The sequence below is a fragment of the Cetorhinus maximus genome, chromosome 7 (genome assembly GCF_964194155.1).
Source record: "Cetorhinus maximus chromosome 7, sCetMax3.hap1.1, whole genome shotgun sequence".
Classification (NCBI taxonomy): domain Eukaryota; kingdom Metazoa; phylum Chordata; class Chondrichthyes; order Lamniformes; family Cetorhinidae; genus Cetorhinus; species Cetorhinus maximus.
In genome coordinates, this window is record NC_135885.1 from 129306045 (window position 1) to 129450223 (window position 144179).

Consider the following 144179-nt stretch of genomic DNA (forward strand, 5'->3'; position numbering starts at 1 on the left):
CATTTATACTGATAATCTAATCATTTTCAGTCAGACATTTCATTTACAGCATCTGGAAGCATTATTTTCTCGATTACAAAAAGCTAATTTGGTGATGAACTTGGCTAAAAGTAAACTTGCAAAAGTGCAAGTTACATATCTAGGTCATACCACTGGACATGGTAAGATGGCTCCGAAAGATGCGAAATTCAAGGCTAGAAGTTTTGAGATTTCTGGACATGAGTGGGTTTTACTGGAAATTTGTACCAAATTTTAGCCAAGTGGTTGCTCCACTGACTGAACTATTAAAAAAACAAGTAGTTCAATGGACACTGGAGTGTCAGAAGTCATTCAATAGGTTGAACACTGTATTAACTACGGCACCAGTTTTGGCAGTACCCAATTATGTCAAGCAATTCAAGTTGGCCATTGACGCAAGCGATAGAGGCATTGGGACTGTACTGTTACAAGAAAATGACACTGGAATTGAAAAACTGGTAGGGTATTTTTCACCAAAGCTGAATGTGGAACAGAGATGATATTCAACGATCGAAAAAGAGAATTTGAGTTTGGCATTAGTGTTGCTGCATTTTGAAATTTATATTACAGGCAATTCATCAGAAACAATTGTTTATATAGACCATAATCCTTTGAAGTCTTTGGACAAAATTTGAGACAAAAGGCTTTTCAGATGGAGCCTATTATTACAACCATTTAATCTATGGATTATACATATTGCTGGAAGAGAAAATGTGTTTGCAGATGCGTTATCAAGAGCTTGAAGCTTAAAGGAAAATTGGACATTTTTAAAACCCTGGACACTGAACTGGAGTGATTTCTGTTGATACCAAGGACTTGTGTATATATATTGTTATGTTAACTCATCCATTTGTAATGGCTTAATAAGTATAGGAGATAATGTGAGATGGGTTATTAAAATTAAGTCGTCTTTTAGAATTATGACAGTTCATTTTTCAATAGGGAGGGGAATGCTATGAAGCTATTAATGCATATAATATTATTGGAAAATATTTTTCTTCTAAAATAGAGGTCCAATCTGTGGGTCTGTCTTAATTCGAATAAAGCCAGCTAGCCTGCTTATTTTGATATGCACTAGTTTTGAGATGTAATAGAGGTAGAGTGCATTTGCATTTTTTGAATAGAGCATTCAAGAAGTGAGGTGAAATCTAGCACCTAGCAACCAGAGACCAATAAATATGTTTATATTGCTAATAAAATTGGTATTATGAAAGGGGTTTTATTGTTAGAAGAGGCGAGTTCAAAGAGACCAGTGATACAATGAGAATTTACATTCAATGAGCTGTGCTAGGTATAACTTCAGCAGTTTTGTGTGTGCAGAGCACAGAGGCAATGTAAGATCAAAGTAGCTGTAAGCCTACAACTGTCTCCACTGGAACCAAAGTGGAAGAAAGCTCATTTTGAATTTGTAAGACGAAAATACTTTGCCTGGTGTCTTGTTAAGTCTGTGGGTTGCTGCTGCCTTAATGGAGATTACTTTAGGAATTTGTTAAAAGTTATGATAGTAGCATTTTGTAGCCATATATATGTGTTTAATGTGTTGTAACTTAATAAAATGTTTCATTTAGTTTAATATAAAACCTCTCGAGAACTGGAGGTCTGATTCCCGAATTTAGAGTTGCATCTCAAACATACGACTTAAAAATATAGGTTATGACAGTTGTTTAAAGTTTCCCTCTGGGGTTTTTGAATAGCTCAGCTTTAACAAACGGCTGTCTCATAACAGACCCCTTAGATTACTTTACAGATGATCGAGAGTAGACTGATGGGGTGGTAATTGGCCAGGTTCAATTTGCCCTGCTTTTGTGTACAGGACATACCTGGGCAATTTTCCACATAGCTGGGTAGATGCCACTGTTGTAGCTGTACTGAAACAGCTTGGCTGGGAGTGCGGCAAGTTCTGGAGCACAAGTCTTCCATACTATTGTTGGAATGTTGTCAGGCCCCATAGCCTTTGCACTATCCAATGCATCCCGCCGTTTCTTGGTATCACGTGGAGTGAATTGAATTGGCTGAAGACTGGCATTTGCGATGCTGTTCACCTCCAGAGGAGACCGAGATGGATCAGCCACTTGGCACTTCTGGCTGAAGATTGTTACAAATGCTTCAGCCTTATCTTTTGCTCTGATTTGCTGGGCTCCCCCATCATTTAGGAAGAGTATATTTGTGGAGCCTCCTCCTCCTCCTCCTCCTCCAGTAAGTTGTTTAATTATCCATTCATGACTGGATGTGGCTGGACTACAGACTTAGATCTGATCCGTTGATTGAGGAATCTCTTAGCTCTGTCTATCACTTGCTGCTTATGCTGTTTGGCACGCAATAGCCCTGTGTTGTAGCTTCACCAGGTTGACACCTCATTTTTAGGTATGCCTGGTGCTGCTCCTGGCATGCGTTCCTGCATTCTTCATTGAGCCAGGGTTGATCCCCTGGCTTGACAGTAATGTGGGGGATATGCCGGGCCATGAAATTACAGATTGTGCCTTATACAATTCTGCTGCTTCAGATGGCCCACAGCAACCCATGGATGCCCAGTCTTGAGCTGCTTGATCTGTTCGAAATCTATTCCATTTACCACAGTGTTAGTGCCACACAACACGATAGAGCATATCCTCAATGTGAAGACTGGACTTCACCTGAACATCCCTTAGAGAGACAAGGAAGATGAGGGAATAAAGTAATAAAAATTCAAAACCTTATTTCACTTTTTCTTTTCCAGTGACGATCATTTATTTCAGCTTTGGGGACTTGTGACCACTACTGTCCAACAGAACCCAGAAGGCAATGTGGCCAGAAGCCAAATTTACAATTGCAAGTCTAAGATGCTTACAACTGCACTCTTGCTCCCCAGCAGGGCTAGACACTGTTAGGGGATTCAACCAACAATATCAACAACTTACATTCATATAGTTCATTTAACACAAACATCCCAAGGCACTTCACAAAAGCATAATCAGACGAGAATTGATGACAATCCAAAAAGGAGGTGCACCTAAATGCTCAACCATAGAGGTATCTTTTAAAGAGGTCATTAAAGGAGGTGAGGTGAGAGAAAGTGGAGGAGTGATAAAGAGAGGGAATTCCAGAGCTTAGGGCTACCTAGCTGAAAGCATGGCTGCCAGATATGGAATGAAGGGACTATGGGGTCATGTCACAGGTCAGAGGTGGAGAAACAAAGAACTGTCAGAGTTGGTGTAGACTGGAGAAGATTATAAAGAGAGTGGATGGAATCTTTGGCTCTGGTGGCGGAAAGGGCATGTACTAAGGCGGGATGGTGTCATACCAGAACCTCACCGCCTTCCCCACCTCCACCAGAATTAGGTTCTGGGCGGGAAGGCCCATTGGATTGAAATCCATGCTCTGCTGCCTATTTGAGACTCTAAAGTGGTCATTAATTCATGGCCACTTAAGGACCTCATCCTACCACCGCCAGCATTAATCCAGCTTCAGGCGGGTCTGTTGCCATGTGGCTTGCACGGCAGCTAAAACCGTGCAGCCAACTTGTCACCTCCGGGGCGGGGGTCTCCCTCAGCGTTGTATTCAATTCCATTCATGGTCTTGTCCCTCCCTGGATGGAATCCCTTGGAAATATGACGTTTCCATGGTGTGCAGACTCTCATTCAGCCGCCATGCCATCACCTCGCTGCTTCATCATGCCGGGCACCATATTTAAAGTCCAGCCGCACGCTCACATCTCAGCGCTTCCAGCCCACGACTGCTGCATGGAAGACATGGCTCTGACAGGCAAAAAGACTGCAGACCCGAGGTTTAGTGACACTCCCTCGAGCGCCTTTTGGGCCCTGTGGGGGCCGTGAGGTCCTCCACCCCCACCCTGGCTGCAGGAGGGGCAGCAACATTGCTGATCCAGCATGGCAGGCGGTGGCAGCAGTGGTCAACGACAATGCCCTGCTACAGAGGACAGCCACCCAGTGCCGCGACAGGGTGAATGATCTCACATGTTCTGCCAAGGTACCTCACTCTTCTCATCACTCTCAACTCACACACTCATACACGCATCACAGATCCACAGGGATCTCACACCTCAAGGGACAAAACCACTAACTCTCACACACACCCTCACATCTCCACCACATCTCGATCTCTCGAGCCCGCATTCTCATCCTGTCCATGGCTCTGCTCATCACACAAACATTCCACGCAGTGCCATGTGTCCTGCTCACACTCTCCATCTGTTTCCATGCAGAGGAAGCCTGCTCACATCAGCAGGGAGAGGTCCCAGACCGGGGGTGGAGTGGCCCACATTAGGCCCCTCACTCACTTTGAGGAGCATGCCATCATGCTGACTGGCGTGGATGTTGTCCCTACCTGCGTTGACTGTGTGGTCAGCAGTGAACACCTACCTGAGGATCCTGTGCCACATCATTCCTCTCTAAATGCAACTGTGAGCGCTCTCTCTCCTGCTTTTGACTCTGCTGCCATGCATTACTTATCTCTACTTTGGTTCACAGGGAGCTCTGCCAAGTGACCAATACTCTCAGCCAGCCAGTCCCTCAGCTCCATCCACGTCCTCGCCTCCAGCCAAAGGACACCTCCTCCATTGAAGAGCTGGAAATAAGCAGCTTGGAAGACCTGTCACAGTGCTTACCGACACCCTCCACCAATGCAGAGACACACACCTTGGTGGGACCTAGATCTACAGCAGGCTAGGGTTCACAATCTGGGGCTCACAGCGTGGACATGCATCTGCAGCAGGAAAAGGCAGGTTCAGCCGAGCTCCCGGCACTCAGAGGCCTGCAGGATCTGTGAGGTCTGAGTCAGATGACAAGCCTCTGGATTCAGCCTTCCAACTCACCCTGGACAGTCAGCAGAAGGTGTGGGAACATCACACAGAGCTGTTGGAAGCCCTCAATAGAGTGGCTCACAAGTCAGAGGAGTGCTTCTACCTGCTCTCTATGAAGTGGTGCCCACACATGAGCATATGGAGGTCTCATAGGGAGGATGGTGGATGCCATGGAGATCCTTGTCCAACAGAACACAGAGATGTGCACAGACCTGCACTCCATTGCGGGAGCTATGGGTGAGTTCCTGCAGTAGCAACACAAGAGGGAAACAGGGCACTTCAACGTCCCCCCAGGTGCTCCTTCCCCTCAACGAGTCAGGCCGGAGCCCTTGAGCACCCAAAGGGAGGTGGAGCAGCAACTGGACACCCCTGGGTCATCCACTCAGGAATCTCAGAGGCTGTCCTCTCCCTCTGATTCCCCTTTGCCTGTGGTGCCCTCAACCTCATCCTCTGTCACCATAGACAGGGTAGTCGGCCTACTAGTGATTCTGGAGGGAGAAGTGTGTGTGTGGCAGGGGCTTTCGGAGCCATGTGCAAGCACTCTCCCACACATGCGGACCTTCCCTTATCGCATTTTTCTCAATGTCCTGAGCATTTTCAGTGCTGCCTGCTGGGGTTTGCTTTCAGTTGTCCATCTGAGCTGACCTGCATCTCCGCCCACCCACTGACCACACTCCCATGCAGCATCTGATCTCGCCCACCACGACTCTCGATTTACTTCCGATTTGGACAGCATGGTGCTAATTCGGTTTTACTTACGCTCCCAAATCCTTTACTCTCCCCCAGTCATCCATTTCCTTTCCCCCATCACAGTTGACAGCACCTCTGTTCCACATCCCCTCTGTTACCTACCAGCCACAACCCTTTTCCTTCGAGGATGTTCTGGTGAATGTGCACATTCGCATCCTTTCCCAAAATCCCAGCCGCATCCACATTAACCTCCCCGACCTACCCATTCCCACCCCCAGGGTCCCCACCAACCACCCTCTCCATCCCTTCTACCGCTACCATCGAACCCTCACCCTCCCACCCGACTGCCTCACTCTGCCCTCGGTCAATCTCACCATTCCCTCATACCATGCCCAACCTCAGTTTGCTGCCCAGGAGGCAGTCATGAAACCATCAGACCTCTCACTTGCACATTCACCTGGACGTCCCCCCCTCTGGACCCCTTCACCCCCTGAAACCCTTCCCTCCTCCAGACCACATCCCCCCCCAAGAATCCCTTCACCTCTCTGGACCCCTTTCCCCACGCCCCCAGAACCCCCTCCAGACCCCTCCGCCCCCCCCGGAACCCTTTCCCCCTCTGGACCCCTACCCCCCGGAGACCCTTCCTCCCCCAAAACGCCTCCCCCACTTTGTCCTCCCACCACCCCGGACATCTCCCCACTTAGTCCCTCCCCTTCCCAACTCCTTCCTCCACACTTACTTCTTCCTCCGTCCATTCTCCCTTCCCCCTCCGGATACCTTCCTCCCCCTGGACTTCCCCCTCTGAACTCCTTCCCTTACACCTTCCACCCCACCTTACACCTGCCTCCCCAGTTGCCATCTTCTCCCAGTTACCCCTCTCCCCCCATACTCCTTCCCCCCTCCCAACTTCCCCCCCCTACACCTTAATTCCCCCACTCCCAACTTCACCCCCCTTACACCTTCATTCCCTCGCTCCCAAACTCACCCCACCCCAACATCTCTTCTTCTCCCACCGCCTCCACCATCGTCCGTTGTGTGCATCAGCAGGCACAGGAAATTGGAAGATGGTGTTTTTACTACGTCAGATAATGCGGAGATTAAGGAAGTTCTGACCAAGTCACAGTCAACCAAATCAACATTGATTATGGCTGATTCGGTGCAGTAGTGGGTGAAAACTGGATTGGAGAGATTCAATTATGGAAGTGTAGGAAAGATGGGCACAGGCTTGTAATGGGACAACACATTCACCAACTTTGTAAATGAAAGGGAAATAGAATGGCAGATTGCAAGGTCCAAAGGTTGAGGCTGTTTTTTTTTCTGAGGGAGGGTGCGCTGATGCCAGTTTTGGAAGAAAGAGGCTAGCCCTGAGGAGACAAAGCCATTTATAATGCCAGCAAGCACATGGGTCCAGAAAGGGAATTTGCACAGTTAGCAATTTAGAGGGAATAAGGCCAAGAGAGCAGAAAGTGAGTTTCATGGGCCAGATAAGCTCATAGAGGACAAGAGGGAAAGATAGGAAAGCAATTAGGAAACAACACAGGTCTAAGGAATAGAGAAGCTTCAAGAGCAGTTTGGCCCAGTGGCAAGGGGAAGAGCAGATGTAGCAGAGGCAAATGGTCGAAATCTTAATGATGTGGATGTCCATCAGCTCCTCACACCTGAAGGTGGAGGAAGCAGTGGGAGGAAGGGCTTAAGATGGAGGAAAGGAGCTGAGGGTTTTCTGCTCTCCGGAATAACCCTGGATTAGTCATCTGTTTTGCTAGAGGACATCAAAGCCTGACAATGCTTGATGGGGTCCAGCCAGATCTGGCAATAGCCATGTCAGACATGCTCTAGTCTTGTACCTTGAACTAAGGGATCAGAGATGGGGAAAGCGATCAGTGGGAATGACCAGGCTAGGAAAGAATAAAAGTTTGACTGGGGACACTGGAGTCAAAGGTGGATGTGAGGCAGTGATTAAGATCAAACTCTTCAGAAGGGCCATTGAGAATGGAGGACTCACGAAATATGGTTGCTGTTTAGCCTGAAGAGGTGCAGCACATTTGTGGAATGTGGTGGAGGGGACCGCAGAGGTCAGAGAAAAATCAACCCCAATATGTTATCCTTAAGTTATGAGTTCCTTTATTTTTTTTTTTGGAAACTAGAAATTTATTGAAATAAATGATTAGGTTTTCAAGGAAAATGTGCAATGCTGAATTTTGGTGCAATTTCTAAACAGTCTCATTATTGTAAAGCTAAATCAAAACAAAGGCAATAGATATTAAAGAGAACATTGACCCAGAACAAATTAAGGAAGGACATTATGGCCAGAATTTTACGATCCCTCACTGGCAGGTTTTTAGGGAGGGGGGAGCGTGAAATTGAAGGAACGGTATTCAGCCTGGGTTCCCACCCCTCCCCTGCCCCTGGTCATACAGCGATTTTATGCTGGGTTGGGCAAGGCCTCAGACAGGAAGCCTGCCCTTGCCTCAACTGAGGCCCTTAAGTGGCCAATTATATGCTACGTAAGGGTCATTCCCCTCCCCCCCCCCGCCCCACCCCCCACCACAGCCTCTCCCTGGCACCACAATCGCCCCCTTCGTGCACCCCCATCCCAGGCCTTCCCTACCCTCCCTGCGCTAGGACCCCTTAAACATACCTTGGCTTCTGTTCCCTGCAATTAGGCTCCGCCATCTTCCTGAACTTCCTCTTCTGTCCCTGTCGCTGCGGGGACTAGAGAGCTGCCTGCCAATCTGATTGGCCAGCAGCTCCATAAGGTGCGACTTCCTCCTGAGTGAGCGTCAGTTGGCTGCGGAGTCGACGCGATGTGTTCCCTGCCTACTCTTCAGATGGCGGGAAGGGAGACCTCCGCCACCCGAAAAATTCAAGCCTATGAGACGCTGCAACTGATGTGTTGGTATATATGTTATTTGCAGTTGTGTGCATTGACCTGAAATAAGACATTGCAATTATTTAGCACAAAGCAATTCTGAAACATGACATCAATAAATATAGTACAGTGTAACTATTGCAGTATGTATCCTCCACACTGGAAGAACAATAATTCTTACAAGGGATTGATGTTTGCTCTTTTCTAAGCCTCTTGATGCATTGACTTAACTTTGCAGCTTTTTGGAATCAAACAAGTGCTCAAATCACATGCAGAAGCCCAATGGGTAAACAGGGATAAATACAATTATAGCTGCAAACAGTGATGTAATGCTGCAGTATAACTTGTGATGACCAGTATGCACAGCATTTGAAGCATTTTAGCTCCGCAGCCCATATTATATGCCCTGCCTTCTAATGCTGTAAAATGTGGCAGTAGTTTATCTGTCACTTCAAGGAATTACATTGTAACCAAGGGTGACTTCACACTCTTTTAAGTAAGAGCACTGGAGGATCTTGAGCGTGGCATCTTTTCCCAAGCTTTCTATTGTCTTTAGATACTAATTTCACATTGTTACCATTCCTCTGTGAATCTTTGGAACACTTCTGGCCCAGGCAATCTGCCACCGTTTACTAACATGTTTTCGTGGACATTTTTCCTCAATGAATCATTCAGGTTAATAAGGCAAAATGGTTGTTTCCAGTTAAAATTGTTTAATTTGCATTATTACACTTTGTTTTCTCTGTATAATCTAAATTTACAGTTAGCTGCAAAAGATAGAAAAAGGTTGTACATACATTCCAGTCGTTTGATTGTAGCTATTCATATAATTATCATGTGGGAACACCAAAGGAGCTGCAGACAGGCCAATGCACCCTGAAGGTAACACGGTTGTTTGACTCTTTTATGTACAGTAAAACTGGAAAAAAAATGTTAAAGATGGAAATCTGAAATTAGCAAAAGCAGAAAATTCTGTAACGACACAAGTCAGTCAGCATTTGCAAAGTAAAAAGCCCCATTTGTAACCCAGCTCAGCCAACAGGAACAGTGCAGGCAGCGCGGTGGCTGTGTGGGTGGCTAAACTGGCTGTTGGGCAAAAGCTGATGTGTTTCCAAGAGGTTTCCCTCAGCCACCAACAGTTTAACTGGTGGAATTCCAGCATCATGGAGGCCACCCGCATCAGGTAGACGGGGCCTAATGGGAAAGCTGCAGCCTGACGATATTGTTGTCGTCGCACTGCGATTTTGATTTGAAATCGATGAAAGCCCATATGGCACCAAACCCACAACAAAACCTGGCAGGAAGCAGCAAAGTAACCAGAAGAGGCCAAGTTAAGTTGTAATTTAAAATTGTTTTTGTGAGGTTTCCTTGTAGGCCAAGGGAGCAGGAGTGTTCCACCAGGCCCAATAAGGACTCATTAGGCTTTCCCAGCTCTGGTTTTTCTTCACTTTCCCACCACCTGTCGTTCTTTGGCAACCTCCTCCCCGATCACTCACCTTACAGAAGGGACCATTCCCTTTGGACCCTGGTGACAGTGGCCTTCTGCCTGATTTCCTGCTCTCTCCTGTTGGCCTTTAGTTCAGTCACTCTGGATTCAGGCAGAAGACAATGTAGATAAATTAAGGCTTGGTGGTAAAAGTAGCTCAGGGCTCACACCTCTGCATCCCTGGGATTCCTCTACACACCTCCCACCACCCGTCTCTGCCTCAAGCCCCATTCCAAACCTGCCCAGGTTACATTCAGGGCTGAAAGATAGGGGTGGGTAAATTGAGCCCTCAAAGAGAGTTATTATGTTCAATGATTTACAAATTGCTGAATGGAAAATGGTTAGGGTGATATAAAGGCCATCAGTGAGACACAAAGAAAGAACAAAAGAATGGTCAATTTTTTTGGGAGGTGGTGAGAAGACATAGGAGGGTTTTGGTTTAGTCTAAAAGAGCAGCGAGGAACAGGATGGTGTCAAGGGCAAAACAAGCCAATTTTGTGGCAAGGGAGAAGAGCAATGAAGGAAATTAATTGTAACACGACTATTGCCCCTGCCCCTCAAATCTGCTGAAAAGAATAACAGTTTTGCACAGGGCAGGGATCAAACCAAGAAACTTCCTCATACATTTCAGCTAGCAGTGTATTATGTGATGTATTTATTCACTGCTATAGGGAAATGTACAGATTGTTACTGTTAAACTAGGGAGGTCAGTTAGCTCAGTTGCACTAGAGTGCAGGGCAGAATAATGCTAATGGTGCAGGTTCAATCCCTGGATTGCCTGTTATTGTTCCTCATGGAGGTCTGTCTCCTAGAACAGAGATGAGGAGAAACTTCTTTAGCCAGAGAGTGGTGAATTTATGGAATTCATTGCCACAGAAGGCTGTGGAGGCCAGGTCATTAAGTGTATTTAAGACCGAGATAGATAGGTTCTTGATTGGTAAGGGGATCAAAGGTTACAGGGAGAAGGCGGGAGAATGGGGTTGATAAACTTATCAGCCATGATTGAATGGCAGAGCAGACTCGATGGGCCGAATGGCCTAATTTCTGCTCCTATGTCTTATGGTCTTATGGTCCTTGCCTTGGTCCATGCTTGATGTTGAAGCCGTGCTCCTCAAGTTATATAACCACTTGTTTCTCTCTTTCTAACGGAGGAAGGTGCCTATCATTCCTTGTGGGCTATGGTTAATTACCTGCTCTATTGTTGAATTAATGCTCCTAACGTAATTTAAGTCTATTTTTCTGGCACGTTGGAATTATAACTGCATGCTGGCTAAGAAAGGATCTTGAAATGGTCACCTTCTGCCTGGTGAAGGATATCAAAAGACACCTAAATGGGATAAAAGCTGTTAGGAAACTCCACCACCATTGTAATCAAGGGACTACAATTATAACCTCGAGCCCTGGGATATCATATGAATTGTATTGTATTTCAGCTGGTACAAAATTTCTGCTGGAGCTGGGCAGGTGAATCCAAGGAAAATCTTTAAATCATATTCGTTATATCTTAGTGGTTCATCAATTTTATTCAGCAGATGTCAGCCATAGCTGAGTGGTAGCATTCATGTCTCCAAGTGCATTCCACTCTGGAGACCACAGCACAAAATCTCAGCTGACACTCCAGTGCAGCGCAAAGGGAGATGTCTTTTGGATAAGATGTTAAACTGAGGTTCCATCTGTCCTCTCAGATGGATATTAAAGACTCCACAGCACTATTTCAAAGGACAGTGGTGTCCTCTTCAGTGTCTTGGTCAATATTTATCCTATATCACTAATCAACAGATGATCTGGTCATTAAAGCATTACTATTTATGGGACCTTGCTGTGTGCAAATTGGCTACTGCACTGTTGCAGCAGTGACACTACAAAAACTGATAAGTGCTTTGCCCTGATGTCATAAAAGATGCTGTATAAATGCAAGTTTCTTTTTTTGTTCCTTTCTGGCTGCTCATAAACTCACTAATCATCTGAGCTACAGCAGCAAGGAGGTCAGTGCTGAGTTAGCTAATGTCAGTCAGAGGTAGCAATAGGGATGCTCTAATGAGCCTCAGCCTCATGTGTACTGCTGCGAAAAAAAAAATCAGCCAGCTCTCATTCCTGATTTCAATCTGTTGAGCCTTGCTGGAAATGGACAGGTGGGAATGTTCAATAAGAACAAGGTCAAGCTTAATTGTCAAAAAAAAGACTTGCATAGTCAAATTGCCTACTGATGTGCACTGTCAAAACTTAAACAAGGGGAATGCTCAATTGGATAAGCAACAAGTGGAGCAACCATGTCCCAGTGAGGAGTCTCTGTACCTTCAGGGAGAACAGAGAAAATTAAAAGAAAAAACAGACTTTATTTTTCTGTCAGTTTGGTATGCAGTGCAGATCCAAAAATCTATGCCACTGCTAAAATGTGATCAAAATACAGCCGATGTTTTATGTGCATCTGATTTAGTTTAACACAGCGGACAATAATTCCAACATAACAGATAATAACGCCAACATCTAGTTATAAGTGGTACAATGGTAATAACGTTTTAATCTCCCCAGTGTCTACATGGTTGCCTCATTCACAGTCCCAATCCATTAATAAAGTTTCTTGCTTTCTGTCCTTAGATGATCTAATCTCATGGCAGTAATTAGATATTTTAGCTTAACTGGGATCACAACTGTCTCTGCAGCTGACTTAATAAATTGAAGACTTTGCATCAATTGCATTTCACCATGTTACCCGAAAGATGATTAATTTGAAAAGCAGAGGGTCCGAATGCTTGATGGAGGTGATGTAGGCAGCATATATTTTTGGGCCCCGGCATAAATTTATCATTTTACCCTGCCATTGCGCTGCATCATTAATCAGTTATTTCAATTTAATATTAAAATTACTGATGAATGTGATTTCTGGCAAGCTTCAGTGCACTGCCTCTGTTTGAATGCCAGAAGGAAATTGTTCTCCACAGTGTGTGTGTAAATCTTGGTGGGGAGCTGCAGGAGAGGAGGGGAGCTCATTATGCCAGATTAAAGGGTTTTTGTGGAGCGGTGAAAAGGGTTATTTTTCTTTCCAGCAATGTTCTTTTCAATTTAGCAACAAAACAAACCATAGAACTGCATGGTGCAAAGTTTTAAAAGATTGTCCTTTCATCTCAAACCTAATGCAGAGCACTGAGATGAAAGTCTACTTTCTTGGCTGACTATAAAGGTTCTTATGTGGTTTTGCTACAAGAGCAGTATAAAAAGAAACCCGAGGCAAATTAAGTGACATTAAATCATTGCCTTTTCAATCACTCCAGGAATGTTAAACATTGGATGCTCTTGCTTCTGTTGAATTCTGTAAGTACCAAAGGGCATGCTCAAACCGAAATATGGGAATGGAGAAAACCATGTGCCTGGTTCAAACTCCCCTCACCTCATTACCTCAGGAACCAAACTAAGGCCTCTACTTCTGCTTTACTGAAGTCAATTTAACATTTTAGGACCCAGCTCCATATTCGATGCTAGAGAAACCTAGTACATTAATCCAAATTATACAGGTTCTGACGCCAGAGGTAAATCAACAACCATTTTTATTAATATTAATAGAGATACAAGTAAAAAATGTAAGGACTTAAGAAATAGGAGCAGAAATAGACGATAAGGCCTGTCGAGCATGCTCTGCCATTCAATACAATCATGGGTGACCTTCACTCCCATCTCCACTTGCCCGTCCACTCCCCATATCCCTTGATTCCCTAAGAGGCCAAGTATCTGCCTTAACTATGCTCAGCAATGGAGCACCCACAACTGCCTGGGGTACAGAATTCCAAAATTCAGAACCTTTGAGTGAAGAAGTTTCTCCTTACCTAAGTCCTAAATGATTTACCCTTGTCCTGAGACTGTGCCCCTGTATTCTAGATTCCCCATGAGTGGAAATAACCTCTTAGTGTCTACTCTGTCAAGCCCCTTTAGAATTTTGTACGTTTAAATGAAATCAGCTCTCATTCTTCTAAACTCCAGTGAGTATAGGCCCAATTTACTCAACCTGTTGTCATAGCATAACGCTCTCCTCCCAGGTACTATAGTATATTGAAAATTGTATTGTGCATTTTGTCCACTTGAGGCTATCATACACACATGTACTAGCAGAGACAGTCTGCTAGGAAGAGAATAATAAATAAGGAAGGATCCATATTTAACAGCTCACGCAGTTCCAATTCTAAATGCCTCCAGTGCAAGTATATCCATCCTTAATATGCATGCAATACTCCAAGTGGAGTCCAGGGTAGGACTGTTAGAGGCAAAAATCATGTGATAACCAAAAATATGTCCAATCAAAGTTAGCAGACCTAGAATCAAGAATGGAAACATCTGGGACACATTTCATGACCCTGCACATGGAACGAGAAGTAGAGAAAAATCAAGGAAAGGCTGGCTAGGCAATGTCAAGAGTGACTAGTCATCAAAAGGAATACAGGCGTTTTAAGCAACCAGCTAGTTCAGAACTGACAACAGTGCAGTGAATTCATTCAGCCCCTTCGTCACTGCTGAGAACAGATAAAAGAAAATGCCTCCACTGTCATAGCAGAGGGAAGAATTTAAGACAAATACATTAAGCATTTGTTCACTTGCTTCCCACTGTAATTTTGGTTCCATGGTTTCTGAGCAATTAATAGTTAACATATGGAAAGTCAGAGGAAATTATATTTCTCAACATAGATGTTGTGTAAATGTCAACAATTCCATAGGACAAACTGCTGAGAAAATAGAAATCTCATTGAGTTGTTTATTCTGATGTGCTCCATTCACATTTACACAAAAGATGTGTTGAATATTTTCAGAAATGAATTTCATTTTCCGTCCCAATGCTTCATTTTTTAATAACAGCATCCCAACTTCTCCCGCATCTTTTTGTTTTGTTAATTCATTACCCTTCTGACTAAATGTATAAACACAACATCATGACTTTCAAAAAGGGCACATTTCTTTACAATTTAGTTTTAAAAAAGTGACTTCATTGCAGCTTAGCATCTGTCAAAGTGATGGCTGATTAATCAAACATCGTAACATTTAAAGTAAGGATTTCCAAAATTTTCAAATGTCCTAAACCATCTTGGGGATGCTGAACATTGAATATGTTGACCTTTACTCTTATTTGTGTGGATTTATATTTTAACCACAACTGTGACAATGGCAGCTATATCTCTGCATACAGCCAGGCGACGCTTCAGAAGAAAAAAATATTTAAATTTTATAAAAAGCTAAGTTGGTTTGAAATATTTCACCTTTGTGTATCTTTTTGTAAATCTGTGATTGGTAGCGCAGGGACAATCTATAAATCAAACCAAAAGCAATGGATATGACATTAATACACGCAGCCTTTTACATTGCTCTCCCAACATAATGTGGATCATCAGTAAAAAGGGAAACAACCTAAGAACCCACAACTGGAAAATACCATTGAGCCAGTCCCAATGTGCGCCTGTTCCCTGTGATCGTGATGTGAAATCCAGCTGAAGAGCTGAGACTCTGGGTGGGATCTAATGTTCGAGGTGGGGTTCACATCCACCGGCTGCACCAGTGGTAATCCACATTGGACATTTTCTGGAGGTGCAATTTAGTAAGAATCCAGCACTTACCAGGACAGCATCAGGCTTCCCATGGAATTAAGCCCAGAGCAGTGTGGAAATCCCACCCCTGAGAGTTGCCAGCCAATCAGAGGCCGGTAGCGTCACTGGCGTGGTGGCCACTGCTGGTATTGCACTCGGGCCTTCAGGAGAACTCAACACTGGAACCCTGGAGAGAGAGGTAATTGGAGTGAGATAGGGGTACCAGGGAGGGGAGTATTGGCAAGGTGGGGAGGGCGCCAACTGCAAGAGCAGGGGTGTGCCTTCCCACTGGGCCCCTCTTCCCAAGGCTGAATGCCCTGATCGGGCACAGGGTGCCTGAGTATCAGAGACCCCCACCTCCCAGTAGGTCCAGTGGTGTCTTCTACATGGTGGACCCATAATAGTGAGATCCCCGCCTGCTGTTGGTAGAAGGCCAGCAGTGGCAGGTTGAGGCTTTTAAGGGGACCTTATGTAATAACCTAAGGGCCTCAATTGGCCTCCAGGCAAGAAGGCCTTCACCCTTCCTGTCTGAAGTTTGATCAGGGAGAATCGGGAAGGCAGTGCAATCTCCACCTCAGACCCACCCGATCGCAACGACTCCCCCACCCCTTCTGAACTCGCCTTGGGAGAGGTGGGAGGGGCATGAAATTCTGCTCAGAGTGTCAACTACATAAAGAATGAATGAGGTGACCTTGAAAGGCAATAGAGGATGACTCATCTCCTTGACTCACAAGACTTTCTTTTGAAAGCCTAGTTATACTGTGGCTTCAGGCCCGAAGCCGTGCTTCTTCCTGGGCAAAGTAGTTCAAGGTGCTATCACATGAACTGTACAATGACCTGTTACTTTCCATAACATTAAGAATAATGAAGTAGTGACACTAATTTGCAACTGTCGTATACGATACCTGTATGACATTGTTCACCCATCATCCATGATGGTGGATGTGCACCAAGTGTACTCCCAACTGTTGGTGTACTCCCAACAAGATTATGGTAAAACAAAAAGATCATGCTGCAACAAGGTTAACATCTGAGACCTGCTGGGTTGTTGTGCTTTAATGGAAATAGTTTCTCTGTTTTTAATGGAGTCAACCTTTCTGTATAAAGCATATCACTTTCAAAAGGTTTGTAGCCCGAGCGATGTGGCAGATCTGTTAGTGGGGGGTTAGGATTCTCCTTACTTGTCTCCGGATAACTCTATAAGATACTTGAAAGCATAAGATGATACTCACTGAACACACACTGGGAGGATTGCTAGAGGTAAGTTGTCGGGGGTTTTAAAGTGAATTATCTCAGTAAGTACTTGCGGAAAGAGGGAAGATCTGTTAGCCTTGGCTGTTGTCAGTCTGCACTTAAGCTCTCTTTGCTTAGCTATGTGCAGAATGTCCCAATGGCAATAGTCTGCACTTTTAAAAAAAATTAATTCCCGGGATGTGGGCTTCGCTGGCTGGTCCAACATTCATTGCCCATCCCTAGCTGCCCTTGAGAAGGTGGTGGTGAGCTGCCTTTTTGAACCACTGCTGTTTGGAAGGAAGCTCTAGGATTTTGACCCAGTGACAGTGAAGGAACAGTGATATATTTCCAAGTCAGGATGGTGTGTGACTTGCAGGGGAAGTTCCAGGTGGTGGTGTTCCCATCTATCTGCTGCCCTTGTCCTTCTGGGTAGTCATGGTTGTGGGTTTGGAAGGTGCTGTCTAAGGAGCCTTGGTGAATTCCTGAAGTGCATCTTGTAAATGGTACACACTGCTACTACTGTGTGTCGGTGGTGGAGGGAGTGAATGTTTGTGGATGTGGTGCCAATCAAGCGGGCTGCTTTGTCCTGGACAGTGTCAAGCTTCTTGAGTGTTGTGGGAGCTGCACTCATCCAGGAAAGTGGGGAGTATTCCAGCACATTCCTGACTTGTGCCTTGTAGATGGTACCAGGCAAATAGGTTCCCTGCTCATGTGGAACTCTATGTGCTTTGGAAGGGGAACTCTTAAGCAGGGTTAAAGATTTTATTTTACTGAAAAAAGGAACATGCTATTGAAGCTTTTCATCTTGCTCTCATCAGGACAGATGCAAGAATGCCAAATTTCAAAGGTAACAACAATTAATCTGTATTAGAAAAGAGACGCTGATTGGTTGACAGGTCAGCTCTGATTGGTTGAGATGTTGCCAAAGTGAGTGCACCAGGGAACAATTGTCCCCCATGCTTTCAATGATTCAAAAAGGTACAATGTCTAGCCATATTCCTTTTGCCTGCAGAAGACAGGTCCCTGCGTGTGAATAGATATAGCTTCTAGCAAGTGTAAGCTTTTTTTTCATTGATGGGGTGTGAGTGTCGCTGGCTAGGCCAGCATTTATTACACATCCCTAATTGCCCTTGAGAGTTACATTGTGAGCTACAAGTGAGCTACATTGTGAGCCCGACTGATAATCTTAAAGTGCTTGTTAGTGTAATTCTTAGCACATTTGGGATTGTTCAGCAAGTGCTGCCCAACTTCAGAATCACATCTAGTGTTAATCATTATGTTCTGAGTTTTGCCAGCATAGGTTGGTTGAGTACAGTCAGTATTCTTCATATTGTGAATAGCTGAAGGAAAATGCTGCTTGATACGATCCGCCAGTCATTGCAACGTACAGCCTATCTACCTGGCGTCGCACCAACACCGTAATTCATATATGACATTGCTCATTTGTGTGGTAGGCAGAATGTTGTTCAGCTTGACAACACCATCCTGTTAGCGGAAAAAACCTCCTGTGTTGCCACTGCACAGTGGCTGCGTGAAACACGAGCTTCACCTGTTGCTCAATTTTTTGAGATACTTTACCCTTACAGGGTAATTTGAGGTAGACTGGGCACTTTTTAGGTCCAAAAGTGGCAGCCTTTGGCCCATTCATGAGTATGCAAGAAACACAGTGAGAAATGATCTAATTATAAAGTCATAGAGCCATAGAGGTCTACAGCACAGAAAAAGGCCCTTCAGCCCATCGAGTCTGCGCCAGTCAAACAAGCACCTAACTATTCTAATCCCATTTTCCAGCACTAGGGCCATAGCCTCATATGCCATGGCATCACAAGTGCACATCCAAATACTTCTTAAATGTTATGAGGGTTTCTGCCTCTACCACCCTTTCAGGCAGTGAGTTCCAGATTCCCACCACCCTCTGGGTGAAAAGATTCTTCCTCACATCCCCTCTAAACCTCCTACCCCTTAACTTAAATCTATGCCCCCTGGTTATTGAACCTTCCACCAAGGGGAAAAGTTCCTCCCTGTCTACCCTATCTATGCCCCTCATAATTTTATACACCTTAATCATGTCCCCGGTCAATCTCCTCTGCTCCAAGGAAAATAACTCCAGTCTATCCAATCTCTTCTCATAACTAAAACTCTCCAGCCCAGGCAACATCCTGGTAAATCTCCTCTGCACTCTCCCTAGTGCAATCACATCCTTCCTATAATGTGGATTCCTGAACTGCACGCAATACTTTAGCTGTGACTTAACCAGTGTTTTATACAGTTCCAGCAAGACCTCCCTGCTCTTATATTCTATGCCTCGGCTAATAAAGGCAAGTATCCCATATGCCTTTGTAACCATCTTACCTATCTGTCTCATTACCTTAAGGGACCGGTGGACACGCACACCAAGGTCCCTCTGATAAAAGCAAAAAATTGCGGATGCTGGAAATCCAAAACAAAAACAAAAATAAAAATACCTGGAAAAACTCAGCAGGTCTGACAGCATCTGCAGAAAGGAACACAGTTAACGTTTCGAGTCCGTATGATTCTTCAACAGAACTAAGGAAAAATAGAAGAGAGGTGAAATATAAGCTGGTTTAAGGGGGGTGGGACAAGTAGAGCTGGATAGAGGGCCAGTGATAGGTGGAGATTGCCAAAAGATGTCATAGACAAAAGAACAAAGAGGTGTTGACGGTGATGATATTAGCTAAGAAATGTGCTAATAGGTGACATTAAGGGTAGAAAGCAGGATGAGCAAGGTACAGATATCCCTAGTGGGGGTGGGGTGGGGGGAAGGGATCGAAATAGGCTAAAAGGTAGAGATAAAACAATGCATGGAAATACATTTAAAAATAATGGAAATAGGTGGTCCCTCTGATCCTCGGTACTTCCCAGGGTCTTACCATTTATCGTGTATTCCCGTGCCTTGTTTGTCCTGCCCAAGAGCATCACCTCACACTTATCCAGATTAAATTCCATTTGCCACTGATCAGCCCATTTATCCAGCCCGTCTATATCCACCTGTAATATAAGGCTATCCTCCTCACTATTTACCACCCCACTAACTTTCGTGTCATCCGCTAACTTAATAATCAACCCTCCCACATTCAAGTCTAAATCGTTTATATGTACCACAAACAGCAAGGGACCCAACACCGATCCCTATGGAACCCCACTGGACGCAGGCATCCAGTCACAAAAACACTCCTCGACCATCACCCTCTGCTTCCTGCCACTCAGCCAATTCTGGATCCAGTTTGCCAAATTGCCTTGGATCCCATGGGCTCTTACCTTCGTTATCAGTCACCCATGCGGTACCTTATCAAAAGCCTCGCTGAGGTCCGAGTAGATGACGTCAAATGCATTGCCCTCATCTACACACCTGATCACTTCTTCGAAAAATTCAATCAAATTGGTCAGACATGACCTCCCCTTAACAAAACCATACTGACTGTCCTTGATTAATCTCTGCCTCTCCAAGTGTAGGTTAAATTCTGTCCCTCAGAATTGCTTCCAATAGTTTCCCCACCACAGAATGACTGGCCTGTAGTTCCCTGGTTTATCCCTTCCTCCCCTCTTGAAAAACAGTACTACATTAGCTGTCCTCCAGTCCTCTGGCACCTCTCCTGTGGCCAGAGAGGTATTGAAAATTATTGCCAGCACCCCTGCTATCTCCTCCCTTGCCTCACTCAACAGCCTGGAAAACATTTCATCCGGGCCGGGAGATTTATCTACTTTTAAGCCTTCCAGACCACTTAGAACCTCCTCCATTTCTATGCTAATTTTTTCATCATATCACAGTCCTTCTGCCTGATTTCCATACCCATGTCATCCCTCTCACTTGAGAACACTGACACAAAGTATTCATTTAGAACCCTACCTACATCTTCTGGCTCCACACACAAATTACCACTATGGTCCTTAATGGGCCCTACTCTTTCCCTCGTTATCCCCTTACTCTTAATGTACTTGTAAAATAACTTTTGGATTTTCCTTTATTTTATCTACCAATGTTTTTTCATGCCCCCTTTTTGCTCTCCTAATTTCCTTTTTAAGTTCCCCCCTGCACATTCTATACTCCTCTCGGGCTTCTGTTGTTTTGAGCCCTCAGTATCTGCCATTAGCCTCCCTTTTTCTATTTATCCAATCCTGTATATCCCTCAACGTCCAGGGTTCCCTGGATTTGTTGGTCCCACCTTTTGTCTTTACTGGAATATGTTGGCCCTGTACTCTCCTTATTTCCTTCTTGAATGAGTCCAACTGCTCTGATGCAGATTTACCTAAAAGTAGCTGCTCTGGGCCAAATCATATCTGATCTTATTAAAATCGCCCCCCACCCCCTCAATTTAGAACTCTGATTTCTGGCCCATCCTTGTCCTTTTCCATAACAACCTTGAATCTAACGGAGTTATGATCACTATCTGCAAAATGCTCCCCCACTGATACCTCCACAACTTGCCCGGCTTCATTTCACTTAAGTCCAGAACCGTCTCCTCTCTTGTTGGACCTTCTATGTACTGGCTTATAAAGCTCTCCTGGATGCATTTTAAGAATTCCACTCCCTCTAAACCTATCACACTATGACTAACCCAGTTAATTTTGGGGAAGTTGAAATCCGCCACTATTAACACCATATTATTTTTACACTTCTCTGAAATTTGCCGATGTATCTGCTCTTTTATTTCTCTCTGACTGTTTGGTGGCCTATAGTACACTCCCAGCAATGTGATTGCTCCTTTTTTGTTTTTAAGTTCTACCCATATGGCTTCATTTGAGGAGCCTTCTAAGATGTCATCCCTCTTTACTCCTGTAATTGATTCCTTGATCAACGTTGCAATACCCCCTTCCTCTTTTACCTCCTTCCCTGTCTCGCCTGAAGAGCCTATACCCTGGAATATTGAGCTGCCAATCCTGCCCCTCTCTCAACCATGTCTCTGTGACAGCAATGACATCATACTTCCATGTATTGATTTGTGCCCACAACTGATCTGCCTTATTTGTCAGACTTCTTGCATTAAAATAAATACCATCCAACCTTGCCAAACACCCTTGTGCCTTAACTGGTTTATTATATCTGTGCCTTCCAGACTCACTTGCTCTCTCTTCTAATTTAGGCTGTGCATTTCCCCCTGCTGAACCTCCTCTCAGGATCCCATCCCCCTGCCAAGTTAGTTTAAACCCTCCCCAACAGCACTAGCACTAGCACCTCTCCACACGGATGTTGGTCCCATGCCAGTTCAGGTGCAACCTGTCCACCTTGTACAGGTCCCATCGCCCCTAGAAACAGTCCCAATGTCCCAGAAATCTAAAGCCCTCCTTCCTGCAACATCTCTCCGGCCACGCATTCATCTGGGCTAACCTCCTATTTCTATACTCACTAGCGCCTGGCACCGGAAGTAATCCAGAGATTACTACCTTTGAGGTCCTGTTTTTCAATCTGTTTCCTCGTTCCCTAAATTCTGTCTGCAGGACCTCATCCCTCTTTCTACCTATGTCGTTAGTACAAATATGTACCAAAATCTCTGTCTGTTTGCCCTCCTGCTTTAGAATGCCCTGCAGCCGTTCAGTGACATCCTTGACCCTAGCACCAGGGAGGCAACATATCATCCTGGAGTCACATCTATGGCCGCAGAAACACCTGTCTGTTCCCCTTACTATCGAGTCTCCCACCACTATTGCTCTTCCCCTTTTTTTCCTCCCCACCTGTGCAGCTGAGCCACTCGCAGTGCTATGAGCGTGGCTGCATTCCCCAGAGGAACCATCACTCTCACCGTTTTCCAACACAGAAAAACGGTTCTCAAGCAAGATCCTGGGGATTTCCTGACCACCTGCCTGACACCTTTCTTTTGACTGATGTTCACCCACTCCCTCTCTGTCTGCACTTCCGTAAGCTGTGGGGTGACCACGTCTAAAACCGTGCTATCCATGAAACTCTCAGCCTCGTGGATGCACCTCAGTGCCTCCAGCTGCTGCTCAAGCTCGGATACTCAGAGCTCAAATAGCTGCAGCTGGTGGCACTTCCTGCACACGTGGTCGGTCAGAGCACATGGAGTGTCTAGGACTACCCACATGTTGCAGGTGGTACATAACACAGGACTGAGCTGCCATGCCTCTAGTTGAAAAACACCCTTACTTTAAGATAAATACAGTAAAAAAAGTTAAATTATTTATGTAGTTTAAACAAAAACTAGAACCCTTACCTTTCCTTTGCTTAATCTATTATAAACTGGAGAAAAACTAGAGAAAAAAACTGGAGAAAAACATTTACCCACTACTCACCAATCAGTTCTCACCATTGTGCTGACATCACTTTTTGATGTGACTGCTTCACCGCGATGCTGACTGCAGGTTGCTCTTCCCAGACTGCTTCACCGCGATGCTGACTGCAGGTCGCTCTTCCCAGACTGCTTCACCGCGATGCTGACTGCAGGTCGCTCTTCCCAGACTGCTTCACCGCGATGCTGACTGCAGGACGCTTTTCCCAGACTGCTTCATCGCGATGCTGACTGCAGGACGCTCTTCCCAGACTGATTGAGGTAGCCATTATTCCGCAGGATAGCTTTGACATCAAAGCTAATATTAAGTGCGATTCAGTGATAGGACAGCATTTGTTGAACAATCCTGAGCGCGCTAAGAAGTACACCAACAACCAATTTAAGATTATCAGTCGGCCTCACAATGTGGCTCACTGACGCTTGCTAGAAGCCACATATATTCATATGCAGGGACCTGTCCCCTGCAGGCAAAAGGAATATGTCCAGACATTGCACCATTTTTGAATAAACAAAAGCATGGAGAACAATAGCTCCCTGGTGCATTCGCCTTGGCAACGTTTGAACCAACGTTTGACTTGCCAACCAATCAGCATCAGTATTACTCATGCAGGTTAATTGTTATTTTCTTTGAAATTTGACATCCTTCAGTCTGTCCCGATGAGTGTTAGATGATTTAGTTCTGTACTACAAGTGACTAGATTATTTTGTGCAGATCAGACATCTGGCTGACGAAGAAGAAAGGTCTCTTGTGATTTTCTGACTGTTCCACCAAGAAGTGAAATGCAATATTCTCAACAATACTAGAACTGTGATGAAGTATTTTACTGTTTCTTATTTTGTAATTCCAGAACTAGATAAAAGAGACAACTAAAATTGGTGAAAATTAATTGCGCAAGAATATTAAAAATAAAATAGTTTTAACAAGCTTCACAAAATGAGCTGAGTTATCTGAAAAACAGTATGAATTCCATTGGAGGAATTTCATTCCGGACAGCTGTCTTTTGCATCACCACCAATCAGCCCCTCTAGCATCAATAAACGTCACCTTTATGGATCATAAAAAGTCGTTACAAGTGCATATCCGGAGCCTCTTCCATCTTTAATGTTGTTAAGCCAGGACTTCTTCAAAGTTTTCAAACGGTATCAGCATGAGCCATAGAAAAATTCAAATCCAAGTGGAGCGTTTCATAGAATGCTAAAATTTTTCTTGGTTTGGCTAACTCCATTTTTGAACAATTTTGAACCAGACAGCTAATTTGTTCTGTAAAGATTTAAACAATTGCCCAATTTTCCCACGCCGACTGCAAGTTCTCCAAATAAATGAAACCTTGGTCGGGATTTTCCAAACTCATCGTGGGCGGGACACCCCCCGTGGGTGAGGCGGGCACCCCAGCCAGAAGTCCATTGGCTTGCGGCGGGACCGGAAGATCGCAGCGGCGGGCGGGTGCGGAAAGTCCCGCCCCTTATAATTCCCGGGGTGGAATTTTACAACCCCATCGCGGTGGGGCAGGGTCACAAAAATGCAGCGAGCCGTTCAAAAGTCCATCGACCGGTGGGACCATAAAATCCCGCCAGTGTAAATTCCGCCCCTGATTCTTAAAGAACAACCGGACAAGCACAATTCAAAATCAACATGGGGGCGATTCTGTGATCCTGTTATCGTGGCAGTGGGACTGAACACTGGCCTAACCTTCCCTGTTGTCAGCCCAGCTGAATAATTAGAATAAAAGCAAAATACTGCGGATGCTGGAAATCTGAAAGAAAAACAGGAAATGCTGGAAAAGCTCAGCAGGTTTTTTTTTCGGCATTCAGCAATCATTAGAATGCTTGCATTGACCCAAGCACTGGGAAAACAGTGGTGGAGGTGGTTAAAATTGGAGGAAATTTAAGAGATTGTGTTCATTGAAAAAAAGTCACTCCATAAAGGGGGTGAAATAGCCTAGCCTTTGGAAAAGCTAATATTTTAACAATATTTTTTCACTAACAGTATTGGCGAAGATGGGAAAAACTAGCAGGCTAAAAACAAACAAAGCAGAACCCAATGTTGAGGGAAGAAATGGAATCCGTGGGCAGGAGTTTTCATATGGCGGATGGACTTGGTGGGAGCGGGTGGGCGAGGGTGGGGGCGCAGAGCTGATCGCCAGGGTGAGGAGGGAGAGTCAGGGCCAGCGCTCTTTCGCGCATGCGTGCGAAAGAGCCCTTTAATTTCCTTGAGGCATGGAGCTGCCTCAGGGAGATTGAACCGACAGTAAAATTGTTAAATAAAACGTGTAAAACTTTGTTTAAACATGTCCCCTAGTGTGACTGTGTCACATGAGTTGGGACATGTTTTTAAATTTATAAAAATGTCTTTATTTATTTAATAAACGCTTTAGGAAACCTCATCCCACTCGTGGATGAAGTTTCCTAAAAAACACGAAGGCCGCTTGGCCTTTTCGCCTGCCCGGCAACCTTAAGGTTGGATGGGCAGCATTTAGGGTAACTTTAATTAGATCCTTAATGGTCTTAGTAGGCCGTTTACATATCGGTGGGCGCACAGCCGACTCCAGCGCGCGCCCGCCCAACGAAACATCGCTACTGAGTGCGATGACTTCGGGACGCATGCCCAACTTCATCGCGCGTCATTTTACGCATTGGCGTTTCGGGCCCGCCCCCGCACGCCGATCCGGAAAATTCTGCCCCATGAGTCTGCTTGCCCTCGCAGGGTGCTCCAGCCCACTGATGCTTGCCTGGGATGGGGATACGATAACTGTTAACCTGGGAGTCTCTGTCTCAGCCATGACTTTCCTTATGCTGGTGACCTTGTTTGGGATGGGGAGAGACTCTGCCAACCAACAACTAAAGCCACTGTTAACTGCCATGCCTGTGTCCCAGTTTAATTTGTAGCCCTTACACTGAACCCGTTTCAGACATGTGACAGGGAACCACTGATATTTGACCCATATTTTCTAGAAAGTAATAATAACACTTGCTTGACTGTCACTCTTAGAAAATTCTTTTCGAAACTTGTTCACTGGGAATGCCCATCTTTCTCCCACATTTCTGCACTATGACAACCTACCTCAACCAAAACATAGCATCTAAATCACCATGAGAAAAGTGCAAGGGGAATATCTAATTAAATAATAACAATGATACTGTTCATCATGTCACTATTCCTGTCTGTCACATTTTCTGAATGGAATAATTTCCTAGTCCTCAAACAGCAACAGGTTTTTAGTATGAAACATATAGTTTGAGACACGTTGACTGTACGGAGGATCGATGAAGAGCATCCATGGAATGGATTTGATCTGGATGTTTCCATAAGTGTAAGCACACTGCAGGTACACTCTTCTTGACAACTACCCATATATTTAAAACAAAAACTGTACTACTTCCCTCACTCCCTTGTGGATAGGAAATACCATGTCCTGGCTTTTTGTCCAACCCAGCCCAATCCTACAGGGTCTCCTTCATGTTCACAGTTGAAATGATAAGAAGCCATTAGAAAATAAGCCAGCAATATTTGGACCTTGCTTTGAAGGTGCAAGAGATGAACTTACTTCACGAAATCTCGAGATATTTGTGAAGTAACTGCATTGTGGCAAAGGACAGGAAGCGTCCGTGTTTGAGCTGTTTAAGCAAAGAAACTCGATCAAACATTATTTAGCATTTTAATTACTTTACATTTATTACTTAATTTAAATGCAAATGATCTTAATATGCGATTATCAAAATCAGAAAAGCACATTAAGTTTGATGGAAGGCCATGATACATACTTTTAATTAGTAAAATAATTACACCTTGTGTGTGGGGACATTTTTAATAAGCCAACTTGTACTTAACTTAAATTCAAAGTTAGTTAAACTGAATTTCATTAGTTTATAAACAATGATTTTGACAGCAGCTCTAAGCATAATATGCAATTCAGCAAATGCTCTGCCCATCCCTTAAAATTAATGTGCTATAGCGCTGTACAAACCAGTCCCAGGATCTATCCTTGGTCATCACCAATCAAGCTCGTCTCAGTCGTCTGGGGTGCTGAAAATGGCAACACTGAAAGGTGAGTTTTCTGGTGCAGGAAAGTGAGGAGCTGCATGCAAAATGTAGGACCTGCCAGTGAAATAAAGAAGGAAACTCTCCCTTGTATGAGGTGGCCTTGAGGATCCTGCAGCAAAAGAGAGCAGCCATTGTTGAAGCAGGAGGTCACATTCAAGCTGTTGAAATAGAGCCAGCTGCAAGTGCGAATGGAGGTTTGAACCTGGCACAAAAAAAATATGAACTTGCTTGGTGATTTTTGGAGAGGTAATGAAAGTCTATCCATTGTTCCTCATATTATTGTAATTACCAGGACAGTTCGGTCAGGCTGAACTAAATTCAGAAGCTGACTTTCCCTTGTGGAATAGAATTCAAGATATGGAGATACACTTTTTCACCATCCCTCACTTGTGAAGAACTGTAAGGAGCACTCGCGTGACACAAACATCATTTTCTCTGTGATGAATGTTAAAAGCTATATTGTGAATCACTGCTATGACTAGAACTGATATGCATGCTGTATCAGGATACACATACACATCATGAGCGGCTCCCTGTTCGCTTTCCCAAGTTTTAACAAGTGCATGTCTTGTGTGTGCTCCAAGTGAGGGCAACTCACAATGACTGAGATAAAACATTTATCAGAAAAAAGCCTCTTGATATGGAATTCTTGCCCTCCTTTGAGATGTTGGCCCTATGGACCTAGTAACAGCCAGGAACTGAGTACTGTCCCTTCACTGTCATTGGGTCAAAATCCTGGAACTCCCTGCCTAACAGCACTGTGGGTGTTGCTATAACACATGGACTTCAGTGACTCGAGAAGGTAGCTCACCACCATCACCTTTTCAAGGGTAATTAGGGGTGGACAATAAATGCTGGTCTAGCCAGTGACACCCGCATCCCGTGAATGAATAAATGAGTTGCATCAGATGCTCCACCTGGTTACTAGGATTACCGACTCTGTATTTCCAGAGATTTCATCACATGACATCCCCAAAAGCCAAGAAGATGGCAGCCCCAAAATTTAGTGGAGAGCCTGCTGGATGCAGCCGAGGCCCACCTCCATGTCCTCTACCCCCGCTCTGGATACAGGAGGTCCAACAAGCAGACCAATTCAGCTTGGGAGGCGGAGGCAGTGCTAGTCAGTGCCAACGCAGTGCAGAATAGGTCAGCCATCCAGTGCAGAAGAGGATGAATGATCTCATCCATGCCGCCATCTCATCACTCTCAACTCACACTCTCACAAGCCCATCACACATTCACATTGACATCACACACTGCCAGCTCAAGGGACATCACCACCCACTCTCTCGCAGACACCGTCGCATCTCCATCTGGCCTCGTCACCTCTGCAGCTTGCGTCCTCATCCCATCCATGGCTCCACTCACCACCCACACATGCCAGGCATCCTTGTCATCTGCCCTAGCATGCATCTTGCTCACACTCTCTCTGTCTGTCTTTACGCAGAACAAGCTCACGCAGGATCGCAGGGAGAGGTCCCAGGCCTGGAGGCGGGTGGCGTGCCAGAAATCATGGTCCTCTCTTAGTTTGTAAACCGAGCCAAAGAGCCGGAGAGAACATTGACCATCCCTGCAACAACGGTGAGGTGGGTGGGGCACACCCAAGGGAGGATCATACACCAACTCATCCCTCAGACAACCATACCATGAGTGCTTTGTCACTTTTTAGAGTCACCAGCCATCCACTAATTGTCTCTCTTTTCTTTCATAGGCACCTATAGAAAGCTCCTGAGGGCAACCACAAGCCAGGCCCTCAGCTTCAGCCCCGACGATGCCTTGGATGAGGAAACAGAGGACACCGCTGCGGAAGACTCGTCACAGCGCTCACCTGTACTCTCCACCAGCGCACAGACACCTCGGTGGGACCTAGTTCCATAGGAGGCTTGGGGTCACAATCTGGTGAGCACAGCACATACTCTGGTCCACAGCAGGCAGGGGCAGGGACATCTGAGATCACTCGGAAGACTGCTGGAGGCCATGATTCTGCTGAGTTAAAGTCAGATGATGAGCATCTAGACTCGGTCCTAAATCAGTTGATGGAGCTGCAGCGACAGGAAAGGATGTCAGCTATTCCTCAGATTGCAACGGACGATGGAGGAGTCCGTCCACATTCAGTCTGAGGTTATAGTACCAGCACGGCAATGCACTGAGGCCCACACTGGTAGGATGATGGCTGTCATGGAGACCTTGGTCCAAGATATCGGCCCTGCACTGGTGCAGGAGCTGCACGCCATCACTGCAGCCATTGGTGGCATCTATCAGTGACTACGCAAGGTTGGGGGGGGCACTTAGATCTCACTCCAGCTGCTCCTTCTCCTCAAGGAGTCAGCCAGGGGCCCACAGGCACCCACAGAGAGAAAGGCCAGCAGCTGGACACCCCGAGGCCATCCACCCAGGTGACCCCAGGACTCTCCAGCCAATCTAAATCCCCTCTTCCTGTGACACCAGCACCTCCAGCTCCACAGGCCAAGGAGGGTGCACCTGCCCCACAGCAAGGCACCCAAAGCAGACCAGGGCCATCCAGAGGATGCCAGCCAAGTTCATCACAGACAACAGGGCATAGCAGTCAGCAGGCTGCCTCTACATCTGCTGTGGATGTCAAGGATGCACCAATAAGGAGCGACAGAGTTAGGAATTAAAAAAGGTTTAGCAGCACAACAGTAGAAGGGGTTTTCATAACATATATATATATATATATATATATAATGTACACAGTGTAAGTAGAATCACACCGATTTCACATCTCCTCTTGTGTATGCCTCCTTTTTATGAGGGGCTGCATTGCTGTCAATCAGGAGTGATACCATGGTTCCTCCCCACACTTATCACAGATGTTGTTATCATGGGCCTCTCGTTTATGTAGTGTGCACCCATATCACCACAGCGCGTGGCCCTTTTCCAGATCATTCTCGACATCAGTGATGTCTTGACTTAATGTTAAGTGTGCTTGTGGAATGAATCTCGTTCACATGTCATGTTTATTCTTGGCTGTGTAAGATTGAGCCAGAGGTCTTCTCCCCCTTCTCTCATCTGCTTCTTGAAAGGTGAAGGTGTAGTGTACAAGGAGAGGTGTGTTCACGCATGAAGAAAGGTCAAATGTCATGCAACTCCGTGTGCTCACTGTCATCCGGCGAGGTTTTCATGCTATGAGCCCACACTCGGAGCTCATGTGCGCTGCTGTCAGCCAATCGCCTTTTTGATTTCAGAGTGTATATCTGCTAAGCTTACCAAGAATTGGGAACACCTAGCCACCTCAAGGTGACAAAGCTCTCCTTCTCTCAGTTACATTATTGTCCTGGGGCTCAAATGTCTAATCTTGAGTGCCTCTCACACTGAAGTTGTATCTATTGCGGTGACAAAGCCCTCGTTTTAAAGTATAGATGCAGCGATGTGCGTCCCATCACCTGAGCACTCACTGAGGTCACTGATGTTAATTCCAAATGGCGATTTCTGGTGGGCAATAGAGCCTTTGAGCATGCTCTGGAAGCACACAATGTTGCTTTAGACAATGTGGAGGGGAACAATGGGATAGGAGTGAGGATATACTGTAGCTGAAGTGTGCTCTTTATTAACGATTACACATGGTCTTCAGGGCTTCATGGTGTCTGAGCATTATGGATGCCAGTGTTAAAGAGGGGGCATCTTAATATCTGGCAGGCAAGTGTTTGATGCTGTCATGCTCAGGTGGATAAATGCAGCACAGATTCCCTAACTGAGAGTGTCGGATGTCAGTGTGAATGGGAAGGATGCACCACAGATGACTGAGTCATCTCTAAATGGGCTCACAGCAGTGGAATGTCACAGGCTGCCTTGTCCCAAGTGTGAATTATCTGATTCACCATCAATGTTACACAGGCCGTGAAGTTCCATTGCTTGAGATGGATCTCCTTGAGGAGCCTTGTCAGATACATCTATGAGGATCGTGCAACAGGTCCTACCTTTTGTAGGATGCCGTTGCGACTGGGATGCTGGAGAGACGCTGGAAGAGGCAGCACATTCTGATGTCTGATGCCGGGACCCCTCCTCCAGTTAGTGTCTCATCTCAGCAAGAACACGTGCTTCCGAGGCTTCATCATACTTCAAAGGATCTGGACAATGCGAGCCTGATGTGTAACTATTCACTCTCATATTGACATACATGGTTGAAATGAGAGGAATAGCAACGCTGCTGTTCAGGTTGGCTCATGATGGAGGGCACTTGTCCAAGAGAGTACTCACCACAACTCGTCATCCTCCTTGTGAAATCTGGTGGCAATGAGGGTCAAACACGCACTCCTGCCTCATCTGGCCTATGCTATAGCCTCTTCCCCTGCAGCCTTGGCTTCCTCCAACTCATCATCTGGCAAGTCCTCCCTCCTTTGCAGTACCAGGCTGTGCAATGCACAACAAACCACGATGATCCCTGAGACCCTCTGGGGTCTGTACTGGAGTGCTCCGCCAGATCTGTCCAGGCATCGGAATCGCATTTTTAGGATCCCTTTGGTATGTTCCACCAATGCTCGGATAGTAGTGTGACCCTCATTGTACCTTCTCTCTGCAAGAGTCTGAGGCTATGGCAAGGGAATCATCAGCCACATCATTTGCAGGTTTCCTTTGTCACTGAGGAGCTAGCCCTGGATCCTGTGTGGTCCCTTGAAGATGTACGGGATCTGAGATCCACTTAAGATGTATGAGTCATGGATGATTCCTGGGTATCAGGTGCAAAGCCTGCATGATAAGTTTCTTATGGTTGCAGACCAGCTATACATTGAGCAAGTGGAAGCCTTTCCAGTTTATGTATTGGAGTGTCTGTTGCCAGGGACCTTTTATAACCCAATGGCAGTCTGAACCTGTGGGAATCTGGAAATCTCAGCAAAGCCCAATGCTCTGGCGTCCTGGCTTGCTTGATCTTCGTCGAAGTTGACGTAATAGTGGGCCTTACAAATTGACCATCTGTGACCCCATAAATGCATTTGTGCATGGATGCTTGAGAGCTTCCACAGAGGTCCCCAGTGGAGCCCTGGAAGGGGCCACTCGTGTAGAAGTTGAGTGTAGCAGCTACTTTCACAGCCACTGGCAATGGATCCCCTCCAAGTCCCTGTGGCATCAGTTCCTGGAGAATGTGGCAAATGTGAGTCACCAGATCCCTGGACATGTGGAGCTGTCAGTGACTCTGTCTCTTATTCATGTGCAGATAAGATATGCGAGTACTGTACTCCCTGGATCTTGTGAGCCGCCTACACATGACATCCCTGTGAGCCTCATCCTCTACATCCCAGGGGGGGGACCTGCTGGTCCTTGGTCTTGAGGGTCTTGCTCCTTCCTTTGACAAGCCAGGCACCTCTGGCACAATCTTCTTCTTCCCTCCTGCCTGTGTGTGATTATGCAGCAAGCAATCAATCCAGACTCCATCTTACTGCAGAGAGGAAGCCATCAGGATCAATGTGAAACAGACAAGAGTCAGCATTAGTCTTCAAGGGTCCTCTTTCTGCTAATGACTTGTCAGTGATTATGGGTTCAAGGGCTTTGTTCCCTGTGTCGAGAGTACTCGCCCCCGAAATAATGGCCAGTGGGGGGTATGTTTCAATGTCCGTCCCCCCCACCGACTCCCTGCCTCTTTACACGACTGACTTGCTGTGGCATTGCTTTGCTAAGGTGGCTGGATGTGCTGCTTTCAGCCCAGGTGCTGGGACCCTCATTCAACGCACTCTAATGCTACTATTTGGAATAAACATGAAAGTAAATGTTTAGTCAGAAAATTAGATTATTTCAGGGGGGCCAGAGGTACCTCTTCTGTGAACTGTGTGTTTTCCAACAGGCTACTGAAACCTGTCCAGTCGCCCAATCACTCTAAAGTTTGTTATTACTCTGGGGAATTTCCACACTGTGAACAAGGGGTTAAAACAAGGAGATCGATTAATGCCATTTTACTGGATCATTCTCGCATGAGTGCACATCCTTGCTTCACTTTCCTGATTCCCTGCATTGTCATTGAAAGTCCTAACATGGCTCAGCTGTGCCTCTCTCCACATTTGGGATTGCACAGTTCAGTTGGGTGCTACTTTAATTGGTCCCCCCAGTGCATGTGCCTGCCCTCCAATCTGCCCACAGATTCTTCACCAGCTTAGCTTCTCCCCACTTTAAGTTTGTACTGCGCCATCGCTGCAGGTTGGAAGATGGTGGTGCTGATTTCTCACTGCCAGACCAGCTTGGACCCTCCCTGTGTGAGTATGGAAACCCATTTCCATCGTCCAGAAGGACTCCCTCACTCACAGATCTTTCAATCCTCCCCCTGTATTCCTTGACCCCATCATGATTGTGGTGGATGTCCATTTGTAAGCCCCTGAACATTTTGAAGTGGATGTGCTTATTCCCCGTGTGGTCCTCACCCCTCCCCATCTTGAGGCTACTTTCACAGTTAAACGTATATGCCCCCACATACCTTCGGATGCCCCCACAATACCTTTTCCCCATCTGTAGGCTGCAGATGCCTCCCTTGACTGAGTGTGCAACCTGCAACCCAGTATGATACCAAACACCCCACAGACCGAGGCACCTGATGTTATGAAAATGCCCTGCGCACAACATGCTGGGCACGACCGAGACTGGGTTGACATGCCCTCCCCCTCCCTGGACTGGGACAAGGACAGTCTTTGTAAGATGAACAATGTAAACTGAAGCGCTTCTTCACTTAGCGCTCCTCCCATTCTGACCCCAAGTGGCTTATGTCATTCTGTAACGTACCCTTTCCCCTTCCTGGCGCTGAGGACGCTGTCTGCCTGCACCCTCCCCCCAGCCATGTGCCTGAGTGCACCCTTCCCCACTCATACCCCTCAGTCAAGCCTATTCCTGCAGCCTCTTCTCATCACTGAGGCCGATTGCCCCCCTTCCCCCGTATAGCCCAAGCCCTGTAGCCCGTTCAATGCTACCCCTGCCTTACCACTGGTCTGGTAGTTAGAGACTTGGCTGTGCCAACCCACTGAAAGCAATGTGGTGCTGCCTGTGAAGCCTGGCACTGATTCCCATGAGCACTACGCATTGCAAGGTAGGTGAACGAACTCTGAAGTCATGAGCGAAGTGCGGATCACCTGGTGCATGTCGCTTATGTGCCATTGTGAAACACATTGTTCTAATTGCACGCCGACATGCCAGGATGATCCAGTGTGGAGGGATGATTCCGTTGAGGAGTCCTTACAATGGAATACAAATATATTGAAAAGACGCTCTTGATGTGCTGCAGTGGGAATCCTGCCTGCCATTGACGGCTAGAGCGCACAATCACGACCTGGCTTTACGATGACGTAAAAGTGTCATTCATCTGCTGCTGACTACATTATCCAGGCCATTGTGTTTTGATGCCCATGTGCTTTTTCACCCAGGTTTCTGGCAGCAGTATTCAGGAGATTAATTCTTAATTCCTGGAGATTCCAAGACAATCCTGGAGGATTGTCAGCCCTACCAGGCACAGGCAACATCACAGCACTTAGCAACCTGGGGTATTTAAACAGAAGCAATGAGGTGGGGTACTCATTATAAAAAAGGAGCAGGTCAGTGGCAGAGCTGAGGAACAGAAAAGTGCTGCCCAGGCATTGGGATTGGTCAAGAGATGGCTATCACACTGCCAAATCTTCAGAAAGGAGATATTTAATGAGAAAAATGCTTTCATCACATCTGTTGGTGGCACACTAAATACCCTGCAAGGTTGGCAGAGAATGCATCTCTGAGATGGTGCTGACATTGCATTAAGTGAAGCATGAATGATCAGCACAAGTGCTGTGCATCAAAGGGCAAGCGTGAACTTGACAGATACCTGCAGGTGAGCCCAGAGGTCAGGGGGACCCAGTAGTGGTGGGTGGAGAGAAACAGGTTGGTTGGGAGGGGTGACATTCAACTTCCAAAAAAGTGATGGTAGGATGATGTAAGAAGGCAATTAAAATACAGCAAGTGGAAAGGTATAATTTCCTCACCAATCATCTGGCTGAACCTTTGCTTCCTCTATTTCTTCCCCCTTATCCTCATCCTTGTCCACTGTTACATCTCCACCATGGGCATCATCTTCAACCTAGAGTCATAGCCAAAGAGGTCTACAGCACAGAAAAAGGCCCTTCGGCCCATCGGGTCTGCGCCGGTCAAACGATTACCTAACTACTCTAATCCCATTTTCCAGCAGTAGGCCCATTGCCTCGTATGCCATGGCATCGCAAGTGCACATCCAAATACTTCTTAAATGTAATGAGAGTATCTGCCTCTACCACCCTTTCAGGCAGTGAGTTCCAGGTTCCCACCACCCTCTGGGTGAAAATGTTCTTCCTCACATCCCCTCTAAACCTCCTGCCCCTTACCTTAAATCTATGCCCCCTCGTTATTGATCCCTCCACCAAGGGGAAAATTTCTTTCCTGTCTACCCTACCTATCTATCTATGATCTCATAATTTTATACACCTCAATCATGTCTCCCCCCAATCTCCTCTGCTCCAGGGAAAATAACCCCAGTCTATCCAATCTCCGCTCATAGCTAAAACTCCCCAGCCTAGGCAACATCCTGGTAAATCTCCTCTGCTCTCTCTCTAGTGCAATCACATCCTTCCTATAATGCGGAATCCAGAGCTGTACGCAATACTCTAGCTGTCGCCTAACCAGTGTTTTATACAGTTCCAGCATAACCTCCCTGCTCTTATATTCTATGCCTCGGCTAATAAAGGCAAGTATCCCATATGCCTCCTTAACCACCTTATCTACCTATCCCACTACCTTAAGGGACTGGTGAACATGCACATCATGGCCCCTCTGATCCTCGGTACTTCCCAGGATTCTACCTTTCATCATGTATTCCCATGCCATTTGTCCTGCCCGAGGGTATCGCCTCACACTTATCCAGATTAAATTCCACTGATCAGCCCATCTGACCAGCCCATCGATATCCTCCTGTAATCTAAGACTATCCTCCTCACTATTTACCACCCCATCAATTTTTGTGTCATCTGCGAACTTATTGATCAACCCTCCTACATTCAAGTCTAAATCCTCCATATATACCACAAACAGCAAGGGACCCAACACCGATCCCTCTGGAACCCCACTGGACACAGGCATCCAGTCACAAAAAGACCCCTCGACCATCACCCTCTGCTACAAAAACAGAAATACCTGGAAAAACTCAGCAGGTCTGGCAGCATCGGCGGAGAAGAACAAAGTTGATGTTTCGAGTCCTCATGACCCTTCAACAGAAGTTCTGTTGAAGGGTCATGAGGAATCGAAACGTGAACTTTGTTCTTCTCCGCCGATGCTGCCAGACCTGCTGAATTTTTCCAGGTATTTCTGTTTTTGTTTTGGATTTCCAGCATCCGCAGTTTTTTGTTTTTATCTCTATGTTTTCCTCACCCTCTGCTTCCTGCCACTCAGCAAATTCTGGATCCAATTTGCCAAAATGCCTTGGATCCCATGGGCTCTTACCTTCGTTATCAGTCTCCCAAGCGGGACCTTATCAAAAGCCTTGCTGAAGTCCAAGTAGACTACGTCAAATGCATTGCCCTCATCTACACACCTGGTCACCTCTTTGAAAAATTCAGTCAAATTAGTCAGACATGACCTCCCCTTAACGAAACCATGCTGACTGTACTTGATTAATCCCTGCCCCTCCAAGTGTAGATTAATCCTGTCCCTTAGAATTGCTTCCAATAGTTTCCCCACCACTGAGATTAGACTGACTGGCCTGTAGTTCCCTGGTTTATCCCTTCCTCCCTTCTTGAATAACAGTACCATATTGGCTGTCCTCCTGTCCTCTGGCACCTCTCCTGTGGCCAGAGAGGTATTGAAAATTATTGCCAGCACCCCTGCTATCTTTTCCCTTGCCTCACTCAACAGCCTGGGATACATTTTATCTGGGCCTGGAGATTAATCCACTTTTAAGCCTGTCAGACCACTTAGAACCTCCTGCTAAGTTCTTTAATTATATCACAATCCTTCTGCCTGATTTCCATAACCACGTTGTCCCTCTCACTTGTGAACACCGACACAAAGTATTCATTTAGAACCCTACCTACATCTTCTGGCTCCACACACAACTTACCACGATGGTCCATAATAGGCCCTACTTTTTCCTGAGTTATCCTCTTACTCTTAATGTACTTGTAAAATAACTTTGAATTTTCCTTTATTTTACCTGCCAATGTTTCTTCATCCCCTCTTTTTTTTTCCTAATTTCTTTTTTAAGTTTTCCCCAATGCATTCTATACTCCTCTAGGGCTTCCACTGTTTTGAGCCCTTGATATCTGCCATTAGCCTCCCTTTTTCTATTTATCCAATCCTGTATATCCCTCGACATCCAGGGTTCCCTGGATTTGTTGGTCCCACCCTTTATCTTTACTGGAATATGTTGGCCCTGTGCTCTCCCTATTTCCTTCTTGAATGAGTCCCACTGCTCTGATGCAGATTTACCTAAAAGTAGCTGCTCCCAGTCCACTCTGGCCAAATCATATCTGATCTTATTAAAATCAGACTTCCCCCTGTTTAAAACTCTGATTTCTGGCCCATCCTTGTCCTTTTCCACAACAACCCTGAATCTAACGTAGCTATGACCAACTGCAAAATGCTCCTACACTGATACCTCTGCCACTTGCCCGGCTTCATTCTCTAAAATTTAATCCAGGACCATCCCCTCTCTTGTAGGACTTTCTATGTACTGCCTTAAAAAGCTCTCCTGGATGCATTCTAAGAATTCTGCTCCCTCTAAACCTATCACACTATGACTAACCCAGTTAATGTTGGGGAAGTTGAAATCCCCCATTATTACCACCCTACTATTTTTACACTTCTCTGAAATTTGCCTACATCGCTGCTCTTCTATTTCTCTCTGACTGTTTGGGGGCCTATAGTACACTCCCAGCAATGTGATTGTTTCTTTTTTGTTCTACCCATATGGCTTCATTTGAGAAGCCTTCTAAGATGTCATCCCTCTTTACTGCTGTAATTGATTCCTTGATCAATATTGCCATACCCCTTCCTCTTTTACCTCCTTCCCTGTCTCGCCTGAAGACCCTATATCTTGGAATATTGAGATGCCAATCCTGCCCCTCTCTCAACCATGTCTCCGTGACAGCAATGACATCATAATTCCATGTGTTAATTTGTGCCATCAACTCATCTGCCTTATTCATCAGACTCCTTGCTTTAAAATAAATACCATCAAACCTTGCCAAGCTCCCTTGTGCCTTAGCTGGCCTATAATTTCTATACCTTCCAGACACACTTGCTCTCTCTTCTAATTTTGGTGTGCATCTCCCCCTGCTGAACCTCCTCTCAGGATCCCATCCCCCTGCCAAGTTAGTTTAAACCCTTCCCAACAGCACTAGCAAACCTCCCCGCAAGGATGTTGGTCTCATTCCGGTTCAGGTGCCACCCATTCGCCTTGTACAGGACCCACCGCCCCCAGAAATGGTCCCAACGTACCAGAAATCTAAAGCCCTCCCTCCTGCACCATCTCTCCAGCCATGCATTCATCTGGGCTAACCTCCTATTTCTATACTCACTAGTACGTGGCACCGGAAGTAATCCAGAGATTACTACCTTTGAGGTCCTGTTTTTTAATCTGTTTCCTAACTCCGTAAATTCTGCTTGCAGGACCTCATCCCTCTTTCTACCTATGTTGTTGGTACAAATATGTATCATGATCTCTGTCTGTTGCCCTCCCCCTTTAAAATGCCCAGCAGCCATTCAGTGACATCCTTGACCCTGGCACCAGTGAGGCAGCATACCATCCTGGAGTCACACCTATGGCCGCAGAAACGCTGTCTGTTCCCCTTAATATCGAGTCTCCCACCACTATTGCTCTTCCCCTCTTTTTCCTCCCCTCCTGTGCAGCTGAGCCACTCACATTGCCATGAGCGTGGCTGCACTCTCCAGGGGAACCATCACTCTCACCGTTTTCCAACACAGAAAAACGGTTCTCGAGCGAGATACACCATGGGGATTTCCTGACTATCTGCCTGACACCTTTCTTCTGACTGATGGTCACCCGCTCCCTCTCTGTCTACACTTCCGTAAGCTGTGGGGTGACCACGTCTGAAAACGTGCTATCCACGAAACTCAGCCTCGTGGATGCACCTCAGTGCCTCCAGCTGCCGCTCAAGCGCCGAAACTCGGAGCTCAAATAGCTGCAGCTGGTGGCACTTCCTGCACACGTGGCCGGTCAAAGCGCAAGGAGTGTCTAGGACTTCCCACATGTTGCAGGGGTACATAGCACGGGACTGAACTGCTCTGCCATGCCTCTAGTTGAAAAAAAATCCCTTACTTTAAGTTAAACACAGTAAAAAAAAAGTTAAATTATTTATGTCCTTTAAATAAAATATAGAACCCTTACCTTTCCTTAGCTTAATCTATTTTAAACTGGAGAAAAATACTTACCCGCTGATCACCAATCAGCTCTCGCCTTTGTGCTGGCGTCACTTTTTGAAGCTTCCCCGCACTTGTGCTAGTTCTGATCTCTCCGCTGCTTTCTCGCGCTGTCTTGTGATGTCACTCATGTGTCCATCTTGTAACCTATCACATGCACACACATTTTTGTAGTGAAAAGTTTGGACAGCACAATGTTAGGCATGGAAGCCAAAATGGCCCAGATAGTCGAACCATTGGTTTAGCATCCCTGTGGTACGTTGTACAGTAATTATGGTGGAAGCATGAGCCTTATTGTATTCCTTACTGCACTCAACTATATTGTCTGTTTGAGACGTTCCTGTTGGGATCATCAGTTATGGTCGTTGAGCAGTCTTTCTCTCCAAGCAGCCATTTATCCAGATTATGTGAGTCTTCAAATACTGCAAGTACCATGGTCTGCCCTATAATGAAGGCTTCATGAGTACCTCCAAAATAATCTACACCTCTGCTTGTTCCCTAGTGACATTCTGCTGGTTCCATGTAGCTTAACAAAGCTGGGGCTACATGGTCTGTATCTTGGCTTCGGATGCACTTTCTTTTGAACTGTGCAACGGAAAATTCCAGGCAGTAGCCAGCATATTTAGGCATGAACAGTGATTAAGAAAATATAGAGCAGAATTTTATGGCCCCGTCGCAGTGGGGGTGAGGCTGTAAAAAGTGGCAAGCAGTTCAAAACTCCATTAACTTCAACAGTAACGAAGGATTTCGGGAGGGGTCGTAATTTTTTGTTGAGTCATTTACGGGTTGTGGACTTCACTGGCTGGACCAGCATTTATTGCCCATCCCTAATTGCCCTTGAGAAGGTGGTGGTGAGCTGCCTTCTTGAACCGCTGCTGTCCCTTTCTAGGTACACCCACAGTGCTGTTAGGGAGGGAGTTCAAGGATTTTGACCCAGCGACAGTGAAGGAACAGTGATATATTTCCAAGTCAGGATGGTGAGTGGCTTGGAGAGTAACCTCCAGGTGGTGGTGTTCCCATGTATCTGCTGCCCTTGTCCTTCTAGATGTTAACGGTCGTGGGTTTGGATGGTGCTGCCCAAGGAGCCTTGGTGAGTTTATATAGTGCATCTCTTAGATGGTATACACTGCTGCCCCTGTTCATTGTTGGTGGAGGGAGAGAACGTTTGTGGAGGGAGTGCCAATTAAGCGGGTTGCTTTGTCCTGGGTGTTGTCAATCTTCTTCAGTGTTTTTGGAACTGCAGTCATCCAGGCAAGTGGAGATTATTCCAATACATTCCTGACTTGGGCCTTGTAGATTGTGGACAGGCTTGGGGGAGTAAGAGGTGAGTTACTCGCTGCAGGATTCCTAGCCTCTAACTTGCTCTTGCAGCCACAGTTTTTATATGGCTAGTCCAGTTTAGTTTCTGGCCAGTGGTAACCCCCAGGATGTTGATAGTGGGGGATTCAGGGATAGTAATGCCATTGAACATCAAGGGATGATGTGTAGATTCTTTCTTGTTGGAGATGCTCATTGCCTGGCACTTGTGTGGCACGATTGTTACTTGCCACTTGTCAGCCCAAGCCTGGATATTAGTCATGTTTTGCTGCATTTGGACATGAACTGCTTCAGTACCTGAGGAGTCACGAATGGTGCTGACCATCATGCAATCATCAGTGAACATCCTCACTTCTGATCTTATGATGGAAGGAAGGTCATTGATGAAGCAGCTGAAGATGGTTTGGCCTAGGACACTACCCTGAGGAACTCCTGCAGTGATGTCCTAGAAATGAGATGATTGACCTCCAACAACCACAACCATCTTCCTTTGTGCTGGGTATGACTCCAACCAGTGGAGAGTTTTCCCCCAATTCCCATTGAATCAATGATCATCTCCAGTAAGTGAAACTCTAACCATCACCCCTTGACATTCAAAGGCATTGCCATTCCGCCCATAATGTAATATTTTCATTGGATTGTTTTCCATGCTGAGTTACAGAAGGATCATAGTCAGCAGTATTACTATGAAATAAGAATTGATGCCCTATTGAAAGTCATTGGATTGTGAGTTTCCTTTTGTATTCATTGATTAACATTAACCCAAAAAAGTTGGCTATCAAAAAGTAATTACCAACATAGAAAAGTGTACATTTATATCATGTCCTCAGACAACCTCAGTGAATTACTTTGGAAGTGCAGTCACTTTTGTTTTGTGGAAAATATGGCTGGCATTTTGCACACAGCAAGATCCTACAAATGGAACATTAGATGAACAACCAGTTAATTTGTTTAGATTGTACCCACAGGGGTTGTAGTTAGAACAGAACAAGAGTTTTTATTTAAAGTTTTATACAGATATACCTATCAATGAATGATGTATAATAAATAATTTTTAAAAATCTTTTTTTTATGCTGTGGTTTCACATCATGGGCTAGAAATAGGATAGCCCCAAATCCTTGGGTGCGGGTGTTGTGATTCACAACCTGCCTGCGCCCATCCATTTTGAGGTGGGTACTACATGATTTTGGTGTACCCAATTCATGTCAATGATTGTAGAATTGGATCAAATGGCTCCTGAGCTGTTCTCCTTCCCTAAGTGCTGCCTGCACTCTCTAGGCTCTGCAAGGTGCCAGGAAGCGTTCTTTGCAAATCATGTGGTCCAGCCAGCTTTTCCTTCTTAAAGGCAGGCTCGCTGTGAAAGGGAAGCTGCACTACTGAAGCGACAGCTGATCACAAATACAGGGCCAATTGCATGAAGTGGAATGACATCATGTCACTACATAAGGGAGCACACCCCCAGGTTACGATACAACTTTGAAGGCTCCACTGATTGAAGTGTAGTCCAGGAGAGAGACTATGAACAGAATCTTGCGACCTTCCCTCTGATGGGTTGGTGGTGGTGGGTTGGTGGTGGTGGGTGGCGGAGGTGGGGGAGGCATTTAATTGGGTGGGAGGTTGGCGAGTGGAGACCCTGCTGCTTTATCGTTTCCACCCAAATTAAGCCTGTGGCAGGCAGACCCTTCCCATTCCACCACCATATGAAGCCCTTAAATGGGCAATTAGTGCCTACTTGAGGGCTGCACCCTGCCACCGCTGGTATTAACCCAGCAGCGAGTAGGGGGCTAACCATGTGGGGAGCATGACAAGCAAAACCTGGCTTGTTTGCATGTGGTCTTCCAGGCTGTAGCTCATTCAAAGGCACTCAGTGCCTAATCAAGGGGCCTGACATTGGGAAGCGGGTGCCCGCTGAGAGCCACCCCTTTGCTCATGCTGCTGATCCCCTTCTCACCCCTCCCCCACGACCTCTGTCCCACCATCACTCATCTCTGCCTGGGTCCTTCCTCTCTGTGAGGCTTCGGGTTGGTGTTGCGCCAGCCGCAGACACCTTGGTGGTACTGCTGAGTACAGAAGAGCTCCTGGTCTCAGATTGGCCAGGAGCTTTTGGCAGGCAGGACTTCCGTCCCCCGCCCCCACACCGCCTCCCCACCACCCCCAACCACCCTAACCATGGTCATTGATCCGGGGGGGAAAGCCTGCCACTGGCCTGCTAAGTGTCTGAGTGGCAAAAGGTTTGGAGAACCTTCTTGAAAAGAGGCGACATGGGAGTCTGGGCAACTCTCCAGTTGGCAGCCGAGACTCCCGTTGTCCCCACAAGACTCTGCCCCATGTTTCCCTGGAAGCAGGAAGCTTTCATACACCAACCTGAAGTAGGAATAGGAGTAGGTGGCCAAGGAATCCAATGCCTGATGCCTAGCACAAAAGACATGGGAGCAGTGCCAGAAAAAGTACAATAACCTCACATGGGTGATCAAGGTGTGTCAATGCATCCTCACATTACAGCTCGTGCCCATAAATCACCAACCTCTAACACAGAACAATGTACCACCCCTCCATCATTCACCCAGCAGCATTCCCTGCTCTTCAGGCTCATGCCTAACAACCACATACTGCACCTCACCCACATATGCCTACCAATAATGCCAGCATCACACCCACGCCTCACTGTCTCCACAGACCTCCAGCTATTCATCCATGGCATGCATGTTACCTGAACACACTGCCACACAATTACAGGCAGTCTGCCCTATTTCTTACAAGAGAAGGCCATGCACAACACCAGAGGGATACTGATAATCGGAAGGGGGCCTACATGACTCCATCCCATGTTACCGGCCTTGATGAAATGTGCTCTGGACCATGGGTCCAGAGGTGACACAACCTCTAGCATCTCGTGCTGCAGAGGCTGTTCAGAATGATGGTAGGTGATTGCTTTTGTGACCCTTCTCAAACCTCTCCTCACCCATCTCATCCTGAGATGTGGCATCAAATGAAAGTTTCAGGAGGTATTACCATGGAACTCCTGTTGCCAGCAGCCCAGATACTGGCATTCTGTGAACCTTAGAAGCTAAGAGAGAGTCAGGACCAGCACATGCTGAGTGACTGGAAACGAATGGGCTGCAGCCAGACCAGAGGGATAGGCTATAATGAGTGCCTGCTCTACAGAAGGTGAGGTTGCTGATGCGTTCTGCTGTAGGGGTCTCATGAGGATGTCAATGGGCAGCATACAAGAGGAACCTGATGACAATACGCACCATGATGCTTGGGGAATTGGCCGTGCCTGTCAGACAGTCTCCTGTCATCGTCTAAGAGTATGGAGGAGTTCAGTTCCACCGTCTCACAGGGCATCGCGCAGGCCCAGATCTCAGATCCTTTCCTTTCCACAGTGTTAAAGTTAGCAAACTCTATGGCAGCACCAGACCAGCCCATGATGGACCATGTGATGGCCGCTGCCTCAGCTTCCACTGAAGCACAGCTGGAAGACTCCTGACTTCTCAGTGCTGCAGTGGAAGCTAAGACAGAGGTAAAGATACACGGTTGCTGCCATGCAGGTGCAGACTACCTCCAGCGTGGGTGTAGATGCAGTTTTTTTTATTCATTCATGGGATGTGGACGTTGCTGGCTCAGCCATCATTTATTGCCCATCCGTAATTGCCCTTGAGAAGGTGGTGGTGAGCTGCCTTCTTGAACTGCTGCAGTCCACGTGGTGTAGGTACACCCACAGTGCTGTTAGCGAGGGAGTTCCAGGATTTTGACCCAGCGACAGTGAAGGAACAGCGATATATTTCCAAGTCAGGATGGTGAGTGGCTTGGAGAGGAACTTCCAGGTGGTAGTATTCCCATGCATCTGCTGCCCTTGTCCTTCTAGATGTTAGAGTCGTGGGTTTGGAAGGTGCTGTCGAAGCAGCTTTGGTGAGTACCTGCAGTGCATCTTGTAGGTGGTACACACTGCTGCTACTGTGCGTTGCAGGTGGAGTGAGTGAATGTTTGTGGATGTGGTGCCAATCAAGCGGGTTTGATTCATCAACTGCCTTAAAGGAAAAGTGCAATTAAAGGAATGAAAAACTTCAGTTCTCATTAAGATTGAAATATTGACAAAACTTCATTTAACAGTCATACTTTTGCATGTGGATAAGTTATTATTCCAGCATATTTCACTGACATTCATGAATGATCAATAATCAGTTCAAAAGACAAATCAGATTAGGGAACCTCAGTTATGCTGTTTCTGTAAAATAACATTGCAATAGGAATAAGTAAATGGTTTTCTTCATAGCCTTGCTCATTTTTGAGCTGTAATTAGTCCCTAAATAGAAAGCAGGATTCTATTTTTCCACAACTATTTTATCCATTATAGATTTGTACGAGAATGAGAAGCTCACTAAAATTTCATCTTTAGGAATATGAACATTTGTGTTTATCATAGTAAATGATCAAGATATAGAACTAAGTAAACTGAGAAAAATGTTTTTTTTCCCTTTATTATAAAGATTTCTTTATCATTGTTGATACAATATTACTTGATGGTTATCTGACTGTAGCGTTATTAAGTGTTAGAACCTGTCATCTCATGCAGAAGGATCATGATGTGCTCAGTGTCCTATTCACACCGTGGAATTTATGTTAGAGTATTATGATAAAATATTACTTCTGAAATATTAATCTGCCTTTTCCTTTTAACTTTCAGTTACCTTCCATTGATTATTTTAAGTTCCTGCATTTGTATGTGTGTTTTGTTTTAAATAAATCTGTTACATTGCAGTGACGAGCAGCGATTCCTCTTGTGCTACAGAGTGAGGTTAGTAGTGTAAACCCTCTGCAGTAGTATCACAGCAGAGTGAAACATAACCTTTGTGGCTATGGGTCCTGAGATGCCTAGCTGAATTCATTGGAGATAATTCATGAATGCTCAAGAAAATTTAATGAATTTCCATGGGTGACAGTACATGAGCATCCATAATATTTCAGCAAGTAGTTCATGGTCATTGATATATCCACAAAACTTTAAATGGCACCTTTTCAGCTCATAGATATTTATATTCAAAATTAAAGTCTGCAGTCCATCAAAGCTCCATGCAAAGCGACTTTCTTGTATTTCTGAGTGAAATAGCCCATAAAGTGCATTAATCTGTAGGGAGATAACTTTGCATTTGTATGAATATTCCTGATAGTAAGCAACAGTCATGAAATTGTGCAGCACCAGTAAAGGAAAAAATTTATAAGAATTATTATTTTTCTTTTATATTTTTGTTGGAAGCAATTCAACAAGTAAATTAATGCATCCAAGAAGTTTTCCTTTCCCCAAAGTCCCTGCAGATATTATTTCTCACCAGTGAAAATAATCATAATCATAAATCCACGTGAAATAACAGTCAGAGTTTCCGCTTCAAACTGCATCCTCCACAAACAAGTCACCTCATAAAAAGAGTCACAGAATCATTACGGTGTAGAAGGAGGCTATTCGGCCCATCGTGTCTGCACTGGCTTTCTGAACTTTTTAACTTAGTGCCAATCTCCTGCCTTTTCCCTGTAACCCTGTACATTGTTTCTATTTAAATAATCATCCAATTCCCTCTTGAATGCCTCAATTGAACCTGCCTCCACCACACTTCCAGGCAGTGCATTCCAAACCCTAACTACTCGCTGCGTGAAAAAGTTTTTTCTCACCTCGCATTTGCTTCTTTTGCAAAACACTTTAAAACTGTGCCCTCTGACCCCTATACCTCATGATTTTGAAAACTTCTATCAAGTCTCCTCTTAGCTTTCTCCACTCCAAGGAAAACAGTCCCAACTTCTCCAATCTTTCCTCATAACTGAAGTGTGTCATCCAAGGAACCTCCTCGTAAACCTCTTCTGCACTCTCTGCAACGCAATCACATCTTTCCCATAGTGTGGCGCCCAGAACTGTACACAATACTTCAGCTGAGGTCTAACCTGTACCTTATGTAAGCTCATCATGACCTCACTGCTCTTGTACTCTGTGCCCCGATTAATGAAGCTTAGAATACTGTATGCTTTAGAAACAGCTCTCTAAACCTGTCCTGTAATATACGCCCAGGTCTCTCTGCTCCTGCACACCCTTTAGTATAGTATCCTTTGTTTTATACTGTCTCTCCATGTTCTTTGTACCAAAGTGTATCACCTCACACTTCTCCGCATTGAACTTCATCAGCCACCTATCTGCCCACTCCACCAATGTGTCAATGTCCTTTTGAAGTTCTACACTGTCCACCTCACAGCTTGCAATTCTCCCAGCTTTGTGTCATCTGCAAACTTTGAAATTGTCCCCTGCACACCAAGATCACCAAGATCTAAGTCATTTATATATATATATATATATCAGGAAAAGCAAGTGTCCCAAAACTGACCTGGGGGAAGTCCACTACCTTATTTCAGCCCAAAAAATAGCCATTACTCTCTGCTTCCTATCCTTCAGCCAATTTTGTATCCACATTGTTACTGTCCCTTTTATTCCATGACCTATAACTTTCCTCATAAGTCTTATGTGTGGCACTGTATTGAATGCCTTTTGGAAGTCCATATACACCATATCAATGGCCTTGCCCTCATCAACCATCTCTGTTACCTCTTCAAAAAACTCCAGCAAGTTAGTTAGACATGATTTTCCTTTAACAAGTCCATGCTGACTGTTCTGAATCAATCCACATGTTTCCAAGTGACTATTAACTCAATCCTAAATAATTGTTTCTATAAGTTTCTCCACCACCGAAGTTAAACTGACTGGTCTGTAATTGCAGGGCAGATCTTTACGGCCTTTTTTGAACAAGGGCATAATATTTTCAATTCTCCAGTCCTCCAGCACCTCCCCCAAATCCAGGGAACATTGAAAGAATATTGCCAGTGCGTCTGCAATTTCTACTCTCACTTCCTTCAATATTCTTGGATACATCTCATCCGGTTCCGGTGCCTTATCAATGCCACAGGCTTGGCTCTTGCTGCACCCCTCCAAGGATCCATCACTCTCACCAATATCCAAAATGGAAAACTGGTTAGTGAGTGGGACCTCTGGGGACTCCTGCACCACCTGCCTGTTTCTCTTGGACTGCCTGGCAGTCATGTATTCCCTATCTGCCCGCTTACCCCTAACTTGCAGTGTGACCACTCTCTGGACATGCTATCCACGTAGTTCTCTGCCCACAGATGTATCTCAGTGACTCCAGCCACTGTTCAAGCTCTGAAACGCGGAGCTCGAGCTTGTGCAGCCGGTAACACTTCCTGCAAATGGGCTCGTCTGGGACACGAGGAGTGTCCACGACTCCCCACATGCCACAGGTTGGGCATTCCGCTTGGCTGAACTGCCCTGCCATGCCTTAATCTTAAACTTTTAAATCACTTTTTTACTTAAACTTTAGTTACTTTTACTTACTGTAACTTACTTTAACCTTACTTTTGTACTATTAACTATAAACTGGAGATTAGTAGAAAGTAGAAATTCTTCGCCCTTACTCACAAATCAGCTGCCTCTCCTGTGCCTATAAATTCTTAGTTTCCCTGTGCTTGTTTAGAAATTTACGTTTCTGGACTCGTGCTGTTTTCAATCTCCCTGTCTCTCCACTCGCATTGTTTTATCTCCTGAACTCTCGCTGTTTTATCTCCTGATCTCTCACTGTTTTATCTCCTGAACTCCCACTGTTTTATCTCCTGATCTCTCACTGTTTTATCTCCTGAACTCCCACTGTTTTATCTCCTGAACTCTCGCTGTTTTATCTCTGGAACCCTCATTGTTTTATCTCCTGAACTCTCGCTGTTTTATCTCCTGAACTCCCACTGGTTTATCTCCTGAGCTCTCACTGTTTTATCTCCTGAACACTCGCTGTTTTATCTCTGGAACTCTCATTGTTTTATCTCCTGAACTGTCACTGCTTTATCCCTCAAAATCTCGCTGTTTTAACTCCCAAACTCTCACTGTTTTATCTGCTGAGCTCTCGTTGTTTTATCTCCCGAACTCTCGCTGTTTTATCTCCCAAACTCTCACTGTTTTATCTCCTGAATTATCACTGTTTTATCTCTGGAACTCTCATTGTTTTATCTCCTGAACTCTCGCTGTTTTATCTCTCGAAATCTAATGTTTTATCTCCCAAACTCCTGCTGTCTTATCTCCTGATCTCTCGCTGTTTTATCTCCTGAATTCTCACTGTTTTATGCCCTGAACACTCGCTGTTTTATCTCTGGAACTCTCACTGTTTTATCTCTGGAACTCTCACTGTTTTATCTCCTGAACTCTCACTGTTTTATCTCTGGAATTCTCACTGTTTTATCTCTGGAACTCTCATTGTTTTATCTCCTGAACTGTTGCTGCTTTATCTCTCAAAATCTCGCTGTTTTAACTCCCAAACTCTCACTGTTTTATCTCCTGAACTCTCGCTGTTTTATCTCCTGAATTCTCGCTGTTTTATCTCCTGAACTCTCATTGTTTTATCTCTGGAACTCTCACTGTTTTATCTCCTGAATTCTCACTGTTTTATCTCCTGAATTCTCGCTGTTTTATCTCCTGATCTCTCACTGTTTTATCTCCCGAACTCTCGCTGTTTTATCTCCCGAACTCTCGCTGTCTTATCTCCTGATCTCTCACTGTTTTATCTCCCAAACTCTCGCTGTCTTATCTCCTGATCTCTCACTGTTTTATCTCCTGAACTCTCACTGTTTTATCTCCTGAACTCTCACTGTTTTATCTGTGGAACTCTCATTGTTTTATCTCCTGAACTGTCACTGCTTTATCTCCCAAAATCTTGCTGTTTTAACTCCCAAACTCTCACTGTTTTATCTGCTGAGCTCTCATTGTTTTATTTCCCGAACTCTCGCTGTTTTATCTCCCAAACTCTTGCTGTTTTATCTCCTGAGCTCTCGCTGTTTTATCTCCTGAATTATCACTGTTTTATCACTGGAACTCTCATTGTTTTATCTCCTGAACTCTCGCTGTTTTATCTCTTGAAATCAAAATGTTTAATCTCCCAAACTCTTGCTGTCTTATCTCCTGATCTCTCGCTGTTTTATCTCCTGAACTCTCGCTGTTTTATCTCCTGAACACTCGCTGTTTTATCTCCTGAACTCTCACTGTTTTATCTCTGGAACTCTCATTGTTTTATCTCCTGAACTGTCACTGCTTTATCTCTCAAAATCTCGCTGTTTTAACTCCCAAACTCTCACTGTTTTATCTCCTGAACTCCCGTTGTTTTATCTCCCGAAGTCTCGCTGTTTTATCTCCCAAACTCTCGCTGTCTTATCGCCTGATCTCTCGCTGTTTTATCTCCCAAACTCTCGCTGTTTTATCTCCTGAACTCTCGCTGTTTTATCTCCTGAATTATCACTGTTTTATCACTGGAACTCTCATTGTTTTATCTGCTGAACTCTCGCTGTTTTATCTCTTGAAATCAAAATGTTTTATCTCCCAAACTCTTGCTGTCTTATCTCCTGATCTCTCGCTGTTTTATCTCCTGAATTCTCGCTGTTTTATCTCCCGAACTCTCGCTGTTTTATCTCCTGAATTCTCGCTGTTTTATCTTCTGAACTCTCACTGTTTTATCTCCTGAACTGTCACTGCTTTATCCCTCAAAATCTCGCTGTTTTAACTCCCAAACTCTCACTGTTTTATCTGCTGAGCTCTCATTGTTTCATCTCCCGAACTCTCACTGTTTTATCTCCCGAACTCTTGCTGTTTTATCTCCTGAACTCTCGCTGTTTTATCTCCTGAACTCTCACTGTTTTATCTCCCGAACTCTCGCTGTTTTATCTCCCGAGCTCTTGTTGTTTTATCTCCCGAACTCTCACTGTTTTATCTCCTGAACTCTCACTGTTTTATCTCCCGAACTCTCGCTGTTTTATCTCCCGAGCTCTTGTTGTTTTATCTCCCGAACTCTCATTGCTTTATCTTCTGAACTCTCATTGTTATATCTCTCGAAATCTCACTGTTTTATCTCCCAGACTCTCGCTGTCTTATCTCCTGATCTCTCACTGTTTTATCTCCCAAACTCTCGCTGTTTTACTCCTGAACACTCGCTGTTTTATCTCCTGAACTCTCGCTGTTTTATTACCTGAATTCTCGCTGTTTTATCTCCTGAACTCTCACTGTTTTATCTCTGGAACTCTCGCTGTTTTATCTCCTGAACTCTCACTGTTTTATCTCCTGAACTCTCACTGTTTTATTTCCTGAATTCTCACTGTTTTATCTCTCGAAATTTCACTGTTTTATCTCCCAAACTCTCGCTGTCTTATCTCCTGGCCTCTCACTGTTTTATCTCCCGAACTCTCACTGTTTTACTCCTGAATTCTCGCTGTTTTATCTCCTGAACACTCGCTGTTTTATCTCCTGAACTCTCACTGTTTTATCTCCTGAACTCTCGCTGTTTTATCTCTGGAACTCTCATTGTTTTATCTCCTGAACTGTCACTGCTTTATCCCTCAAAATCTCGCTGTTTTAATTCCCAAACTCTCACTGTTTTATCTGCTGAGCTCTCGTTGTTTTATCTCCCGAACTCTCGCTGTTTTATCTCCCAAACTCTCATTGTTTTATCTCCTGAATTATCACTGTTTTAACTCTGGAACTCTCATTGTTTTATCTCCTGAACTCTCGCTGTTTTATCTCTCGAAATCTCAATGTTTTATCTCCCAAACTCTTGCTGTCCTATCTCCTGATCTCTCGCTGTTTTATCTCCTGAACTCTCGCTGTTTTATCCCCTGAACACTCGCTGTTTTATGTCTGGAACTCTCGCTGTTTTATCTCTCGAAATCTCAATGTTTTATCTCCCAAACTCTTGCTGCCTTATCTCCTGAACACTCGCTGTTTTATCTCCTGAACTCTCGCAGTTTTATCCCCTGAACACTCGCTGTTTTATCTCTGGAACTCTCACTGTTTTATCTCTGGAACTCTCGCTGTTTTATCTCCTGAACTCTCACTGTTTTATCTCTGGAACTCTCACTGTTTTATCTCTGGAACTCTCACTGTTTTATCTCTGGAACTCTCATTGTTTTATCTCCTGAACTGTTGCTGCTTTATCTCTCAAAATCTCGCTGTTTTAACTCCCAAACTCTCACTGTTTTATCTCCTGAACTCTCATTGTTTTATCTCCTGAACTCTCGCTGTTTTATCTCCCGAACTCTCGCTGTTTTACCTCCTGAACTCTCGCTGTTTTATCTCCTGAATTCTCGCTGTTTTATCTCCTGAACTCTCACTGTTTTATCTCCTGAACTCTCGCTGTTTTATCTCCTGAACTCTCGCTGTTTTATCTCTTGAACTCTCGCTGTTTTATCTCCTGAATTCTCGCTGTTTTATCTCCTGAATTTTCGTTGTTTTATCTCCTGATCTCTCACTGTTTTATCTCCCAAACTCTCGCTGTTTTATCTCCCGAACTCTCACTGTTTTACCTCCTGAACTCTCGCTGTTTTATCTCCTGAACTCTCACTGTTTTATCTCCTGAATTCTCACTGTTTTATCTCTGGAACTCTCATTGCTTTATCTTCTGAACTCTCATTGTTATATCTCTCGAAATCTCACTGTTTTATCTCCCAGACTCTCGCTGTCTTATCTCCTGATCTCTCACTGTTTTATCTCCCAAACTCTCGCTATTTTACTCCTGAACACTCGCTGTTTTATCTCCTGAACTCTCGCTGTTTTATTACCTGAATTCTCGCTGTTTTATCTCCTGAACTCTCACTGTTTTATCTCCTGAACTCTCACTGTTTTATCTCCTGAATTCTCACTGTTTTATCTCTCGAAATCTCACTGTTTTATCTCCTGAACACTCGCTGTTTTATCTCCTGAACTCTCACTGTCTTATCTCCTGGCCTCTCACTGTTTTATCTCCCGAACTCTCACTGTTTTACTCCTGAATTCTCGCTGTTTTATCTCCTGAACACTCGCTGTTTTATCTCCTGAACTCTCACTGTTTTATCTCCTGAACTCTCGCTGTTTTATCTCTGGAACTCTCATTGTTTTATCTCCTGAACTGTCACTGCTTTATCCCTCAAAATCTCGCTGTTTTAACTCCCAAACTCTCACTGTTTTATCTGCTGAGCTCTCGTTGTTTTATCTCCCGAACTCTCGCTGTTTTATCTCCCAAACTCTCATTGTTTTATCTCCTGAATTATCACTGTTTTAACTCTGGAACTCTCATTGTTTTATCTCCTGAACTCTCGCTGTTTTATCTCTCGAAATCTCAATGTTTTATCTCCCAAACTCTTGCTGTCCTATCTCCTGATCTCTCGCTGTTTTATCTCCTGAACTCTCGCTGTTTTATCCCCTGAACACTCGCTGTTTTATGTCTGGAACTCTCGCTGTTTTATCTCTCGAAATCTCAATGTTTTATCTCCCAAACTCTTGCTGCCTTATCTCCTGAACACTCGCTGTTTTATCTCCTGAACTCTCGCAGTTTTATCCCCTGAACACTCGCTGTTTTATCTCTGGAACTCTCACTGTTTTATCTCTGGAACTCTCGCTGTTTTATCTCCTGAACTCTCACTGTTTTATCTCTGGAACTCTCACTGTTTTATCTCTGGAATTCTCACTGTTTTTTCTCTGGAACTCTCATTGTTTTATCTCCTGAACTGTTGCTGCTTTATCTCTCAAAATCTCGCTGTTTTAACTCCCAAACTCTCACTGTTTTATCTCCTAAACTCTCGCTATTTTATCTCCTGAACTCTCGCTGTTTTATCTCCCGAACTCTCGCTGTTTTATCTCCTGAACTCTCGCTGTTTTATCTCCTGAATTCTCGCTGTTTTATCTCCTGAACTCTCACTGTTTTATCTCCTGAACTCTGGCTGTTTTATCTCCTGAACTCTCGCTGTTTTATCTCCTGAACTCTCGCTGTTTTATCTCCTGAATTCTCACTGTTTTATCTCCTGAATTTTCATTGTTTTATCTCCTGATCTCTCACTGTTTTATCTCCCAAACTCTCGCTGTTTTATCTCCCGAACTCTCGCTGTTTTATCTCCTGAACTCTCGCTGTTTTATCTCTGGAACTCTCATTGCTTTATCTTCTGAACTCTCATTGTTATATCTCTCGAAATCTCACTGTTTTATCTCCCAAACTCTCGCTGTCTTATCTCCTGATCTCTCACTGTTTTATCTCCCAAACTCTCGCTGTTTTACTCCTGAACACTCACTGTTTTATCTCCTGAACTCTCGCTCTTTTATTTCCTGAATTCTCGCTGTTTTATCTCCTGAACTCTCACTGTTTTATCTCTGGAACTCTCGCTGTTTTATCTCCTGAACTCTCGCTGTTTTATCTCCTGAACTCTCACTGTTTTATCTCCTGAATTCTCACTGTTTTATCTCCTGAATTCTTGCTGTTTTATCTCCTGATCTCTCACTGTTTTATCTCCCGAACTCTCGCTGTTTTATCTCCCGAACTCTCGCTGTTTTATCTCCTGAACTCTCGCTGTTTTATCTCCTGAACTCTCACTGTTTTATCTCCTGAATTCTCACTGTTTTATCTCTGGAACTCTCATTGTTTTATCTCTCGAAATCTCGCTGTTTTATCTCCTGAACTCTCGCTGTTTTATCTCCTGAACTCTCGCTGTTTTATCTCCTGAATTCTCACTGTTTTATCTCCTGAATTTTCATTGTTTTATCTCCTGATCTCTCACTGTTTTATCTCCCAAACTCTCGCTGTTTTATCTCCCGAACTCTCGCTGTTTTATCTCCTGAACTCTCGCTGTTTTATCTCTGGAACTCTCATTGCTTTATCTTCTGAACTCTCATTGTTATATCTCTCGAAATCTCACTGTTTTATCTCCCAAACTCTCGCTGTTTTACTCCTGAACACTCACTGTTTTATCTCCTGAACTCTCGCTCTTTTATATCCTGAATTCTCGCTGTTTTATCTCCTGAACTCTCACTGTTTTATCTCCTGAACTCTCGCTGTTTTATCTCCTGAACTCTCACTGTATTATCTCCTGAATTCTCACTGTTTTATCTCCTGAATTCTTGCTGTTTTATCTCCTGATCTCTCACTGTTTTATCTCCCGAACTCTCGCTGTTTTATCTCCCGAACTCTCGCTGTTTTATCTCCTGAACACTTGCTGTTTTATCTCCTGAACTCTCACTGTTTTATCTCCTGAACTCTCACTGTTTTATCTATGGAACTCTCATTGTTTTATCTCCTGAACTGTCACTGCTTTATCTCCCAAAATCTTGCTGTTTTATCTCCCAAACTCTCGCTGTCTTATCGCCTGATCTCTCGCTGTTTTATCTACCAAACTCTCGCTGTTTTATCTCCTGAATTCTCGCTGTTTTATCTCCTGATCTCTCACTGTTTTATCTCCCGAACTCTCACTGTTTGATCTCCTGAATTCTCGCTGTTTTATCTCCTGAACTCTCACTGTTTTATCTCCTGAACTCTCACTATTTTATCTCCTGAACTCTCGTTGTTTTATCTCCTGAACTCTCACTGTTTTATCCCCTGAACTCTCGTTGTTTTATCTCCTGAACTCTCACTGTTTTATCCCCTGAACTCTTGCTATTCAGGGGATAAGCTAAGTCGAAAATTATTTTGTTCAGCCCTGCTTAATAAACCTTAGCAAAAGTACAGTTCCTACTTTATTTTAAACCTTTGGAATAGAATAAACATTAAACACTAGGCACTCACCAGATACTCACCAAACAGCTAGCTTCTTCTCCAACCAATCAAATTGCTTCTTTCCTCTAATGTCACAATTTGTGTTTCACTCCCCTTTAGAACTCAGCGTGGGCCGGTTCCGAGCAGCTGCCTCTCCGACTGCTCTTCCCAAAGGCGGGTGACGTTGGCAGCGGTCCCCGGGCTGTATTTATTCTCTCCCCACTCCGTGTATCGCCCACAGGTCCGCCTCTCCGACTGCTCTTCCCGAAGGCAGGTGATCAAAGAACCACATTTCTATGCCCTACTGTCACAAGCACAAAGGAAGGGGGAATCCAAGAGAGCCTGGGTCAGTAAAAGGAAAGGTTTGCATTTATGTGGCACCTTTCACAACCTCAGGACACCCCAAAGTGCTTTACAACTGAAGAAATACTATAGTCACTGCTGCAATGTAGGAAACGTGGCCGCCAATTTGTGCACTGCAAGGTTCCACAAGCAGCAATGTGAAAATTACCAAGTAGTCTGTTTTTATTGAAGCTCACTGAGTGGTAAAGATTGCTCAGGTCATGGGGGAGAACTCCCTGTTCTTCAGAAATAGTGCCATGGGATCTAGAACATTCATCTGAGAGGGCAAATGGAACCTCGGTTTAACCTCTCACCTGGAATTCAGCATTTCTGACAGTGTAATACTCGCTCCCTCAGCACTGATGTGTCAGCCTAGGTTTTATTCTCAAGTCTCTGGACTGGGGCTTAACCCCCCAACTTCTAACTCAGAGATGAGAGCGCTATCAAGTGAGCCATGGCCAAGACACTGCATTTCATAGTTTATGAAGTCTTTCCTCCCCATAGATTGGTCATGCTTATATATCCAGGAGAAAAGGCCCGGATGTGCTTACCCTCATTCTTTGGCTGATTGGACCCCTGCATGACAAACATTTCATCTCCTGAGCAGAGCAAAAACCAGTAGCAAATTCGGGAGCTCTTAATTAAAAGGTATTTTCTGCCCCACTATAAGTGAGCGAGTGAGTCCCAGAATGAATTATTCATCTTCCATATGCTGTTATCACCTTGTTTTTCAACAATTTGTCCAAAGCCTTCCTGTAGAACTATGAAGAATCAATCTCTAATACTTCCTACCAATCCTGTTTGATCAGTCAATCACTCACTGAGAAAAGTAAAACTAGCAGAAATCCAGCCTCACTTCCTGCTTCCTCAGTTTGTGGCCCTTATTTCTACCTGACTCCATCACCTCAGATATACTGCATATTCACATAATGTCAGTGCCTTTAATAATTTTAAATTCTTGGATTAGATCTTCCCCCAAGCCTTCATCTCTCCAGCAAGTACCAACCCTATGCATAAGTCCATCTATATTGATCCATTGTCCTTCTCTGTGACTTCTCCAGAGTCACAGGGGACAATTTGAACCCAACTCACGGAATTGGAAACCCACGGGATTAGGCGGAATGTCAATTTAACATTGGGGGTAATTTTAACTTATCCCATCATTTGGCAAACTGATAGGGCTGGGTGCAAATTTGGTTTATACCCTGTCCAATTTTGTTCTACATTGGGGTAATCAACGAATAATATTATGCAAGGTGTAAACTAGTGTTCCATCTGAATCTGCGGCTTTCCCATTCAGCCAATTGGGTTAAAATTTCTCCAGCATGTAAGTGGGAAACCAAAACTGGACATATTTTATTCCGAATGAGCTGATACCAAACATTTACACCATCTATTATCGTAATCCTTCGTTTTTTTGGAATGAACAGGTTAAGTAATAAGATCAACACTCTGTTTGCTATGGCTGTGGCCTTCTGATACTCTGAGCTTGAATGACTTTCGTGAATAAAATGACCCCAGTTATACAATACTAAGAGTACGATATTCTACAGATAATGCATTTTGCAATGTACAGTATAGTGCACTGGCAGTGGTTGAATTCTGCAGGAATGCTTTGGAACTTAAGAACATAGGAATGTAGAAACAGGAGTAGGCTACCTAGCCCCTCAAGCCTATTCTGCCATTCAACGAGATCATGACAGACCTGCAACCTAACTCCAAAATCTTCCAAATACATAAACATAGCCTTTGCCCCAGATCACTTTATACCTCTTACTAATGAAAAATTATCAAACTCAGTTTTAAAATTAACAATTGCAATCTATTGGAAAAGTAGGTTAACAGTGGGGTTTGGATAGTTTCTGTGTGTATGTGTCTGTATATGTGTGTGTGTGGCTGGTCTGGAGACTTATCAAAAGAAGCTAGGTTTGAAATACTAAATAGGTGAACATGGCTGATGTTTTAGAGTGTAAGGTGAGGAGAATTTGGATTTTTAGATAAATCAGGGCAATTTGAATTTCAAAGAGATGGTAGGATGCTTACACCTATCGGAGAAGCTAGGCCAAGCAGTGTGTTTATTTTTCCCAAAGGCTACTAACAATATTAGCACCATGAAAAGATTTATATTATGAGAAAGGTAAAGTTCCAAAGACATATGGGAACATTGGGATTTACATTAAGAGAGAGAAACACATATAAAGAGAATGAGGCTCTGTGTTAGGGAAGGCATTGTAAGATCGAACAGAAGTGTGAGAAGCCTCCAGTATTTATGCATTAAGCCTGTTGACTACAGAAACCGAAGCTGGAAAAAGCCACTTTTAATTCTATGGTCCAGTGTATTGTGTTGACTTGCCTGGGTCTGTTTAAGATCTTTCTTTTTACCTGATGCCTTAATGGGGGTGTAACTGGAAGTCAGATTAATTAGGGGTTTTAGGAGGTATTATAGTTGTAGACTTATGTATGCACTTGAAATCTTTCCATTTGTTAATAAATGTTTAATTTAGCTTTCTTAAAAAAAAATCTGAGGTCTTGGTGGACTTACTGGGCTGAATTTTGCCGTTGGCGAGCAGGGGGTGGGGCCCACTCGCCAACGTGTAAAATGGCACAGGATGAGGTCGGGCAGAACCCCCGACATCATCCCGCCCCATTTAAATTTTCAGGAAGGCGGGGGCGCAGCAAAATCAGCTGTGTGCCCGCCGACCTGTCAATGGCCAATTGAGGCCATTGACAGGATCATTGAAACAATTAAAGGACCTGCCCGTCCAACCTTAAGGTTGGTGGGTCGGCCAGGAGCCCCGGCGGCAAATGGAAAAAACATGAAACCTCAGCCACCGGCGGGATGAGGTTTCATGCAGGTTTTTAAACAGTTTAATAAAGTTTTAGTTTAATTTATGAACATGGCCCATCTCATGTGACATTGTCACATGAGGGGGACATGTTAAGGATTTTTATTTTCTATTTTTAACGTTTTTAAAACTGTCAGCGATCTCCCTGAGGCAGGTCTCAGGGAGATGTGCGCTCTTTTGTGCACATGCGCAAAAGAGCTCACTCTCGTTTTTGGGGGACTCCCCCCTGCCAGCACAGGGAGCGCATAGCACTTCCCGGCGGACGTCACGCTGGGCGGGCCTTAATTGGCCCGCCCACGTAAAATGGCGGCAGGGCCCGCTTCTCCGGCGGGAATCGGCTCCCTGCCGCCGGAGATTGGTTCGGGTCCACCCGCCCGACAGGGAGAAAATTCTGCCCATTATTTCTGTGGTGAAATAATATAAAATAAATACAAATTGCAAAATTGTTGTGATAGTGTGATCCAATTTCCCTCGTGGAATAGATCTGCCTGGCACACATCATCTGCCGCGTCATTACGTTTTCCTAACCTACCCTATCTGTTTTCCTTAATATCTTGAAAATTTCGATTAAATTATGCCTTAGCCTTATAAATTCCAGGTATACAACCATAATTTGTGTATTTTCTCCTCGTAGTTTAACCCTTAGTGCCAGGTATTATTCTAATAAATCTACACCACATTCATTCCAAGGTCAAAATATTCTTTCTAAGATGTGGTGCCCAGAATGGCTCACAGTATTCCAGAATTGATCTAATCAGGACTTTGTATAACTGATGCCGCTATCCCCTTGTTTTAGATGAATTCCTAGAAACATATGAATGAGGAGCAGGAGTAGGCCATTCGGCCTCTCGAGCCTGCTCCACCATTCAATAAGAGCATGGCTGACCTGACTGCGGCCTCAACTCAACTTTCCTTCTTATCCCCCATACCCTTGGACTTCCCTGTCAATTAAGAATCTATCTAACCCAGCCTTAAAAATATTCAATGACCCTGCCTCCATGGGGAAGAGACTCACGACCCTCTGAGAGAAAAAATTTTCCTTGTCTCCATCTTAAATGGGAGACCCCTAATTTTTAAACTGTGGCCCCTAGTTTAGTCTCTCCCAGGCGAAACATCCTTTCAGCATCCACCCTGTCAAGCTCCCTCAGGATTTTATATGTTCCTGTAAGATCACCTCTCATTCTTCTCAACTCAATAGACACAGTCTCAACCTGTCCAACCTTTCCTCATAGGATAACTTCCTCATCCTAGGAAGCGGTCAAGATGATCACAGCAAGCAGAAAATGTATAAATCATTCTGGAAAATAATTTGGGATTGCGACTTCTTAGGGCTTATCTACTGCTCGTGATGGGTCAGAAAATAATTTTTAACACCAAGCTCCTGAATTTGCCATGAACCTTTGGCTGGGCTATGCAATAGTGGAGTTTTGATATTGCCAAAACTGCTCTCCATCAGCCATTTACTTCACTATTGGTAAATTGTTTTCTACGAGCCTAAGGAATATCAGCACAAAACATTCTTAAGTAGAATACTGAAAATCAAACAAAGTAGCAAAGAATAATTTCTTGCAACCCTTCCCTAATTCCTGGAGTACCTCGATGATGTTAATTATAGTGCAAATAACATTTGACGGGGATCATTTTGACTTTGGGTGATGATGAAAAACTCACAATATCAGCTCTATTCCCCTTTAAACACCACTCCCAATTTCTGCTTATGCTGACTACATTGAAAATGTAAATGAGGAGAGGTGTTTAAAGGATGGCCGAGCCATCACCACACATTCTACATTGCACTCCAAATGTTCAAATTACTCCCAAAGATTCATCAAATCCTCCAGCCAGTATTTGGGCTTCTTCTGTTTCCCAGTGTAACAACTATTTGCACCTGGACGATTGTATATTAATATAGCAACAAGAAACAATGCAACCTCAAAGCTACACTGAGAGGTCCACATACCTATTGCTCAATGCGGTTTCCTTTTGTCACATTGAAATTTTATAGGGTCGTTTTCCAATGTTGCACTGTCAGCAGGGAGCCTTGCTCATTACAAGTGCATAGCAGGGTTTCCACAACTCCTTTTGATGGAGTTCCTCAGGGTCGTGTCCCTGGCCCAACGATCTTCAGCTGCTTCATCAATGACCTTCCTTCCATCATAAGGTCATAAGTGGGGATGTTCGCTGATGATTGCACAATGTTCAGCACCATTCGCAACTCCTCAGATGCTGAAGCAGTCCACGTCCAAATGCAGCAAGACCTGGACAATATCCAGGCTTGGGCTGACAAATGGCAAGTAACGTTCGCGCCACACAAGTGTCAGGCAATGACCATCTCCAACAAGAGAGAATCTAACCATCGTCCCCTGATGTTCAATGGCGTTACCATCATTGAATTCCCCAAAATCAACATCTTGGGGGTTACCATTGACCAGAAATTTAACTGGACTAGCCATATAAATACTGTAGCTACAAGACCAGGTCAGGAGCTAGGAATCCTGCGACAAGTAACTCACCTTCTGACCCCTCCAAAGCCTGTCCACCATCTACAAAGCACAGGTAAGGAGTATGTTGGAATACTCTCCACTTCCCTGGATTAGTGCAGCTCCAACAATGCTCAAGAGGCTTAACATCATCCTGGACAAAGCAGCCCACTTGATTGGCACCCCATCTACAAACATTCACTTTTTCCACCTCCGACACACAGTAGCAGCAGTGTGTACCATCTACAAGATGCACTGCAGGAATTCACCAAAGCTCCTTAGGTAGCACCTTCCGAACCCACAAGCACTACCATTCGAAAGACAATGGCATATGGGAACACCACCACCTGGAAGTTCCCCTTCAAGCCACTCACCATCCTGATGTGGAAATAAATCACTGTCGCTGGGTCAAGTCCTGGAACTCCCTCCCTAACAGGACTGTGTGTGTACCTACAGCACATGGACTGCAGCGGTTCAAGAAGGCAGCTCACCACCACCTTCTCAAGGGCAATTAGGGATGGGCACTAAATGCTGGCCCAGCCAGCGATGCCCACATCCCACGAATGAATAAAAAAAGGTACACAGCTTGGACTTGAATCTCCGCTATACACTCCCAGTGGGTGAAATGTGTGCCTGTTCTTTAAAATAATCTTTAAACCAATTTAGGAATAGTGAAATGTTTGATAGAAAGTAAAACTATTTTAATGTGACTCAACATTTTGCATAAATTGGCACTAAACTAACAATCTTGCTTAGAGAAACCAAAAAGTGGCTTAGTAAATAAAACAAATCATGATGGTATCCTCTTCTGAATTTGAGGCTGAGTCATGCTGTTGAAGCAGAGTAGAGGGAGGTTTACATTATATCTAGCTTGCTTTAACCAACCTGGGAGTACTTGACACAGGCACTCACATCCCTCAAAGATCTCAGATATCATCAAAGTAACAAATTGATTTTCCATATCATTTTCTTGATTTGTCTTGTAACTGGAATGAATTCCTGCTTTGGAACAGGTAGCCTATTGCTTACCATATCTATGCTTTAAATATTTATGGATGGACTGACCGACAGCAATCTCTTAATAGGTTCAGTGAATGAGCACATTTAGTGGATAGCTGATAAACGACTGCACAGCCGTTATTAAATTTGTCTGACTACATTTATCAAACACCGGAACCCATTTCAGGCTGTGGCCCCTCTTGAATAAACTCATGATGTAAATCTCTGGCCCTTCTTCTTGCCTACTGGCAAAATAATAGCAATATGCTAATCCAGGTCTTGTACTCTTGCTATTTCCCTTTTCCTGTGAAGTTGGATTTCAAAGAACTGCTGTAGAACTTAGGGATTAGACTTTGGAGTAAATTCCAGGTGTAAGCTGTGAATCTGCTAAATGCCACTAAAAAACGGTTTAGATCTTGTCTTTTCTTTCATAACCTAGTGTGTGGAATTATGTCTCTGAACACAACATTTTCTGTGTGCTCCAATATCAACTTTAGGATATAGTTGCCAAGAATATTTATTTTCTGATCGATATCTTTATTCTGTTTTGCAAAATATCACACATAACTACTATGCTGTTATGAAAAGATGTTAAATGTAATTCTGACAAATTCAGTTTCACTGACACTTTTATTTTTTCCTTTCATGGGATGTGGGAATCGCTGGTAAGGCCAGTATTTGTTGCCCATCCCTAATTGCCCTTGAGAAGATGCTGATGAGCCATCTTCTTGAACCGCTGCAGTCTTCTTGAACCAATGCTGTTAGGAAGGGAGTTTCAGGCAAATGGAGAGTATTCCATCACACTCCTGACTTGTGCCATGTAGATACTGTACAGGCTTTGGGGAGTCAGGAAGTGAGCTAATAGCCACATAATTCCCAGCCTCTGATCTGTTCTTGTAGCCACAGTACTTACATGGCTAGTCCAGTTAGGTTTCAGTTCAATGGCAACTTATGGATGCAGATCAATGAACATAGCACTTTTTTTAATAGACCTTTAGTAATTGCTGTATAACTATAATTAGCAAGATTGTAATCATTAAATGTTCTGTGGTTCTATCAAAGCTGCCATGTCAACTGCACGCCTTCTCAGTGTCTCTTTCCAAACCTTTCCAAAAGACTGGTTGAAACTCCACTACAGCCACATTCCCACTGTTGGGGTTCCAAGTTCCTGTGAGGGTAATTTCCCCCCAGCAATGTTGGGATGGGGGATATTCCGCCACCCCCCCCCCGCCCCCGGCAACCCCACCCCACCCCCACCCCAAGAGCTTTCGGCCAATCAGAACCTGGCAGCTCTCCGGTACCAGCAGTGCCACCTGGAGTGGTGGTCATTGTCGGTACTGCAGTGCACCTTAGGCAGAGGATCAATGGTACAGCCCCATGAATAAGCTGAATGGGGCAGGTTAGCCAGAACCAGTCAAGGGGACAGTGGCAAGGTGGGGGGAGGCACCTTGTTGGGCACGGAGTGCCGAGTAAGGAGGGAAACTCCTATCAAGCCGCAGACCCTGCCCGTTAAATACCAGTGACAGGGGAATGAGGCCCTTAGGTGACCCTTAAGTGCCTGCTTAAGAGCCTCAATTGAACTCCAGGTGGGAAGGCCAACCTCAAGCCTTCCTGTGCTGGATTAAATTGAAGGGAGGGGGGAAGGCAGAGTGTCTCCACACCTCACGTTGCCCATCCTGCCTTGGAACTAGCCTGCAGAGGAACATTAAGTTATGCCCATGGTCCAGTTGTCTGAACTCTTCCATCTACTTTTACTCTTGATTGTACTAAGCCTTGTCTGAGGAGGGAGGCATTCAGCTGGTTTATGAATAAAAGGAGAGAAATTACCTAGAAATTCAATGATGCCACACTCATTTTACAGGTAAAATAAAGGCAAAAAGTCACTCAATATGTCGGGTGCATGTGTGTGTTTCTGAGCTGTCATATCGGTTTAGGCATCACAAGCAACCATTGGTTGACCTCCGGCCCTCATGCTCCCAATCACATCCGTCCCCTGATTGTTGGCCCCCCCTCCTGGCTTTTCTCTCTCCCTCAATCATTTGCTCCTCTCTCCTTGTCTCAATCATAATCCACCCCTCTTTCAAGATCCAGGAGAGCTCTAGTGATATAGCAGCCTCAAATTCAAATTGTCTTCACGAGCAATCTGCTTGGCGATGTCTAGCAGGGATCTCCAGCCGCTGGTCTGATGTCAATGTCGTGCAGAGATCAGTCCCACTTTCTAGCCTAAAAAAGGCTAGTGGCAGGGTAGCATTGCAATGACATGGTGATTTGCCTTTGGAAAAGAAGATAAGGGAGTTAACAGCAACAATATAATGTACTTCTGAAGAGCCAGATCATAATCAGCATGAGAGAAGATTTGGTAAAGAGGCTAGTTGCTTGCACCCTCAGTTGAACAACATTGTGTTGTACAAAAAAAGGTTAACTGAGGAAGAAAGGTAGAAAAGGAAAGGAACTTTCATCTGTATAGTGCCTTTCCTGACCTCAGGGCGTCCCAAAGCGACATCCAACCAACCAGTTATGGTTGAAGTGTAGCCACTGTTGTTATGCAGGTAAACATGGCAGTCAATTTAAGTGAAGCAAGACTCCGCAACAGCATTGAGATAAATAATGCAATAATCTACCTGTTGATGTTGTTTCATGGGTCATTGTTGGCCAGAAGGTTAGGACAACTCCCCTGCTCTTGTTTGAATGTCATTAAGGGGGGGATTTTCTGGCCCCGTCATGGCAGGACCCACTGCGGGAGATTCGGGGGCCCAGCCAAAAGTCCATTGACTTTCAGCAGGACCGGATGAACCCGATGACAGGGCCAGAGAATCTCACTGAGCAGACAGATATGTCAGTTTAATGTGTGGTTAAAATGACATTGCTTCGGACAACACATTCTTTCAGTGTAAAATGTTCACACAGAAGAATTATTTTTTCTTAAATTGTCATAGCGTAAATCATAGCCATAGGTTTTGGCAAGGCTGGTGGAACTAATGAGGTTACACCATTGATGAGAGTGTTAATTGAAAGAAGCATAGAATACCAGCAAGAAGTGCACACCTGCTTTGGGGATTATAAAAAAGCTTTTGACTAGGTGAACTGACAAAAGCTGTTGAAAATACTGGAGGTGGTCAGAGTTGACTGGAGAGATAAATGAATGACCGCAGATCTGTTTATAGGACAACACTGCTACAATCAGGACTGTATTTGGCGAAACTGAACCTGGTGTAATGGCGTGTGGGGTGAGGCAAGGCTGTCTAGTGTCATCATTGCTCTTTAACGTCTATGTGGAAGCCATGGTGAAAGAAGCGCTTGATGAAGTATAGTGAGGTGTTAAAATAGGAGGTCAATTGGTGAAGGTAGTGAGATTGGTAAACAGATCAGGCTATAGCGGCTAGCATAGCATTACAAAGGATTACATAGGAGGAAACTGGCCATTTGGCCCAACCAGTCCATGCCAATGTTTACACTCCACTCGAGCTCCTCCCATCTTTCCTCAGCTAAATCTACCACTATTAACACCTGTTCCCTTTTTCCTCTTCTGGCTTCTAGCTTCTCCTTAAATGCATCTATAATTTTATCACCCTTTGAGTGAAGAAGGTTCTTCTGAATTTGCCATTGTATTTCTTGGTGACAATCTTATATTGATGGCCTTTAGTTATGTTCTTTCCCTATACGAGTGAACATTCGCTCAGTATCCACTCTATCAAAACTTGTCAGAATTTTCAAGACCTCTATTAGGACATCCATCAGCCTCCTTACTTCAAGAGAAAAGAGACCAGGCCTGTCAATCCTTTCCTGATATGTATTCACACATATTTCTGATATTATCCTTGTAAATCTACTCTGTGCTCTCTCCAGTGCCTCTATACCCTGCCCACAAAGTGTGGCCTAACCAAGGTTCGATACAGGTTCAGTATAACTTTCATACTTTGCAATTCCAGCCATCTAGAAATAAAACTTAATGCTTGGTTTTGTTTGTTTTATGGCATTTGCTAACCTGTTGCGCAACTCCTGGTGGTTGATGTATTTGTACTCCAGGATCCCTTTGTTCATCTAGCCCACCTAGACTTGCACCTCAAGTAATAAGTGACCTCCCTATTCTTCCTACCAAAATGTACTACCTCACATTTATCTGTGTTGAGCTGCATTTGCAATTATTTGCTCATCCTGAAAGTTTATTAATGTCCTCCTGTAATTTGTTGCAGTCCTCCTCAGTATTGACTATCCCCACAATTTGGAGTGATCCACAAATTTAGAAATTATTTTTGTGACACTAAAATCCAAACCATTAATGTAATTGTGAACTGCAGTGGCCCCAGCACTGACTGTCATCTCTGAATAACTACTCTTTACTCTCACTCTCTGCTTTCTGTCTTGAAACCAGCTAACGATCCATTCTGCCACTTGTCCCTTCACATTCTCTATCTTGTTTATTAGTCTATTATGGAGCTCCTTATCAAAGGCCTTTTGAAAATCTAAGTTATTCTGTTGCAGTACCATTCTCTACGCTCTCTGTTACTTCCTCAAAAGATTCAATAAGGTTGGTCAAGCAACATCTTTCCTTTTGAAATCCATGCTGACTATTCATTATTATATTTCTTATTTTTAAATGTTCTTCTATTCTCACCTTTACTAAGGATTCCACTGGTGTTCCTACCACTGATGTTAAGTTGACTGGCTTTCCCTGTTCTGCCCCTCTTTCTTAAATATAGGATTCCATTAGCTATCTGCCAGAACTACACCGTTCTCTAAGGAATAATTGAATACGTATGGTAATTCCTCTGTTATCTCTTCCCTCAATTCTTTGGGATGCAATCCACCCAGAACAGCAGTTCTATCCGCTTTCAGTTAGCTGACTGCCACTGGCAAAATGCGGACCAGGATCTAGCCAGCTGCTAAAGCGGATTGCACTCCCACTTTTAACACTGCCTGTTAATGCTGTTTCCCCCAACACAGGTGATTACACTTGATGTGGTCAAGCCAGACCTGGGTGGCTGAACCAGTTGTGTGTCAGATAAGCTCCAGTCTTTTGTACAATGCTACAGGCACAGGAGAATCAGGAAGAGAGTCATTCGCCGCATAATCCCCAGTCTCTTACCCCAGCCTCTGACCTGCCCCTGGAGCCACAGTATTTATATGGCTGGTCCAGTTAAGCTTCTGGTCAATGATATCTCCTGGGAGCTCCAGAGCTCAATGTACAATTTTGATCTCCTGATCTAAGGAAGGATATACTTGCCTTGGAGGCAGTGCAGTGAAGGTTCGCCAGATTGATTCTTGGAATGAGGGAGTTGTCCTAAGATGAGAGGTTGAGTAGAAAGAGCCTACGCCCTCGGAAGTTTAGAAGGATAAGAGATGGTCGCATTGAGATGTATAAGATTCTGAGAGACCTTGACAGGGTAGACACTGAGAGAGACCGTTTCCCCTGGCAGCAGAATCTAGAGCTAGGTGACATAGGGCGGGGTTTTCAACACTTGCCCGCCGCCGAGACCTTCTGGTCCCGCCGCAAGTCAATGGACTCCTGGCTGGGGCACCGCCTCACCCAAAACAGGTCACTCCCGCGACAGGGCCGGAAAATCCCGGACATAGTCTCAGGATAAGGGGTCGATCATTTAAGACTGAGATGAGGAGGAATTTCTCCACTCACAATTGTGATTCTTTGGAATTCTCCACCCTAGAGGGCTGAGGATGCTCAGTTGTTGAGCATGTTCAAGGCTCAGATAGATAGGCTTTTGGACTCTGGGGAAATTAAGGGTTACGGGGATCAGGCAGGAAAGTAGAGTTGAGGTTCAAGATCAGCTGTGATCTTATTGAATGGCAACGCAGGCTCAAGGGGCCATATGGCCAACTCCTGCTCCTTTTAATTATATTTTTATTCAGCCCAGTTTGGGTGAGATATCAGAGGAAAATCCAGGCTAATATTTCAGCGCACATATTGAGAAAGCGTACACAGGGAGGCATCCATAAAGCGAAAGAACCAAAGAGAGCTAGGGAAAGGGAGAAATAAAGGACTAGTTTCAGCAAACAGTTGTCTGCATTTTAGTGGATGAGAGAGATTCTCCTTTTTGCTTAATCTCAGTAATAAATATGACATACCAATGACTGTCAAAATGGCTATTCCCAGCATAAAGTGCTCCTGGGGATGGAGAATAAGTGGATTTGTTTTTATTTAGCAGTCAGGATACAGGAAGATTGTATATAAGCACTCAATAATATGCTTTTGCACTTCTTTCACTTCATCTCCCTTTTAAGTAAGGAAAGGTTACAGGGAACAGAATATCTGAGGCAGTAATGAGTTTAGACTGCAGTGCTGGAAGTTTTTGCTGGATCTCCAGTTTAGTTAATGAATGCTGCAGCAATTGTATCCTTAAGGTGCTTCCATTGGCAGGATGACATGCCAGGTCAGATATGCTAATTGCATATTATAACATAGTAGTTGTCATAAAATATATGCACTGTTAAACCCACTATCTGCACTTTGCTTTCTTCCAGTGCCTTTGCCCCCATTTCAAGGTACATGTGTTGTTCTTCTGTCAAAAAGGAGCAAGGTTTGTAGTATCTTTTTGCCCTCTTCCTTCAATATTATAAATCTATTTATTTGATTGGGATATAAGCCTCCTTTAAGCATGAAAATATCATTGTTGTGAATATACTATGCCACCGTTATGAAGATTAAACTCAAAACGGAAAAAATTTGAAGGAATGTAATTTTATCCTCCCATGTAGAAATGGCACGTCTCCAGGTCTTAACCTTTGGTTATTAAAGTTTTTATCACATATCTCCATGAGTATGGAATACCTAAATTGTTAATCTAATAGAGAATAAAGATTGATTGTAGAAAGGCATGCATTATGTCAGTTTGATATTCTAGAGGTAGAACCCATGCATTATTTATATTGCACTTTTGTGATTGTGCCATGTTAGCTCTGTTCAATGGCTGTGTGCTCATGACATCTAGTGGCATAATGCAGTCATCACCAAATAAGGAAGGAAGCTTTGCTTTGGCCATCGGCCTCTCCTTCATATGCTTGAAGCTATTGTAGCTTTTGAATCAAATTATTAAAGTGAACAGGAGTATGGAGCAAAAAAAATAAAGGCTCACTTGAAATACATTCTATTTACAAAGTTAGGTCATATCCTTACGATGTCTCCGAACACTTTACAACTGATAGCTTACTTTTATAGTGCATTCACAGTTATGTAAATGAATGTAGCAGCCATTTTGTACACAGCAAGATTCCACAAGCAACAGCTACACAACACATTGCAGCTAAAAAGTGCCTTAACCATTAAAAACAATGTCCCAAGTTGCTTCACAGAGGGTTAAGGACAAAATGGATGCCAAGCCATGCAGGAAATGTTAGATATTGACCCATTGGCCTAGCTGGGACCCGGGTTAATTTTTTTAAGGATGGTCTTGAGGAGAGTTTTAAGGAGGGGAGGGAGGTCGAGAGACAGTGGTGTTTAGGAATTCCACAGGTTGGAGCAGAGGGAGCTGAAAGCACAGCCTCCAATGATGAGGCAAAAGTGGGGACACTGTGACAAAGGCCAGAATCAGAGGAATTGTGTTTAGGAGCAGCTGGTGTGAGGAGATTGCAATGCCGAGGGGAGACCCTCTCCTTTGGGAGACCAAGTTGGGTGATCAGCAGTTTAGTGGGAACGGGGGTTAAGAATGGGGGAGGCAGATGTAAAGGTAGTCACAGCTTCAGGGGAAATATGAGGTGAGGTTTGACATGGTTGGAAATGGGAAAGGGAATCAGTAGAGGCATCTGAACGGAGGACCTTAATCTTAGTGACAAAGAAATCCATAAGCTCTTTGCACTTCTTGGAGTTGAGGGAGGGAAGAAGTATTTAAGAAGATGGTTGGTGTTGGAGAAAAAATCTGGGCATCATTTTTGTCCTCCAGTATGACCCTGGAAGGGTGTTTTTGGCAAAGCAGAGTGAGGCCGATTGGCACTTGAGGTGTTCCAGTCAGGTTTGATGATGGATGTAAAACAGTTGCGCACCAGATACATACAAGTCTGTACCGCTTAGGTTGAGAGAGAGTGAAGATGGGGCCATAACAGGGAAATAAAGCACAGGATGTGGTTTGATGGCGACAGTGGACAATGGAGATTTTAGTGGAGGCGTGACAGGGATGAATCTATGTGAGGAATTCAAAGGAGAAGAAGGTGGCAGTGGGGTGATGAGAATTACCCTCCCACCCTGGCAGTTTGGGATGGTCGGGCACTGGTAAGTGTCACCAGGAAAAGGCGCTTTGGCAAGAGGCAAGCAGCACAACCCATGAGCCAATTTTCAGTCAAAACAGGGGTGTCCGTCATCCATACTGAGATTGTAAATGACAAAGTCCTTGTTCATGAGCAGACAGAATTTGTTTATGTGTGTGGAGGGGTTGGCTGGGGATACTGCCAAAATGATTAATTAACTGGCATAGTCCAGGGGGAAATTGGTTGGTGCCATAAATTTGACAGGATTAACCTCCAATGAGTGCACTGCAAGGGAAGGCCACTAAGAGAGGAGGATGCAGTAGTTAAAGTGGCTGCTCATTAGGAGGCAGCATTAGTGTACCTCACTGGGCTTGCTACGAGATGAATACAAGGTAACTGTGAACTTATTCGAGGGGCATTCAAGCCTGCAACAGCGGCAACCGTAGAGTAAGAAGGCAGGAAAGCTAAGCAGGTGTAGCGAGAAGAAACTAAACACTGCATAGTTAAGCAACAGGAAGGGGAGGAGATAGGAAAGAAGGCCGCAAGACGGAACCGATGAGTTAAAAAAAAAACAAAGTAATGGGCTCACATCCAGATAGTCTGTTTTGATGGCATTAGGGAGGCAGCTGCATTGGCTAGAGCACTGGCAGAGCTCTCTCAGTGTCTGTGAATAGATGCCTTGGGGTTTTTCGTAGGAATCTGAGCAGGCGCACCAACCAGCAGTTTGGTTTCTCAACTAAGGGAATATGCTCACAGATTTCAGATTTCACAAAGCCTAAGTCTGTTAGCCGAACACTGAGATGACAGTGAAGTCATAAACCACCCTTCTCTATTTATCAGCTTTATGCAATTAACTGCAAATTATATGGGATTGTTCAATCAGTTTTCGGCCGTCTCCGTTATCCCATGAAAGCTTCCAATGTGACTGAAGGCGACCAACATACACCATGGGCAGAACATTAAGCTCAGCGGGCGGGCGCGTGCCCGACCCAGCAGAGCATAAAACGACACGCGACGATGACATCAGGGCGAGGGTCCCGATGTCATCGTGCAGTCCAGCGATATTTCGTTCGGCGGGCACACACCAGAGTCGGCAGCAGCGCCCACCAACAATTAAAAGGCCTGTTAAGGCCATTAAAAAGGTAAATTAAATTCAAATTTACGCTGCCCGTCCAACCTTACGGTGGGCGGGCAGGCGAAAAGGCCAAGCAGCCTTTGCACTTTTTAGGGAACCTCATCCACGGGCGGGATGAGGTTTCCTAAAACAAATAAAAATCAAATAAAAATTTGACTCTTGAATTAAGAACATGTGCCCGCTCATGACAAAGCCACATGAGGGGGAATATGTTTTATGACAAATTTTTATTTTCTTTCGTTTTTTTTTAAACAGCGCTTCATCTCCCTGAGGCAGCTCTGTGCACAGGTAGCCTGCCCAGGTAGCGCTGAGCGCTGCCACTCGAGTTCCATGCTGGGCAGACCTTAACTGGCCCATCAGCATGAAACCACGGTGCAGTGCCAATCGCGGGCGGCAGTCAGCTTCCCGACCACCCCCACCCGCCCACCCTCGCCAAGCCCGCAAACCAAGGGCGAAACTCTGCCCCATGTAACTGCTGCAGAATCGCAGAAGCATTAACAAGTTTGATATGACGGGTAGCAAGATATAATTTTCATTTAATTATTGCTAAACTCTACACTTGGAATAAATTGGTAAATTACTGTAGAAAATAATTATTACCTGTTGACCTCTCATTAAATCAGTTTTGGTTGTGAAGGCATTTCAGATTTCACTTGAAGGATACCTTCATCGCGATTTTAATTAGAGATCAATCCTCTCAGATGTTTCAAATGCAGCCTAGTTGCTATGAATTTCTCTTATAATATTTTGTTTGCTGATTAACTGGTTTGTAGATAATCACCCCATTGCTACGTATGAATATTTAATGCATCTGTTTATTTTTTTGGGGTAAGCAATGCCTCAATTCTAAAACTCTCATCCTTGTTTCCAAATCCACCCATGGCCTTGCCCTTCCTTATTGCCATACCCTCCTCTAGCCTCACAGCCTTCTGAGAAAATGGTGCTCCTTTAATTTTGACCTCTTGAGCATCACAAACTTTAATTGCTCCACCATTGGTGACCGTGCCTTCATTTATCTGGGCCCTAAGCTCTGGAATTCCTTCCCGAAACCTTTCCACCTCCCTACCTCATTTTTCTTCTTTAAGACACTTCTATGCAGCACTTTGAGATGTTTATTATGTTAAAGGCGCTAGATAAATGCAAGTTGTTGTTGTTGATTTGCACCTTATTTAAAAAGTGCCCAAAAAATGCAAAGTATGACAGAAAAAAGTATCCTGCGTCATCAGCTCCAGTAGTATAATCAATCTAAGCCTTATTCAAATGATGGCAGTATTATGCTACCTGCACTAAATGTAAAGCAAGCAGGTCCACAGGAAATGGTGCCATAGAATGGACTCAAATGGTGACCCATGTCTGAGCGCATGGTGTGGAGAAGGAACATAAACAGGAGCTGCAACAATGGTGTTTAGCAATCAAGTTGACCCCACCAGCCAAACTTGGGCCTGGATTTTCGCTCCCGAGGCGGGTGTGGAGAGCTAGCAGGATCTCCTGACTCATCGTACCTGCCTTGTGAAAAATTTCCCCAAAAAGCAGGATCTACTTTCCAGTGCATGAGCAGGTCCAGGAGGGAGTTGGGCCCGCCAACCCCAGATTCTGATCAGAGGCAGCCAAGGCAGGCTGGTTAAAAGGCCTGCCTTGGTTCTCTGGGACATTGTGCCAGTTGTGTTCTTAAACATTAGGCCCTCTAGGCCTCACACCATGCTGAGATGAAATGAAGTTATAAATATCTATTATAGACTCCACAGTATAACAAATAGCATTTATGAAAGCCCATTCAATGCCTTTAAATACCCTCAAGTACTTAATCCCTTATAAAAATGACCATTTGTATTCATAACCCCACATCAGAGATAACTAATCCTCTAGATTTGTGAATAAAACTGTGAATTTACAGCCCCCCGTTGTGATAATGGTAGGTTGTGGAAAGCAGTCAAGCAGTAATAATACTATAATGATGGCACTTAGGGTTATGTCAACAAACGGCTATTGAAACTGCTGGCACCAATTTTTTCAACTCACAGACACAGGCAGGAAGTTACTTTTCAATTTTCAAAGTGCAGGTTATTTAAATAACCTCACAGCCTGATAGTTCCACAGGCCTTAACCAGCCTTCATGAGCATAAAGCTTTTTTACTCATCACTCACCCTTTCTACTATCAGAGTCTCTTCTGAAAAAAATACACGGATAGAATTTTGTTTTTCATTGCCAGGGTGCTAATCCCATGGAGCAGGTCACCTGTCCTTTATGTGACTTGGCCAATTTTGATTCTTTTGCTCATTAAATAAAACTCAGGGCAGGACTTTATGATAGTTGGCCACTCCATCCTTCCGGATTAACTGCCCATCCAGCAAAGATAGAACCTACCTTCTAGTATTGTGTTAATGAAAACAAATAGTTCCCCTTAAAGAGATTATTCCAGTGCTGCGTAATTATTATATTGCCACTGCACAGGCAGAATTTCAAAGCTTATCACGTTACATTTTTTTGTCACTTTGATGTTAACCTTAGGACATAATCATTTTAAATAAAATCATTTAGCATGCATGAGGCCATATGTATGGCTTTATGTAAACACTGGGCTAATCTGAATGCTCGAGGTTATTCTTTAACAGGTGAAGAGGTTATTTTTGATAATAAGTCAGATTAATTCTTGAAACAGTTTTACTCAAAACTAGTTTTTAATTCAGCTCGAGGCTGCAAATCGTTGGCTGCAGATTAAAAGCAATTTTGAAGAAAGCTTCTGCAGTCATCTTTGTGGCAAATGCCAACAAATTGTTAGCATTGGATTGCAATGGATTTGTCTCATACAAGAACACTGCAATTTAAAATGTCCCTAATGAATAAGTTCTATCATTTCACATTTGCTGCAGTTACTTTGATGCACCTATTGGCCAAAAAAAAAAAGAACTAATGTGATGGTATTTGATAGAACAGTCATAAATAAAGAAAACAAATCGCTCAAGGAATCAAATTTTTATTGATGCCTCTTACATAATTTACTGCTTTGAAAGAAAGGCTGACAATATGCGCACTAGAGAAATTAAATAAATTATATTTTGTATTTGAGAAGGAAAATTTTATTGCACTGCATGTGCTATGTGTTATGGGCCAGTCTCTTTTAAACATGAACACCGTTTTTTCATTTTTTTCACTCATCGTATGTAGTGGGGACATGATGCTGAAATTATTTACCAATTCAACACCAGTGATACAAAGCCTGGGTCAACTCCAGAAAAATAGAACGCAGGTCAGCTCCAGAGATATAAAACTTAGGTTAACACCAGAGATAAATAGAGCAGATCAACTCCAAAGATGTAAAGCCGGTGTCAACTTCAAGGATAGAAAGATCAGGTCTGGTCTAGTCAACTTTGGCGATACAAAGCCAAGTTAAGTCAAATGCCTCTGGCTCTACATAAGACTAGTAACAATCAGCAGCATAAAAGCTAAACAGCTGCATGGGTAAAATAGATGAAGCATCAGCTTTCTAAATGTCAGAGGTATATAATGTGCCAGTGCAAATATATAAATATCTGATATAAATGCCTAAGGGCAGATACAAATGGGACGGATCACTGTACAGTCATCAATGAATGTCCCACTTCTGATCTTACGATGGAGGAAAGGTCATTGATAAAACAGCTGAAGATGGTTGGGCTGAGGACACTACCCTGAGGAATATCTGCAACAGTGCCCTGGAGAATATATCAGGAGCAGGATTCTCCTGGGGCTGAGATCACTGGCCTCCACCAACCATAACCATCATCCTTTGTGCTAGGTATGACATTAGCCAGTGGAGACATTTCTCCCTCATTCCTGTTGACTTCAATGATGCCAGGGCTCCTTGATCCCACACTCAGTCAAGTGTTGCCTTGATGCCAAGGGCAGTCATTCTCGCCACTTCTCTGGAATTCAGATCTTTTGTCCATGTATGGATGAAGGCTGCAGTGACGTCTGGTGGGATCCAAATTGAGCACTGGTGAGGAAGTTATTGCTGAATAAGTGCTGCTTGATAGCATTGTCAATGACACCCTCTATCATTTTGCTGATGATTGAAAGTATTCTGATGGGGTACTGGGTAATGGTCAGATTGGATTTGACATTTTGTGGGAAGGACATACCTGGAAAATTTTCCACATTTTTGGCTCAATGCCAATGTTATAGCTGCACTGGAACAGTTTGGCTAGGGGGCTCTGCTAACTTTGGAGGGCAGGCCTTCAGCATTACAGCCAGATGCCATTGGGACCCATAACCTTTGCTGTGTCCAGTGCACTCAGCTATTTCTTGACATCACAATGAGTGAAATGAATTGGCATCTGTGATGTCTGGGAGCTCAGAAAGAGGCCAAGATGAATTACTTAGCACTTCTGGCTAAAGCTGGTTGCAAGTACATTAGGCTTTTGCGCTTTGATACTGGGCTCTGCCTTTATTGAGGATGGGGATGTGTGCGGAGCCTTCTCCTGTCATTAGTTGTGGTTTGTTTAATTCCCTCAACATTCATGTCTGGAGCTTTGATCTGATCCTTTGGGTGTCGGATTCCTTAGCTCTGCCTATAGCATCATGCTTCTGCTGTTTAGTATGTTTGTCATCCTGTGTGTAGCTTCACAGGTTGGTACTTCATTTTGTTTTAAGGGATCCTGCTCCTGATATATTCTCCTACTCTCCTCATTGAACCAGAGTGGGTCTCTTGGTTTGATATACTGGACTATGAGGTTACAGATTATGATGGAATACAATTCTGTTACTACTGGTCAGAGAATCGCAAAGTCATAGAGTGATTACAGCATGGAGGGAGGCCATTCAGCCTGTCATGTCCTTGATGGCTCTCAGCAAGAGCATGGCCCCAGTCACTTGCCCAATCTATATTGCCTGCATTTTTTTTCTCTCTTCAGGTGCTTATCTAATACCCTTTTGAAAGCCACAATTGAATCTACCTCCAACATACTTTCAGAAAGTGCTTTCCTGATCCTAACCACTTGCAACAAAAAAACGTTCTTTGTCATGTCGCCTTTGGCAATCACCTTAAATTGGTGCCTTTTTGACATTTCTGCCAACAGGAGCAGTTTCTCCCTATCTACTCTGTCTCGACTGCCCATAATTTTGAAAACTGCCATGCTCACAAAAATATGGACTCATGAATTTATGGAGTATAAATTCAAAATGAACACTTTATTTTTAAAACAAAATGGAGTTGTGACCTTTTTTCCTATCAAGATAAATGGAACTATACAAGGCCTTGAAGCTAGCCTTCATATCTGGACAAGACATTAAAATTCAAACAAACTTTCGGGACATCTCACTGAGAGGTTACTAAAATGCAACAGACCTTTCCTGTGGATTAATGGCTGCCCTTATCCAAATAATTAAAGAAACTGGTTCACAATAGATTTGCAGACTTTTCAGCTTCAGAATGGAATTCCAAAGAATGGGTGTGATAAAACCCTATTACCTAACCCTAATGCAATGATATTTGAACAGGTGAAACTCGGACCCTATTGTGTGTCAATGGCCAAGTTGTCAGAGACCATTTATGAGGGCAATGAGAAAACAGATACTCTGGTTGCATCACAGGAACAAGGTTTCTGATTAACGACATTTATAAGATACATTTTGTGAGCAGCAGAAGGGAGAAAAGATCCAGACCAACAAAGGAACAGGTCTGTGCCATCAACAGACAGAGAATTCAGGTCATCCTTTACCTATGTATTTGAAGAACTAAACCATGTTTTCTCTACAAGAGTTAGACTGGTCAGGAAAGTGAGATCTCATGGGATACAGGGGAAGGTGGGAGTTTGGATCAAAAATTGGATCAGTAACAAGAAACAAAGGGTAATGGTCGATGGATGTTTTTGCACATGGAAAACGGTTTCCAGTGGTGTTCCACAGGGCTCAGTGTTGGGGCCCTTACTGTTTGTTATATATATATCAATTATTTAGACTTAAATGTGGGAGACATGATTGGGAAATTTGCAGATGACACAAAAATTAGCCATGTAGTTGATAGTGAAGAGGATAGCTATCGAGTCCAGCGTGATATTAATGGTTTGGTTGAGAAGTGGCAAATGGAATTCAGTCCAGAATGTGTGAGGTAATGCAGATGGGGAGGGTGAACAAAGCAAGGGAATACTCAATAAATGGGAAGTTATTGAGAGGAGTTGAGAAAGTGAAAAACATTGGAGTGCATGTCTACAGGTCCTTGAAGGTGGCAGGACAGGTGGACAAGGTGGTCTAGAAAGCATATAAAATGCTTTCCTTTATTGGGCGAGAGAAAGAATACATAAGCAGGGATGTAATGATGGAACTGGTTAGGCCACAGCTGGAATTTTGTGTACAGTTCTGGTCACCACATTACAGGAAGGACATAATTGCTCTGGAGAGAGTGCAGAGAAGATTTACAAGAATGTTGCCAGGGCTTGAAAATTGCAGCAATGAGGAGAGATCGGATAGGCTGGGGTTGTTTTCCTTAGATCAGAGGAGCTAAGGGGTGACCTAGCTGAGGTGTACAAAATTATGAGAGGTCTAGATAGGGTAGACAGGAAGACTTATTCCCCCTAGCAGAGGGGTCAATTACCGGGGGCATAGGTTTAAGCGGATTGGTAGAGGATTAGAGGAGACATGAGGAAAAGTGTTTTCACCCAGAGGGTGGTGGACGTCTGGAATTCACAGCCTAAGTTGGTGGTTGAGGCTGAAGTGCTCAACGTATTTAAATGGTATCTGGATCTGCATCTGAAGTGCTGTAACCTGCAAGGCTATGGACCAGGTGCTGGAGAGCGGGATTTAAATGAGCGGCTAGTTTATTTTTTCTCTTTTTTTGGCCAGCGCAGGCACAATGGGCTGAATGCCCTCTTTCTGCACTGTAACTTTTCTATGGTTCTATGGTTATAGGAATGCACCTTGACTAGAGTGAAGCAAGAGAAACCTGCTACTGCAGGCAGTAAACCACTGTGAATCTGTCTTCATCACCTCTAGATTCTATTTCTTCAGTGGACCAAAAAGGAATCACAAGCTGGCAACGTTTCAATACTTCATCTCAGGCGAAGCATGTGTGACAGTGAATTTTTGGATCTAAGTGCATGCTATGTCTTTTGTTGATTGGAGTGCTCATGCAGACAAATTGTTGTTCCCTTTACAATTGGTATTCTTGTGAATCTATTCTGATGATTGAAAGACAAAAAGCTTCAACAACATGTCTCTTTTTTCAACATTACTTGTACTTCTTTCAATTTAGCATGCTGTATTTGTTGCTCCCAATGTGGACTCCTCTACATTAGGGAGACCAAGCACAGACTTGGTGATCACTTTGCAGAACATTTCAAATCAGTCCGCAAGAGTGGTCTTGAGCTCCCAGACACTTGTTACTTTAATTCTCCACCTTGTTCTGACTTTGTCTTTCTGTCACTGGCTGCAATATCCCAATGAAGCTCAACACTAGCTCGAGGAATGGCATCTCACCTTTCATATCGGCACTTTATAGTCTTTGGGACTCAGCATTAAGTTCAACAGTTTTATATCATAATCTCTGCCCAATTTGGTTAAATGTTTCTTTGCTTGTTTGTCTGTTTATCTTCTCTCTCATTTCCTTCCTTTTTCCTTCACTTTGTGTTTGGATGTCAGCCAACCTGCTATTTACATCTCCTCTCGACACATCTTTTGTTTCTTTACTTGTCCCATGACTACTCCCTCTGGGCTTGCAACATGAATCCTTTTGTCATCTAATCTCTCCCTCCTTCAACCCTATCGCAGTCCTTCCCTTTTATTCCTCTTTCCACATCACCCCTTTCACTTGTTCAGAACTTATTACATTCCTAACTTCTCCCAGTTCTGAGGAAGGATCGGAGAGCTGAAACATTAGCTCTGTTTCTCTCTCCACAGATGCTACCAGGCCTGCTCTGAGTACTTCCATCATTTTTTGTTTTTATTTCAGGTTTCCAGCACCTGCAGTATTTTGATTTTTTCTCAAATACCTCCTCATTCACTCTGACTTTGGCAGCATCTTCTTCCTTGGTAAAGACAGATGCAGGGTATTCACTTAGTATCTCAGCCATGCCCTCTGCCTCCATGTGTATATCCCCTTGTTGGTCCCTAATCAGCTTCACCCCTCTTACTACTACATTTTTTCTATGTGCATGCCTATAGATGATTTGTGGATTTCCTTTGCTGTTAGTTGTCAGTCTTTTCTTATACTCTCAAGATTTCTGTGTTATGTGTGAGGGTCGAACTCAGAACCCTCAGACTATGAGTCTGACATGCTGTGCACTGTACTAATGAGACTAACATTGGCCCACAACACATCATGGATGCCTGATTTTTGGGCTGCTATACATGGAGGAGTACCAATTCATCAGTTGAGGGGAGGCCGTAGATGGTAATTAACAGGAAGTTTCCTTGCCCATGTTTGACCAGATGCCGTGAGATTTCCAGAGTCAACGTTGCAGACTCCCAGGGCCACTCCCAAATGTATACCACTGTGCCACCAACTCTGTTGGGTCTGTCCTGCCAGTGGGTCAATACATACTAAGCGATGGTGGAAGTGGCTGGGACATTGGTTGTAAGGCAAGATTCGGCGAGTATGATTCTCTTAGGTTGTTGCTTGACTAGTCTGTGGGACAGCTTGCCCAATTTTGGTACAGGGTCCCAGATATTGGTGAGGAGGACTTTGCAGCATTTTTGAGGCTGATGAGAACGAAAACAAAGCCATTCCATTGTACTCTGGGATTTTTTAATACAAATGACAACAAGATTATCCATTCATAGAGAGCAAGCAACCCCCACCTCCCACCCTCCTTGTGTCCATTATTGGTCTAGAAGTCTGCAACAGCCTTATCTTCTTTGGATTAAACATAATTCTTCAGCTTTGCACCCCAACCAAGGAAACAAAAAGCCTTTTTAAAATTTCCTGTGCAATTTGAAGCCTTTTCCTCCCCCAACACTCTGTCGTACACTCTGTACTGATGGGAAATGACACCAGAATTGCATTTTAATGAAGTATTATTCATCGCCATTTGTCTGTAGTTTGTGCAGAACGGCAGACAGAATTGTGGTTAGCATCAGCCTATTTGTCAGTGTGGTATTTGATTAACAACTGATAAACAACACCATAAGTGTTGAATCAAGATAAAATGCAAGGTCTCCACCCTGAAATGCTGGAGAATATCTAGTTGCTTCTCCCCATTCTAAACTGGAGAACACTTTTCATCTTGGAATGGCCTCTCAGAAGTGTGTAGAGAATAAAAGTGTTTGAGTCAGTGCTTATTGTATTCTACATATCCATGCTTTGTCAGGGCAAATATTTAACTTCTTTGACCTTTATTTGCAGAGAAAACTACATTGATTCAAAGGCTATAACAAAGTGAGCATGGTTAGCTGCCATTGTAATCCAGGAAAACAAAGACTGAGGAACATATTCATGGTATCTGAATCTTAATGACACATTGCCATCTTGAAAATCAACCCTCTATGTTTTATTCTTTAAAATATGCAGAGGCATAACCATTTCTTTCTGGTTTCAGTGAGTGGTGATGGCCCATAAATATACTCCTTTTGAAAATAATCAAGTGAATAGTACATTTCTTTATTGTACCACTGCAGCACATTTATAGCACACACTGTAATTGTAGCAGCTTTTATTTCACACCATGTTATGGTATAAAAGCAAACTAGAAATATATACATTGTTTGGATTAGGGTGCAAATCACCTTCTCCCATGTGTGTTGTATTGGCCCAACTAATGCAAATGAGACAAAAGATTTTAGAGGCCTGCTCTATGTTTTCTTTTATTAGCCTTTCCCCCGAGGTGACCTAGTCAGTGTGCAGTCTGTCTCTCAGGTAATAAACCTGTGTATTCTGGCAACTCTTTGGGCAAGGTAAGATCAGGTATGGAATGCAGATGACAAGTGCTGTCACTGTACTTTGGAGGATCCACAGTAAAACACCGTGTTTTGATTAAGGCGATGCAGTAATTTAAAAAAAAGAAAACTTTGTAGATCAAACATAGCAGTGGAATAGCGATGGGATTTGACAGTAAAGGGAGAGGCAGTGAGGGTGAGGAACCCACCTGCAGAGGGGGAGGTAGAGATAGTGAGGAAGCTACCAATAGATTGACAGGTTGGGGGGAGTGAGGATGCTACCACTCGTCGGTGAAGCAGTACAAGTGAGGAATCTACAAGGAATGAGAGGGACAATGGAAGTGAAGAATTTACTAGTAGAGGCCAGGCTGTGGGAGAGAGGAATCTACCAATGAAACATAAGAGGCAGGAATTGAGAAATCCATACTGCCTTGAGAAGTTGGCAATAAAAGCTGACTATAGCTCGCACAATTATTGTGCTCTCAATTTCCACATGTCTCCTTGTTCTGCTGCCCCACCTGATTCTGCCATTTCTTGAGCAGAGGAATAATGCTGAGTCAGTGTCCCAACTTTCATGGCAGCCAAAACATAAGCATAAGCCCTAAATATGACCCTATGTCATCCACCTTCATATAATTCTGTCCTTAAGTTGCAGAATATGCTTCTACTGAAAAACTGTGCAATGACTTGGCTCTTGTGAATGGGCAGTTTAACAGTCACTATTCTAACATCCATTTTCTGGTTATGAACTTTATACAATAGCTGGGAAAGGTCCATACAAGCACGGAGATGTGGTAAACACATAGCTGAGCTGTATGGACTGATCAACAGGCAGGCTGGTGACCAAAGAATGCACCACACTGGCCAAAAGCAAAACAGAAATATAAAGCGCTGGAAAAACTCAGCAGGCCTGGGAGCAACTGTGGAGAGAGAAAGAGAGTTAATGTTTCAAGTCCAATATGACTCTTCTATGGAACTGAAGAGAGGCAGAAATGTGATGGGTTTTATGCTGTTGAGGAAGGGAGGAGGGTCAGGCGAAGCAAAATGGGAGGGTCGGGGGTAGGTTACAGTGGGGGCAAGATTAAATTACAAAGATGCCATGGATCAAAAGGCAGAGAGAGTGAGAATTGTAGTAGTAAAGTAACAAAGCATTGGTCCAGAATAGGTGTTAGGAGTGGAATATAGGTCAATGCTGTCTGAAATCAAAGCACTGACCTTTATTCTGCTTTTAACATCTACTCTGGACTAATATTTTGTTCCTTTGATACTACCATTCCCACTCTCTCTTCCTTTTGTTCCATGACATTTTTGCAATTTAACCTCCCCCGCCCTCTAATCTATCCCTGAACTTGCATTTTGTTCCAAAACAAAAACAGAATTACCTGGAAAAACTCAGCAAGTCTGGCAGCATCGGCGGAGAAGAAATCAGTTAACGTTTTGAGCCTTCATGGCCCTTCGGCAGAACTGGAGCATAGTTAGAAGAAGGGAGAAATATAAATTGGTTTAAGGTGGGTGGGGGGTGGGAGAGACACATTGAGGGTGTGGTGTGGTGATTGTGGAGATGAGCAGATAATCAAAAGATGTCACAGACAAAAGGGTCAAAGAGGTGTTGAAGGTGGTGGTATTTGTCTGATAAAAGTGCTAATTAAGAATGGAAGACAGGATATTCAAAGTACAGCTCTAGTGGGGGTGGGGTGGAAAGACTAAAGGTTTTAGTTTTAGATTTAAAAATAATGGAAATAGGTGGGGAAAGAAGAATCTATATAAATTATTGAAAAAAAAGCGGGGGGGGGGGAAAGAAACGGGGTGGGGATGGGGGGAGGGGGAGTTTAAGATCTAAAGTTGTTGAATTCAATATTCAGCCCGGAGGGCTGTAAAGTGCCTAGTCGGAAGATGAGGTGCTGTTCCTCCAGTTTGCGTTGGGCTTCACTGGAACAATGCAGCAAGCCAAGGACAGACATGTTGGCAAGAGAACAGGGTGGAGTGTTAAAATGGCAAGCGACTGGGAGGTTTGGGTCTTTCTTGCGGACAGACCGCAGGTGTTCCGCAAAACGGTCGCCCAGTTTGCGTTTGGTCTCTCCAATGTAGAGGAGACCGCATCTTCCGACTAGGCACTTTACAGCCCTCCGGGCTGAATATTGAATTCAACAACTTTAGATCTTAAACTCCCCCTCCCCCCATCCCCACCCCGTTTCTTTCCCCCCCCCCCCCGCTTTTTTTTCAATAATTTATATAGATTCTTCTTTCCCCACCTATTTCCATTATTTTTAAATCTAAAACTAAAACCTTTAGTCTTTCCACCCCACCCCCACTAGAGCTGTACTTTGAATATCCTGTCTTCCATTCTTAATTAGCACTTTTATCAGACAAATACCACCACCTTCAACACCTCTTTGACCCTTTTGTCTGTGACATCTTTTGATTATCTGCTCATCTCCACAATCACCACACCACACCCTCAATGTGTCTCTCCCCCCCCCCACCCACCTTAAACCAATTTATATTTCTCCCTTCTTCTAACTATGCTCCAGTTCTGCCGAAGGGCCATGAAGGCTCGAAACGTTAACTGATTTCTTCTCCGCCGATGCTGCCAGACTTGCTGAGTTTTTCCAGGTAATTCTGTTTTTGTTTTGGATTTCCAGCATCCGCAGTAGCTTTTAGCTTTTTGTTTTTATCTTTGCATTTTGTTCCACCTGACCGTCCGCCTATTTTGAACAGCATGAAACCCATCACATTTCTGCCTCTCTCCAGTTCCAAAGAAGTGTTATACTGGACCCGAAACGTTAACACTGTTTCTCTCTCCACGGACGCTGTCAGACCCACTGAGTTTTTCCAGCACTTTCTGCTTTTGCTTCGTATCCCCAATATCCACAGTATTTTACTTTTATTTTAGTGGCCAAAGGCAAAATGTTGGAATTCCACCTCTTGAGAAAGGTGGCTACCTAAATTGTAACTGACCCATTATGGCATCACATGGGTAAACCTAACGACGCTTAATTCGAATTTTACCCAATATTTCATTATAGAAGTACATTTCCATCTGTAGCCCACTTCATAATTCCTTGTTTTATGAAATCTGATACATTTATATTTTTTATAGTTATTTTAAAACGCATTAAAGTTGCAGTTATTTTAAAGTGCATTAGTAACATTAAATTTGACCTCAGGATCAATATTATTTTTAAATGAATACATTAAAACACAGAAAACTCATTGTTCCAAAATTACTGCTGCTGATAAAATCAAGAATTTAGAACAGAAATACAAATTATCTTAGATTACACTGTTGAATAATTGAAAGCCATTTTAAATTTCAACTCAGTCATTTTTAACTTCAATCTGTAAAAGACCATTTTAATAAAAATATTCTATCACAAAATCACTTTACAGTTTGTTAAAAAAAATAATTCACATGAATTCAGCTTCAGAAGATTGGTTTCAAGGAAACAATCACATTGTTACTGTTTTGTAAGGAAATAGACCAACCAATTTGCACACAGCAAGGTCCCATAAATAACAATAAATAAATGGCCATGCTCTTGATGGTACTAACTGAGGTGGTCACTAATCATCGGAAGCAGAAAACCCCTTCTCTTCTGCAAATAGTGCCATCGGATCTTTTATGCTCAGCTTAATTCATTTTCCAAAAGACAGCACCTCCGACAATATAGTTACTGTCCCAGTCAAACCTCCATCAATGAGTTTGACACTGGGGCCGGATTTTCGCAGAGTTGGGACAACTCTGGAGGCATTTAAATATTGTGAGTGGGACCCAACTCTGGGATTCACACTCCCATTCCCGGCGCCAGCAATTTTCAGCAGCACAGGATAAGGGTGCAGGTAGCGAGCCCATACCCTGCACTACCAAACTACCCGAGGTAGGCATCTCCTAGGCCCCACAATTTTTGTGGAGTTGTGCGGCTTCTCCATGACTTGTGATTCGGCCCCTCAGTCCTAATCTGCATTTCTATTTGTCCTCATTATGTACATTTGGCTGAGAGCCAAGGCCAATAAAGGCAATATCTCAGCAGGGAATTTGTTTATCTTGCTTGACTGACATCTCTAAGTGGTCTTAATAAGTTGTTCTTTCTGTGATCCCTTTTATCAATGTCTCAAAGTTTATTTGGACAAACTTAAGAGGTGTGGAGTGTTTAAAACCTTTGTTATTGATACTTTAATGGTTTGTCAGATTAACAATTTATAGGGTTGTAGGAAGAACAGTATTTTTTCCCCGAAGATCATTCCTGATTGGTGATTTTTTTAAATCTTAGCAGTTCCATGTTTGCCATTGTTATTTTATGGTTCATTGGTTATATACATAGTGCATACTGGGTGAAGGGGTATGAAAGGGGCATGAGTTGGCACAGAGTATCTGAGGGGCCATGGGTAGTGGTTGGGGGCATAAGTTGTCTTTGAGTTGGCATGGAGGGTATGAGGGGGCATGGGGAGTAGCTGAGGGGCATGAATTGGCATTGAATTGACATGCCCACCTAAGATATGCTTTTGGGGTTGGCGGGCCTGACTCCATCCCGCAACCCTCACCCCCTCCCCCAAAGCAAAAGTCACGTGATTCACAGCATTTTAAACCAAAGTGGGTCTGCAGAGTCGGGAGATTTCCCAACTCAAGCTATCCACTTTGGTAGCAAAGATCCGGCCCTGAGGCTTAAACCGAAAGGCATTTTTGAGTATGAGCGCTACTACAGAGCCAAAACATCATTATACCACTTCAATGTCACCTTCGGAACACCAAAGATGCTAACCTGAAATCACAATAGCTAAATACAGAGAACAAGTTCGGGAAATGTATTTTGCTACACATATACTTAGGACCCAATGTTGCCAATCTTACAATGACCTGCGGGTGCAAAATAGAATTACAAAACTGACAAAAATAAATTTCTCCAATTGTTCAGTTGTTAAATATGTTGTTAAGAGTGGGAATAGCTCAATGGCAGGAAAGGATAGCTAATTTCAGCTCGATCGGGTTACTGTGACTAGTGTGAAAGGCCTTTCTCTGGGGAAGTGGATTTTCTGCTCAGTTGCATTGTTCTTTTTTTAAGTACAGTTTGGCTAATGTCAGCCCGAATAGTGTATAGGTTTGCGGAATTTTGAACACAAATAACCTTTAGCATAAATTGACTTACCACAACCTTTTGCACCTGTTTAAAAAAAAATTCAGTCATTACAGGCCTCCCTGCAAATCGGGCCATGCTCCAGGTGTTATTTATTCTTTAATGGGATGTAGGTGTCACTGGCAAGGCTAGCATTAGCTGCTGATCCCTAATTGCCCTTGCTCGGAGGGCAGTTAAGAGTCAACGATGTTGCTGTCGGCCTGGAGTCACATGTAGGCCAGGTTTTTATTGTACGCACACTTCGCCATCTGACATGGTGGGATTCAAACCCAGGTCCCCAGAGCATTACCCTGAGTCTCTGGAATACCTGTCCAGTGACAATATCACTATTCCACCACCCCCCACTATTCGCACTTCAGTTTCTGGTTGCCTTTTGAAATTTCTATTGCCACTTACACATTTCTAGAGCTACCAAAGGCTGTAAGATAGGGAACAAGTTGGGGTAAAAGCAAAAAGTCAGCGAAGAAACCCTGAGAAAAGAAACAATCCTGTTTTCCAGAACTAAACTGAGCAGATCTGAGGACCATCGATAGCAAAATCTATAAACTGCAGTGGCTGAAAATCTACGAGTAGAATCATCCCAGATTTGCACTAAGTGTGGTAGCGGGCAGAAAAAAGGGCATTTTACCCGCTGACCGTGATAGCGGGTTTTCACTCCGTATCGTTCCACTCCCGCCTCATTTATTATGCAGCCACAGGAAACATGCCGTCTCACAGGCGGGCGACTGCTGATTTGCCTGCCACACTGTTACCCCACCGGCTCTTCACGCAGAGCGTCATATTTAAACTGCAGCTGCGCACACACCTCTTAATGCTTGCAGCCCAGGAGGGCACCAGTGAAGACGTGGCCCCAAAAGCCAAGAAGAGTGCAGCCCCCTGATACAGCGACGCATCCCTGGGATGCCTTCTGGACACTGTGGAAGCCCGCCCCGATGAACTCTACCCCCGCTCCAGCCACAGGAGGCCCATCAGTCTCACCACTCTGGCTTGGGAAGCAGTGCCAATGCTGCACACAAGGGGATATCCATCCAGTGCAGAAAATGGATGAATGATCTCATCCATGCCGTCAAGTTAAGGCAACCATCTTATCACTCTAAACTCACAGGATCACAAGGTCATCATACATTCATTGGCATTTCACTCACTGTCAGCTTAAGAGACATCACCACGAACACTCACACAAATCCTCACATCATATCTGGTCTCATCTCCTCTGGAGACTGCCTCCTCAGCCTTCACCATCTTGAGGCCAATTGCACAGAGCAACATGTGCCCCCACACACACCCTGGGTTACCCTCCTTCCCCAGTACAGCCCACACCCCGCAGCCTCTTCCCTAGCCTGAGGCCACTTCTCCCCCTTCCCCAAGCAAGCCGTGGCCCTGCAGCCATTGAAAAGCCACCCCCACCTTTCAACTGGTCTGTTGGTAGAAACCTGCCCGTGAGCGTCCCGCTAAAAGTGATGTTGTGCTGCTTGCAAAGCCTGGCGCTAATGACCACGAGTGCTGCCCAAAGAAATGTAGGAAAACAAGCTTCGAAGTCCCAAGTGAAGTGCAGCTTGCTAGGTGCATGCCGCTTATGTACAGTTGTGACACATCGGTGTGCAATCACGCTAACCTGCCCAGGCGATCAAGCATGGTGGATGATTCCGGCAGGCAGGGCTTATAATTATATGCAGATGCATTAAAATGACATTCCCGACGTCCAGTGGTAGGAAACACAGCCCACCATTGACGGGCAGAATGGACAATCGCAAACTGGTTTCACAACATCCTGATGTTTGGCCTTCCAGCCGTATTGTCCACTCACACCTGCCATGATCGCCAACGTCAACAGGGACAGGAAATTCCGCCCTATGTTATGTTACCTGAACAATGAAAAGTTGCATTAAAAAGGCTTGAAATGCCTTCTAATTTTCTGCACAATCAGGAGAATTGATTTTAAAAATCCGCTGTAGATCGCAGCGTATAAGTCGAACTTTGAAGCTTTGAGAAATTCTTCCAAAAACAGAGGTAAACTTATATGCCAAGCATAAAATGTGAACCGCCGGTGTTGATGTGAGGGACCCATTTCTGTTCATTGGTCACCATGCGGGACCTGCTCTGTGTGGGCTTGTCTTAGCCTCCCGCGCATCTTGGCAGCATGGCCCCTATCCCTTGCTTGATCACATGTGCAAATTTATGTCAAGTATAACCATAAACATATGTTTCTCAGCTGAAAAGTTGAGGCCAACTTCTAATGCGAGTCTAGCCTAAACGTGCATTTATTAGCTGAAAAATTGAGGTCAATTTATATGACAAGTATAGGCCTAAACAAGCATTTGGTGCTGAAAAATGGGGTCGTCTTATACGTTTCAAACTACGGTATTTTAATATTATTTCAGCATTAACAAATTAGAATTTTGTTGGAATTTATATGGAGTGCATGTAATGATATTAAACAAAATATAATTAATTACTTTAATATATGTGAGCTAGGATTTAACACAATAAATTATGGAGAGCTTTGCCTGAAGAATTTCAATGAATTGACCTTCTTTGAAAAATATATGCAGTACGGTTTCCATGATAATGAGAAGCTTGTATACCAAATACTGACATTCAAAGGTAGAGTGATCCAATTATGTAAATATGCACCATGGTACATATACTCTTGTAGCATATACTCTTGTAGCATATACTCATGTACGATATCCTCTTCTCTCTCCTACATTTCTGTTCCAGGACAGATAGCTCACAAGATTTTTAAATGCGGTTAGCATTTTTCCTAGTGATTTTGTTCAGACTGGGAAATATCTTGTCATATTCAACTACTTTCATCAACAAATGGATGTAAATTGGGCGGACATCTGTGAATCCAGATCTCTCTCATTTTGTTCTGTGCTCAAGTTCCCATTATTAAGTTAAAGCTACAGAAGACTCACCTGCAAGTCCACCGATGGGTCCGTGCAAAATAGCCTTGTAATCATATTGTTACGATCCCCGTAGAGACCAATAATGTTTAAAGAGAAATTCGAACTTCCAGTTAATAGCTAAAAAGGATGACACAAGAAGATTTCAGGTTTTAAGATTTTTACTGTAACAAATAACGAAAAACACTTTTAACTAAACATTATTTTTGTAGGCAACTTATACTTTAACTACAAAAAGAAACGTTCCTCTTTTATGCTTATCACACATCATACTTTTCACAGAATTACAGTCCTTATAACAAACAGTCCATAGTTGCTTCCAGCTTCCAATGGGTTCACATTCCCCCATTTTGTTGAGTAGTAACTTCAAGCGACCGTCTCCAGGGCCAGAATCTTAGGTTGACCGGGTGGGCGGCCGGCCCGAGCACATGTGAAATTGTACGAAATGGCATCGGGTCCGACATCATCGCGCACGCGAGCAATATTGACGTTGGCGGGTGGACGCAGGAGTCGGAGCCGTGCCCTCCAGCAATTAAAGGGCCAATTAAGGCCACTAAAAAAAACTATTGTCCACGATTTTACGTTACCCGCGCGATTTTGTGCTCATCATACAGATGAAACAGGCAGACGGGCAGCCTGCTTTTAAAAAAGGTCAGAATGAAATTTCTGGGTTGAAATATAGTAAAAATAAATCTGGTGACTGATGTTTTTTTTGAGTTCTGCTGTCGGGTGCTTGAATGTGATGCATGAACACAGTTTGGTGCATGTTTTTACAGTCATTTTAGCTGTAGAGGTCTGCAGCTCCCTGAGGCAGCTTCCCAGTAGCTGACTGCCTTCGGGGAGCTTGCCAGAAGCGCCAACCTGCAATCTCACCTTGTCGGTGCCCATCCTCTTCCTGCACCCCTTCGGCAGCACTGAGGCTTTCTCAGCACGCGTTTCACACTGGCTGGCCGTTATTTGGCCAGCTAGCGTGAAATTGTGTTCGGGGGGGGAGCCGATCGCGGGCAGAAGCACATTTCGCGTCTGCTTTCGGGTCCTGCCGACTTGGCGCACACGCCAAGCGTGAAATTCAGGCCCAGGTGTTTCCCTGAGTTTTCAGAAAGTTTCCCAAATCCGCTGCCAGGAATAAAGTGCACTCCAGTGATTCTTCAACCCCTTTTACCAGGTCAGGATGAATCTCCTGGATTCCTTAGATGGCCGCAGGATGCGTCTCTCCAAAGGGAGATCATGTTCCTCTTGCATCCAACTTTGGATAGCTCACAAAGAACCTGCAGCCTCTTCTCTCTGTGACTGCACTGACAGATGTCCCTTTCCTCTCTCTCTCTCTTTTCTCTTCTGGCCCAAAGGCTTCGAGCCGGCAAGTCTATTTACTGTTAGCACAGCTGCCCTTGCCCTTCATTCCCAGGTGTGAGAACTTCGTACCTTGCTAAGCCAATTTCTCAAGTAAGCCAGGCTTATTCCCAGCAGAATTAGGAATAGTCACATGCCCCCTTTCAATTTAACCTAAATTTAAAGGCACAGTCCAAAACATAATAATCTTATAAATGTGATAATTGTAATAATATGCTCACTATCTCTCAGCATTCACATTCATACCTTTCAGCTACATTTCTACACAAAATGGTTGTCCAATTTTTTTAGATTGCTTTCATGGCTTTTAAAAGACTTGTAGGAACTCGTGCAGAATCTCTTATTCCTGATACATCATAGGTTGTCAGGAGCCTTGGGGTCAAATGCGTAGTGGATTAAGCCAGGTGTGGGCAGGTCAGCAAAAAGATTTAAGGTGAGGTTCGATCCTTCAGATTATCCCCCAGGCTGGCTGGTACTGTAACATACCCGCTGGCCCCTTAAAATTGGGACCATTGCCAATTAAAGGGCTGCTTGTGTTTGTCTTTCCCCTGGTTAGCTCAGTGTTCCTTCATCTCCTCAATTTAAAAGGATCTTAAGCTGGTCAGGTATATCTGAGAGAATAAGTTTATTCAAAGATCCTTTGAGGATTTTCTTACCTTTTAATTTTTGGGGGAGTATTTTTCAATTAGTTTCTTTCCAAAAATTCTTTATGGGCAGAATTTTTCGCTTACCGTGCGGGTGCACGCCCGACACGCTCGAGTGTAAAATAGTGCGCGATGATGTCGGGTGAGCGTCCCGAAGTCATCACTCGCGCGATATTTCGGTCGGCGGGTGTGAGCGGGTCCCGGAGCAGCGCCCGCCATTAATTAAGAGGCCACTTAAGACCATTAAAAAGCCGACTGACACCGATTTTTCATGGCCCATGCGATTTCGTGCTCATCGCACGTGCAAACCAGGCCAGCGGCTAACCGACAATTTCAAACACTTCACCCATGGGTGGGATAAAAGGGGCCAGCAGCATTCCCAGTGTCAGTAGTGGGAGTTAGGTACTCAGTTTAATGCGAGTGACTTATTGGTACTTGGCAGCTTCATCTCTGTTCAGGGCTTCATTGTTAGCATTTCCAGGCTTCATTTCAGGTCTCCTTGGTGTCTCCAAGGCCCCTGGAGGATTCAGACCGTGTGAACCCTTCCAGCTATCAGACAGCCTTCTGTTACCCTGGTAATGGGGATTGTGGCCTCTGCTGGAGGCACCTCCTCTGAAGAGGAAGAGAGGGGCAGAAGGGAGAGGAGGCCAGGTGTCCCAGTGCAGCTTCCAGGGGAGGGACCTGTGGGAGGACAGGCGCAGGCACAAGGAGTGCAGGGCCAGCAGGAAGCCCAAGGTGGAAGGGGCTGCAGGAGATGCCACCATCCTGCTGTCAGGGTTTACAGTCAGCAATGCAACTACCTCAATATGTCAGAGGTGCAATGCCGAAGGAGGCTCCACCTCTCGAGGAAGACAGTGACCTCTATCTGTCAGATGATTGGACCTGAGATCAGCTCTGACTGTGTGGATGGACACCCCATGCCAGTGGCTCTGAAGGTCACAGTGGCCCTCAACTTCTATGCCTCCGGCTCTTTCTAGGGGTCAGTGGGGGATTCTGTGTGGAGTCTCCCAATCAGCTGTCCACAGTTGCATCAAGCTGGTGAAAGAAGCTCTGTTCAGGCAGGTACTGACCTTTATTCTTTACCGTATGGACGAGGCCAGCCAGGCTCAGTGAGCCAGAGGCTTTGCAGCGATTGCTGGGTTCCCCTGTGTCCAGGGTGGAAGGGATTGCACACATGTGACCAACAAGGCGCCGGCAAGTCAGCCCGGTGCCTTTGTCAACAGGAAGGGATTCCACTCCATTAACGTGCAGATAGCGTGTGACCACAGGATGCAGATTCTGCAAGTCTGTACAAGGTACCTTGGCAGCCCCCATGACGCTTACATCCTGAGGCATTTCCAGTTGCCGAGGCTCTTCAGTGCTCCAACCCAGCTGGATGGATAGCTGCTGGGTGACAACGGTTACCCATTGAAATGGTGGCTTATGACACTTCTCCACCACCCAAGAACAGAGGCGGAGCAGCGGTACAATAGGAGCCACACCTCCACAAGGGCAGTGATAGAGAGGACTGTAGATCTTCTCAAGATGCGCTTCCAATCCCTGGACTGTTCAGGGGGCGCACTACAATACCCCCCAGAGTGGGTATCACTGATAGTGGTTGCAATCTGGGCCCTCCACGATCTGGCACTGCCAAGGGGGGACCCACTGGAGGAAGAGGATCTTGACACAGCTGCACACATCACAGATGATGAATCCAGTGGTGAGTCAGAAGAAGGGCACAGTGAGGAGAATGCTGAGGGTGTGGAGGCAGACATATGTATCCTTCAGGGAGGCAGGGACACCAGGGATGTCTTGTTCTAATGTTCCTTCAGCTAGACTGCCTCTTCCAGCCAGGATATCTGAAATTACCCTTTCATTTGCACCCAAGATCCACTCAGTGCCTGTGCAATAAAGTACCCAGCCCTCACATCCAGCATTACATACTGGAGTACCCTGCACCAGAAAAAAAAACTGAAGCATACTCAGGCCATCAGAACCAAAGCAAATTTAATGTTATTATCACATTGAAATCATTATGACATTACAATTACTGGTGTGGATGACCACACCAGCAGATATATAAACCAAACATAAATGAATAGAAAATCACCCGCGAACTGTCCATCTCGTGTTCATGGTGGCTTAAACTTATGTTTGAGAATATTACATCTTGGTGCACCCCCATCGCTGGCACCGGCATTGGAGACAGCCTGCTGACTCTGCTGTATTGTTGGCCTTGATGACCTTGGTGGTCGGCCTCTCGCCAGTGGAACCTGTGCTGATTCTGCCTGGGAGAGAGTGGCCAGTGCCACGGCTGGCATCTCCCCAGTCATTGCAACCTCATCAGATGCCACGGTCACTGGCAGAGGGGAAGAGGAGCTGCTACCATCTTCCAGGGTGCCTTGAGAGGAGCCCACAAAGATGACATGCAGATTGTGCGCCAACATGAGGTCGCTCTGGACTTCCCTGCTCACCATTGATGGACGGACACCCACCTGGGATACTGGTTGCCTCATCCATCTCCCACATTGACACCCGCCTGAGGTCAGTGCCTGTGTGAGGGCTTGCAGGTCCAAGCACAACCTAAAGGAACCACTAATTCTGTCCGTGGAGCTGCCTCTCCATGAGAGTCACCATGCTCTCAATGGAGGAGGCAGTGCGCTCAGCCATGAGGGTCAATGCAGTTATCATGCTCCGCATGAACTCCTCCACAACAGAAACCATGGCATGCAGACCCTCATGGATCTCCACCAGATCCTCCTGCACATCCTGCTGGACATCCAGCATCTGCCGCCTAAGGGCGACTCCAAAGACTCATCATCAGCCTTCGACTGAGCATCGTCCTGCTATCCAGCAGTCCTCCAACTGTCGGTGCTTTAGGCACTCTCTGCCTCCACCTGCACCTCAAGCGAGTGTGAAGTGCCCTCACTAATGTGCACTGACATTCTAGCCACCGATCTAATGTCCATTGAGGTGCTGGTATCTGCGCTAGTGCCTGCTTCAGAGAGCGGGTGTGGCGCAGGTGCAAGTGAAACCCGATGGTCCTCCAGCGTCAAAGTTGGCCCCTCGGGGTCCAGAGAGCGAGTGTGTGCTGGCGAAGCTAAAAGGGAGAACAAGGACATGTTATTAGTTAAAATCATCACACTGTCACTGTGCATGCCAGGCACCTTGGTGAGACAATGGAGATCTGCATCATGGTGCCCTCGTCTTTCAATGATCAATGGGGACTCCAGGTTTGAGGCCCCCATTAATGAAGAGACTACACTAGAATGGTTGCACAATCCAAAGGCTCATCTCTGTACACTGCGCTCTTACCTTCATCTGGCACACCCGCTTCTTCACACCTGGTTGCAGCAGACCATGCCAGCTCTCAAGCACTATGGCGTCCTGCTCGAACCTCCACCTGTACGCGCCCTCTCTACTTGGTTATGGCTCATCTTCTCCTGAAAGGACAGAGGAGCATTGATTATTCCACTCTCTACTTGCAGCACCATTGCAGCCTGGCCAATCCCAGCTGAGGAACACCTCGCAGGGCACATCCGAGTCATGGCCCTCGAGCCGCAAGGCACTCAGTCCAAGCAGCCAGGGCTCACCGCCTTGGCCAGCTCCGGCATCATTAACAGTTGGCACTCAGACTCTAACACCCCTGAGGTCCATGGGGGGACAGCCGCATCTTATTACTTCTGCACACTGACCCATGCCAACACGGTACTCGCCCTTCCTGAGCGGAGCAGGTCATTGAACCTCTTCCGGCACTGCAACCATGTGTGCCGCACCACCTCATGGCTGCTCACCAGTGCTGCCACCTCCTCCTATGCCCTCTTGGTGAGGTGCGGTGGCCTCCTCCTCCCATCCCTGGGGACAAGGGTGTCCCTCCTGGCAGCCACCTCCTCCAGCAGGACCGCGAGACACTCATCCAAAATGCGGGAGACGAGTACCCACCCGACCTACGCCCCCCCACCAGCCCCCCGGCCTGGTGTCTCAAGCCGCACTCAACTCCATCAAGACAACGCAGAACAGACGTCCTTCTGTGGCAGCCTTTCTGGGGCTACTTGGGCCATTTTTAAACCGGCCGTCGGGTCGCCATTGGATCCAGCGGCTGACAGGTCCCCGCCTCCGCTCAGCCCTTCCTGACCAGTGAAGGGCTGCATCATAAATCAGGGTCAGGGGTCGATCGCGGGTGGTGGGCCGATTCCCAGCTGCTCCTAGCCCTGCCGACCACACCCACCCGCAGACCTCAAAATTACGCCCTATAGGTTTATCCCAGGTCTTGAGAAAAGAAATGTCAATTCACTAGACTTCAACAAGTAACTCTTCAGTTACTACTTGCAGCAAGATTTATTTAGTGTTAAATTTGAAATACAAATCAGATTTTTCTTTTTAAATTGCAAACTTTTCCAATTTCTTTGAACTGTTCATCCATGAACACAATTCGGGGCAACATGTATGATCACTTAACACAATTGTTTGAAATTTCTTTCTCTGTTATTTTGGCAGGAGCATTTAGCCACTCAAAATAAATGGATTAAGACCTCTTTTTGATTTGATAGGGAGGATGCAAAGGGCAGGATAATCCCTGCGGGATTCAGAATTCTGCTGTCAGGCTCAAATGCGGGTCAGAACGCCAAATTGTGTGGGGAACAGCCACTCATCTGTGATTTTCCCCCATTGTTGGCCATTTAGTGGCTGACAGGAGCGCTCACCATCCAAATAAGGATGGCAGATGAGCTCTTGAAGCTGGGGGGCCAATTGGAGGTCCTCCAGATAGTTAAGAATGAGGGAGGGCATCCTCCCTCCAACCTTTTTAAATTTAAAATAAAAAATAGACTTGCAGCCAGGTCACCATTCCAGATGCCCTGGTCCCTGAGCCCTCCTCGGCCTCCAACAACAGGCCTTAATCGATATTTAAGCGGCTCACTTGGTAGCCTATTGTTTGCATGCGGGTAGCCCTGATACTCACTGTCTCCTCCATCTCCCATATCCCGCCTCTGGGAAAATGACCCAGGGGGAGAATGGCGCTGGGGATCCAGCACCCCAACTGGCCATGAGAAATTCCACACCTGCCCGCCTCCATGCTGCCCCCAGCAGGGGCTAAAAGTTCAGCCCAGAGAATGTATTTCCTCTACTGGAGAGTAAAGGGTTTAGGGTCTTAAAATGAGAGCTAGGCAATTCAGCAGAAAAATCAAGAAGCTACACACATTCACATTTGAGATTTCAGTTTTTCTAGATAAAACCTGAGTCAAAGGGCTGGAGATACTGGGACAATTGGAGCTCTCAAACCCCAAGTTTGGTAGATTTTTTGTTAGGTATCGATAACAAGAGATATAGAGCAAAGGGAGGGAAGTGGAGATAGGAGGTATATCAGCCATGATCTAAAGGAATGATGGGGGAGGCCTGAGGGGCTGGGTGGCCCCTGCTCCTATGATCACAACAGCAGAGAATATGTTCAGGTGAATATTTTAAGTAAATTGTTCCATCTTGGTATTTCTGCACTAAATAGTTACTTTGGATTCAATTCACTCCCATGAGCGGACTTTCTGTCCCCTATGAGCCTGACTGAGCATTTCCCTGCACTAACATCTAACTCTTGAGACCTGAGGTCAATCAGAGAACCCCTGACATGGTTCTCCTTTCTTAATACATATCATGTCACACAATCTGCTGACCTGTATGCTAAAGAATACAGAATTTATCAGACCACCATTCAGTTCAGGCTATAAATCACGAGATACATGTATTGAACATTTAAACAGGCAAAAGAACAGTGCTCAGCACAAGTATACTTGCAATAATCACAGACTTCATTATTCACCTCAAAATGACAAAGCAAAAGACACTTTTCTTGCGCTAATGCCCAACATAAAACTGACCTTGAATCACAGTTGATCATTTTTTTACACAATTATCCTCTATCCTCCAAATAGCCTCATATCTCAGACAGCCTCAGACTGATTACTGAACAGACCACAGGCTCTCAAATATAAATTCACAACTGCGACCTCCTGATGACAGGGTTGTCTCTCAGATGGACTGCCAAAAAAAAAAGACGTGCATTTATATGACCACCGGATGTGTCAAAGCCAATGAAGTATTTTTGAAGTGTGGTCACTGTTGTAATGTAGGAGACGTGGCAGCCAATTTGTACACAGCAAACTCCCACAAACAGCAATGTGATAATGACCAGATAATCTGTTCTTTTATGATGCCGATTGAAGAATAAATATTGGCCTGGAGACCAGCGACAACTCCCCCATCCAAGCAAGCAGATTGGCCCTCGGTTTAACATCACATCTGAAAAACAGCATCCCCGACAGTGCAACATTCCCTCAAACCCTGGAGTGAAACAATGAAGACCCTGACTTCTCTCACAAACCTGATTCAAAATCTTCATTTCAACTATGAGTGTCAGCGATTGTTAGTTTTAAATGATCTTCAGGATTCTAAATGCATTGGATGTTTGCTGTTGGCACCCTTTCAACCTCAAGAACTGTGAGCACAGGGTATTAACATATACGCAATTAGCCACCTTGGACCTGTCATGTTCATATAATGATATAAACCCTTGAGCTTATTTGGTGTATAAGATACATGTTACCAATCACTCATAAGCGATTTGGTAAACACATTGTGGGTTTATTTGTTAAGACAAGATATAAGAACAGTCGTACATTATTGTAAAGCTTGAAGACATTAGGAGCTGTCTTCTGCTCTGTTGCTGAAAGCAAATGTGAAACTAAAATTTTAACGCAAAATACATACATAATTTCCCTTCTAGTGAGGTATAAAAACACATGTTCATCCTCTTAAAGGCATACTACAACCTCCCCCTTTTTTTAAAGATACTTTCCCCTTTCAAAAAAAGCATAATTATTTACAATGCATGTTCATATTTAGTTTGCATTATGTAATTGCGTATAACTGATGTAGTTATGAGTCTCTAAAGCGCAATGGTAATCTGCTTGTATGCCCAGATTTTGTGATTGTAACCTTGTCTGGAGGTTTCTCATGGTAATCTGTGAGACTATCAATCTGCGATGTTATTCCTGGTTGCATCTGGGATCATGTTCTGGCCGCAATAGTAAAGGAGCACACAGTGGTTGAAGAGCTGGAATGGATCTGATCTGTCCTCGGTTATGCTTCACCTTTGTATGTAATGACTTCTTAGGACCTTGGTGCTGAAAAGTCCTTGTCATCTCCGCTGGCTGCCATGTACCTTCGGTGGGATCTTGAATGTGAACTTGTCTCAATTGTAAGCTTGGCAATTCTGTACCTGCATTTTTATTGTGCATGTTGGTCATCTTCCCTTGTAGGCTTAAAAGTTGCTGTCTAGTTTCTGAGAGAGTGGAATGTGTAAGAGTAGATAAATTGGTACACACTGGTCTGCCGGTGATGGAATAGTTGTACTTAAAGGTGTCACTCTCGGGTGTAACAGTGCAATGTATAGATCTTGCTTGATCTGTCTACATTTGAGAATTAGGGATTTCACTGTGCAAATCATTCATTCAGCTAGGCCATTACATCTAGGGTAATGAGGAAAAGAAGCAGTGTGATCAATATTCCACTTCTCACACCTATCCATAAATGGCTTACCAATGAGTTGCAGACCGTTATTTGAAATGATCTCTCTAGGCACGCCAAAGGAACTGAAAAGAGCACTTAGAATGTTTGATGCAATTGCAGAAAAGTAGCCGAGGATGATGATGAAGTCAGTGCCATGAACATGAAAGAGGTCAGAAGCAATTTTTTTCTTAAAGGAATACTGCAACAGGAGCTTGCTGGAACAAAATAGCGCCAAGGGCTCTGCATTTTACAAATGCTTACAAAAATACGCCATCTTTTGCCCCACAGGTTAAACAGATGGAAATGAACATGCATGTATTGACTTCCAATCTATCTGGGAAGCTTGAGAAACTGGCTAACTGTAGTAAACTTCAACCCTGTGTAAACTGCAATCTACAAGAAGCAGCACAATAAATAGTTGATTATTGGCACCATAAATTGCAATGGCATGTTATTATATTTATAAGCTGTTTGTACATTTCATGAGCTCTTCCTTCAATTTTAATTGAAGGACAAGGGCAGCAGACACATGGGAGCACCACCACCTGGACATTTCCCTCCAAGCCACTCACCATTGGAAATATATTGCCGTTCCTTACTGTCGCTGGGTCAAAATCCTGGAACTGCCTCTCTAACTGTGGGTGTACCTACACCACATGGACTGCAGCGGTTCAAGAAGGCAGCTCATCGCCACCTTCTCAAGAGCAATTAGGGGTGGGCAATAAATGCTGGCCTAGCCAGTGACGCCCACGTCCCATGAATGAGTAAAAATATGATTCTTGCTTTATTAATGATTCCTCATACTGATCTACCATTGGGAGTAATTTTAACCCAACCTATCCATCAAGAACCTAACAGGATAGGGCACAACGTTCGCACCCTCCAACCTATATTCACGACCACCCCCATTGACTAAGCCATCTCATGTGGTCTCACTAGTCCCATTGTGTCAAATACAAAAACGACCATCTCTGATCACTTCCTTGATTTGCTCTCCACCCACACCCCCCTTCCACACCTCAACCCTACGTACTCCTGTATCATCCTCTGGAAAAAAAACTCTAATCCAATTAATTTAGTGAACTTTCAAAATCCCAACTGTAGCCTTTAGCCCTCAATTCACCACAACATTTCTGCTCCACACCCTCACCTCCACATTTGATGCCCTAGTCCCTAATATAACCTTTACTCTGTCTCACCCTGGCCATTTCCCCAGTAGGGCCCTCATCTCTGCTCCCTTAAGTCCAAAGAACACAGATTTGAAAAGATATTGTGGACAACTTGTTTAGCCACCCACTGCTAGATCTGACTGGACCATGTAAAGCGTTGTTAGGTCCTGCTCTCACCTGCTAAAACTGTTCACTATTCCAGTATCATCCTGGAATGCAAAGATAACCCCAGCTTCTCTTCCACTCTCAGCTCCAACATTAAGTACAAGGAGCTCATGGACTTCTTTGTCACTAAGATTGAGATTGTCTGATCTTTTGCCCCCGCCACATCCCTCCCTTGCACGAGCTCACCGGGCCAACCTTCCTCTGAAGAACCCCCAGCTAGTGAGCCCTGAACTCGCAGCTTTCTCTGTTTTCTCATCACGCCCTTTCCAAGCTCATCTTGCCCATGAGACCCACCTCCTGTTCCCTCGACCCTATGCTGACTAAACTATCAGTCAGCCCACTTCCCCTCCTGGCCCCCATTTTAGTTGGCATAATTAACGGTTCTCCCTCTGCAGGTATTGTCCCTCTCTCTTTTAAATCGGCTGTCCTCTCCCCTCTCCTCCACAAACCAATCCTTAGCCCCACTGTCCTTGCAAACGACCGCCCCATCCTTTCTTCTTCAAATGTCTTAAACATGTTGTCACTTCCCAAATCTGTGCTTACCTGCCCTGTAACTCCATGTTTGAATCCTTCCAATCTGGTCTCCGCTCCTGCCACAGAACTGAAACAACTCTTCTCAAAGAAACAAATGATATCCTATCTGATTGTGACAGAGGTAAACCATTCCACCTTGTCTTTCTGAACCTGTCTACAGCCTTTGACACAGTTGATCAAGCCATCCTCTTCCAATGCTTAACCACTGGGACTGCTCGCACCTGGTTTCATCCTTACCTAACTAATCATAGCCACTATGGCTTCTCTTCCTGCCTCCACACGGTTGCCTCTGGTGTCCTCCAAAGATCTTTCCCTGACCGCTTCCTACTTCTCAACCACATGCTGCCCCTCGGAGAGATCATCCAAAAGCATAGCGTTAGTTTTCACATGTACTCTCATGATTCCCAGCTCTACCTCACCACCACCTCTCTTAACTCCTCCACTGTTGCTAACTTATCAGACTGCTTGTCTGACATCCAGTACCGGATGACCAATAATTTCCTCCAATTAAATACCGGAAAGACTGAAGCCATTAGTTTTGGTCTCTATTCCCAAGCTACCAATGCCATCCCTCTCCCAGGTTGCTGTCTGAGGCTAAACCAGACTGTTTTACAACCTTGACCTTAAGATGAGCTTCCATTTACAATTTCTTACTATCACTAAAATGACCTATTTCCACCTCTGTTACACTGCCTAACTTCACCTCTGTCTCAGCTCATCATGCCTTTGTTACCTCTAGTCTTGGCTATAGAGAGGTGGAGAGGTTTATGGAGGAAATTCGAGAGTTTTGCCTCCCACATTCTACCCTCCATAAACTTGAATTCATCCAAAACTCTGCTTAATACAGAACATTCCTGCTCACCCATTGCCCCTGTTCTCAATGCATTGGCTCCCAGACAAGCAACGTCTTGATTTTAAAATTCTCATCCTTGTTTCCAAATCCCTCCATCGCCTTGCCCCTCCCCCTCCCAATTTCTGTAACCTCCTCTAGCCCCGCAACCATCTGAGATATCAATGCTCCTCTAATTCTGGCCTCTTGATTATCGCCAATTTACTCATTCCACTATTGGTGGCTATGCTTTCAGCTGCTAAGGCCCTAAACTCTCGAATTTCCTCCATAAACCTCTCCACCTCTCTACATCACTTTCCTCCTTTAAGACACTCCTTAAAGCCTACTAAGCTATTGGCCATCTGTCCTAATATCTCCTTACATGGCTCCATTGCATACTTTGTTTTATAATGCTCCTAAGAAGCAGTTTTATTATGTTAAAGTTGCGATATAAATATAGCTTGTTGTTATTTTACACCCTGTCTAATTTTAGTCTCTGTTCAAATCCAGGAAAACCAGCATTCAAATCATTTACATGGGATTTCTACTCAGCTCGTTAGCTTAAAATTCCCCCTCAGATTAACTATATTTTTAAAAATGTAATTAGTGGCAGTGCATAGACGTTAGATTTTTGTTTAAGCATCACAGCATAAGCAAGGTATAACTATAAAAAATGTTCAACTAAGTCAGAGTGTTTGAGAGCCAAAGTACTTCAATCAAGAACCAATCTGTTTTCATTGAACCTTTGTGCTTTATTGCTGATACACATGATGAGAAGCTCCACAATGACAGTGCTAATTGTTGAAATTCTTACTGTTTCTAATACACATTTTGTCCAGGGTTTCAACAAGGTTATGAGTGAAAGACATAAACCTCACACCATCAACCCAGCCCAGATTTTATCCATTGGTGCCCAAATAGAACACATGGGCGGGATGTTAAACCAGTGGCATAGTACACCACTGCTTTTGATGTGAACTCAGCCGCCACCATTTTAATCTCTGGGGTTTTCAACAGCATCGAGTTTGCCTGCAGCAAGCGGGAATGCAGGTCATTACCACATTAAAACCCGAATGTCAAGAAGATATAATAATTCTCATAATGTTATTGGAATTTATTGTAAAATAGAGTATTAGTGGGATGTGTCCATGTGTCTAAATGTGCCTGTGTGCGTATGTGAGATTTAATTCAATTAGAGGCAGCTAGTCTGGGTGCTTTGATCTAAGAAGAGAGGTTAGGTTTGAAATGTTAATTAGATAAACATGGGGAAGTTTAGAAACATAGATGTCAAGGGAACATTTGCATTTCGAAATAAACCAGACCAGATTGTTTTCAAAGGAGGGGCGAAATGTGTCACATTGCCAGGTGAAGTTTAGAAATAGTGTGTTCATTTTTCCCAAAGATTACTGGTAAAATTTACTGCTATGAGAGGGTTTTTTTTTACCAGGGAGATAAAATCCAAAGACACAGTGAAACAATGGGTATTTTCATTCAAAGGGAAAGATATGTATAAAGAAGGAGCAAGGGCTGTGTGTAGGGAAAGGCATTTTTAAGATCTTACAAGTGTGCGAGAAAGCCTTCAGCTGCTGTCTTCAAAGGACGGAAGTGAAGAAAACTCACTTGGAAGTCAACTTATTCCAGGTATCATGTTTCTTTGTCTGGATCTTTTAAAATCTATGGGCAAAATTTTCTGATCAGCATGCGGGGGCGGGCCCGACACACCGACACGTAAAATGATGCGCAGTGACGTCGGACGTGCGTCCCAACATCATCACGCGCCATCGCGATATTTCGTTCGGTGGGCGGGCGCCGGAGTCGGCTGCACGCCCGCCGAAATGTCAATGGCCTATTAAGGCCATTAAGAAATCAATTGAGCTACTTGAGAACACTGCCCGTGGAATGAGATTTCATAGAGTCATAGAGGTCTACAGCACAGAAAAGGGCCCTTTGGTCCATCGAGTCTGCGCCGGTCAAACAAGTACCTAACTATTCTAATCCCATTTTCCAGCACTAGGCCCATAGCCTTGTATGCCATGGCATTACAAGTGCGCATCCAAATACTACTTAAATGTTATGAGGGTTTCTGCCTCTACCACCCTTTCAGGCAGTGAGTTCCAGATTCCCACCACCCTCTGAGTGAAAAAATTCTTCCTCACACCCCCTCTAAACCTCCTGCCCCTTACATTAAATCTATGCCCCCTGGTTATTGATCCCTCCACCAAGGGGAAAAGTTCCCTCCTGTCTACACTATCTCTGCCCCTCATAATTTTATAGACCTCAATCATGTCTCCCCTCAATCTCCTCTGCTCCAGGGAAAATAACCCCAGTCTATCCAATCTCTCCTCATAATTAAAACTCTCCAGCCCAGGCAACATCCTGGTAAATCTCCTCTGCACTCTAGTGCAATCACATCCTTCCTATAATGCGGATTCCAGAACTGCACGCAATACTCTAGCTGTGGCCTAACCAATGTTTTTTACAGTTCCAGCATAACCTCCCTGCTCTTATATTCTATGCCTCGGCTAATAAAGGCAAGTATCCCATATGCCTTCTTAACCACCTTATCTACCTGTCCCACTACCTGAAGGGACTGGTGGACATGCACACCAAGGTCCCTCTGATCCTCGGTACTTCCCAGGGTCCTACCATTCATTGTGCATTGTGCCTTGTTTGTCCTGCCCAAGTGCATGACCTCACACTTATCTGGATTAAATTCCATTTGCCACTGATCAGCCCATCTGACCAGCCCATCTATATCCTCCTATAATCTAAGGCTATCCTCCTCACTATTTACCACCCCACCAACTTTCGTGTCATCCGCGAACTTACTGATCAACCCTCCTACATTCAAGTCTAAATCATTTATATACACCACAAACACCAAGGGACCCAACACCAATCCCTATGGAACCCCACTGGACACAGGCACCCAGTCACAAAAACACCCCTCGACCATCACCCTCTGCTTCCTGCCACTCAGCCAATTCTGGATCCAATTTGCCAAATTGCCTTGGATCCCATGGGCTCTTACCTTCGTTATCAGGCTCCCATGCCAGACCTTATCAAGAGCCTTGATGAAGTCCAAGTAGTCTACATCAAATGCATTGCCCTCATCTACACACCTGATCACCTCTTTGAAAAATTCAATCAAATTGGTCAGACATGACCTTCCCTTAACAAAACCATGCTGACTGTCCTTGATTAATCCTTGCCTTTCCAAGTGTAGATTAATGCTGTCCCTCAGAATTGCTTCCAATAGTTTCCCCACCACTGAGGTTAGACTAGCTGGCCTGTAGTTCCCTGATTTATCCCTTCCTCCCTTCTTGAATATCGGTACCACATTGGCTGTCCTCCAGTCCTTTGGCACCTCTCCTATGGCCAGAGAAGTATTGAAAATTATTGCCAGCATCCCTGCCATCTCATCCCTCGCCTCACTCAACAGCCTCGGATACAATTCATCCGGGCCTGGAGATTTATCTAATTTTAAGCCTGTCAGACCATTTAGAACCTCCTCCCTTTCTATGCTAATTTCTTTAATTGTATCACAGTCCTTCTGCCTGATTTCCATACCCATGTCGTCCCTCTCACTTGTTAACACTGACACAAAGTATCCATTTAGAACCCTACCTACGTCTTCTGGCTCCACACACAAATTACCACTATGGTCCTTAATGGGCCCTACTCTTTCCCTAGTCATCATCTTACTCTTAATGTACTTGTAAAATAACTTTGAATTTTCCTTTATTTTACCTGCCAATGTTTCTTCATGCCCCCTTTTTTTTCCTAATTTCCTTTTTAAGTTCCCCCTACACATTCTATATTCCTCTAGGGCTTCTGCTGTTTTGAGCCCTCGGTATCTGCCATAATTCCTGAAGCTTTTATTGAATAAATAAATTAATTTTCATAAATGCAAAAACATGTCACATGAGGGGACACGTTTAAATACATTTTTAATTCAATTCTTTAATTATATTAATATCCATTCAATCTCCCTGAGGCACGGAGCTGCCTCAGGGAGATTGCTGCACTCTTTCGGTTCTGCGTCCACCGCTGTCCGCTCCCGCCCAGCCCACTTGCCACAGGAAAAACCCTGGCCTATGTGTCTTACTGTTGCCTTCGTGAAAGTATAACTGGGAGTTAGATTGATTGGGGGTTTAGAAATTATCATAGAAAGATTTGTAGATCTATGTATGTATTTTAAAGTCATTTCTCCTATTAATAAATGTTTAATCTAGTTTTGTAAAAACCTATAAGACTTGGTGGTCTTATTACTACTGAACTCAGGGCATGCATCTCAAAATTTATACAAATTGCAAAACAAGTTGTGCCAGTTGTTTCAAGTTCCCTTTGGGATTTGAACAACACAGCATTTACCATTGGCTGTGCCATAACACCGGGGTTCTATGACATACTTTGGCACTAGGGTTGCCAGCCCTCCAGGATTGACCTAAAGGCTCTACGAATTGAAGTTCAATCTCCAGGCCACTGCTGTGTGCAATCCTGGAGAAAAATCATAGGCACATTAAAAAAGATTATTTCTTCTTTGTCATTTTCTGTGAACATTTCTCTTTAACAGATATAAAAATATTGAAGATGGGGACAAAAAAAAGACTGTTTGGCTGACAGTCAAACATCATCCAATTGGGTAGTGGGTCTTTTTTGCTTTCCAATTGGCATAGGAAGGCAGTGCATCACACGGATTGATGTGTTGGCCGACGAATGACTGCAACATGGGGGCAAGCCATGTGATGAAACCTCCAGGCATACATTAATCACAGTTGGCAACCCTATTCAGCACCCAGCCCATTTCCCAATCACAGAAACCACGCATAGTGCTGGACCAGCCAATGAAGGAAGCCACAGGAAGTCCAGAAATATAGGTCATTTAATTTTATTTTCATGACTCCCAATGGGGCTAGGAGGTGCTTCTCTGTGCCCCAGAAAGAAACCTTAGGCTTCCCCTGCTTGAGCTTCCCTCCACTGACTTTGGTTCCCTGCTAACTCCCCCACTACTGCTTATTCATATTAGTATTGAGGACGCTTCACTTGAGCCCCTGGTCACAACCTCCTGCAGCCCAAAATCTGACTCTCACCTGCTAAGTAGGCAGTGATCCCCACTGTGTTCCAGTTGGAGTCAGACACGCAATGTGGTTATGAGATGTGGGAGTTAAAATCATTCCAGGCATCATGCAAACTTGTCCTGGCCCCTGCAAGCCACACTCATACAAACTCTGGTGTTAAAATCCAGGCTTTAATCTTTGCCTAGAGTCAGCACCAATTGCCTCGCTTACAAGTAATAAATGAATCGATATAAATTGTCTCAAAATCAAATGCTGACAAACACCCATGAAATAATTCCAGTCATTCACATCTATAAATCAATATAAATGAACACATATTAAATACTTTTTCTTTTTAAATCAATGAATTTACAAACCAGCCAACCCAGCTTTAACCAACTGGCAGTGAAAGTTGCCTCAATGTAATCATACATTCTGGACAGCAACACGTTCAGAGAGATTTAACCGCATGACGATGGGGATTTGAGCTTTTAAAAGGATTAATTGGGCTGACCTAAAAGCTTTAATGGAGTTACACTGCCTTCAAGTGGTAGAAGAGTGATATGTCAATGGTAGCTTAACAAGATTTGCGAAGGCTTCCTTGGGTTTTTGTGAGGCAGTGTTACATACACTATTCAAGAATCAATTTCTGTTTCCTTAAGCAATGTCAAGAAGCACTAATTTTTATTAAAAATTAGAATTTGCATAAATGAATTTTCCACCTATGTTTTACATCAAACATTTTGCTAAGTGAACATCAACTTATCAGTACCTTTCTGGTAGAATCATGGAAAATTATGGTAGGGAGGCCATTTGGCCCATCGTGTCTACGCTGAAATGGTGATGATGGAAAATACATGGACAATTGAGCTATTTTATCCCTTATTTTATTGTCATTCCAGATTGTGTCAGCTTCTAAATACAACTATATCTACTTTCAGTGGATGCAAATATCATGTGCATGAATGCATGTCATGGGCAGGCTTACAGAAAAATGGAACCTATTCTGGTCACATTTAACACTGCTTTTGAGGAAGGCTTTTTTTTTGTTTTTGTGACCCAACATGCAGAACAGTTTTCAAGATATTTCTGCAACTGGAATTCCTAATGCTCCGGAGCTGAAAATGTGTTATTTTTTATTAGGTCAAATGAAAACCAAGGAGCAGTCATTCCATAAGAACATAGAAACTTGGAGCAGGAGGAGACCATATGGGCCTGACTTACCTTTCAATAAGATCATGGCTGAACTTCCACACAAACTCCACTTTCCTACCCCGTGCTCATTGTCCCTCGATTTCCCTCGTGTCCAAAAAGGTATTACTGATCCAGTGACAGTTCAAACCTTTATATCTTCTCTGGTTGAGATGGAGAATGGGATAGGGAGAAGAACTAGAAGCACACTCATATCAACAAGAAGACCATCAATTGACCAGCTATCCATATGATCAAGAAGACAACCTGAACAGAGAACCAGTAGTCACTGAAGATTCACAAGCTACTCCCCAGAGTTTGAGAGAGAATATGAACCCTATGCAACCTCCGAGAGAGATGTGAACAAGGTGGGGGAGGTTGGCGAAACTACCACAATGCTTACCTCTGTGAATCAGAGATGAAGGCTGAGATTTTGGGGTGAGATGCAGGATAATGTAAATAGTGTTCATTGAGTCAGAGATGTGGGAATGATGTAGTATAAAGGATTAATATTGAACTTGTAAGAATATAGTCTACATCATCAGTGACGTAACACAGATCATGCGGAGATAGTTCTATGTAAAGCCTCGTGTAAATGCTACCCTGTAAATAGCTAGCACAATGTTCAATAAAAGATAGATTTTGCCAACAGTATTGCCTCCAGCCTTATCTGTAACCACTACTACCACATACATTATCAAAAACAACAGCAACAGATTTTTGAGCCCTATAAGTAGGTATTGGAGATGTAGCTTAGTATAGTCAACTTTCCTTAGTTCACTTCAATGTAAAAATTGAGTAAGCATATTACTTACATGCCAATTATTTCTGAATCTGTGATTGTGCATGAGAATGACATTAACTTCATGAGATTATTTTAAACAAATCTTTTTTTAATCGACTTGGCGACATAAGTCACATCAAACTGCATTATTAGGCCAAATTATGCTGTGACAAGGCAACCAATGATATCTTCATTTATTCAGGCTTGTAAATTGGCGGAAGTACAAATTGAAGGAGACTGGACATCTGAGACCTGAGTGCATAGGGCAAGCAATTTTATAGCTCCTTAAACAATCCAGTTGTGGGCTTGTAAAATAAACAGCTCAAAGACTAAGAAAGAAATGTAAATTACTGCACAAATTCAATGTCAAATCAGGTAAAGAGCGAGAAATAAAAAGAGGGAACCCCTGAGCGTAACCAGATACATGTCCTCATCCTGAGTATTGCCACTTTTGCAGACAGCCCATTCTGCTCCAAATCTGCTGCTTAAGCCATTTGCTCTCGGGCTTACCAATGGATCTGTCCTCTCCATCCAACATCCCAATCCATGACCGATCCCTCAAATTCACTTCCACCCCATCAACAACATTGATGTCCTAAATTTCTGATGAAAGTTCACACCCAAAATGTGAGCTTGTCTTTATCCTCTTGCTGTCCCCAACTGATGCGCATTGATATGCTTTACATTTCTGTTATCTTCTGTCTTTAAAACAGAAAAGCCTAAGAAACATCCCACTAATAGTACACTCAGGGAATGCTGTTCTTGCAAGTTGAGATTGAGTCCTCAGTGCACTTACTTGTTCTGGGATCGATGGAGTGTGGTATAAGGCTTAATGATTTTGAAATAAGAATGGCAAACAAGCTAAAGGTGGCCTGGAGCAGGTAGATTTGTGGATATACATCACTATCATGGTGTTTGTCATTGGGTGAGATCCTTCAAAGGCACAATAAGGGAAACGTTTTTTGGCTTAGTGTCAGATTTTCTGTTTTGTATTTTTGCTTAACTTTCATAGTCTGCTTCGATGACATCAGAGCTCATCCCTCAGTAGATTTGGGTATTAACCTTCTCTAGTGCCTGCATTTATTACCATAACATTGTTAGATAAGCAGCCTGATAGGTATGCTATCTGATGCTCATGAGGCATGGCTGTTGTTGAAACTGCAAAGAAAAATCTGCAATAACTGAGCCAATACTAACAAATATCACAGGGTAAAAATGAGAAAGGAAATGAGACGCCTGTTGATTAATCTCTCAGAAATGCAGGTCATCAATTAGTAAGTACATTAGGAGCTGCAATGATCATGGAGCCAAAACATCTTCCGACTTGTTTTTCTTTCACCTTTAATTTCAGAAGATCCAAAGATGAGAATTGTTTTAACACCCATCTCACCACCCTAATGCACCTTTATTGCTGTATTCAATTGGTTCTTAAATTATTCCAGGATTTTCACCCCCGCTGCCGTAATTGGAAGCTCACTTCATACTTCACAGTAAAGAAGGATTTCCTGATATCAATCCAAAGTTTGCTCTTTATTAGTTAAAACCTGTGTTCCTTTGACTAATTTATCCATACACTTTACTATCTTATAGATGTCTTTGAGACCACTCTTTGATCTCCCCTCAAGCCTAAAAAGCTAAGCTTTCTCCAATCTTTCCTCACTGTTCAGGCCTCTGACAATAGGGATGAGCCTTGTGGTGCTTCCCCATACTGCCTACCATGGTTGAATATCTCCCTTGTGTTTCGATGTCCAAACTGAACAACATACTAACCAGAGGTCGAGCTAAAATGATCATGAACTTGTCAGATTTGGCTACGTAGTTCAACATTCATTGATGCATTTAAATGGAAACTAAACACGTGCATGAGGGAGAAAGGAATGGAAGGGTATGTTGACAGGGTGGAATAATGGGAGTAGCCTCATATGAGCTTAACTACGAGAGGTGAGTTGTGTTGAATGGCCGCCTTCTGTGTTGTAAATTCTATGTAATTCTATCTAATTAAATGCTGTTATATACGCCATTGAGACCAATAACTTATAAAAGAAAGGAATCCCCAGTAAGCCAACGGAAAGAAAACCGATGGACTAGATTTCACTTTTAAAAACTTCTACTTTAACAATCAAATCAAAGTCAACATTCAAACAGTCCCATAGTCCTCTGTATTTCCCAGATGGAGATTAGGGTTGCTCCTGGAATAGCCAGTAGTTTACTGGAATCAGCACCAATCTCCCAGTGGCCAAAGAAAGCATTCTGCGAGGTTACAATTCCGCTTTCTCAGTACAAATGTTATGTATTTCCAGCATTCTCTGTTCTTGGTAAGTGTGTCACGTGGACACATCCTCCAACTCAATTTGCTGCATGCTGCATACACTGTGCTTGTGCACAAGAATACATATTGTTCCCTTTCAAGTAGGTCCCAGCCAGAAATCCATGCTTTCTTTATTGAGTCTCAGTTACAGGTGTGCATGTGACTCTGTAGACTGGGACGTTTTGTCTTATTACAAAACAAACAGGTTTTATTTGTAGCTATTCTAGATTTACCTGTGCAAAAAATAAAATCTTTGCCATCTTTGATTTACTGTCCACTTTTAACATCTTCGTGGAGCTTTGAATTCAGCAAGGTTTATTTATGTACAGTTGCAAAGGGCTTTAGAGAGACGGTAACAGAAACGGAATCACGTCTAAAAACAAATTAAAAGCAATTGAGATCGTGAGCGATGTCAACATTAATAACATGGACCGGAAATTAGATCAAAAAAAGGACATCTGCAAAGTTTTAGTAGTTAAGGTTTACGTCTGTTCAGTGTGGCGAATAGCCATTGTTTTCTCTGCTTATTGAATCTACCAGGCTGTGAATTAATTCTGTTGAGTGGATGGTTTTCAGATGTCAAACATGTTTCTCAATCAAGTGGGTAGGTGACCTGTCAGACCTGTCTGAAAATAAATAAAAATAAATAAATAATTAGAAATTGGATTGAAAAAGAGGTCAAGATGGAGGTGAGAGTTCATGCTCACAAGTTGTTGAACTCAATGTTAAGTCTGGAAGTCTGTAAAGTGCCTAATTGGAAGATGATGTGCTGTTCCTCCAGTTAGTGTTGAGCTTCACTGGAACATTGCAGCAGGCCGAGGATGGACATATGGGCATGAGAGCAGGGTGGAGTGTTGAAACGGCAAGCGACAGGGGGGTCTGGGTCATGCATGAGGACTGATCAAAGGTGCTCCACAAAGCGGTCACTCAATTTGCGTTTAGTCTCCCCAGTGTAGAGAACCGCTTTGGGAGCAACAAATACAGTAGACCAAATTGAAGGAGGTGCAAGTGAAGCGCTGCTTCACCTGAATGGAGCATTTGGACCCTCAGACGGTGAGGAGGAAGGAGGTAAAGAGGCAGGTGTTACACCTTCTGCGATTGCATGGGTAGGTGCTGTGGGAAGGGGATGAGGAGTTGGGGGTGATGGAGGAGTGGACCAGGGTGTCCCAGAAGGAATGGTTCCCTATGGAATGTTGACAGGCGGCGTGAGCGGAAGATGTATTTGGAGGTGGCATCATGCTGGAGTTGGCGGAAATGGCGGAAGATGATCCATTGGATGCGGAGGCTGGTGGAGTGAAAAGTGAGGACAAGGGGGACCCTATCATGGTTCTGGGAGGGAAGGAGAGGGGAGGAGAGAGCAGAGATGCGGGAGATGGGTTGGACATGGTTAAGGGCCCTGTCAACCACAGTGCGGGGTGGGGGTGGAGGGGGTGGGGGCAGCCTTAGTTAAGGAAAAAGGAAGACACATAAGAGGTGCCATTTTGGAAAGTGGCATCATCGGAACGGTGGCGGCGGAGGCAGAGGAAGATGCTTCTTCCTACCTCCCACTGATCCACTCCTCCATCACCCCTAACACCTCATCCCCCTCCCATGGCACATTCCCATGCAATTACAGAGCTGCAGCACCTGCCCCTTTACCTCCTCCCTCCTCACCATCAAAGGTCCCAAACACTCCTTTCAGTTGAATCAGCTCTTCACTTGCACCTACTTCAATTTTGTCTACTGCATTTGCTGCTCCCAATGTGGTCTCCTCTACAATGGGGGGGATTAAATGCAGACTGGGTGGTTTTGGTGAATGCCTTTGCTCAGTCCACAAGCATGACCCAGACCTTCCCGTCGCTTGCCATTTCAACACACCATCCTGCTCTCATGCCCACATGTCCATCCTTAACCTGTTGCATTGTTCCAATGAAGCCCAACACAAACTTAAGGAACAGCACCTCATCTTCCGATTAGGCACTTTACAGCCTTCCAGACTTAACATTGAGTTCAACAACTTAAGACCATGAACTCTCTCCTCCATATTGGCCTCTTTTCAATCCAATTTGTATATATGTTGCATTTATTTAATTTAATTTTATTCTTTTATTTATTTGTTCATTTTTTTATCCTTCTCCCCCATCCACAGGGCCACCTGTCACTTGTTTCTATATTGTAATTTCACACAGCGCTGACCCTTGTTCTGCTAGTAACACCTTCTGCTATTTTACCTTTTTGCCACTATCAGCACCTTCTTTAGTCTTTACCACTACCATTAACACTCCCTTTGTCTTGTGTCCATAATGTCTTTGTCAATGTCTCCTTAGCTGTCCCTGACCTTCTATCTTGCCCCACCTGCTCCACCCCGTCTTAAACAGAATAAAATCCATCACATTTCTACTTCTCTTTAGCTCTGAAGAAGATTCATATGGACTTGAATCATTAACTCTGTTTCTCTCTCCACAGATGCTGCCAGTCCTGCTGAGTTTTTCTGGTATTTTCTGTTTTTATTTCAGATTTCCAGCACCGCAACATTTTGCTTTTATCTTAATGTTTAATTCGCTGACACGTCTCTTTCAGGAATGTTTACCTTGAAGAAGTACTGCTCTTCTCTCCAACAGGATTTCTGCTTGTCTCTTTCACTCTTTTCATGTTCATTGCTTTCCATTTCCCCCCTGATGTTTGACAAGGTGTTTACTAAAACTCGCTTTCACAGCCATATTTCCTTCTTCAGTGACTGTCTCCCTCTCTGACACCCCCCACATGGATTCCTACTGAAGTTCCATCCCTCGTGTTTCGAATCCACCCAGGATTACAGGTATCTCCAGGACAGACCACGTTTCTCGGATTGCTGTTCTCGCCACATCCTGAGATCCACACTCAGTACCAAGCACCACCATGTGTGCACACTTGACCTTTCCCTTCAGCAGCACCGACTCACCCTATCGCAAAGCTGTCCTTGTCCCCTGTTTCATTTTATTCTTCCTCTCATCCAACGCCTTAATGAGAAACTTTTTCTCTTCTTTTCAGGTGTCAAGGAACGCAAGCACCAGCAACTTATTGATACTAACGTCCATCCAGGATCCTCCATCCCTTCCCATCCCTCTGACCCCATCCCCTCCTCTAATTCCACCCCTTGCTGTGTATTCACCATATCCTCTAACCTTCCCCTCTCTGAAGCTGAATATTCTGCACTCAGCAAAGGATTCAGTTTCATACCCTTACACCCGCACGTCAATGACTCTGGGCTCGGCACAATGCTGAACTCTTCTTCCATCACCTTTGTCTCTGTGCTCATTTCATTGGGCAGGAGTCCTCCCCCCGGTCAATGGATCCTTTCACCTGCCTATAGTATTCTTCTTCCACCTGGACCCCTCCCTCTGGCCTCTTACCTGCTCTTGAATTTTTCATTGAGAACAGTCAATGTGACATCAGCCATCTTAATTCCTCTGTTCCTCTCACCCACTTTAACCTGTCTCCTTCTGAACTTGCTATACTCTGTTCTCTCAGGTCCAACCCTGACTTTGTTATCAAACCTGTTGACAAGGGTAGTGCTGTTATTGTCTGGTGTACTGACCTCTACCTTGAAGAGGCTGAGCGCCAACTCTCAGACACTTCTTCCTACCTCCCCCTGGTCCATGACCCCACAACCGAACATCAAGCCATTGTTTCCAGAACCGTTACTGACCTCATCTCCTCTGGAGATCTTCCCTCCATAGCTTCCAACCTCATAGTCTCCCAACCCCAGAGAGCCCAATTCTACCTCCTACCCAAAATCCACAAACAGAGCTGTCTCGGTAGACTCATTGTGTCAACCTGTACCTGCCCAACAGAACTCATTTCTTCCTATCTTGACTCTCTTCTCTCTCCCCTTGTCCAGTCTCTTCCCACTTACATTAGCGATTCCTCTGATGCCCTACATCATACCAACAATTCCCAGTTTCCTAGTACTAACCATCCCCTCTTCACTATGGACGTCTAGTCTCTCTACGCCTCCAACCCCCACCAGGATGGTCTGAGGGTTCTTCACTTCTTCCTTGAATATAGCCCTAAACAATCCCCACCCTGCACGACTCTCCTCCACCTCACTGAACTTCATCTCTCACTGAACAATTTCTCCTTTAACTTGTCTCACTTACTCTAAATAAAAGGTACGGCTATGGGTACCTGCATAGGCCCCAGTTATGCCTGTGTTTTTGTGGGGTATGTGGATCATTCTTTGTTCCTGTCCTTCTCAGGCCTCCTTCCACTACTCATTTATCGGTGCATTGATGATTGTTTTGGAGCCGCTTCATGCTCTCGTCTGGGCCTGGAAAAAATTATCAATTCTGCTTCCAATTTCCACCCCTCTCTCAGCTTCTCATGGTCCATCTTCGACTTTTCCCTTCCCTTCCTTGACCTCTCTGTCTCCATTTCTGGTGATAAACTGCCCAATATTCATTACAAGCCCACCGGATCCTTCAGCTACCTCGAATACAGCTCCTCAAAACCTGCTTCCTGTAAGGACTCCATGCTATTCCCGCAGTTCCTCTGCCTCCTTCACATCTGTTCCAATAATGCTAACTTCCAAAATGGCGCTTCTGACATGTCTTCCTTTTTCCATAACAAAGGTTCCCCCCACAAACCTCCACACTATGGTTGACAGGACCCTTAACCGTGTCCGGCCCACCTCCCGCACTTCTGCCCTCGCCTCTTCCCCTCTCTCCTAGAACTATGATAGGGTCCCCCTTGTCCTCACTTTTCATCCGACCAGCCTCTGCATTCAAAGGATCATCCTCCACCATTTCCACCAACTCCAGCATGATGCCACCACCAAACACATCTTCTGCTCACACCCCCCACTGTCAGCATTCCATAGGGACCATTCCCTCCATGACACCCTGGTCCATTCCTCCATCACACCCAACTCCTCATCCCCCTTCCAACGGCATCTTCCCGTGCAATCGCAGAAGGTGCAACATCAGCCCCTTTACCTCCTCCCTCCTCACCGAAAACTCCTTTCAGCTGAAGCAGCGTTTCACTTGTACCTCCTCCAATTTGGTCTACTGTATTCGCTGCTCCCAATGCAGTCTCAACATCGGGGAGACTAAATGAAGATTGTGTGACTGCTTTGCGCAACACCTTCGCTCAGTCCGCAAGCATGACCCAGACCACCCTTGCCATTTCAACACACCATCCTGCTCTCATGGCCAGATGTCTGTCCTTAACCTGCTGCAATGTTCCAATGAAGCCCAACATAAACCGGAGGATGACATGCGGAGCATGTACGCTCACCTCCGTCGTGGCCTGTTGTGTACACATACATACCCGCCACCCACCCACCCACCTGTCTGTCTGTCTGTCTGTCTGTCTATCTATCTATCTATCTATCTATCTATCCACCTATCTATCTATCTATCTATTTATCTACCTATCTATCTTTCTATCCACCTATCCACCAATCCATTTATTCATTCATTCCTTCGTTCATTCCTTTATTTATTTATTTGTTTGTTTGTTTGTTGTTCATTGTTTTTATCCTTTTTCCCTAACACCCCCACCCAGGGCCATCCGTCACTTGTTTATATGTTTTGCTTTCACGGAGAGTTGACCCTTCTGCTAGTAACACCTTATGCTATTTTATCTTTATGCCACTATCTGTACCTTTTTTACTCTTTACCACTATCATTAACACACTCCCTTTGTCTTGTGTCCATGACATCTTTGTCAATCTCTTCTTAGCTGTCACCTATCCCTGATCTTCTATCTTGCTCCACTTGCTCCACTACCTCTTAAACAGTATAAAACCCACCATATTTCTACTTCTCTTTAGTTCTGATAGAGTCATATGGATCTGAAACATTAACTCTGTTTCTCTCTCCACAGATGCTGCCAGACCTGCTGAGTTTTTCCAGCATTTTCTGCTTTTATTTCAGATTTCTACCATCCGCTATGTTTTGTTTTAATTTTGGGAAGGAATAGGCTTGTTGGACCTATAGATCTGTTCCTGTTCTTCTTTGTAATCTTATATTGTATTAGTTCTATTCACTCTCCAGCTTCTGTGGCGTTATCTAAGGCTGATGGTTTCTTGCTTACAAAAAGCAGCCAAGTGAAAAGTGGCTCATTTTCCCACAGGATTGACAGGATGTTTCCTTGGTTAAACACTTGAGCTGCTGGGGGTATGCACCTTCATCGTAAACCATTCCTAACCTTGACATTTTGTTTTAATTTCCATTGCCTAACATTTGATTGTTTAAATGTGATTTTTGCCTGATTGCTTTATCCCTAATCCTTGAGAGCTCAGTTGAACACATTAGCTTCAATGCTTCATGGAGATCCCTACTATCAACTAATGCATATTGACATGATAGCTTTGAAGTGCAATCTTCAATCATATGCACATGAAACTCACAACCCATATAATGCCACTCACACTTTACTGCATCAACTCTGAAAAAAAACTGCCCACTGTCTTTTCCACATGCTTTCCGATATGACAACATGCCACCAAAATTTAAGATTTGTTTTGTAAAACATATCCCTCTTGGATGCAAATGATTGATTGGTGTTACCTTGTCATATTCATGGCTATCATCCTCATCTGCATTAGTGTTGACGCTGTTTTATAACTCCTTTTCCTGTAATGGAAGAATAATGCTCTTTTCTGCTCAAATACCGTAATATTAAATCCAACCAATCATTGTCTCTTCAACCCCCTTTATCCCCTTCAACCAGTGAATCACAACTTTGCATCAAGTACAGACAAGAAAGACATTGTTGAAGCAATGTTAATTCCACAGGCAGGCCCCATGAGTTATGTATGGTGCTTTCATATTGTTAACTGAACAGTCCGCTGATGGGAGTGAGCATACAGAACTCTTGTATTGCTATTGTTAGCCTTTGATGGAATAATTTGAAGCATTTCAAAATATAAATAAAGCAGCCAGTTGTTCGTGCACTTAGCATTTAGTCAAACCGAGTGTGTATTCAAACAGATACTTGGTTTGTCTCTCTCACCTGCAGTAACCTGCTTTTGGCAATTCACGTCAGCATTACTGGATACGGAAATGTGTTCTGAATAAACCTGAAGCAAAACCATGGGCCAGAATCTTACGTCCCGCGGGAAGGCCGCTCCCCACCCTAACGGGCATGAAACCACGCGAGATGATGTCGGGCGAGCGTCCCGATGCCATCGGGCACTTGTGCGGTATTTCGCTCGGCGGGCACGCACAAAAGTTGGAATAACGCCCGCCGACAATTAAGCTGGCAACTAAGCCCATTAACATCCCAATTGTCAGCGATTTTCGTGACTTGGCCAACCTTATGGTTGGTAGACGAGCCAATCGTCCAAGCAGGCTTTACATTTTTGAGGAAACCTCATCCAAGAGCGGGATGAAATCTCCATTAGGAACTAAAATTAAAATAAATGCCTCGGGACTATTTTATTTTTATGAAGTCTGCTTTCAGGTGCTTGACTGTGCTGCATGGACATTGTTTGCAGCATATTTGTGCTTTATTTTATTATTTGGAGGCCTGCAGGTCCCTGAGGCAGCGGTCTGCCTTCAGGGAGCTCGGTGGAAGCGCTTACCAGCACCCGTGGTGACATCGGCACCCGCCCTCTTCCCACCCCCAATGGCAGTGCTGAGCCTTTCTCCGGGCGCGTTTCACGCTGGCCAGCCGCTAACTGGCCAACCCTCGTAAGATCGCGGTCGGGGGCCGATCCCAGGTGGAAACGCATTACACGTCCCGCCGGACAAGGGAAAAATTCAGGCCTGTTTCTTTCACAAGATGGCTCTATTTGTCCTTGAGTTCCCAGCACGTTTTCATTTGCTTGTGAGTTGCTTCTTATCCAGTCCACAGTCAAAAATGCAGCAGCATGAAAGGGGCTCCCTCTGCTGGATATGCACCTTCAAAACATTTTCTTGTGTCCAATTTTTAAAAAAAATTATATTTAGACTCTTATTCATGAGATCACAAGGTAGTTTCAGATGAAGAAGGCTAAAGACACTCTTAGGCCCACCCATATCCTGAGATAGAGCCATGCGGCCGTATAGCACAGAAGAAGGCTATTGTGGTCATTGAGTCTGTACAGTCAGCTCTCTGGAGACCAATCTGGTCAGTCCCATTCCCCACTCTATCCCATAGCTCTGCATGTTTATTTCCTTCCAGTGCCCATCTAATTTCCTCTGAAATCCTTGATCATCTTCACTCTCACTACCCTCATAGGCAGAGAGTTCCAAGTCATTATCACCCATTGTTTAAAAAAGTTCTTCATCACATCCTCCCTGACTCTCTTACCTAAAATCTTGAGCTGGATTTTCAACCAGGGGCCGGAACTGGAAATGGGGGTTAGTTCCGTATCCCGACCCCACTTGCTTTATACACGCCCACCACAATCTTCAAAGCTCTAGCCAATTAAAAGCCAGGGGATGGGCTTGCTATCCAATCAGGGACAGTGGTCGGGTTTCCGTCACTGGAGGGCCAATTGGAGGTCCTCCGGCACTCAGTGATCAGCAAGCCCACCAGCCGAGGTGATCTGAGCACGGAGACTGCAAAGGACAAGCAAACATAAGATATTTCACCTATGATCATGGAGGAACAACCCCTTTAGGGGACAACTAAGCGGCCAGAACTGTGATTGAGTGGCCGCTATAGATTGGGCGGGGTTTGAGCCCTCACGTGTGCAATGGAATCCGCTCTCCACCTCCTGCCTTGAGACCACCATGTTGGCCTCAGTGTGTTCCAGCCCAACGTGGACTGCCCGCGATGCTGACTGAGAATTCCAGTTGGTGAAGTAACGGGACCTAATAGGCACTATAATTAACAATAATCGGCCATAATTCCCGGCGGGCAGCTGATCTGTCCCCAAGCCACCTTCGTTCAAAATAGCTCAAGGACAGGATTGTGGCTGTGAACTGGCAAATTGTGGCACCAAATTGTGTGCCCACCTACCTCCAATCTGGATCCTAACCCATTTAAAAGCCATGCTCCTGAACTCTGTGTCCCCTGGTGCTTGTACCATCGACTTATGGGAACAGCTTTACTTTGTCTACCTTATCTAAACCTTTCATAATTTCTTGCAGCTCTGTCAATTCTCCCCTCAATCACCTTTGTTCCAAGGAGAGCAACCCTAGCTTCTCTAAATTAACCTTATTAATTTACCATTCCGGTAAATCTCCTCTGCACCCCCTCAAATACCATCACATCCTTCATAAAATATGGTGATTGGAACTGGATGCCATACTCTAGTTGTGGTCTAATTTAGGTTTTATCAAGATTCACCTTAACCCCTCTACATTTGTACTCAATATCTCTGTTTATGAAGTCCACAGCTTTTTTTATTCATTCATGGGATATGGGCTTCACTGGCTGGGCCAGCGTTTATTGCCCATCCCCAGTTTCCCTTGAGAAGGTGGTGTTAAGCTGCCTTCTTGAACCTCTGCGGTCCATGTAGGGTAGGTACACCCACAGTGCTGTTAGGGAGGGAGTTCCAGGATTTTGACCCAGCGATGGTGAAGGAATGGCAAAACATTTCCAAGTCAGGATGGTGAGTGACTTGGAGGAGAACTTCCAGATGATTGTGTCCCCATCTATCTGCTGCCCTTGCCCTTCTAGATGGTAGTGATCAAGGGTTTGAAAGGTGCTGTCGAAGGAGAGATCACATATGCTATGCTAACTACTCTCTCAAGATGTTCTGCCACCTTCAAAGACCTATGCAAATGAATGCCCCACCACCATCTCACCTCCCCACGTCCCTCTATCCCTACACACTCTTTAGAATGGTGCCATTGAAAATATGTTGCCTCTCCCTATCCCTTCTGCCAAAATGTAATACCTCACACTTCTCTGCATTAAATTCCATCTGCCACTTATTTGCCCAGTCTCTGACCTATCTATGTGCTGTTGCAGTCAATTGGTATCATCCTCACTGTATGTCACACCCTCAAGTTTGGTATCATTGGCAAATTGGCAAATGTCACTCTGTATTCCAATATCCAAATCATCTATATACACCAAAAAGCAATAGTCTTAAATTATTCTAGAATCGTTACCTTCACTACCCTATCTAGAATTTTAATCCATGTGTTGATTACTCTGTGTGAAGAGGATTTTCCAGGCATCATTCTACAGGGACCCTGTGTCCCCATCCCTCACTTTAGTTTGCAGTAGAGATCCAGATCTACCTTTTCTGTACTATCTACTAACAGAAGGTCACTTCTCAGTCACCTCCTTCCAAGGTTGCAAATCTCCAGATTTTCTGGCCTTTGTTCTGCTCAGGTCAATAACACCAGGGGTCAGAGATGCAGCTTGTCTTTGAACTTGGTCCTGGGCATGAAAACCTCCTAAGTCCCAGTGACCAGGAATAACGCTGTACTCGAGATCTGGTCTGCCCAGGTCTCTTTTGTGATTTCAGCATAAATTGTACTCTACTGTTTTGTATTCTGCTTCAACATACTATTTGCTTTGTTGATGATTCACCACCGTGACTGCACATGTTGAGTGCCAACTCTATTAAAACCCTTAGATCCCATTCAGCTTGATCTTGAGCTGTGTTGACACCATTCATGGAGCATTTATGTCTCCTGTGTGCTCTAATTTACACTCGTCTGTATTAAATCCCATCTGCGATTAGACTTCCCACTTCATCCAATTCATTTTGCAGTTTCCAAGCTGCTTCCAAATCTACAGCTGTTCCCCCAATTTTGATACCATCTGTAAATTATAACATTATACATCGAGGTTCTGAACCCGTGTCATCGATTTAAAATGCAATCAATTTAGGTTACAACGATGACATTTGGTGCTTCTCACTTAGTTTCGCCGCTGAGTGCAATTGAAAGCACAAACGGAGATTCTTATAAACACAAGACCCCTTCCATTTTTTGAAGGTGCTGATACTGAAAAGCTGGGCCCAATAATTAACAACTGGCTGAGGAAGCAAAGGTTGACCATTCAGCCTTGGAAACATTTTCCAATTAATAAAGCTCCTTAATTGGTACAGTTCATGGAAAAGTAGTTAAACTGTCATAGATGAAAACAAAAGCTCTCTCCTCATCTTGTTCACAGCTATCGGCAGCGGGTGATAGGTGGAGATGTTTTAAGGATGTCTTATGTAGTCGGTAGGGCTCAAATCTTAATGAAGGTTGTCAACAGTGGCGGCTAATTGAGTTCAAGACGACGAAGGTTAAAGGCCTTTTGATAACTGGAATTGGTGAAGAAATGACTCACAGGTCAAATTCCATGAAGTTTTCATTTTTCATTTATAACCTTGGGATTTAACAAAAGCAGGTTGTTGTTCAGACACAAAGGTAAAAGCAAAATACTGCGGATGCTGGAAACCTGAAACAAAAACAGAAAATGCTGGAAAAATTCAGCAGGTCTGGCGGCACCTGTGGAGAGAGAAACAGAGTTAATGTTTTGAATCCCAATGACCCTTCTTCAGAGCTGAAGAAGGGTTATACACTCTGCTCTGAAGAAGGGTCATACGGACTCGAAACATTAACTCTGTTTCTCTCTCCACAGATGCTGCCAGACCTGCTGAGTTTTTCCAGCATTTTCTGTTTTTGTTGCTCAAAGACAACTGGGTTGCTTTCAGGAGAGGAAAAAATGCGGGCTTGAAGGAGTCAGAAAGAAGCTTAGAAGTAGACTTGTCAGCTAATCCAGTAACATCAATTCTCCGGCTTTAAATTGTATAGTTTAAATTTATAAGCTACAAAAGGAGATAACAGGAATGAAAAGAAATCACAGAGGACTTGCTATAGGTACAAACTAGAAATCATTCCAACTGATGACAGAGAGAGAGAGACTTTAACTGAGCACATGTAATTAAATCAAAATATTGTGGATCCAAAACTCTCTGCTGGATGTGAAGAAATAATTCCTTTGGATACCTGAGCGCAGTAATAGGAATTTCTGCACTGCCTATTTTGGTGTTTCAGATGAACATAAACTAGTGAATTGGATGTTCTTCTGGTGATTTTTGTATTCTTTTTATGGAACGTTCCTGTGCAAAAATTGGTTGCCCGCAGAATGATAGAGACTACAGTTTAAAAGCGATTCACTGAACTGCTTTGAGGTGTCGCAAGGACATAATATGATCTTATAAAAAGGTAAGTCAATTCAGTTCATTTTATTATTTATTCCTACTCTGCAAGAGAATAAATAACTAACTAACTAAATTGAAGCATTCCACGACAAGTCTAAGGTCCTGTATGTGTTTTCTATATTATTCATCTGTGCTTGCAATACAAATTCCTACTTCCCAAGCTTTTCTTTTCATTCCATCATTTCTGGCATTATTTTCTATCATTTCATTGTACTATGCATCATGCCATGCTTGAGATACGTTTGCTCATGATTGTTTCTCCTAATAGTTATTCCTGGAGGTTATATGTGTGCAGGACGTAGTGAAGAGAAGCTGGAAACAGCGGGCTATCTTCTCACTTCAGCAAAACATTTGGACCAAAATTTTGATTACAAATGGAAATCAGCAATAGTGACAAAGGCAAAATACTGCAGATGCTGGAAACCTGAAACAAAAACAAGAAATGCTGGAACAGCCCAGCAGGTCTGACAGCATCTGTGGAGAGAAAGACAGAGTTAACATTTCGAGTCTGTATGACTCTTCTTCAGAGCTCTAGTGACTCCTGCTGTTTGTATTAAACTTACTTTAGAAAACTGTGCTTTGGGACTGTGTGGAATTGTTGCGATGATGAAGACACTTTTACATGCTTTCTCTACTAGGATGGGGCCAACTATAAGCAACATAACAAAAGCTTCAGGCAACTATATCAAACATTTAAGTCAGGGACTTGGGTCTTTCTTTTCCTTTGGCCTACAGTGATGGTGTGAAGTAGCAGATCATCACTCACTATTTGACAGATATAGCAGCAAAAGCTGTAAACAGTGGTAAAAGCAGCAAAAAAAAGCTTTCTCTATTTTCAGAAAGTGCAATGATTCTAATGTTATTCTTTGCCACAATAGCTTTAAGGGTGTTGATACTTTGAAAGTGCATTAACTCAATTGCAAGACACATAAATGAAGATATATGACAGAACAAGAAAGCTTATCCATTTGTGTGTTATGTTAAGCGGTAGTCAAAAGCTGAGCCTGTTTGCTTTATCATTACCTTTTCATGTGGTAGCCTCATCAGTCTCTGTTCTCAGGATCCACTTCCTGTTTAAATGATAACAGTCCAGCTAATGTCAGGACAAGCTGATGAACGAGTTGCCTGGGAGCTGGTGGAAAGAGAAGATACATTGATATTCTCATGGTGTAGTGCAGTTCTGTGGTATGAGATCTGATTAGATTAGATGTGCTGAGGAGACTGTTTGACTAACCTGCCTTTATGACTGAAGCCCCACCACTTAGGCTAAATTGAGTCAAGCTTTTTTTTTTCATTTCTCTTGTCTGCATAATTTGTAACAATCTCATGTCCATCAAGTACTTTTTTTTTCATATTTCACAGATTTAACATTGTATTGTTGGAGAATGGTAGACTGGTGAATTTGCTCTGCTCACCAAAGGCAAGGGACATTAGCAATGGGGAATAGAACACTTTCCATTCCAGACATCAAAGCATCAAACACTCTGAGTTTAGGTATAACATATGCCTAATTGTATAATAATGATGTGACTGCTCTATGCAAACAACGTGCCTTAATACCAACATAAAAAGAGCGTACTCACTGCACTAATGTGAAATTTTCTTTCATGCAGGCCTGAGGTTAAAACTTTCACGCCAGTTTGTTTTTACTAACAGGCAATGTGCAAATAGCTGCTCAGCACTTGGGGAAAGAGCCACATAACAGAAATAGTAACCTCGCTTTGAGTTTTCCAGCAATGATTGCAAAAATATTTGCCTTGAGATAAACCGGAAAAGGAATCTTACATAGAGAGTGTGAATCAGCAAATCCCCAGACAACGGGCTAAATACACTGCTCAGCATTGTGAAACTTGAAAGGCCAGAAAACAGAGCACGTAGCTCTTAATGAAATATAAGGGCCTGGATCTTGCGCTAAGCAGCAATCTTTGTCAGACTGCCGTTCCGCTTGAAGTTTTCCACGCCTCGACGCTGCTCCACATTTCTTGCTGAGTCTTCTGAGTTAGCAAATGAGCGAACGCCTCTGTCAAAATGGCTCCGAGTGGAATTTAAGACATACAATTGAGTTTTTAATGTTAGCGTTGTTCACATTAGTTTCCAGGATGTAGTTCAAAAAGAAATAACCTTTTATCTCTTAAGGATTTTTTTTTACTGGCTATCATTTGTTTGGACGTGTCAACATCTCGCAAACGATATTGGCCTGGAACTTCTGTGAAGCAACAATCGTCATCGGATTGCCCCTCCGCTCGAAATTTTCCCATCCAGATGCTGTTCTGCATTTATTGCTGGGTCTACTGAGCCCGCCTTCTGTAGAATTGGGGAGTGCTGCGTCCATCAGAGAGTTCCATCACAATGCTGTACCATTGTGCAGATAACAAGTGTCTTGCGTGTCTTGCTCCCCTTTTAACAGGACTGCCGTGTGGTAAATGTAAAGGTTCAGTGTGACTGTGAGTGAATAGGTGACTTGATGACTGAGTGAATGGGTAGGTAGTAGTGTGGGTAGGTGGGTGAGGTGAATTAATTGGGTGGGCGAGATTAGTGGATCAGAGGCTAGGGTGGCAGGTAAGTGAGGTGGTGGGTGGGTAGTGTGGGAAGTTAATAGGGTGGTAAGTGGGTAGGGTGTTAGGTGGCTACAGAGGTATACAGAGGTACATGGGTAGGGTGGCAGGTGGGTAGCATGGCAGGTGGGTGGGGTAGCAGGTGGTTGAGGTGGTAGATGGGCAGGGTGGCGGGTGGGTGAAGTCAGGGGCTGGTCAGGTCCAGTCAGAGGGTAGTCAGGTGGCAGGGAATAGACAAGTTGGGTTGGGGCACCTGGTTGGGTGGTGGTAGTCAGGGTGGGGGTCAAGGGGGAGTAAGGGGTATTAGTATGAATGATTCGGGGGGCCAGTTCTGTAGTTACCCAGGTGTTAGGCTAGGATTTTTCTCTAACATTTCTTGGGTAACTATTCACGTAAGTCCCACGGAACTGTCCGTTATCTCCGACTCTAACTCAGAGCCGGATACATTTGTGGAGGGCCCCAGAGAGCAATGGAATTGTCCATCAGAAATTCAAACTTCCTGGGCAACTGCCACACAGGTCAGCATGTTGGGACTTCTGAAGATTCCCAGGAGAACCTTGGCTCATATGGCTGGTCTCTGGCAATCCTGTGACCAGAAGATCTGGGCCAAGATTACCTTCATTATCCTTATTTATAAGATTCCTTCCAATAATAACATCCCTTTCTCTTTCAGTCTCACAGTTAAGGGTTAGGACTTAGGAGCAGGAGCAGGCCTTTCAAGTTCCACTTGGCTTAATCTTGTTGTTTCATACTTTGCATCCTACAAATTATCATCTTAACTTGGCTGGCAATATCTCTTTTGATTCTGTTGCTCTGTCTCTCTTGATCTAGGGTAAATTTTAAATTTCAGTGGTGGGTGACAAGAAAATAACTTTTTTTGTAAAGATATACTTTATTGATAAAAAAAATCTGGAAGAACATTACAAAACATTTCAAAATGGCCATCACAGAAAGTGCAATAATATTCAAGTTTTCCACTTGGATCAAGTTGTGCCCTGAGGTGCTTCAATACAATCAAAGGAATATTACAGACGTTTCAAAATGGTCATAAACGACAGGCAGACAGTGCAATGGTATTTAAGTTGTCTACATAGATCATGTTGCACTCCGAGGTGCTTCAATACAATTGTGATACATGTAATAATCACTGCACACATTCAATGTGAGTCATACAGCCCAAGGAGCCTATACAATTCCCAGCCCTCGGTGCACTATGGCACCACGACCTTTCCCCATTGTGCCTTTGCGGTGGCTACCCCGAGCTTTAGAGCATCCCCTCAGCACATAGTCCTGGGCCTTGGAATGTGCCAGACCCTCGGTACGCAAACACCAACGGCAGAATTTTCCATGCCCACTGGCGTTGGGCTTCTTTGGCGGCATGAGCGGACAATATGGAGAGAAGGCCAAAAATCGGTTTCACAACGCCATGAAACCAGTTTGCAATCATCTGCCCTGCCCGTCAATGGCGGGCTATGTTTCCCACCATCAGACATCGGGAGCCTCATTGTAATATATCTGCATATCGTTCTAAGGCCAGCCCTCTGGATTCATTACCCCGCCTTGCTGGATCATTCAAGCATGTTGGTGTGATTGCACGTCTATGTGTTTCACAGCAACATATATAAGGCTTGCACTTGGCGGGCTGCACTTTGAGGGGACCTCAGAGGTGAGTGCACAGTAACGTTGTGCAGCCCTCACAAGGGTCGCCTGTTGGACTTCAAGGTTGAGATGAGTTAGTGGCGGGGGGGTGGAGGGGGGCAATGGCTGCCCCGCTGTTGACATGAGTTGGTGGCGGTGGTGGGGGAGGCAAGGGCTCGCTTGTGGTTGAGGCAAATTTGTGAGGGTGAGGGCAAGGGGTGCCATGCATGATTAAGGCGAGCAGTGGGGGAAAGGGTTGTCCTGAGATTGAGGTGAATTAGAGGGGGGGGGGGGAAGGACTGCCCTGCAGTTGAGGCAAGTTGGGGGGGGTGGCAAGGGTTGCGCTGCGGCTGAAGGGAGTGCACAAGCATGTGCCGGGTGGTGGGGGAGGGAAGCAGCCACACATCAGGAAACCTTGTATAAAGTGACCATTACTCCACAGCTGAGACAGTTCAGATGTAGTCACATTAATATGCTTGGAGTCAAACTTTCAGTTTATCTGCCCACTCAAGCAAGGCTGAGACATGAAAGTGCTCCAGAGCTTTTCACCCCTCAGGCATAGACTGCAAACTAATGAGCATCTTAGTGGACTGCAGAATAATTGGATGACTGGGCACGTTGTACAATCTCCTTAGTAAAGCTGACTGTGGAGCAGTCACTGGTGGAGGCACTCACAGCCCCTTGCAATGTCATCACCCCGGTTTGGACCAGTCTCCCCTGTGGTTTAAGCTAACAGTGCAGCCTTGCAGCGCGGCTTAGGAGACTGAGCTGAGAGCACAGCATGCAGCCCAGTGGGTAAGGCTGCCGCCAATTGGTCAGGTGGAATGGGACAGAGGAAGGTGGGGTTTCGGGAAACCATGCAGCGCACTACCCTCTGGCCTTCTAAGTGGTCGCCAGCACTCTCCGGGATGTTAAGGGGCCTTAAAACTTAACCAAGTCGCAGGTTCTTAGAACACCCAAGCTACCCCACGCATCTCTTTCTTTCATCCTGCAGCAGGGGCATGGAGCTTAGTGACCTAGCTATATGCCTCGTGGTGTGCAGAGAGCAGAGATGACAGAGAAGAAAACGATGGAGGCTCCTTGGCTGCACAGAGAGAGGAGCAGCACCCTCTGGAAGAAGGGGCAGCTGTGCACCCACTCATGCTGCTGAAGGGTCACAGTGAGACATCGCAGGTCGGCGTCCAGCTAGGGTCTAGGACCCCAACCAGGGTATATAGATATCGCCATTCATTTCTGCAGATGACCAAGCATGAGCGTTGCTGAAGACTGCGCCTGTCTAGGGAACTGGCCGGTGACATCTGCCACCTGCCGCAAGATTTGCCGCCACGTGGGCATGGAGGGCATCCACTGCCAGTGGCTGTGAAAGCAACAGCGGTGATCAATTTTTATGCCAGTGGCTCCTTTCAGGGCTCCACAGGTGACCTCTGTGGGATCCCACAACCCTCCGCCCACAAGTGCATCCATGAGGGCACACAACTTTGTGCATTTCGCCCGGGACCAGGACAGCCAGGACGCAAAATTGATTGGATTTGCCCAGATCTTGTGTTTCCCACAGGTGCAGGGTGCCATCGATTGCACTCACATGGCGCTCAGATCTCTGTCGCAAAACGTGGTCAACTGCAGGGATTCCATTCGATGAATATGCAGCTGGTGTGCGACCACCAGAAACGCATCCTGCAGGTCTGCGTTCGGTTTCCGGAGACTGTGCACGGCACCTACATTCACAGTCAGTCTCAGATCCCTGACGTCTTGCAGGGTCCACAGAGGCTGCAGGGTTGGCTCCTCGGGGACAAGGGCTACCCACAGAGGCCAGGGCTGATGACACCCGTGCGGCGGCCTCAGACTGCAGCAGAGTGAAGGTAAAACGAGGCTCATGCTGCAACTCACACTTTGGCGTAGCAAGCAGGCGGAATGTTGAAAATGAGGTTCCGGTGCCTGGACTGGTCTGGTGGAGTCCTGCAATACAGTCTGCAGAGGGTGTCACACATCATCATCGTCTGCTGTGCCCTTTATAACCTGGCACTGCAACAGGGAGAGGAGCTGGCTGAGGAGGAGATACAGGAGCTGGAGGTCTGCTCTGATGTGAAGGATGTTGACAGAGATGAAGGTGAGGATGCCCTCGAAGGCGATGATAATGGTGATGAAGCCATCACACTGGCCAAGCGAGGCAGGTGCACTCGGGAGGCCCTCATAGCTGCTAGATTTGTGGAAGATGATGACAATATGCAGTGAGGAGACACCAGAGATCCTCACATTGCATCTGTGAATATTTGGTTCCAGTCTGGCTTATGGCAGCGCGCATAACCTCTGTGATAATGCTCCAGTCCGAAGACGCAGTGCAGGCCCTAATAGTTGCTCAATTCCTGGAGGATAATAGTTTCATGCATTTAAGACACGCCACAGATCTTCTCCTTGCCTCTGAGAATGTCTGACTCCTGTCTGGCCAAGGTCAGCTCGCTTGCGCTAAGATACCTGCCTTTATCTTGTGTAGGAATCAAGGTTTCACATCTGAGTGACATGATCTCCAATCATCAAAACAAGGAGCCATAGGCTCTTGGAAGTTTATTTCCAAAAGTGAACATTATGTACAAGTAATTGACACCCGTGCCCAGGCTGTGCAACTTTCTTCTTAACTTTCCTAACCCTGCCACTATGTCTTGGTGCTCCCCAGACATCCACAGCCAAGGGAGAGGTATCCTGCTGACTGCTACGTCCTGCCTGTGATGACCTTGGTGGGCATCGTCTGGAGGGCCCTGACCTGCTTTTGGGGACCTGCTACGTGGCAGCGGCCTTGGCCTGTGGAGCTGGAGCTGCTGGAGTCACAGGAAGGGGGGATTCGGATGGGCTGGACACTCCCGCAGTCACCTGGGTGGATAGCCCTGGGTTGCACAGCAGCGAGATCGAGATGCCCGCACCCCTCTTACATACACACTGTTGGAGGACAACTATAGCATCAGCAATGGAGTTCAGCCTGCGTAGCAGTGCAGGGGCAAAGCCCTGGACCAAGGGCTCCATGGCAGTCGCTGCCCTGCCAGTATTGTCCTCGGTGCATTAGCATGCCGGCACTTTCACCTCAGCCTGAAGGTGGACAGACTCCTCCATCATGCCTTGCAATCTGAAGAGTGCAGCTGATATTCCTTCCTGATGTTCCCGAGCTTGCCTTTGCAGCTCCAGCAGCTGAGGTATGATCGAATCAAGGGGCTCGTCATCTGACTTGGGCTCAGCAGTTTTCTGGCTTCCAGCAGTCCTCCGAGTGCTGGAGGCCTGAAATCCCTGTCACCACCCGCTGTGGATCAGAAAGTGCAATGTGCTCACCAGATTGTGATCCCGAGGCTACTCTAAAGCTAGGTCCCACTGAGGCATGTATCTCTGCGATGCTGGTGGGTGTGGGTAAGAGGTGTAGTGGGGCTTCAATGAAGGTGCCTTCAGATTCCTCTTCAGAAGTTTCTTCGGAACTTGATTGGAGGCCCTGGGTCATGGGCTCTGTCGGCTGCGCCTGTGAAACAGGAGAGATTGATCGTCCTTTTTTAGCACTGGGTGGCTGGCCTCTTCATGTGCCTGCGAAAGCAAGGGGAGATAATGAGTGCCTGGCAGTGGCCTGCACATCGCTCGCAGAATGGTTGTCTGATGGATGTTGTATCACTGGATCCTCACTGGGTAGAGCAGCGCCGACCTCATCGTCAGCACAGGAATGGTCCAGATCCTCGCCGGCCAGCTGGATGGCTCTGTTTTCAAAGTCTGTGAGGACCTTGATTTCAGGCAGTCCGCCACCAGTCTGCAACCTCTCCCTTTTGTTGTGTGCCGGCTTATCCTGCATGAATAGAGATGGAAGAAGGACACCTGACAGGCTAGGTGATAAATATGCCTGGCCTGTGTGAGTAGTGAGTGGGTCCTATGGACAGGATGAGGACAATGAAGGTGTGTAAGTGAGATTGAATGGTGATGTCCCTTGAACTAGCAGCGAGTGAGATCACCATGGGTATGTGATGAATTTGTGAGTTGAGAGTGATGAGAAGAGTGACTTACCCTGGCAGAACAGGAGGGATTGTTTGTCCTTTTTTAGCACTGGGTGGCTGTCCTCTTCTGTAGGGCGATGGCAATGACCATCACTGCCACCGTCTTCCATGCTGGATTGGTGATGTTGCTGTCCTTCCTGCGGCCACAGCGGGGGTAGAGGACATCACAGCGGGCCTCCATTGTGTTCAAAAGGCGCTCGATGGACGCGTCATTAAACTTGGGGTCTGCAGTCTTCTTTCTTTTCAGGGCCAATGTCTTCTGTGCAGCAGAACTGGGCTTGAAGCACTGAGAGGTGTGTGTGCGGGTGCACTTTAACTATGGTGACTGGCATGACGTAGTGACGAGGTGATGGCGTGGTGGGCTAATGAGAGCCTGCCCACCATTGAAATGGCGTGTTTCTCAGGAATGCATAATTAACGCGGTGGGACTGAGACGATATGGCGTGAGGAAGCTGCTATTGTGGCCAAAGGGTAAAACGTCGTTTTTCCCACGCACTACTGCACTCAGTGCAAATCTGGGACGATTCTGGCCCAAATTTCACTACGTGCTGAGGTCCTACCTATACTCGGTGTTGCGAAGGATGGGTCTGGCCACGCTGCTGCAGAATACTCCAAGTAATTGGATTGTGCCGTACCACCTGTCCCTCATGGAAAAATTTAAGCAGAGAAACACCTTTGACCACAAGCCCATCAGGCAGCAGTCAGCGTGTCATATCCTAGAGGCCCTGCGGGAGAAGGAGATGGTGGATACTGTCGGATGGTTCCCTGGGTAGACTGTCAAAGTCACTTAGCAGAATGCCTCATCACCAGAACTTTCCAACAAGCACAAAGCCGTAGTTTGGTGGTGAGAAAAGCCCTTCCCCTCAGATCTTTTCTACATGCCCAGTGTCTCACCCCCTCCGCACGTTGCCCTTGAGATGGCTGTGGTGAGGATGAGACCATTGTCCACCTTCTTGTGGAATGTGCCTTTGCAAAGAAGGCATGGAGAGAGATGCACTGGTTTATGTAGAGGTTCATCTCAAGCAGCTCCATGATGCCTGACTACAGGCTGTTCCCAGGGATGCACACCGAGACAAACATCAACTACAGCTGGAGGACCATCAACTTGGTGAAAGACGCTCTTTGGTCTGCCTGAAGCCTGTTGGTCTTCCAGTGCAAAGAGTTGTCCCTGATTAAGTGTTGCAGCCAAGGAAAGGAAAATGGGAAAGCTGTGTAATGGGCAGCCTATCTGCCACTACCTGTTTTCCCACCATTACCGGAAGTTAAAATTAGCCCTAGGCTCTCAATGACGCTGCTCTAGCTGTGTTTACAGTGTAATTATTTTTTCATTTGTTTTGCTATCCATCAATGATGCAGTTGCACTCTGAATTTGGAGGCAGAGAGAGTCTAACCCTTCTTTGCTTTGGACTCAGGTTGGACCTTAATAACCCATTGTATTTCACAAGTTTACCACAAGTTTGGGGATCTGGTTAGCCCAATTGGTTTGATGGCTAGCATGTGGCTCAGAATAATGCTAGCAGGGTTCACTCCCTGGCCCACCTGCCTCCTCTCCTCCCCTGTAGTAAAATCACGCATAAGATATGGTTTGGCAACCCTCAAATCAACAAGGATGCTACCTGAAGCAATATCATTTTGAAGCTAAAAGCATTTCACACTAATTCTGGACCTGCAGCATAATGGCACTCTATGCATCTCACAGATTTCATCAATCTATTGTTATATTGCTCCTGAGTAACACAACCTTTCAATTTGTGAATTAGGGCTGTTCCCTGCTTCCTGCTTTGTCCTTCATCAACACAAGTTACAGAAATGTGATAGTGTGAGAATTATAAGACTGATTTTATTTCTGACTCACAGGATGGAATCTTGCTGTGGCGTCAGGGGTCTCATCTGCTGGCTGGAGAGACAGCAAGAGATCCACAGTGCCCCTTTTCGGGAAGGCCCACCAAACACGTCAGTCAGGCAGTGGCGAGGTCAGCAGTGGGCGTTCCCCTGGAATCAAGACCTCAGGTGTGGATGCCCTGACCAGCAAGAGCTACTGGCCAATCAGAGGCTAGCAGTTCTTGAGCTCTGCAGCATCACTGAGGAGGTTGTGGCTGCTGCCAGAAGGATATCCCCTGGAGTCTCAGTATCACAAAGCAAACAGGCTACAGATGAGTAATGTTTGGTGGGGGGTGTGGGGCTGATGTTCACTGAGTGGGGATCATGGGGAGAGGGGCTGGGGTTCAGATGCAAGGGCACAGTGTTGCCTCTCAGCAGGCCCACCTTTCCCGATGTCCAGTCCCTCGATTAGGCACTGATTGCCTTTCCAAACAACCCCTCTACCCCACCACCACTGAGGTAATAAGCAGTCTGCGCAGGTTCACCTATCGTGTATGCCACATGGCGACCGGACCGCATGCAGCTGGGTTCATCCCACAGTGGGGGAATAAGGCTCTTAAGTGGTCATTAACTGGCCGCTTAAAGGGCTTCGATTGGCAGCTGGGTGGGAAGGTCAACCATGGGCCTTCCCGCCCTGAACTTAATTCTGCTGGAGATGGAAAGGAGGCGAGGCTCAGGTACACCACCACCCACTCTAAGTAAATGCCCTTCTACCTCCTAGCTCGCCACCAGGAAGAGCAGAAGATTCCGCCTATAATATCAGTTCAAATTTAGAGCCTCGGACTAAGTGTCAGAGATTTCCATACATCATGGTGAGATTAAAATTATTTCTAAAATTAACAGATCAAAATATAAATAACAATCACTGTTTGAATGACAAAGATAATTCAAAAAATACTTGGGATAATTCTCAGTAATGCTTGTCAGTAAATGCTGGCTAGTTCCTCAGATATAACCTTATTATAAATAATCCTTTTAAATGGGTTTATGATTTATTCACACAGAAAATCTTCCTTCCTAATGTAAATTCAATGTGAACAAATGCCTGGAAAGCTTCAGTCCATTTTTTTTTTAAGATTTCATGAAATTTTTAGAGTTTTTTTTTTATTGTTATTTTCTGAAGCTAAAGGAATATATGAATTGAACTTTCCCACACTGCAGTTTAATCTGAGTCCTAATTATGATTCCTTAATAGTTGCATTTCATCACCCAAATCCAGGCACGGAGATTACATATTCATAGAATGCTAATCATTAGAAATAGCGCCATGCCTCAGTATATGGGAGAGGGTCTCTCACTCTACTTCATAATCTTCATCACCAGATATATAGTGAAAAATTTTAATACCAATGCAATATGAAAATGTTGCTCAAGCTAGGGTTCTAAATATCTGGAGAGCTGAGTTATTCGAGAAGGAAACTTTGGATTTCTCCAATGTAAAGAAAAACAATGGGAAATCTAACAATATGGAGGCACTAGCTGCAAATTAACTATCAGCCTCACCTACTTAAAAGTGTAACATCGGCATTCCATGCAATATTGGGTAGATGTCCAATTACACAGATACCCACTTATTCTCTGTTTCCACTCTCCAATTAGGGTGTGTAGTAATGAAGGAAGGGCCTATTCATTTGAGAGTTGAGGAGGTGTAAAATAAAGTGCCATCATCTGATTGGACTGCATTCAATGCTTTCCCGCTGACAGGCAGGCAGGCTTGCTTACCCACCCGCCCCTGCCCCCACCACCGTTATACCAGCACAGCGGTAGCATCGGGTGGCCTGCCCGCCAATTGGTCAATTGAAGCCCTTAAGTGAGCAATTAATCCTGTTAAATTTTTCTGTGCTGACAAGCCTGAGAGAGGAGAAAAAGGATATGGAAAAGTGCTGGGAATAGGCTGGCAAAGCAAAATCAGCTGAATTCCCTGCTTTTCTGTAAAATTCTACCTTGCGTCTATTTTTTCCATTGCAAGTAGCAGAATGAGAAGTGAAATATTAAAGTGATAAGAAATGTGCATGATGTCCAGCATGACTGTAGAATACCACAGACCTAGAATCATCACTGGCAACTGCGTTTCTAATTCAATTAGTTTTGGTGGGCAAATGAAGGTCAAAGTTTTGACCATCATTTGACCACCAAACTAATTACAAAGAAGCAAGAACTCTGGGCCTAAGAGAATGTAGAATTAGGTCAATTTGCAGTGGTTTCAATTGCCTTTATTATGGTGCAGATCTTTCATTGTTCCTTCTGCTCATTTGTCTTTATAAATAGTCTTTTGCATTCAAATGACAAATTACAGTGTTAACCTTGGATTCATTTCAGCGCATATCCAATCTCTCCAACTCTTTCATTCCCTGAATGGAAAGGTTCCATTTGGATGAAATTTCTGTCAAGCTCTCTGCCACTTGTCAAGGCAGAGCCTTTACTGAGCCTTAGTGCTTGAGCAGTGGAACCATTAGTTACTGCTTCTTCCCAGCAGTTGATGGTGAGAGAGAGAGAGAGAGAGAGATGCCAGAAATCTAATGTTTTTTTTTGGATTGGGAAACATGGGGCAGAATCTTATCCAGAAGGAAAAGAACAGTAAAAACTGGGAAATAAGAGTACTGGTCTGAACTGTTTTTTACCTTCTGGATAGTGCTTTAGTCTCTGGTGCAATGACAGTACCAATTTCAAGTTGTGAACCTAATTTATCGACGAGGCCTTCCAGTTGTCCTTTTCAAAGAGAGAACCAATTAAGAGCCCACCTCCCAGCTCCATGACCAGTGAGGGGAGGAGAGAAGGCCTTTTTTTTTCCGAGGAAGAATTCCTGTTTGAAGGGAGTACAGCACATTGCAGAGAAGTCCAAAACAATTTGAATTTTTGAGGCTACAGCAATGACGAAAATAGGGAGAAGACCTGGGAAGGCTGGTCACCCTCCAGCCCCCACTCTCGCTCTTACCAGGAAGTCCAGTTGAGGAATCTGAGGAGCTGCAGCGAGGTAGGCTGTACCAAGGACAGGAGGAAGAGGGGAACCTCTCTAAGCAAGCAGACATGGATGGAAATGGACAAGGACGTCATCAGGTGGATTATGTTCCCTCCAACCTGGAGACAGTGCACCAAGAGGATCCAGGACATCAGCCGGGTATGATAGGTGATTGGCATAACACTTGCAGGTGCCAATCACCACATTCTGACTTGTCCAGCATTCTCTTGCACAGTGCTCCTCAGAATAACATACCTTGCAGTTCTACTCATTCTCTTTTTCCAGGCACCTCTTGTCCCCATCTAAGCAGCCAACACTCATACTCACCCTTTGTCATGAAAATATAATAATTTTCATAATATTAATGTAATTTATTGTAAAGGTAGGTTAATAGTGGGGTTTGGATTAGTTTCCGTGTAATGGGGTGTGTGTTGTGTGGGTTTTAATTGAATTGCAGGCTGCTAGTCTGGGTTCTTCAATGTATCTAAAGGGGAACTAAATTTGAAATGCTAAATACAAAAACATGGTTGAAGTTTTAGAATGGGAGGTGTGAAGAGCATTTGCATTTCCAGATAAACCCGAGGAGTGAATTTCAAAGAGATGGTAAGGCAGAGGCTAAGCCAGTGTGTTTATTTTCCCAAAGGTTACTGATAATATAAGTACTATGGAAGATTTATATTATGGAAAAAGTAATGCAAAGACATTTTGGGACAATGGAATTTACATTAAAAAGGAGAAACATGTATAAAGGAGATGAGGTTATGTGTAAGGAAAGAAGGTATTCTAAGATCCAACAAGTGTGAAAAACCTACAGCCACTATGTACCAAGCTGCTGCCTATAGGAACTGAAGCTAAGAGAATTCACTCTGAACAGCACTGTCCAGGGTATTGTGTGCTTTTCCTTGGTCTCTTGAAATCTATCTTGTTTTACTGTTGCCGTAATGGAGGTGTAACTGGGAGTTAGATTAATTAGGGTATTTAGGAGTTATCATAGTAATAATTTTTAGACCTATGTACGTGCTTAAAATCATTTATTTTATTAACAAATGTTTTACTTAGTTTTGTAAAAACCTCCAAGGCTCAGTGGTCTTATTATTACTGAATTCAAGCCATGCAGCATTGAAATAAAATTACAAATTGCAAAAACAGTTGTGGCAACTGTTTCAAGTTTCCCTCTGGGATTTGAGCAGCTCAGCATTTACTATCCACTGTGCCATAACATCCTTATCCTCTTGCACCCATGTCTGACTATAACTTTCTACAAATATTGTCCTTCCCTCCTCTGCACAAAAGCCATTATGAACGCTCTCATCTCTCTGCTATCTTTCTTTGCAGGAGACGAGAGCATACAACTTGGCGAGAGGCTGAGATGAGATGCTGGGGGTGTGGGGGAGGGTGGCGTAGTTTATGTACCTGTGGCATTCACCGTGTCACCTTGGCAGTGCATGCCCAGTTGGTCCACTGGGAAGGTGATCTTGTACTGTGAAGTTCGGCAGCGACCTGTCATGATAGTCTCGGGGCAGAATCATCCATGCCCGACGTCGTAAAACCAGTTTGCGATCGTGCACTCAGTCCGTTGATGGGAGGCTGCATTTCCTGCTATCGGATGTTGGGAATCTCAGTGTAATACATCAGCATATCATGATAGGGTTAGCCAGCCAGGCTCATTCCTTCACACCCTCTCACCGCACCCCCCCATCCCCCACCCCACTGGATCATCCGCCCACATCGGCGTGATTGCACACCGACGTGTTTCACAACAGCTTATAAAAGGTACTTGGCGGGCTGCACTTTGAGGGGAACTCGGGGGTGAGTGCACAGTAACGGTGCGGAGCACTCACGGGGGATGCCTGTTGGACTTCAAGGTTGAGGCGCATGACTGGGGATGGGGGCAAAGGCTGTCCTGCGGTTGAGATGACTTTGGAGGGAGGGGCAAAGGCTGTCTGCGGTTGAAGGTAGCACACAAGCACACGTGGGGGGTGGTAGGCGAGTGAAACAGACCTGCATTAGGGTCACCTTGTATAAAGTGAGCATTCCTCTGCAGCTGAGACTGTTCAGGCACAGCCACATTGATATGATTGGAGTCGGGCCTCTAGCTTATCCGCCCACTCAAGCAACAAAGTGCCACTAATGAGCATTTCATTGGACTGCAGAACAGTTGGATGGCTGGGCACGTTGGACAATCTCTTTGCTGGCCGTGGAGCAGTCACTGGTGGAGGGGCTCACAGCCCCTTGTGATGTCATCATCCCGGTTTGGACCAGACTCCCCCATGGTTCAAGCTAACAGTGCAGCCTTGCAGTACAGGTTAGGAGAATGCCTGCACCTGAGCTAGACCACAGCATGCAGTCCAATGGGCAAAGCTGCTGCCAATCGCTCGGGTGGGGTGGGGCGGAGGAAGGTGGGGTTTTGGGCAGCCATGCATCGCACTAATTTCTGGCCATCCAATTGGTGGATGCTTTAAGGGGTCTTCAGACTTAACCAAGAGAGGTACTTAGTACGCGCATGCTAACCCATGAGTCTCTCTCTTTTATCCTGCAGGAGGAGTACATCGGGATCATGGAGCCTGGTGAACTAGCTGTATGCCTCATGGCATACAGAGAACAAGGACTACGGAGAAGAGAGCGACTGAGGTGCCTGGCTGTGCAGAGCAGCACCCACAGGAAGAAGGGGTGGCTGGGGCTCCCACACACGCAGCCAAAGGGCCACAGCGATCCATTGCTGGTCGGCGCTTAGCTAGACCCAGGGTCTATAGACGTCGCCTTTCATTCCTGCAGTTGACCGAGGGACAGTGTCGCCAAAGACTGCACACGTCTAGTGGACTGGTCGGTCACATCTGCCACTTATTGTAGGACTTGGCATCACGTGGACATGGAGGGCATCCACTGCCAGTGGCTGTGAAAGTGACAGCGGCGCTCAATTTCTACACCGGTGGCTCCTTCCAGGGCTCCACAGGCGACCTAGTGAGATATCACAACCCTCCATCCACCAGTGCATCCATGAGGTCATGGATGCCATCTTTACGTGGGCTCACAACTTTGTGCATTTCGTCCGGGACCGGGAGAGCCAGGAAGCAAGAGCGATTGGATTTGCCCAGATCTCGGGTTTTCCACAGATACAGGGTACCATTGACTGCAGTCACGTGGTGTTCAGATCTCCGTCACAACACGCGGTTGACTATGTCAATCGCAAGGGAATCTATTCGCTGAATTGCAGCTGGTGGTGCGACCACCACAAATGCAACCTGCAGATCTGCACATAGTTTCCAGAGAGCGTGCAGGACTCCTACATTCTCAGTCAGTCACAGATCCCTGACATCTTCCACGGTGCACAGAGGCTGCAGGGTTAGCTCCTCGGGGACAAGAGCTACCCACAGAGGATGTGGCTGATGACATCCTGCAGCAGCCTCTGACTGCAGCAGAGTGAAGATATAATGAGGCTCATGCTGCAGCTCGCAACTTGGTGGCGCAAACCATTGGGATGCTGAAAATTAGATTCCGGTGCCTGGACCAGTCCGGTGGAGCCCTGCAACATAGTCCACAGAGGGTTTCACACATTGTTGTCACCTGCTGCGCCCTTTACAACCTGGCGCTGTAACGGGGAGAGGAGCTGGCTGAGGAGGAGGTGGGGAAGCTGGGGGTCTCCTCCGATTAACAGGATGTTGATGGTGATGCAGTGAGGAGATCCTTCATGGTGTCGATGATGGAGTTGAGGCCCTCAAACTGGCCAGAAGAGGTAGGCGCACTCAGGAGACCCTCATAGATGCTCGATTTGTGGAGGATGATGAAGACATGCAGGGAGGAGACACCATAGAACCTCACATTGCATCTATGAATGTTTGACTCCAGTCTGGCTTATGGCAGTGTACATATCCTCTTTGATAATGCTTCTGTCATGGAGACACAGTGGAGGCCCTGATAGTTGCTCAATTGCAGGGAGATGATGATGACAGGCAATGAGGATACTCCATAGATCTTCACATAGCCTCTGAGAATGCCTGACTCCTGCCTGGCCGAGGGCAGCTCACTCGAGCTCTGTGATCAGGGTCATCTCAGAGACGCAGCCATGAAATTTTAAAAGCATCTGATCCTTTATCTGCCTACAGCACCTGAGCCCTTCAGGAGCACAGCGTCACTGGTCACAGATGCTGAAGAGATGGGGGCCAACCCCACCTTAAAGGTGCTGAGAGCACATAGAGAGAATGATGGAATCTGTAACACCTGCCCACAACATTCTGGCAGCAATGACAAGCACTGTCGAGGTGCAGGCATCAGTAATGTGTCCGTGGAGTGTGTGGCAGGACCATCACTTTGGTCTGAAGGCTGCACAAAGCACAGGGAAGAGGCCCTGGACTGAGACACCTGCCTTTATCTTGTGCAGAAAGGCTTCACATTTGAGTGACACGAACACTGCTCATCAGAACAAGGAGCCATTGGCAGGGAGACATTGTTGGGAGTCTATAAATAAAGTGATTAACACCCGTGCCCAGGCTGTGCAAATACATCTTCTTAACTTTCCTAACCCTGCTGCTACGTCTTGGTGCTCCCTGGACATCCAGAGTGGAGGTGGAGGCAGCCTGCTGACTGCTACGCCCTGCCTGTGAAGACCTTGGCTGGTGACCTCTGGTGGGCTGAGACCTGGAGGGCCCCGGCCTGCTTTTTGGGACCTGCTGTGTGGCAGTGGCACCCTTCCCGATCTGTGGGTCTGGAGCTGCTGGGGTCACAGGAAGAGAGGGTTCGGATGGGCTGGACACTGCTGGAGTCACCTGAGTGGATGGCCACAGGGTGTGATCCTTCTCCTATGGGTGCCCTAGGGCCCCTGGCTGACTCCTTGAGGAGAACCAGTAGCTGGAGTGAGATCGAGCTGCCCCACACCCCTCTCGTGTGGACACTGTTGGAGGTTAACTACAGTATCAGTGATGGAACTCAGCCCACACTGCAGTGCAGGAGCGACTCTGAGGAGTGCAGTAGGCATCCCTTCCTGGTATTCCCGAGGTTGCCTTTGCAGCTCCAGCAAATTTGACATGGCCTAGTCCAGAATCTCATCATCCGACTCGGACTGAGCAAATTTCTGACCTCCAGTAACGGTCCAAGTGCCGGACACCTGGGAAGTCCCAGCTGCCACCTGCTGTAGATCAGTAAATGCAAAGTGCTCACCAGATTGTGATCCCGAGGCTGCGCTAAAGCTACGTCCCACCGAGGTGTGTTTCTCTGCGCTGGTAGAGGGTGTGAGTGAGCGCTATGACAGGACTTCAGGGAGGGTGCCTTCAGATTCCTCTTTGGGGCTTGATTGGATGCCCTGGGTCATGGACTCTGTTGGCTGTTTGGCAGATGTGCGCAAGGGGAGATAACTAGTGCATGGCAGTGGCCTGTGAAAGAGGACACATCACTCACAGCATGGTTGTCTGATGGATGTTGCACTACTAGATCCTCACTTGGTAGAGCAGCGCCGACCTCACCGTCAGCACAGGACCGGTCCAGATCCGTGCCGGCCAGCTGGATGGCTCTGTTTTCAAAGTCCATGTGGACCTTAATTTCAGACATTCCGCCTCTGGTCTGCGACCTCTCTCTCATGTTGTGTGCCAGCTTGTCCTGCATAATAAGAGATGGAGAGACTGTAAGCAGGATGCCTGCCGGGCAAGATGATAAGTATGCCTGGCATGTGTGTGTGGTGAGTGGTCCCATGGATGAGGACAATGAAGGTGTGTATGAGAGAGTGAAAGCTGATGGCCCTTGAACCAGCAGTGAGTGAGATCTCTGTGGATGTGTGATGGGTTTGTGAGTGTGTGAGTTGAGAACGATGAGAAGAGTGACTTACCCTGACAGAATAGAGGAGATAATTCATCCCCTTGCGGCGCTGGGTGGCTGTCCTCTTTTGCAAGGGTTGGTACTGACTACTGCTGCCACCGCCTCCCAAGCTGGACTAGTAATGTTCCTGCCCATCCTGTGGCCAGAGTGGGGGTAGAGGACATCACGGTGAGCCTCCACTGTGTCCAAAAGGCTCTCAACGGATGCGTCATTGAACCTGGGGACTGCAGCCTTTTTGCCTTTCAGGGCTATGTCTTCTTTGCCCCATTTCTTTCTCGTGTTACCACTTCAGGAACTCACCCATGGCTCCCATGATGGAGTGCAGGTCTGCACACATCTCCGCCATCTGCTGGACCAGGATATGGCATCCACCATCCTCCCCATGGAGACATCCATATGTGCACATTTGGGCCGCACTTCATCAAAGAGCAGGCGAATGCACTCCTCTGACTCTCATGCCACTCTGTTGAGGGCTTACACCAGCTCTGCGTGATGTTTCCACACCTTCTGCCGACTCTCCAGGATGAGTTGGAAGGCCATATCTGACTCGGACTTCACAGATGCCTCTTCCCCAGCAGTATTCCAAGTGCCGGGGAGCTTGGTCAAACCTGCCTGTAGTGGTAGGGGACAGTATAATTAGGGTGGTAGATACTGTTCTCTGCAGCTTTAAGCATGAGTCCCGAAGGCTGTATTGCCTGCTCGGTGCCAGGGTTAAGGTAAAAGACATCTCCTCAGGGCTGGAGAGGAACTTGGAGTGAGAGGGGAGGGATCCCGTTGTTCTTGTCCATGTTGGTACCAACGACATTGATAGGACTTGAAAGGAGGTTCTGCTGAAAGAATTGAACAGTTAGGAGCTAAATTAAAAGGCAGAACTTCCAAGGTATTAATCTCGGGATTACTACCTGAGCCACGGGCAAACTGGCATAGGGTAAATAAAGTCAAGGAGTTAAATGCTTGGCTCAGAGATTGGTGTGGGAGGAATGGGTTTCAGTTCATGGGGCACTGGCACCAGTACTGGGGTAGAAGGGAGCTGTTCCAGTGGGACGGGCTTCACTTGAACCATGCTGGGACCAATGTCCTGGCGAACTAAATAAATAGGGCTATAGAGAGGGCTTTAAACTAAATAGGTGGGGGAGGGTCCTGGAAAGGGGATACGTAGGCTTACAAAGCAAAAAGACATGGCAGCATTGCAGGACAGCTATTTAGGAAATGATACCCAGAGTGTTACAGGAAGGCACAGAGTGTACAAACATTTTTTAAAAAGCAGCAAATAGGGTCAAAAGGGGAAACAATGGTAAAAAGGCAAAATTAATGGCTCTTTACTCAAATGCACATAATATTCAGAACAAAATAAATGAATTAACGGCACTAATAGAGGTTAATGGGTATGATCTTATCGCCATTACAGAGAGATGGTTACAAGGTGACCAAAGTTGGTCAAGGGTAAATATTCAAGGGTATGTGACTTTTTGAAAGGACAGGCAGGAAGAAAAGGGTGGTGGGGTAGCTTTGTTAGTACAGATGGAATAACAAGAAAGGATCTCGGATCGGAAGATGTAGAATCCATATGGGTGGAGGTAAGAAATAACAAAGGGAAGAAGACACTGGTGGGACTAGTCTATGGGCCCCCTGACAGTAGCTATACTATAGGACAGAGAATAAATCAGGACATAATGAGGGCATGTAAAAAAAGTCAGTGCATTAACCATGGTTGACTTTAATCTTCACGTAGATTGGGAAAATCAAATTGGCAGAGGCAGACACGAGCAAGAATTCATAGGGTGTGTTCGAGACAGTTTCTTAGAACAATATGTTGTGAATCCAGCCAGGGATCAGGCTGTTTTGGATCTGGCAACTTGTAAAGAGGCAGGTTTAATAAATGATCTCAGAGTAAAGGATCCCCTAGGAAACAGTGACAATAATATGGTAGAATTTAGCATTCAGTTTGAGAGTGGGAAACTTGGGTCGGAAACAACTGTGCTAAACTTAAATAAGGGTAATTACAATGGAATGAGGGCAATGTTGGCTGGAGTGGATTGGGAAAGGAGTTTAGTAGAAAACATGGTAGTTGAACAATGGTAGATGTTTAAGAAAATAGTTCATGACTCTCAACAAAGATATATCCCAGCGAGGATGAAAGATTCAAGGAAGGAGATAAACTAACCATGGTTAACCAAGAAATTTAAGGAGGATATCAAATTGAAAGGAAAAACATACAATGTAGCAAAGATTAGGGGTAAGCCAGAGGATTGGGAAAGTTTTAAAAACCAAGAAAAGATGACCAAAAAATAATAAAGGAGAAAATAAACTTTGAGGGTAAACTAGCAAGTAATATAAAAACAGACGGTAAGAGCTTTTTTAAATATATAAAAAGGAAGAGAGAGGCCAAAGTGAACATAGGCCCCTTGGAGAATGAGGCTGGGGAAATAATAATGGGGAACCAGGAAATGGTAGAGGAGTTGAATAAATACTTTGGTTCAGTCTTCCCGGTAGAAGATACTAATAGCATTCCAAAAATACTAAATAATCAAGTTGCAAAAGGGGAATGGGGAGGAAATGAATACAATAACTATCACTAGAGAAAA